The 144179-nt window shown below is 43.4% G+C and overlaps 1 protein-coding gene and 2 pseudogenes across 1 annotated transcript; 1 reads left to right on the top strand and 2 right to left on the bottom strand.

The window, feature by feature from the left end:
• Positions 1–27603: 27603 nt before the first annotated feature.
• LOC147885021 (uncharacterized) lies at positions 27604–29911 on the bottom strand (annotated as a pseudogene).
• Positions 29912–47972: 18061 nt separating this feature from the next.
• On the bottom strand, positions 47973–130571 carry ATCHR12 (SNF2/Brahma-type chromatin-remodeling protein CHR12). Its single transcript, XM_087397341.1, has 14 exons — positions 130240–130571; positions 129896–129998; positions 115003–115082; positions 103532–103688; positions 102766–102830; positions 98573–98791; positions 98344–98493; positions 97772–98245; positions 97380–97639; positions 97002–97220; positions 50334–50541; positions 49975–50128; positions 49132–49740; positions 47973–49027 (listed from the first exon to the last, which is right to left on the bottom strand). Exons 1-14 carry the CDS (start codon positions 130564–130566, stop codon positions 48183–48185), a joined length of 3870 nt encoding a protein of 1289 aa, XP_087253467.1. The 5' UTR covers positions 130567–130571; the 3' UTR covers positions 47973–48182.
• LOC147885020 (U6 spliceosomal RNA) lies at positions 88982–89040 on the top strand (annotated as a pseudogene).
• Positions 130572–144179: the final 13608 nt, after the last annotated feature.

The raw sequence follows: 144179 nt of genomic DNA, 5'->3' as shown, positions 1-144179 counted from the left end.
TTCAATGTAACTAGAATACTCGTGGAGCGATGTTCAGCGCTCCCCAATTCTCATTCCACATATCTTATAATTGCTATTCCTTCACCAAGTCAGTTATTCATATCTTGCAATTAGTGAAGTCCATGATACCACATCTTGAACTGAAAGCTTGTCAAACGTTTCCCTTGCTTTTGCAAGTGAGCCACATTTGCCATACAAATCAACCTCACATTGAGAATAATATTTCTTCCATGATCTAGTGGTCCAATCAATGCTCTTTAACCCTCATGCATATGCCATGTGTATGTTCTATTTCAATAGTGTGACATATTGGACAAAAAACCAAATAGACAAAAAGAGCCATGCTTTGATATAGACCAATACTTTGAAGTACAATAGATTGACAAGTATGCAATATGTGGTTAGAAAAGGACTATAGTAAAAATTGATAGGATTATAGCAAATTCTTAGTATTGGGACAAAAAAAGGAAGCAGGAAAATGGTCTATGTGGCCTAAGATAGTTGCCTAATGGCCAATTTTTGGTAAAATGTGGAAGTATGGAGAGGTGACAACCCAAAGCCTTTCCACAATACAAAAGTGAGAAGAAATGCCAACTGTTAGTCTGATATTCAAGTTGAACCAAAAACATTGTAGGTAGTCAATAGAAAAAGTACTTACTTTTCCTTCTCGTTTGCTGTTCCTTTTTCTTGATTTTGCGGGGGGGAAGGGGGGAGTTTTCAAAATATTTGAATCTGAAGGCATTTTAGAAGGGGAGGGAATAACCTTAATTCTTCCACTGAGAATATGGTGCATTCCGCGTTCCTTGATAGTTTCAGCTAGCTTTCTGACATCAGCATGTAGGACAGCTTCCCAATTCACAGAGTCTTGCTCAATCTGCGACCCCCAATTTCTTCTGGTGGAATCCTTATTACTGCAATGGTGGACCTGTCTTCTCAAAAACTCCCAATCCCGATGATGGTTTTCATTCTGTCCCATTTGTCTTTCTTCCAATCTGGCTCTTTTCATCCCACTTACGCTATCAACATATAATGGTCTTTTCTTTCTCCTCTTGTAGACAAGCAGAGGCTGTACTGTATTCTGAACCTTTTTTACTTGAAATTGTAACTCTTGGATGCTTTCCTGAACTGTTTCCAAAGGAACATTGGAATCCTGTGCCTGCTGCATACAGTTAAAAAGTGCTGTTGTAGTGCTGGATGCACTTTGTAGGTCATAAAGAATATTTGATTCTGCTGCTAACTGACTGCATAGGGCAGAAGTGTTATGCTCATTACATTTGTATATCGAAAGTCTGCCATTAGAAAATGTTTTTGCAGTTCTAGATGCACTTTGCTGATCATTAGTGATATCTGATCCTGCTGCCACATGACTGTTTTGAGCAGAATGATCATGCTCTATGCATGTAAATAGTGGTAACTTCTGATGCTCTTCATCCCCAGCAGTAGTCTCGCTCCAAGAATTAAGCTTTCTGCAAACTTTATGCCTGGTGTACACTGTAGATCCCCACACTTGTCTATCTATAGTACTATTATTAACAATATCATTTTCAACAGCATTACTTGAGCTTCTCTCGTCATCAGAAGCAATGGATTTTGTTTCATTATTTCCAGTGCGATGTGGATCTGGGGCAAAGGAATTTGTTTCATTATTTCCAGTGGGATGTGGATCTGGGGTAATTGAACTCGTTTCATTATTTTCAATCGGATGGGAATCTGGGGCATTGAGAGAAACATGATGATGATCTTCAGTAGTTCTAACATAGGTCCTCTTACCATTGCAAATCTGAGAGTTCATCAACATCTTGTCACTGAGAAGATTGGAAACACTAGTAAGATTACCATGACCATCTTCAACACATGTGCTTTCATCATCATGAAAACAATCACTGGTTTTGATGTCCTCTTTCTTGTATGGAAGTTCCTTTTCTTTTGGAAAGAGTGTGACCCTTCCTGGATCACATGAGATTTTATCTTCTTCAGCTGTAACTGCATCCACTGTGCCCTTTTGTGGAGGAAAGCAAGATGCAAGAGACATAAATGCAGAACTGCCAAATCAGATATTAACAGTTTCAGACCCAAAGCCATAACCTTTATTCTCACTATGACAAAATCATGCAAAAATCAAAATCTCCTCATCTGGCTTGGAGTATATGTTCTGATTACTTTGTTTTGAGCTCCAAAATTAACTCTATATTACCTCTTATAATCAAACTCATATTAGGGTTTCTAATATCTCTTTCTTTGTCTGTGATGATATAGAGCTGCAGTGCTAACCTGTCTTGATCAAACGTTTGAAGCTCATATAACTGGAATTATTTCAGGACGATATACAAAAGCAAGACAACAATTCAGCCCCAAGCATAGCTCCAATAGTTTTACCTTGACAAGTGATCAGAGACATTTTGTGCCAGGAAAGCACCCACCACAGAATCCACAACCGATCCTTTCCAAGGAGAAAAACGTCGGTCCCCTGCATGCATCACAGATTCTCTATGAACTCTCTATGAAATAGTCCCATCTGGTTGCTCCTAAAGCAGTGGTGCTCAAAGTCATCATGAAAAACCAAAAGATAGTTGTATTAGGCCTCTTAAGGCCACAAGACAAGAAGATCCATTACCAAATGAGCCACAAAGGGGCCCAGCAATTTGGAATCTGAGGAGCTAAGCTACAACGCTCAAGTCCCAAGTGAACATAGCTAAGCAGCAAGGACTGTCTATGTGGATGCTAACATTGAAACCATTGCTCTGGGTTGTCCTATACAACTAGCTTTGTGCAAGATTGCCCCCACTGTCACAAACATGTACTCACACTACAGTCTTATAGCCAAAATTTTACAACCATGAAATCAAGATTCTCTCTTCATCATTGAAAAAACAAAAGATTCGAGATCTCTTGAAATGAAGAGCAACAGACCTTGGACTTTGTGCATGTTTGCAATAAATGATTCAACACGCGTCTTCATGACCGTCCTCTCTGTTTCCCACTCCCTTGCTCTTTGATCATTTTCTTCTTTTGGTAGATTTGATCCATTCTGTAGTAGGAGCCATACTCTCAGAGTTTCTGGATCCAACTTGACTTTTGCACGTGGCTTTTTAGAGGGTCTTGTGAATTTGGATGAAACAATCTCTCTTTTCTGATCGTAAAGTACCATCTGTAGCCTGTCATTAGAACGAAAGTTCAGCTTTGCGAAAGTTAGCTGGTTAGAGTTTTCCCTTCTCAGACCCAGCTGAGTTGAGGCTCGGGAAGATGTATCAGCTGGCACCAGATACTCAGACAGATTAGTGTGAAATGCTTCATGCTCATAGGAGCATTTCCCATACAAGGTAAGTTCATTTCCCCCTCTTGGCTTGCTTGCAACAGCAGATAGAGGAAAACCATTATGCAGCTCTAAATTTCCATATCGATTTGAGTGATTTTTACTCTCGTCATAATTGAGACGAGTCTCCAGATCCGACAGTGTTACCAAAGCACTACTGTCTGTTCTCATTTGATCCTGGAATGAATTGAGATGGAGTGGCCAAGGAAAGCTCACAATTCTGGGCTGGAATAGAAATGCAACTCTGCTAGATTTTTGGCCCTGTGGGTCAAAGGAAAATCCGTTGCTGGCAGTTGCAGTGCCATTGTGCGGACAATGGGCCATGGGGACAATGGGCCTTTCATAGTTGAAAAATTGGCTATTGACTGTTGTATCCTGCAGATGAGGCATATGCAGTTTGGAAAGATAGATGCTGTCGAGAGTAGATACAATTTCGAAAGACTGACACGCCTCCTGAGCAATTTTCTTTTTATGAGCACAATGCTGCTTATCTCCTCCAAAATTTGCATCTCTTTTATTGTATATTGGGTCTCCATTCCATTTTTTAGATTTAGACTTCTCTCGCTTTACTTTAGGGCGATGCCTCTTTCTTCTTACTTTTGCTGGGAGCTCTCTGGTCAGAACGATCTCCTCCTCCTCATTGTATTCTTCCTTGGAAATCTTCTGGGTCCTCCTTCGCGAGTGCACGGCCGAAAACGTCAATGCTATATCTTTTTCCTCGTAAATTCTCTGTTTCTTGAACTTAGGTGTCGCTGACTTCTCTTGAGAACGATGCTCCTTTCCTGTTACTTTCAGTGGAGACTTTTGGTTATTATCAATATCCTCTTGCTCATCATGTTCATCGGAAACTATCTGTGCTGTCCTCAATCGTGAGTGTACTGCACAAAGCCTTACGGGTTTATGAACTCCTGCATCAGCATTTCTTTCGTGAGGTTGCTGCCTTTTGGTGGTCGCGCCTACACTAAATTGGCTCCTTGGCACCCATGTGGTCTTGTGCGCTCTAAGAAAAGCTCTCGTTACGGGGCGACGTTCATAATCTTTTTCTGCATTGGTCTCTTTTTCAGCTTCATTTGGATTGGCCCGCAATCTCTGGATAAAGCCGTCAGATTTGAGGAAGGACTGGAACGTCTTGAGACCATCTTTGAAATGCAATGCCCTCTTTTGCCTCTTACCCCAAGCTGGTAAATTTTTGGAGCTTCGATGGCGTTTGGATGACTTTTTAATTGGGCTATCGTTCTTTGATGGTTGTCCTTCAGTCACTAGATGAGAAATTGAGCTGGAACGCTTATTTTCTCTTTGTGTTTTGCTCCTACAGACTCTCTCTATTTTGTGATCTTTCAAAGGAAACGGTTCTTCTATTATGGAGGGCGGAATATCAACGTAGGTAGAATTAGAATCTGTGAGAGCTACCCTGCACGTAATTAGCTCCTCGACGCCATTTTCATAAGTTTTGAAAAAACGAGTGGTATAACCTTTATCCTTGATCCGTTCAGAGCACCGGGATCTTTCAGCTCGCCCATGATTTTGGGCTTCCTACAAGAACGAACAGATACATTAGCACGTATTAAAAACAGATATAGTTGCAAGGAATGAGAGAGTGTGTGTGTGAGAGTTCACCGGCCTGGCCATGGAGTTGCAAATGCGACATTTATCCACGCAACAAGCGTCTTGTCTCTCTACGTCTGTGTCTTCGATAATTCTGCAATCCTATGCATGCCAAGATCACCACCGTCCCAGCGCATTAATCAAAGCCTTTCAGCATCCCAAATGAACGCAACGCCATCAGATGATGAGCATTCAGATCGCAACTCTCAGGTTGAGAAGCTAACGCGGCCAACTGCCGTCGTTCTAATTCAAAGAGACTCAAACGCAATGCAAAGAGAATCGGGCATCAAATAGCAGCAGGTAGCATGCAACCACTGCAACAATCGTCGACGCTTTCTGATGTAGCGACACGGCAACAAGCGATCGATCGATGCGTTCTGTAGCGCCGATACAACAACAAGCGATCAATATGCAAGGCTAATGCTGATTAACGCAGGATGCATGAAGTCGATGGAGCTTGTGAAATTAACACTCAACGCCGTTTGCAACTTTGCATGCGTCCCTGTCTCCACACGTGTCCCAGCCGCCTTCTCCATGCAGTACGGCGATCCCTTGCCACGTGGCGGAACACAGAATCTAAGCTCAAATACATTAAAAAAATAATAATAATAAAGATAAGAGGACGCCCTAAAATAACATTTCAACGCTTCTTGGACAGCACTCGCGCAATGGCGGTTCAAGCGGTTTGGGCGTTCGTCCACCTCAGCTAGCTCCTTGTGTTCAATTCCCTCGATAAGCTCCTCTGCTACCTCTTAACGTAAGCCACGGGCGCCTAACCCCTCCTAGTTGGACCATGGGTATGTGAGTGGGTGGGTGTCCGTTTTTTTTTAGAAACATGCCTACTGGAAGTAAGGCCCTACTTTTGGAATGTTATTCTAGGAATAAGCGTAAAGGAGCTCGATAAACGTTTCCAATAACTTGTAAAAGGCGTAAATTGGAAGGAAAGGGAAAGAGAAAAACCAAGTCAAGGTGAATGATGCACCATTAAAACTAAGCGGGGACTTTGCCATTTTGGCAAGAGACCCTCATTTAAATAATATCACATGCTTTTAATAAAGTTTGTGTCATATAAGCTAAAAGACAAAATAATTCACCGCCCCTCGTGTAAGACCAAAAACTTAATCCACACAAAGTCACAAAGTCACTTAATACCCTCACAAAGACACAAAACCTAAACTTTAAACTCATTGCAAAGACCTAGACTACCACTAATCCTATCACTAGCCACGTGTTAACATGGGCAAAGAGAGCCACCATCTCTAGAGAAAAATACGCAACAAACATTCCACACGAGGACAAAAACTGACCCTAACAACACATTGGAAAGCCCTAAACAACCACTAAACCAACAATGCTTAAAATGGTCAACTTGCCCAAATGAACTAACATTTCAGTCTTGGACCTAACAACATTCCTATAGCATCTTGTGAAATGACATGACCGAGCAAGGTACCAACTCGAACATAGAACACACTTTGGCTAGGTTCAATGAAATATCTGCTTGTCAGTTACATCTCTAAAATACCTTTTCCAAGTAGCAAAGATGATCCTTATCTAAGGAATAACCACAGAAATCATCCAAGTAAATGGCAATGAATTAGTGAGGCAATTTAAAAAAGTTTCTACCATAAACTTCTAGAAAGTTAATGGAGCATTTCTCAAACCAAAGGGCATCACTCAGATTGCATAAGCACCCCATTCTCTAACAAATGCAGTTTAGACTGATCTTTTGGAGCTGCATCAATCTAATAGTAACCACCACTATAACCATCCATGAATGAGTATATCTCATGTCCCGCAACATGATCCAAGATTCCATCAGTAAAAGGTATTGGAAATGGTTTAGGAATAGTTTGTGCATTCAACTTCTAGTAATCCATGCATACTCAGAGTAGTTTACCATTTTCCTACCACAATGGGAAATAACCAATCACTATTGGTCAATAGCATAAATAAAGCCAACACACAATAGTTGATCAAACTTAGCGTTCACCTATTTGGCATAGTTTGGATTCATTATGTACCTTTGTTGTCGAATTCGTTTAGCATCTGTCTCCAAAGGTATTCTATGTTGACACAACTCGGGAAGAACTCCACGAAGGTCAGTATAGTTCTAGGAAAAAACATATTTGTAACTAGTGAATAGCTCTTTGACAACCTTTAGTTGCTCGAGAGAGAGACCACCATTGTAGGTTTTTCTTCTATCCTGAGATTGAGATCTTGGGTTGGTTTTGGCACCAACTATTTGGTACCGAGTCATGTAATAGTCACTGGTATCTCAACTAGCTCCTTTTCTCCTTCGATGTCTTTGGTGAAGTTACTCGGAATAGATCTTTCTGTTTAGCAATCTGCCTAGCCTTCAATTTTTGGCATCCACTTGGAAAATATCAATCTCACCCACATGAAGTATTCATAGTTCCATTAATCATGAGGCTACTCAGATACTTATTTAATCTACTAAGTGAAGAAATCATAGCAATACGGAGCTATCCGCATCAATTTGGCAAATGTCAAATTGATTTGCATGCTCTTAAATATTTCTCATACTTGGGCTAGCTTTGCACTAGAATTTGATGAAGTGCTTGGTTCTTGTGCGCTATCCTTAGATTTTGAAGATTCACCATGCACGGTAATAGATGGTTGAGACTGCTCCTTTGGAGCTGGTGCTTTGCCCTTCAACTCGCTGGTAATTTTAACAGCAAAATTCTTTTGAGCTTTCTAATTGATATCTTTATCCAAGGAGCCCATATCTGTAGAAGTTGTAACTGAACCTTTTAATGTGGTAACCACTTGGGCATCAACAACATCTGGTCCCTCAACTACAACTGCTCGGCATTCCTGATCCACTTCTTTCATTTCCATATTAGTTCTAAGGAATTTCAAATGTTTTGCCCATTAGAATGGAGATGGTTCTCTCCATAGCAAAAGCATTTGATCTTAGATGGATCTACTTTCTCCTTACGATTCTTATTCTTCTCTTTCTACTTGGGGCATGGTGGTTTGTCACTCAGAGGCCAAGTATTAGTGGTTGCCTGGTTTATTGATACTTGGTAATTTTTTGCATTAAACCAATAGTCCGAGTTGTCATGCCCAAACTTGGTGTAGGACATCTTCATTGATCTCCAGTCTGAATATCTACAAGAATACTTTTGACATAGCATACTAGTTAGGAAAGTACACGTTTAGAAACTGGTGGAACCACCTTTGTGCATTTTTTTAAAGATACATGGAAAATAATCCATGTATCTTCGCTCGTGGCACCATTGATATGGCAAACCCACAAAAAACTTTGAAGATGACTATACGGGTCTTTGTCATCAATGCCTTTAAAATTCTAAAATTTTACGTTGATGTTGAAGCTGGGCTTGGATTTCTCTATTTGTTCCAAAGGTATTTCCACTCTACTCGCTCCATACCCAGGGTGAACAGATCTTCCACACGTAAACCGATTCACTAGTTCTCCATCTATCATATCTACCTTCATGCATATGAGATCGCTGTCAACCAACCCACAATTGGTCCATTGGACTACCTTCAGGCCTTAGAGGTACATGTCGATCTACATCAATAGGTCAAGTAGAATTTTTGTCCGTGACGATAGGAACTCAGGAAAAATTTGCCTTAGCTATTCCACATCTACCCCTTTAGTACTTAGTGGCATCTTTCTCCATTAGAAGCATGTCGCTCTTCCTGTCTGTTACTTCTTTGGCCATCTACAATGGTTGGTCTACTTTGTTCATATCCTTCTTGATGAGATTATTCTAGAATACTAGTCAAGTATTGAAGAAGCCTTTCTCTTCATTCATTAGCATGGTCCTCATACTCATTTTGGTGTTCTAAACAAGAAATGGCCATCCATTCAAAATCCAAGCTTTTTGTCGAGGAGTGCTCGGACTCCACTTGCCATGATGGACCTTCATCTGTCAGTCTTCTAGGATGCCCTGGCCCAAGACCACTATTATGTCCTCTGACTTTGCATAGTAATCAACTTCCACCTCTGGGGTAGCATGGTCAAGTCTCTCTCCTTGCACTCTATGCTTCCGTTGGACAGTCGAATGCCATCTGGTAGGCCCATAATGCCGTTTAGAGCTTGTGCTTCCAATCATTTTGGTGCTCATTCACCATCTTATGAAGAATCATTTTGAGCACTTTGTTTATTCATTCAAGTAGAATTCACCAAGGGCACCAATCCCAAAGAGCTATTACAGATCAAATCATGATTAATGATGCAACTAGGCAAGATCATGATGGAGGGAAGCAAATAAAAGATATCACAAAATCCCAGTAAAGTAAAAGCTTAAATAACCATGATTTCATGATAAGGGAGGACATCATGATGTGGACAGGAGTAGCGTGAAGAGCACACTGACCTGATTGTTAACAAGATAATCGGGTTGTGCAATCTATATTCTCTTGCCTCCACAACCTCCAAACCCCCAGTTTCTACAGACTGAAGGAAATGGCATCCAACCAGCTAAAGCACAAGGTCACCAAAAAGAGTGACGGACCAACCCCAAAGATGAGTAAGGTCAAGAAACTAAAGAGGAAAGAATTCAAGCCACTATTCATTCGATAGTGGCCACCATTTGTTTGGTAGTGGCCAATTGCCACCATCAACTAGCCACATCTCATAGGCTTGAATGGCTTCTTCAAGTTTCCATTGATCAATGACTTTGAATAGTCTACTCAAATTAGCCTATATCTGGGTTGCATATGCTTTAGAGCTTGCCAAGAGTAGTAAAATTTGTATAGGATTTGGTGCTACAAGTACATTCAAGGGTCTATCTCATCACTCATGTATGCAAGAGTATATACAAGTCTTGTGAATTGTACAAGAAGACTTTTATTAGCTTGAAATTTCTCCTCCAATCCAATATGAAGTCATTATAACATAAGAAACATATGGAAAATTTGAGATTTAAAAGGAAAAAACCTTTACTTAAAGCCTTAATTAGCAACTCTATAAATAGACTTATAGTTGAGACGAATACATAGTCATAATAGAGCTAAACTCTAAGAGCTAGCTAGGTGCAAAAGATTAGGATAGCTAGATGTGAAAAATTAGGATAGCATATCAAATGTTAGCATGGATGTAGCACTCAAATTTCAAGGCTCTAAATAGTAGAACTCATTGCTATAGATTAGATCGACAGTCATGTCAACATGGATTCCAATACTAAAGGTCTAGAAAGATTGGATGCAAAGATTTGCTAGTTGCATAGAGATGCAAGATTAGCAAGAGTCATCTAATTTGGATGGTCGATGTCAAGGTAGTTCTAAACTCTTGGCCCAAGTTTGATCTAAAGTCTATAGTTTAGTGAAGAATTGTCTTATTTTGCAAAAAAATCATTTTTCTAAAGCAATAAGCTTATGCATGTACCTTCGAGGTGGGGTCGAATGACACGATAATTTTTAGGTCTACCTACCTATCAAGTTGATTTAAAGCATGTTTATATGCCTTAATTATGACGTAGTAGATTTTGATGGGTTGTAATGTCCAGATTTGGATTTATTTGGCACTATGTACCTAAAAGATGTTAATAAGTTTCACCTGGCCTAGTCAATACAAACCTATTGCTAGGCCTAGTCAATATAGAACAAGTTGACATACTTGGGTTTTGTATATAAGCTTGATTTATCTAGTATGCATTTATACTTTCAAGGTTCAAATGCATGCTAGGATTAACGCATTGGATTGTTGCACAACAAGAAATGCTTTACCTTCAAAAAACAAGTGTGGTAGTGCTTTTGTATGGTGGGTCTACTACAAACGTAGAAGCACATAGCAATACTTTATGGTTATGAGATCCAATATCTTGCTTTTCATTATTAGGTGTGTTACACTTTGGCTGGTGGTGCTTTTAGTAGGTCATGTGATTTACAAGAAGCAATCACATTCACTAAAATACGATGGCATCAAGAAGTGTAAACTAGATTGCTGAGGTGTTGGCTTCATGGGGTTCCATGAAATGGCCTCAATGCAATTATATAGTGATGACTTTAAATCTATGAAGATTGCATGGGGGTTAGTCAAGGGGACTCTGAGACAAGAGTGATAGCCATTTATGTATTCACTGGTGGTTGGCGCGTTGTTAATCAAAAGAGTGTAGCTAGGAAAAATTACCAAGTGATTTTACGCTTAGCATTGTCATCTATAAGGATAGTGATGATGAACATGGCATAAAGCTAAGTTAAAATGAGGCTTAAAGAGTTTTTAGAGGCAATGAAATTTGTTTGCCCCAAAAAAAGGGTATTTTCAAATTATGGTTTTGTGAAGATATGCACTTGTTCTAAAAGATTTGTTGTTGCTTTTGGTCGAGCTTTGTTTGGAACCTTTAGTTATACTTACAAGGTTTGATTTAGTGACAATTTTGATGCTTGAAAAGAGTGCAGCTAGAAAAAATTACCGGGTGATTTTACACTTCGCATTGTCATCTATAAGTATAATGATGATGAACATGGCATAAAGCTAAGTTAAAACGAGGCTTGAAGAGTTTTTAGAGGTAATGAAATTTGTTTGCCTCAAAAAAAGGGCATTTTCAAATTATGGTTTTGTGGAGATATGCATTTGTTCTAAAAGATTTGTTATTGCCTTTGTTCGAGCTTTGTTTGGAACCTTTAGTTATCCTTACAAGCTTTCATTTAGTGACAGTTTCGATTTAAATTTTTCTCTTATTCTTTAACAATTACACACTATGCTTTCTCTCTTCTACTTGATGTGCATGAATAGCATGAGTTTTCCTATATTGTAGGTGGAGTTCATTCATTGATACTTAAGCAATGTTGGTTGCCAAGAGTAGTCATTACTAAGCCAGAGAATTTGTGTGAAGCATGGAAAAATTTTCAGCAAGACTCCCTTGCAAATATTATATGATGACTTTCTTTCACATGTGCCTCACTTTGAATCTATTGTTCAGATTAGCACAAAGATTAAAAAGAGAGCTTTCACCAACATGAGTAGTTTGCTCATCATTAGCTCTTTAAAAAAAGAAAAACAAAGCAAAAAACATTTAGTTACACATGAATTTCTCTAAGGCAAACCAAATGCACTCTCTATTGCATGAAAAGCATTTATAGCATGTTGGAAATTATAGCTACACTCCTAATGATTGTTTATTTAACACGATAAAATGCTTGTAGGCTCAACGCCAATGATTGCAGAGCTTCAAACCGCAATAGTAAGTGAATTTATAGTTTTGTTATACAAAGAATCACAAAAAGGCAACAACTTGTATGAAGACATTTTTGAAACTTGACTTCCTACATAGTTTGCATGGAGTGCAAAAACATGAAGAGCACTTGATGCATAGTATTGTCTGTGTATCTGGAAATGGGCTTTGGGGAGACCATTTTACTATTTTGTGGGCTTCTAAGAATCTTGAAAGCCCAATCTACTAATGTGGTCACTTTTGAAAAGAAAATTTTATAGAAAATACGGTAAATTGTTTAACTCGGATCCATTACAAATTTTATATCATGATAGTCCAATGTATACATCTCTTTTTAAACCAATTGTTCAAATCTATGTGGTGATAAATTTCAAAATACCATGCATCAACTTTGAGCACTAAGAAGTTCATAGTTTGAAGCCAAAACTATTTCATGAAAAGCATATTGATGAGCCTATCCCAAAGGAATGCATGGTTGCTATAGCAACAAACATTAATGTAAGTGGTGCTTTTGGTCTAAAGAGCAAAATGCAATGATACAATCAATTATAGACCATATGCCTTGTGGGACTATAAAAGCATTTGCTGAGCACTACAAGAAATATCATGATGAACAAGACCTTCCTTTGCTAAACATAATAGATCATGTAGGATGCATCAAGAGAAAAGACTTCATTGAAAGTTACTCAAGAACAAGAGCCAACTATGCGATCCATGAAATGGCCTAAACCAAATGATGTGGAAATGCTTTTGCTTGCATGTAGTGAGCCTTAACTAACAAGCATTGAAGTAGCAAAAACTATCTTGGAGTAGCAAACCATTCAAGGAAGAGCAATTACACTAATGGTATGATGCCTTTAGTACCTTGAAAGCAAGTTGCATGGGCAAGGAGAAAAGGAGACATGCAACAAACACTTGGGAAAAAGGAGGATAAAGCTATACAAACTTTTAAATTGCTAGTTTTTGGTAAACATACACTCTTGCTATTGTTGTGAGAGATTATCAATTAAATGGCAAACTAAAATAGCAATAGAATAAATCATCATACTACCGATAAAGACTATGGACATAGGTGAAATGTGCATCAAAGCAAGCAAGGGCTTGCTCTATGGTGCATGTGTGCATCTAGGGGAGTCACATGTGTGTTTGTGTGTGTTGTAAAGGCACATCAAGTGCTATGATGTGTCTAGTGTGTGACCTAAGTGATGATGTAAGCCAAAGGCCCCCACATGGGAGGTTCCTTTGATTTAGGCCAGTCCCACTGATGTAGGGACTGATTCCCACTGATGTAGGGGCTGATTGCCACTTATGTAAGGAAGGTGCTACCTTCTCCCCCTTTCTATAAGAGAGAGTTACCTCTCTCACAATCTATAACAATAGAGAACTACATCACAATCTATAACAATAGAGAACTACATTTTGGTTTCATCTTGTGCTCTCACTCTTCTTCCAAGATGCATCTATTCTATCCCACGGGATTCTACACTTGGTATCAGAGCTTTAGGTTCTAGATCTAGCCTAGCCTAGCATTAGATGCTCTCTCTAGCATAAACTACTAGTTTTTCCAAAACTTCTTCATCATCTCCATTTTCCTCTTTCTTCCCCAAATCTGTGAGAGCTCAGCTCTCCCATTATACGCGACCATTGTTCAAACCCTCTGAGCTGTAGACTCCTCGTGTATGGGCGACCTTCCAGCCGCAAGCAATTAGAGAGATATTACCTGTGCGTGCAATGCCAACACGAAGACTGTCCATCGATGAATTGCGTAATGTCGCCTTTGTGGTTACCTATTTGCAAATCCCTCTGAGCTCGAGTTGGACGACACTACATGCAAGCTGCTGATGAAATCTAAGCCCGTTTGGTCAAGTATTGGAGGAGAAAACGCGAAAAGACCAATCGACCTTACCAAGCTTAGCTATAGCGACCTGGTGCAACATTGCGCGCTTCCTTGGTGGAGGACCTTCTCTGGTATAAGGCCTTTCTTCCTGCATAAAAATCCCCTTGAATAGAGCTATGAGCTATGAGAATTGCACCCTCCAATCTACTCTAGTCTCTGTTGACAGAATTCTGCATTTTTTGGTCAAAGGGTGTTGAGCAATCACCTTAAGTTTGGGGCTTTCATTATTAACTGCAGACTTTCATTGCTTTAATTGTACTTGAGTAGTAAAACTCAGTCATGGAGCTCATAAGTGTCCTTATACTTTGCATTTAGAATGATGACTATGTGATTCTCTTTTGATGAGTACTTGAATTGTAAAGATGACTAAGCCCAAGCAAGTAGAGAAGTTGGATGGAACTAGTTTCCATACTTGGCAAACAAAAGCTAAGTTTATGGAGATATGGTATGTTGTGAATGGAAAGAAAAAGAAGTCTACAAAAGAAGAAGCTAATTGGTTGATCAAAGACAAGAAGGCTCTTGCTATCATTGCTTTGGGATTAAGTGGCTCAATACATTCACCACATTGATGGCTTTGAAACTTCACATGAAGCTTGGGATCATCTTCTCACAATATTTGGTGCACAAGGAAAATGCTTCAAATGTATCTTGCTTATTTAGTTCCTTTGGCTACAATTGGAAAAGGAAATGTGTTATTCCATGAAGAACAAAGAGAATCAAGCATTTCTTGTGAAGAAGGACTACTTCAACAACAAAGCAAATCTGGCTGAAGGAAGAACTCCATCAGCAAATGAAGAATCAAACTTTGAAAATAAAGACTATGCTTTTTAAGCACTTTGTCTTCTGAATTTTTGTTTATCATCACTTGGTCAAATTTTGAGGTTCTCTGCCTAGAGTAGTACTCCAAAAAGAATATCATATGTTATGTCTTTTGTAAATCACCTCTGGTCACCATATGATGTAGACCATGTGATATGTGTTTTGTCTATTCCATTTCTGTGAACCTCACACCCTTGGGAACCCTTGCTAGCATGAGATCCTAGCCATAGATTTATCCTTGACCACCATGAGATGGCATGAGAAACTATGAGACTAGATGTATCCTTGACACTGCAAAAGGCAAACCCTTGAGGGAGGGTATGTTGGGATAAGTATGATCAAGGGCTCGCTCTATGGTGCATGTGTGCATCTAGGGGAGTCACATGTGTGTTTGTGTGTGTTATAAAGGCACATCAAGTGCTATGATGTGTCTAATGCGTGACCTAAGTGATGATGTAAGACAAAGGTCCCCAGATGGGAGGTTCCTTTGATTTAGGCCATTCCCACTGATGTGGGGACTGATTCCCACTGATGTAGGGGCTGATTGCCACTTATGTAGGAAAGGTGCTACCTTCTCCCCCTTTCTATAAGAGAGAGTTACCTCTCTCACAATCTATAACAATAGAGAACTACATTTTGGTTTCTTCTTGTGCTCTCACTCTTCTTCCAAGATGCATCTATTCTATCCCACGAGATTCTACATTTTGGGGTTGCAAGGTAGGTCTTCTAAGGCATTCGGCTTGACAAGTTCAAGCATAGGAGTATCATTAGTAAAAATTAAGGAGTTTTACAACACTCACCCATGCCATAAAATCATAGACAATTGGGCGGTATATAACTATATCTTCATGGAAGTAGGCCATGGCTATAAGTGGGTGTGCTTGATTAAAACTAGAGCGGAAGAGTTCATCTAGGTCTAGCAATGTGAGTGCGCTGTCAAAATTAATATCGTGTGGTAGTGCAACGGTAGAGATGGTGTGGAAAAAATAGTTAAATGTTTCTTCAACTGTGCGTGTGGTGAAACAGAATGTGGAGGCATGGGATGACGCTTCGAGCAACCGCTTATTGGAGGTTCTTAGGCTCTTGCTATGGTGGAGTGGATGCCGCCTGTTAGGCCACACTAACTTCTAGTGCTTGCTTCTCCTCCCAGTCATTAGCATATTGTTTGGTCAGCCTAGAGGGTATCGTTACACAAGCGCTCCGTAGTAGCTAAGGCCTCCTATGCTTGTTGAAGCTCCAATTCAAGTTTTTTGCCAATTTCTACGACTCTACCTTCTCTTTTTGCAAGGCTTTTTCTAATTCTTGGAGCTTGAGGTTGGCCCTAACTGTTGTAATGTTCTAGCGGATTGAAAACTCATGCCTCCTATGCTTTGCGTAGCTACTATCATGGCCGTAATGGACTCTAGAAAAGCAAGCTCCTTTTGTCCAGTCTAATTGTCTGCAAGCATTAGTTTGTTATAGCCCTCAATGGTTTGGTATAAGCTGGAGATACAAAACTGTAAAGCTTGCTGATAGACATTGGGGCAGTATGTTGACTATCTAGGATGAGGATACTAAAAAGCGAGTGACAAAAAGTGAGTGAGCCAAAAAAGCGAGCGACACAAAACAATAAAAGATTTATAAATTCCTATTTGAGTAGAAAAAAATAATAACTTATTCAAAAGTCCATATGTTCCCTGAATGCTAAAAGGTTAAATATGCATATAGCTTTAGAGCCACTAACACTAATTTATCACATCCCCCATAAGAGAGTTGGTATGTTTCATTGCCAAGTCATCATTAGTATCAAAGACAAACACTAGTGCAATCAAGTTCTCTTTCCACCATAGTAATTGAGATCATTAATGCAATTTTCACACAATTGGCCCATAAATTCATATTTTGGTGCATGAAATTTTACTAGATGGTGCAAAAAGGCATGATAATCTGAACTGCAAGGCATGAACGTCTATAGCCTGTGGGTGGGCAAAATATGATAGGCTAAAATCTGTAATAAGTTTTTGAGCACTGTTTATACTAGAGATAGGCACATAGCTATGTACATAATTGTGGGTGGCACTTTTGAGTTTATAGACACTCTCATCAAGAGACTTTATACTGATGTAAATATATTTTTTAGAATGTAAATGCTTTTACAGAACTTTGGGTAAATGATGATGTGCAGTGTGGTTGCACCAGGGTAATCCAAAGCATGGTATCCAAATTCATATGTGAGGTGACGGGATGGCATGTGTTCCTAATTTTTGTCTTATTTCTTAGATTTTTTTGCATCCCTTCTTACTGCAGATCCAGGCACACAGGCCATTGATGATGCCAGAGAGGTTATTTAGCAGTGTATCCCTGTATTGGTGAAGGATGAGATGTATGTTTCTTTGGATGCACCTTTCACCAATGCAGAATTCAAGACTGCATTACTTGCCCTTCACAAGGGCAAGTGCCCACGTTCAGATGGCCTTACCCCCTCCTTTTTATTACTTTTTGGGAGCAAATTGGTGATCACATTACATCAGCCCTGCACGGCGTGTGGGACTCTGGTGAGATGCCGGACTCACTTACAGATGGTCTCATTCATCTCATCCCAAAGGGAGGTAATAGGAATCTTGTCTCTCAATGGAGACCCATCACTCTATTGGGCACTTTTTACAAGATTCTGGCAAAAGCCATTAGTCTGCGGCTACAGGTTTTTCTTCCAGATTTGATTCATGACACGCAGACAGGGTTTGTGCATGGCAGAAGTATTTTTGATAATATTTTCTCATTTTGGGAGGCCTCAGAATGGGCCATGCAGAGCCGCCAGAGATTGGCCATTCTACTCTTGGACTTTGAAAAACTTACGACAGAGTAGATTGGGATTTTTTAGAGGGTCCTCTATCTCGCTTTGGTTTTTCAGATGCATGGATTAGAGGAGTATCCTCTCTCTACAGATCAGCCCATAGCCAATTGCTCATTGGGGGGGTAAGAGGGGACAGGTTTCAAATTTCCAGATCAGTCCGCCAGGGATGTCTTGCCCCATTTCTTTTTCTGTTTGTGGCGGAAGCTATGAGTATCTACATTAGATCTCAAGCTGATATTTATGGGCTGAGGCATCCTATCCGCCGGGAAGAAGAGCTCCTGGATAGTGAGTTGGCAGATGACACGGCTGTTTTTTTGGATGCCTCCCCCAAGACACACACTTCTTTCCGGACAGCCTTGGATTTGTTTTGCACAGCTAAAAATGCACACATTAATTGGCATAAATCCAGTGGTTTTTGGATTTGCGAGGATGACATCCCGGATTGGGGTAATGATATTGGCTTCACTTGGGTACAGAGGGGCGTCTCCGTCAGATATTTGGGCTGCCAGGTTGGGGTGGGCATGGCATCTCTCCTTCACAACAGTTCGCGCCGGTGTTGGAAGGCATCAGAAGAAAGCTCCTTTTCTGGAGCTCAACCAAACTTGACTTGGCCTCCAGGGTGGTGGTGGTTAACCAGGTTCTTCTAGCCACAGCATGGTTTGTATGCTCTTGTTGGTGCCACTCTAGGGATTGTATCACTCAGCTTAAGAGGCCTGTACGAAACTTTTTATGGAGTGGTCTAGATGGCACAACTGATGTTATAGCCAGGGTGGCTTGGGAAACCTTGATTCTTCCTACAAGAGAAGGGGGTTTGAATATCATCGACCCAAATCTACAGTGCAGAGCTTTACTCTGCAAGTTCGTTGTGAGAGGGCTTATGCCAGGGCAAGATCCTTGGCAGGATTTTTTTATCAGATGCATACAGTCTCGCACGCCCACTTCAGGAGAGGATTGGACACACAGTACTAGATGGGTTTTCACCACAGCCCACCTCAAGTCTCCCTCCTCCCCTATTATGGTTGCTATCCTGAAAGCATGGGCCAACTTCAGGAGTACTCTTCGCACAATTCCCCCATCCACCTGTGAAGAGATTGAAAGACAACCTATCATGTGGAATGACAGGATTTTGGATGAGCTTGGCAGACCACTTGGAGCTTCTCCTTACGTGCAGTGGCCAAGATGGGAGAGGGGCCCTGCATCTACAGTGGGAGCATGGAAAGCCTTCAGGAAGCTTCCTGCAAACCGACAGGCCCAGATGGTTCTTAATCTCAGAGGGAGTGCAAGGAGAGTCCAACAGATTGATGCAGCCTTGCCCTTGGATTGGGTGGACACAGATGACATGCCTATTACTTGCTCCACCTGGATGGGGGCATTTTCCAGATTGGGAGTTCCTTTACAGGTGATTGCTTTTCTTGATACACATGAGGATGCCTTAGTTCTTTATGTTTCTTCGGGGGGCAGGCTGTCCAAATCCACAGACGATATCTTGCTGGAGGTACCGTTTCAGCCAGTCAGGATAGTGGGCTTCATGGAGCATGGCTCTCTTTCACAGTGGTACACTTGGATCCTGACCTGCTTCTCCTCGCCCTTCGCTCATGGAGGCTGTGGCTCTATGAAGGTGTCCCAATTAAGTTTTTGCAGTGGGACCCTCGGGAATGGGAATGGATAGATGAAGGGCACCGAGAGAAGGGCATCCCCTTCTTTCGTTACACGGTCAGTAATGCCAGGAAATTACAGCTCAGCTGTAGGGGTTGGAGGCCCACCAGAGCTCATCATTGGGAGAACTTTCATATTCCTGCTGACTTGCAGAAATTTTTTTGGCAGAGACTCTGGAAATCCCACCAGAACAGAAAAATCACTCTTCTTTTGGCTTTCTATTCATGGTGAGATAGCAGTAAACCATTGGAGATCCAGGTTCGGAGCTGACCCTTCTTGCCCTTGCTGCCTTTCTACTTTGGAGACAATACAGCACTGCCCTTGGGATTGCAGACAGGCGAGAATCATATGGAGGGGGATTGCAAGACTTTTCAGCACTTTTGTTCGCCTACCTTTCTATATGACCTAGGGATCAGTGGCTTGGCTTACTCTTTCAGGGCCCCAGGTATTTTTTGAGAGACTTGATTCCTCTTGGGCTCTTCACACCCGACGACACCTCGTGGAGTCGTGCTCTCTAGAGGATGTTCCGGCCACTCTTTTCAGGGCTGCTCACTCCTCGGTCGACTCTCCATGGGAGATCTTAGCTAGCATTGCAGCATGGCACATTTGGAGAGCCAAATGCACTAAGGCTTTGGAGGGTTCTCAGGTTCACCCTTCTCAGATCTTGGCCAGTACTTGGACAGATACGATACACACTCTGATGGCCATTTGGGCGACCATGCAGGGATCATCTCCAGCAGCCTCCTCCAGGAGAGTTACTTTTCTCAGAGATTGGAGAGACTCTCCCTTCTTTGCTGAGACTTCTATAGGGTTGAGATGGCATTTTCAGCCTCAGCCTTGGTTTCTTTCTACCTCATTCCTCTGAGGTGTTTTTTATTACATGCTTAGCATGGTGTATTTCCGCACAAGCTCATTCCTCTGAGGTGTTTTTTATTACATGCTTAGCATGGTGTATTTCCGCACAAAGCTTGCTCTAACGGGTTTCTTTCTGACTTAATAGAAGTCTCTTTTTTGGAAAAAAAATAAAATCGAAGCCAAACAATGGCTGAATGCACAACTGAGCCTGCAAATGAATCCTGCAAGTACAAAACAGTACGGACAAAACTGTACAGTCAAATCTAACGCAGAAGTATGAACTGTACGGACAGCCGTACGGAATTGTGCGAAGCGATTTCTGACGCATTGTACGGACTGTACGTGCGGAACTGTAGGGACAGAATTTTCTAACGCGCTGTGCGAACAGCCATACGGAACTGTATGGGCAGGGGGAAATTTTGGGCAGCTGACGCGCCGTACCGAAATCTGTATGACTGTACAGACTGTACGGATCATACGGACAGCAAGTCGCAGGGTTGCGCCGGAGCTGTGCGGGACGTCCAATAGCTGAGCTTGACGATGGAGCTGAAGTGCGGGAGCTGGGGCTGGAAGTAGGAAGCTAAAAGTAGGGAGCAAGTCCGGGAAGGAAGTGCTGTGATACCACTGTAGGCTCACGGAAGCAAAAGGATGCACAAGAGCAAGTGGAAGCCGTCACATCAACTAGTAGAATGAAAATGAAAGTACAAAGTACTATATAAGAGAACCCTAGGACCTAGTGTCCTAGTGGTACCACTAGTACTAAGTGTCATAAGACACAAAGTACTAGGTGACCTAAGTGCCAATAACTAAAGCTACATGGCACATACCAGGGCCCAAGAGGGCATCAATACGACCGAGAGAAGATGGCCTACAAGGGGCAGCCTGCGCTGATACCAAATGTAGCAAAAATGGAAGCATAAAGCGATAGAAGGAGGAGGAATCAAGCTGAGCTCTAGATTTCAAGATGAAGAATGGGAGTACAAGGGCTGCCTGACATGACAAAACCTAGGGTGTAGGGTTAAGACCCATATAACACACCGACTCAACCTCTGACTACACTTAGGGGGCAAAAAACTTATATGAGGATAAAAAGTGCTCCTTACCTTTTAACTAACTACACATTGTCAATTGTCTTAATTAATACGTTAATTCTAACATTAAGGGCCAGTGGGATCAGAGGCCTGTCGAGAGCGGAGGAAGAATTTCCTCCACACTTGGAACTGTCAACGTTTGCTTTTCTGCAAGACGGATAGCAGTCTCAAGTGGCATTTCACTCCTCTCTTATGGCTTTTTGCTCCACTCCCCTCATACCGCCTCGTGAGGCTCTTCCATTTTTGACTAATATAATCAGCCCTACCTGTTATCTCCAAAAAAAAAAAAAAGAGGATGAAAGTGTTACCTCCTCCATCTACCAATAAGTAAGTTGTGCTATGGAGCCCCATGTCCTATGTGCATATCTACAGCTCCAAAGGCAGTGTTGCACAGTCTCTGAAGTAGTCATTCATTTGGGGTAAACCGGATCTACGCCAAAGGCAACCCTCCACTAGTTTGCCGGAAGACTACCATGGAGGAATAGCCAAAAGCAGTAGAGATTCCGCTTCTTCTAAAGAAGTGTCAAAGTTGTTGCCAAAACCTCTTGGGGAAAGGTCCCAAAACTCCCCACTGTGGTCTAACAGTAGAGATCCTCTACATCTGTCCAAGCGGTAAGAGTTTGGCATTCATCATACTGTAAACAAAAAAAAAGATAAGCTCTTTTGCGGATTCTCTCCATCAACCCATTCCTATTCACCTAGATCCCATGGAAGATGTTGGATGGCGCATCCACCACAGAGCCATAGCACCATGATCTTTGGTTCATAAGCTCAAAGGGAGGGTCAATGGACCAATGCTTTCGTGAGCAACCCACAACTCTAGACGAATAATGGTATCATGAATAAAGTCCTAGGAGTCACTCCCAATCACTGTCCAGCTTGCTATAATAGTATAGAATATGCAATCTCCATCCTCTTCCAGGCCTGGCATTGACATAACCTGCAGAGGTACACCTATCCTAAAAGTGCATCCAACCATCTGGCATGCTGGTCATCAAGGGTGTCAATGAGCCACTCCCTGGATAGCTGCATCAATCTGCTCAATCTATTTGTCGGTACCTCCAAGGTGTTTGGTGCATGCATCTTTCTCATCCAAGGAAAGGCTTCTTAGGACTTTCCAATGTTTGATTGTTGGCCCACATCTCCCAAGCCATAGCATGTAGCTTGAAGCTCCTAATGAGCAGCTAGAGTCATCTCTAGTAAGTCTATTCCACATAATGGGCTGCTCGCCTACCTAATTAACAAATCTCAAGGTCCTCTATCTCAAGAAAAGTCTCATCCTACCCGTGGCTCTAGAGATAGCTATCATGACGAGTAAACGAGGAGATCTAGAATCTGCCTCTATAAATATAAAATGTGAATTGGGCATTCAATCACCCCCTCCACGAGATGTACATCATGCTATCTAATAGAGAAAAAAGTGTTTCCAGGCTCTGTGCCTAGATCTCCTCTTTTATGGGACAGATGATAGTTTCCCATGCAACTCTAGCTCTCATGTTTTAGGTGCCATCTAGGCCTAACCAAAGGAAATTGTAAACCAATCTCTGCAACTAACCAATACATCCTTGTAAGAAACAGCAGAAAGAAAAGATATATCACACAGATGCAAGCAAAACCCAGTTAACCATCATTGCTCTAGAGGCCAAATCCGGTATTCTGGAGCTTCAATGAGCGACTTTTTCCTTCTTCCTTATGCTCATAAGGACTGGCTGAAGTGAACTATTGTGAAGGGCATATATCAATCCCAACCTAGCATCCCAAATATCTTGCAATATCGCCTCTCTACCCATGTAAAACTAAGTTCAATGCCCCAATTAGTACTTATCTAGTCATTGGTCCAAAAGTCACCTGATTTGCGCTAGTCAATTTTAGCACACCTATAGCTAGGCAAAAACCCTCCAAAGCATCATGAAAAGAGTATAAACAAGTGGGGGAGCCTCAAGGTACATCGATGTGTCATCTGCAAACGTTGAATCAAGGAGCACATCCTCTGTGCATAGAAGCAATTGTGATCAGCCACAATTGGTTGATGTTCGCCTTATCTCCTTTTGGAATATGGTGGATAAGGCCATCTATGAAAAAAAGGCTCATATACATCCACTGTCCCACATATGCTGGAAGGTCTCGGTGAGGTACTGCACAATGTTATTGCATAGAAAGAGAGAGAGAGGTCATCTTCCCTTTGGCATTTCCCTCTGGGCAAAGGACGGGAGGGGCTGCCCTCTTGGCAAAATGTTCAATAAATCTCTTGTAAAAAGAAAAAAGCCTCTGAGTTGGGTGGGATTCTGTGGTTGTGGCCACTCCCTTATGCATTTGACCTTGGCTAAATCCACCCGAATTCCATCCTTGCCACGGTTACCAGGGAACCAGAACGTTCCGAAAACTCGGGTATCGGAACGGGAATGTTCCAAGAAGGGGGAACGGGGTAACGGGAACCAAAACGCCACGTCAAATGACACATCATCAATTTATATGAGAATATACAAAATTATGAAAAGGAAATCACTTTTAGCTAATAGCAGCTCTACACTTTCCATTTCAACTTTAGACTTTTAAAATTTAAAGACACTCTAAGAAGTTAGAACACTCAAAACTGAAATGTACATGTTTACAATGTACATAGAAGTAGAGAATACTACAGATCCGAGAGCATATAATATGCAAAATACAAGAAAAGGAGGCCATGCCTCGGGCATCTAAATGCCTCAATACAAATCTCAAAATATTCAAGAATATGCACATTGGGCTTAGAGGAATATTCAAGATCACTAGCCAGTGGTTAGACTTCATAGTTCCTACCACAACGCATATACATCCTCCTTTATGAAAGACCCAATCTTGTTCAACTGTTGTGGAGAGGGGTCCGATGTAGGAAAGTCCAAGCTATACTAAAAGAGTGGTAGTCTCCCCATGAGAACTAAGTAAGACAACCATACCAATATTCATCGTTCCCTTCTATAGCTAGTCTCATGGAATAGGATAATGCAAACCTAGGAAATCTTTACCATTGTGCATGTGTGTCCTCACAGAATAGGAATGTTTGTAGATATGTTACCATTTGAAAAACCACACCCATGGTAGAGTCATCCCAAAACAACATGATATCATGTGGGAAGGCTTACCACAGATTTTTCTAAAAGCATCGTAATTGCAATCTCTCAATCTTCCTTCAATTTACATAAAAAAGGTTAGGCCCCCCAAACACCACCTTGTATATTGCTATCGATAGCACACAAAAATCAAACAACACAGATTTTGTCTTCACATCTTGGAATAGTGTCTCTAACGTGGCTAGGGGTGCAAATCCTTTGTCAAGTTTAGAGTGTGCTATTGCATTCTTGGAGCTTTGCAATGTAGCAAAATCGAAGTGCGGGAGCAACGAGAGATGGAGGAGCAAATTCGAAGTGCTAGACTGCAAGATGCAAGAATGCATGTACAAGGGTCAGTTAACATGATAAAACCCTAGGGTGTAACCCTTAACTAGGGTTAAGACACACACCACACTAACTCAACCTCTAGCTACACGTAGGAGGAAAGATTTGGAGAGGAATTCTTTTACAAAAGCTTCGCATCGACCTCCATAGGTGTGCCCATTGCTTTGCACTCAGACATTTCAAATGCCTTCCGAATCTCACCAGCATACTTCTGTTGTGAGGTGATAATGTGGTCTGCTCTTGCCAAACCTCAATACCCAAACAGAAGTGCATAAGCCAAAGGTCTGTCATCTCATACTCTCTACTCAACATCTCCTCTGTCTGAGAGTTCTTCTCTTCATGGCTCCCTATGATAATGAAGTTGTCCATATAAACCATATACTTGGGCTACTCTGCAAAAATATACAAATTTGCATTTAGTGGGCTTCTTTTAAAACCGTTACTTACAAAATATGTGTCAATCCACTGATACCACGCGCATGGGTCCTGTTTCAGCCCATTAAGCCCCTTCTTGAGTTTCCAAACTTTGCCTTTTAAACTAGAGATCTCAAAACCCGTGGTTGTACTACGCACACCTCCTTCTTGAGATTTCAATTCGGAAAGGCATGTATATCTACAGGATTGGCCACCCTTCTTGTGCTGCTAAGGCCAAGCAAGTGCGGATTGTGGTTAACCTAGTTGTGGGGGCAAACGTATCTTGATAGGCAAAACCTTCAGCTTGTCCAAATACTTTTGCCGAAAGCCGAGCCTTATACTATCAAATGATCCATCAAACTTGTACTTAGCTTTGTAAAGCCCACTTGGTGCCGATGACCTTGTGTTTCTTTGGAAGATCCACAAGATCCCAAGTGTTGTTCTTCATGATGGAACCATACTACAACCGTATAGCTTCCATCCAATTCAGATCACCGTGTGCCTCTGCAAGACTTGTGGGTTCATCCATCTTCATCACATCAACCATAAGTGCATAGTTGACTATGTTAGCTTGAGCCCTTTGTTATTATTCTCTTCGAATGGCAAGTGTAGAATGGTGCATCCTTAATGACTGGAGGGTTCTTGACCCAATTAGGGAATGGCTTTTGCCTTTGTGATTCTACAAGCTCGTCATCTTTTGTCTTCGTCTTTTTTTATCTTCACTTGTCCTCCCGTTCACAGTGGGGGCCTATAGGTCTACTACTAGTGGTTTCAATGCAACAAGGCTTAGATAACCAAACCTTTCATGCCAAATCTTACTCGTGCCCAAATTGACATGACTAGTAGTTCACGGATATTGTTGCACCATGTGCCCCTTCCAACGACTGTGCCGCTGGCATCCAAGGTCCCTGAACCATTCTTATCAAAGTGAACTCCGAGGTCTCAATCGATGATAACCGCAAAGAAGTTGGAGCTATTCATGGCCATAGAAGAAATATGTACGAAGGCAATCCATTCACCTAGGGTCGATGAATCATGGATCATCGACAGTGGAGCTTCTAGACACATGACCACTCACAAAGATTGGTACACCTCCATATCACCTATAGGGAATGACATCGTAGTAGCTGTTGGAAATAATGCAAAATGCCCAACCCAAGGAACATGTACTATTGCTTTCATGTCTAATGGAGTTACTAATGTCCTATATGTCCTAAGCACTATTGCTAGACTACTTGTTGGACGGCTTTACTATACCATTCTTCTCATCTACAGCCTTCCTCCTACACTCGTTTTGAATGTGGCCAGTTTTGTTGCAGTAGAAGCATTTCATCTTCTTCTTCTTGTCCTTTGAAGAAGAGGGGTTATCAGAGTCTTTACCCTTAACCTTTCTTGTAGCCTGTAGAGAAAGTTAGCCTTTTGACGCCTCTCCTATCCTCACTCTCTCTCCTGCTCAATACTAACTGCAACTGCAGATGATGCACTCAATACACAAAGTGATGCTGTGGATGAGTGGACCTCCGAAGAGGAATAGATACAACTCAATAAAAGTGCCACTGTATGAAGGGGCTGAAACCCTCACTGCAAAACTCGAAAGACTAGACCACCTAGACGAGGTGAATCCTCGCTAGATCCCTAAAGAGGCTGAGGCTACCCTACTGGTCTGCTGCGAGGAGGCCTTGCTGCTGCTATTCTGAGGCTGTGATGCCCAACTGTGGGATGAAGAATGAGGGCCAAAGGCTGCCCTTTTATAGCCATTAGGTCAGCCTGGCCGACCTGGTCAATGCCGACCGTTGACCTTGTTCGACTGATAAACGCCGACCGTTGACCAGAGTGGTCAAAAGTCAACGCGTTGACTTTTGGGAGGATGATTCCAGAGATATATTTTGTGGGAGGGAGGATGATTTTGATGCTGGGATGGGTAGTTCTGAATGGGTGGTGGTGGTGCTGTTAGTGTTGAGCACTGGGACAACAATGAACTTTGCAATGTAGCAAAATGGAAGTGCGGGAGCAACGAGAGATGGAGGAGCAAATTCGAAGTGCTAGACTGCAAGATGCAAGAATGCATGTACAAGGGTCGGTTAACATGACAAAACCCTAGGGTGTAACCCTTAACTAGGGTTAAGACTCACACACCACACTAACTCAACCTCTAGCTACAGGTAGGAGGAAACAAGAGTAGTTTTTGCGCAGACTCTGCAGCAGTCGGGCAGATTTCAGAACTCTGCACCCAAAAAGTCTGACGTGTCTCCGTGAGAACCCTCCATCAGCATTTACTAACCTTGGTTTTTGTTGAGCCCCTAGTCGTGGGCTCGTCGGGCAACTGGTTGTGAAACCAAAAATCACCATTACTCAAAAACCTGCTCACGTAAACTTCCCAACTTGCAAGGAAATGCAAACCAAGCCATCCGCGTGAACAAGCTCCAATTCAAATACCCAAATCAAGGATCTCATCATTCCCATGATCCCTAACTCATTTTATCAGATGCAATGATAAATAAATGTTGTTTTCCATCTTTTCAAATCTAAGATGAACACAAAGTCTAAAAAGAAAATCTTAACCAAAGATCGAGTGCTAGTTTTAGAAACAAAGTTGCATACCTTCGCTACCAGCTCTTTCTGATGGGTACATAGCCCATTGGAGGCTTATCAAGGATGCAAACTTCGCCAGAGATGTCATGCTCAAGGTTTACATAGTGGCCCAAGTCTGCTCCAAAGCCACCAATTAAACACTCTGTCGTGCTTGCTTTCTCAAAAACTTTCATCTGCATACCCCATTCCTGTCGTGGCTGTGTCAAATACAGCATGCCAACCTTGTGTAGCTCCTCTTCCCCTTCTCCATCTACAGCTGCTTTGCTTATGCAAAGCATGATCACGTTGAACCTATTTTTCATGGGTTGTCCCAAGAGCACCATTCGAATTGGGAAGGACACTGCCAAGTCCTGCAGGGTGAGAGAGTCACGTGTATGAGCAAGATCAATGGGAATGTAGAAAGAACCACCATGGCTGGCACCAGTTTGCCAGTTGAAGGTGAAGTGTAGCATCAAGGTTGACTGGTCTGTTTTGGCTGCATATAAGTCTAAGGGGATGTAGCAGCATGATTCCAGAGATATATTTTGTGGGAGGGAGGATGATTTTGATGCTGGGATGGGTAGTTCTGAATGGGTGGTGGTGGTGGTGTTAGTGTTGAGCATTGGGACAACAATGAAATGGGTGGGTTGTTCAGTATCGTTTGAATGAGGGTAGGATTGCCTGGATGTTGCTGTTTTTGCTCGAGACATTTCTCTGATTGTAGCTGGTAATGCAGTAATGGCAAGCAGATGGCCTGATACAAGCTTGGCCAAAAGTTATTTGAACCATCCACACAGACTTGCTGCCTTTCCACTGCCACTTCCAATTGTTGCTCCTCTCGTAATTCAGGGAGCACATGAGTGGACCAGAAACTATGGCTAGAGGAATCTCGAAAATCAGATGCCCAAGACATTCCCACTGTGCAACAAGCCTTCGCATCCATCCCACATAGCTCAATAAGCATCTCTGGACTGCAAACCTTGGCCAACTCCACCACCTGTTTTGCCAATCCTTTCCCTGTTCTCAGCTGTAATAGCTCTACACGCAAGAGCCCCAAAATAGACAGAACACGATCTTCCTCCCTTGTGCAATCCCGATTTCCCACCTCTGTAATCACCTCCATTGGTCTCCAGTAATTGAAAACCTTCCTTGACAAGGACCTGTACAGCAAGCAAAGTGGTGTCAGAGCTGCATTGCGTTCATCCATCCAAGGGGGTTCATTGAGTTCATTGCCAGGGAATCTCATGAAGGCATGGCTCTGCATAACTCCAAGATAGGCCTCCCTGTCCACGAAGTATATTTGTTGAGACTGGCCCGAATGGTTAGAGATATGGGCTGTGCGTATCAGTGGCAAAGAGTGGCATTTTGAACACCTGTAACGGATTCCCAAGATCTTATCTTCACTCCTTCCATCAATCTTATCTCCGTCCGATGTCTTCCCTGCGGTGCTCCATCTCTGTTTGTCAGGATTCTGTTCACCAATTCCTCCATCATTCAGAAGCTCCCTCTTCTCATGACCCTCGCCCTTAAACGCCCAATTCTCCTTTTGAAGCTCGAAGCCCACGCCCCACTTTGGAGCTTCAAGGTCAACCCACGGTATCTTCGTGTAGCATCTACACAGAAAACTCTTCGAGACGAGCTGGTTTACAAACCGCACGAACTCTTTATCCAAACCCTCCACGACGAAAATTAATCTCTCCGAAAACAAGAACTCCTGAAAAGTCCACACCCTCGTGAACCACGGAGGTAGTGAAACGTGGGCTTCTGTCTTGCCGAACAGTTTGAAACCCTCACCAACACCATGTGTCAGAACGTAACAGGCTTTGCTCCGACTGTAGTACCTCGCCATATTTGGTATCTCTGTGCTTTGCTCGTCTTCGTTTGTTTGGTCGATGCAAAGGGCGTCGAACCAGATCTGTTCGACTCCCTCCGAAGCCAACAGCCGGAAGAACTCCACGAGCTGCTGATAGCAGGGATCATTGCTGAAGTCGGCCTGTGTGAAAGCCTGGCCGTAGGCATCTGGGCCTTCTTCTTGGTCTTCTTCCCCTTCCCCATTGCAGCGTGGAAGCTGAGTACTGATCTGCTTGCCGATGCGTTCGGAGAGGCTTCGAACACCGACACTCCAAACGTGAGAGATGATATGAAAGTTCCAGTCGTGTGCGGCCTTGAAACAAATACTACCTTTGTCGCTGTCAATAATGGTGGCGCGCACATCGATTAATCGTATTGGTTTACCATCGTGCCTGAACGTAAATCAAACCTCTGTCAACCAAGCAATTGCCATCGACGTTCGCCAAGCATTCCGAAGTAACCCTTTCAAACATTCAAAAATTGTGCAAAGCAGAGAGCTGACCATCGCTTTTACGAAAGGTGCTCACACTCGTCCACGTTTCTACCACCTGAAATCTTGGACAAGGGAGTAATGTATTTGCTTGGAGTCATTTGAACCCACATTGAACTTTTTCTTGATGTTGAAAGTTTCAAATTGTATGATGACCTTGAAGCTTTTTGCAAATGTGTGAAAAAATCGTGTTAAACAATCAAGAATTAGGCCCCATGAATTAGATCCTTCTTTAGCAAGACGAGCTATACATTCATGAGACAATGGTAAACATTTCTTAGTTTGCATAGCTAACTTATATCAAGGTGTTCCAAGTTGTTTGTGATGCTTGTGTGTAACCAATCAAGAATTATCTCATATTTTTCGTTTAAGGAAAACTCTTGCGAGGAAGAAATTAGCTCTGTATTTTGATAGTGTGATTCAAGAAATTCATCAAGCTTTTGTGTTCTATAACCATTTTAATCGTATTTGTCGTACTCCATTGTTGGGTTGAACTTAGTGCCGAGCAAGTTATCTTACCTTGGAAGATGTATGAAGCGTTTCAATACAATGTTGTATGAGTACAAAAGCAAGACTATGGAATGCAGTTCATCTTCTTGTAATTGAAGCATACATGTCCTAGTTGTTGTGAATCATTATGAAAGCCCATGTGCATGAAAGCCCCTGTGCACAAAAGGAGTTCAAGAAAACCAACTATAAACATGGTTCAAGAGCCCACGGGCCACCATTTATTGTCAACAAGCAAGTTGAAGGGCTCTCTCTCTTTTGAAGCAAAAGGTTACTCATTTGGTTCAAACGCAATCACTTAGCTGCTAGCACTATTGATTGGCGAAGCTACCACTCGGCTTGAGATCCAACAACATTGAGTGAGTACCGATTATGTTTGCAGTGTAGGCATCTATGAATACGCGATCTTAGCCAAGAAAAGCATCAACGTGGTTCCCACATATCTGGATTGATATCTTCATTTCTTCACATAGCAAGATACGATCAAACAAACACGGAATCTTCACGATGCACTGAGCTATGTTGCATGTGTAGTAGAATGGGCGGACAATAATCAATGAATTGTGTTTTTAGCATCCATGGATTAAGATCTATCATTGTTTGGCATTGATATCATCCGAAATGTGTATCTGGCACTGCGAGTGGAATGGAAAGCAAGAAACGAGTGTCTGCATGTCAAACTCTAGAGAAGAGTTGGGACCTATTATTTCGTGTACGAGATCGCAACAACGGTAGCGTCTCCAGGAGTAGAATGCAGAACCGTGAGCCGAAGTAAATGTTGATGAGCTATGATGGGAGAGCTATTGCGGCATGATCCATACTTTTCATCGCTAATTGCAACTCTGATGACCGTTGATCGCTGTACAACCCACTTCAAGTCAGAAGACCCGGACAAAGGAATCCAACCATAGAACTTGATGATGAGCAAAATTGTATGCCAATAGCAAAGGTATTGGAGCCCATAGCTGAGGAACCATCAGAAGAATCCGAGGAGGAACAACAATTCAGCAGCACTCACAACAGTCTGAGATTTTAGACCTCATTAGCACCTTGGAACAACCACACTCCGAGAGTTAATAGAATGGTACGAGTAAAGGCATAAGGCCAACCATCCACAATTTCAGATGAACTTACCACCTCAAGATTCAAGAGCACCAAGTACAAGACATAATCCATTTAGAGAATTCAATCCATTGGGTCAACAAAACCTATTTGGACAACAAAATATTGTAGTATTAGCAAATCTGGTAGTACAATTGAATCCAGTAAGTCAACAAAATATAACAGTACAAGTAAATCCGATCATACAATCCAATACCCAGTAAGCCAATCAAATCCAAAAGATATAACCCAATCCGATAAATTAATCGAATCCGGCAAATCAACCAACTCCAATAGGAACATTGAATCTAGTGACCCAGCAAAATTCAGTACATCTAGTGGTGCCACCAGTTCTACAAGTTGAATTCAAATGCAACCAATTTGAAATGTAAGTTCCCTGAGTTTAAGGGTCGCAAGAAGGATGATCTCAATAGCCATGTCGCACCGTTAGAAATGCAATGCCAGGCGAGTGGTTTTGACACTACGTTTGGAGATGTGGAAAAACTACAACAATTTGCGGGCACCTTTAGTGGAAGGGCCATGAGCTGGTTTATCCCGTATGGACTAGCCAAATTCAATGATTATAAGGAACTAAGAACGGCATTCCTGCACCAGTTCTGGAAACAGAAAACTATGAATGACATGCGTAGGAAGTTACAAGAGTTATGCTTGAAAAAATTGTTGGCGGAACATTACACTCAAAGATCTAGTAGATGCTACAAAAAGAGCAGAAAGAAGGCGTGAATCATTCAAAAGTAGATCCAAGCAAGATGATTTTGATAGTAGCTCAAATTTGGATATGGATGAATTTAGTAGTGGTATGGAATCGGATAAGGATGAATCTGATAGCGATTCAACAAATGAAGATGGTAAATGCAAGAAAATAAGAAGCGCAAATTGAGTAAGAAAGAGTCGAAGAAGTCCAAGAAGGAGAAAAAGATAACAAAACACAAGACCAACAAAATGGAAAAGTTGCTCATGGAGAAATGTAAAAGTTTGGGAGTGACCAAGTCAGTGTCTTAGATAGTGTGCATAATTTGCACGAAAAACCATCCAACCGAGGTGTGTTCATATAATCCTAGTGCCCAAATGAATCCGGTGCAGCAAGTACCCCGAACGCCAACAACAAGAGCCAATCAAATGGTGATTGATCCAGTGACGGCACAAAATGTGGCATAGATTGAACAAAGGAATAATTGGGATAATAGAAATAATTGGAATTAAAGAGGTAACTAGAATCTACAAAATGCGAGGGGCCAAAATTCAAACGTTGACAAAGATTGTAAGTACTGTTTAGAAAATTGGCACTGCCAAGGCCCGAGTTGCCCATTGTGGTGCAAGCATAGAATAGAATGTGGAGTGAAAATCATGCGTTGGCTACAGAGGCACATACTACATGAGCAGGAGTAGCCACTGACACAAACCAATGCGGTGTTTATTGGAGATAGGGAAGATATGTCTGTATGTTGGACTAGGTCAACAGTTAATTTGTATGAGTTGCATCAATGCAATTGCATGGTATGCACTACGGAGGAAGAGGTGGAGTATACCAATCCTGAGAAAATCAATTTACACGGTGACATGATCTAAAGGCCCACTCCAAGATTTTGTATCGGAGACACCACCACAAAAGGAGAAGTGTTGTTGATGCTAAGGGCCTTGAATTGGAAAAATTTTCAAATGGACTATTGATAGCTTTGAAGAAGGCAAAGGTGGAAATTCCAGTATACTAGATGTTACAGATGATCCTAGAGGTCAGAAGAAGGTTAACAGGAGAACTGATGTGGCCCAATGACCAGTATAGACCCCATAGACCCCGAGAGTTTATACCACTAAGCAACTTGTTTGAGGATGCGCCAATTGCATCCCATGGTGAACCCAAGGATGGTGATTATATGGTACCGGTGGTGAAGGTGCAATACCACGGCCAGAGTTTGGTGGGAATGTTGCTAGGTGGAGGTTCCGTAGTAAACATTCTACCTCAATATATGTTCAAAAGTTTGGGAATTTTTTTTGTCTGGAGCCTACCCCATTTCAGGTTCACATTATGGATCAAGGAAGGATTCAGCCTTGGTACCATACTTAATCTAGTGATCCATATTCAAGGAATGGCATTCCATATCAATTTTATGGTTCTTCAAATGGAAGAAGAAGATGTGTAGTACCCCATGCTCTTGGGTAGGCCATGATTCAACCCACTAGAGTAAAATAGAACTAAGGTTCCTCAATGATTACAATAAGGAGTGAAATAAAGAAGCTCAAGATGAAGATGATCCCAAGTACGATCCTGAAGAAAAGCGAGCGACCAGTTGTGACGCAAGGGGTGAACATGGGCACAAAACTTGATGATGACAAGGAATAGAAGTTCTTAAATTCCAACCCGTCGATGGTTCCAATCTTTGATATAGATGTGGTGGAAATTTTTCAACAGCTCATTCGGAGAAAACAGGCCACTAAGTTTTCATGCAATAACCCTAAAAATTCGGTGCCAAATGAGCCAGTCAATCAGGATGACATGCAACCCACCATTCTCGATTCAGAACTAGATGATGTGGGGGAGATTTCCTTGTATTAGAAGTATGGAGAAGAACTGATTTTGAAGACTAAATCAATGTATGAGAAGCACATGCAGAGGACATCCTGCGTCAAAGAAGATGACTTAAAGGAATTCAATCTGGGAATGGAGGAAATCCTGAAAACCAGTGAAGATCAATGTACATTCCAAAGGAGAGCTCCAGCTAAAGTTGGTCAAGCTATTGTACGATTACAGAGATATTTTTGCATGGGAGTACATGAACATGAAAGGAGTGGATCTAGCTGTGCGTGTTCAATGGATCGATTTGAAGAAAGATGCTAAACCCGTGATTTAGCAGCCTTACTGTATGAATCCCAAATTTGCAAAGTAGGTCAAGAAGGAGAGTGACAAGATGTTGATGGTGGGGTTCATTTACCCAATAGATAAGGTGACTTAGCTGTCCTCGATAGTCATTGTTCCGAAAAAGAATGGTAAGCTAAGAATTTGTTCCAAAAAAGAATGGTAAGCTAAGAATTTGTGTAGACTATCGGAAGTTAAATGCTGCACCAATCATTGATCCGTTCCCTTTGTCGTTTTGGGATACTCTATTGGATGTTGTCATTATGCATGAGATGTACAATTTTTTAGATGGTTTCAATGGGTACAATTAGATCCAAATGGCTAAAGAAGATAAAGGTAAGACAACATTTGTAACGGAATGGGGGGTCTATGCCGGTAACATGATGACATTCAAGTTGAAAAATGCACCAGCAACATTGGAGTCCTGGATACAGAAGGTGCTTGGACCTTACCTTACCACAGCAACTTCATGTGGGTGTTCTTAAGATGATTTTAGCATCTTTGGGAAAAAGATTGAACATTTGCATCAATTACACATGTGCTTTGACAAATGCTAAACTACTAACTTAAGCCTAAATCCAGCTAAGTGGGCCTTTGCGGGTGAAGTGGGGAGTATTGTTGGGTAACATTATTTATGAAGGAAGGATGGCAATTGATCCCCGTAAGGTTGAGGCCATCCAAAAGGCTAAAGTTCCCAAGAATTTTTAGAGGTTTGTGGGCCAAGTAAAGTGGCATAATCAGTTTCTATGCTATCATATGTTTGCCAGCCTCTTACAAACCTATCTAAGAAGGATGTCCCATTCATTTGGGGAGAGGGATAGGAAAAGGTGTTATGTTGCTTAAAAAGATTTTCTTGTTGCTCTAGTGTTACAGCTGTCGAATTGGAGCCCAAAATTTCATGATTTTGTAGATGCATCTAATATTGCCATTGGTAAGGTATTTGATGCAAAAAAGGTAGAAGCCTGGTATCAACCAGTCTATTATGCAAGCCGTACACTCACTAATGCAGAAAGGAATTACTTCGTGACTGAGAGGGAGTGTTTGGGCATGATTTATTCATTGGGAAAAAATTTCCATTATTTGATGGGCAACAAGATTGTCTTTCATGTGGATCACCAAGCGCTGCTGTATTTGATGAACAAGGTGTAGCCAATGGGTAGGTTGGCCAGATGGATTCTCCTGTTTCAAGAATTTGATTAGATAGTGGTGCATACGCCAGGAAGCTAGCATCTGTTGGAAGACTATTTAAGTTGGCTAGACATGGGAAACACTTTCAGACGACATTTCGGATGATTTGCCAGATGCATATATGTTTGAAGTAGAACCCATTCGTGGTACATATTGGTTTGATAGGATGGTGCAATTCTTGATGGATGGTATCTTCCCAAAAGAGATGTCCTTGGATCAAAGAAAACGGATGGCATTGAAGAACAGACCTTTTATGGTGATTGTTGGAATGTTGTATCGAAGAGATGTTAATAAGGTGTTGCAAGATGTGTGGTAGAACATGAACAACACTGTACTGCTGACCGAGGCACATTACAGAGTATCCAATGGCCACTTTGCAGGAGAATCGTGGTAAAGAAGATTTTTCAAGCTAGAGTGTGGTGGTCAACTGTTATCAAAGATGCGCATAAATCTGCAAAGCACTATTGGTATTATTAAAGGGATGGTCATCCACAGTGAATGTAGACAAGATTCCTTTGAATGCAATTCTTCCATTGAAACCATTTCAAAAATGGGGCCTTGACTTCATGGGTCTGTTTAAGCTAGCAATGCAATATATGGGCAATAAGTATGTGGTGATGGCCATGGTCTATTCAACAAAATGGGTTGAAGCTCGAGCACTAAGGGATAATATGACAAGTACAATGAAATTTTTGTATCAATATATCATCACCCATTTCGGATGCCCGATCGAGAGCTGGGGTCTCGGATTAGGGGACTCATGTTCTATGTGAAGTAGTTGACCGATGTACATGTGGTGGTTCATAAGATGGCTATAACATATCATCTGCAAGGAAATAGGGAGGCTAATTGTCTCTTTTTCCTTTGAATTTTTGTACTCTTCTCAATGAAAGTAGATTGCCCAAACTCAGAAATAGAAGTAGCAAATATTACTTGTTGGGTCATCTTTTCCTCATACAAGTCCTTTTGTAGAGCTTCCAACTGCTCCTGCGACATTAATAATTTGGTTGATTCCTCTATTTTTAGGTGTTCAACAAAGGGATGTACTAGTGTTTCCATTAATTTACTCTTCACTTAGCTCCACATTTCCTTCATGTACATGTGTAGTTGTCTTTGCAATTCCTAGAAATCTTTCCCACACTGATACATGTACCATCCACCTCCAACGTATCTTCATCTATCTTGGCTTGAATTTGTGTCTCTACTGTTAATAAAGTAGTTACCCTATCTTGTAATAAATTTTTTTCAATCTTCAATTGTGCATTACCTCCATGATCTGATCTAATTGTTGTGACAAGGTATCCTTCAAATCAGTTAACCATTGTTGAATGTCCTACACTATGGTGTTTTAGCAGTGAGAGATCCTGTGACTTTTGTATTCTTTCAAAAATGATTGTATCTTGCTTCTATAAAGCTGACAAAGATAATTGAGCCTCCATCAATTTTTACTAAGACTCATGCTAGCTTTGCAGGAGGTCCTTCTTCTCTCGTACCCACATTGTCTTCTCTCTGTGGGTGTTCTTACCTCTATTTACAACCATGTTAACTTATTGTGCATGTGTCTTTGAACTTTTCATGTCCTTGGAAGGATACTACAATTGTCCTTGGTGGAAATGGCAAATTAATCTCAAGGGTGATGAGTAGTTTGCCAAGTTACAACAGTCAGGGGTATATTTAGCCCCAAGTATTCAGTTGTTGATAGGGGAGGCACTGGCCATAATGTTTAAATTGCCTTTACGACCACATGCACTAGTGAAATCAGAGGTTAGTGTATGACACAAATGATGATTGTGGAATTTGGTATGCCTTAGACAAGCAGACTCTATTACATGATTAAAAATTACAGGAGTACAGTCAAATAGAAGCAATTTCTATGTTTTTGGAGAGTGTTATTTCTTACCAAATATGATTATATGTTAGGTTTCAAAGCTAATTATTCTTTAATATTTCTATAGAAGGGGGGGGAGTTTAATTGGGCTAGAATTCTTAATGCTAGAATCATGGGAGAAGTCTTGAGAAAGAAAACTGGTGGAGTATTACAAATCAAAACTCAAACAAATGTTGGTAGCCCTATATGAGTATGCAAATGCTCGGTTGCAATCAAGAAAGACTATTGGAGAAGAGGAACTACCAGTAGTCCTTTGAAGGTGCCACTTTATAGCAGGAAAAAGTAGAACTTAAGAAGATTGGGTATACAGAGCAAGAGTTGGAGGAATCTTACAAGCTGGTAAAAGTGGTTGATGACATTTTACCATCACCTCCTCATGCCAATGTGCTTACTCCAAGAATTATGAAATCTATGAAGCTAAGATTAATAAAGCATGGGGGGAATTGGATGTGAATAACCTGCCTGAAAATATTGATGCTCATACCTTGGCAGAAGAATAGAGGGTGCAAACAAAGGCATTAAAGTGTCTCTGGCATAAAAAGTTGTTGGCACCAATATTGTAGCAGGAGCTAAGCAAGCAGATGAGGAGCTAAAAAAAATCATCCGGATTCCATCACTAGATATCCCCACCCACAAGCAGAGAATAGAGCAAGCAGAAAAGTCTGTGGGAACACAGAAATAAGAACAAACAGAGCCATGGGAGATTACAAAAATCTCAGATGAACAAGCAGATGTAGCTATTTCATAGTTTGTGTCTTCTTTTAATATCATGTCTAATTTTCATTAGTAGTAGCAAAAAGGGAAATTGCAATGCATGCAAGGGCTCATGGAGAAGCTAGAGGCTAAAAGACAAAACCATCCAAACTTTCATGAGTGAATTCATCTTTGATTGCATATCACACCCCCACTTGCATTGATCCTCATGCATCATAGCCTCTTTAAATCCATCTTCTAGAGCCATATCTGATTCTATGGCTCACTGTCATCCAAATAAAATTTAAAACTGATGGAGGAAGATGAGTCTAGAACTTCATATTGACTTACACATTTGAATCACTTGATTTTGGACTCCGTGTCGCCTGAGTGGATTCAAAGTCATCTGGAGAGTAGAGATCGTGATGTCTCCTCCTACGAGGGTTTCCATACTCGTCGGACGTGTGATGTGATCCCATGTCTAATTTGGGGGGATTTGACAAACGTAGACACAAACATGAAGACAACAAAAAAAATAAAAACAAAAACAAGAATGTGTAAGAAGCGGATTAGTTAAGACAATTATGAAAAGCCAGTTTTGAAATGACAAATATTTATGAAAGACAAGTGGAATCCAATAAGATTTTCATATATATATATATATATATATATATATATATATAATAGAGACCAAAATTATGTCTCCAAAATTATGTATATAAAAAATATATGTCTCCAAAAGTATGCTTAAGAAAAATTTATCTCCAATATAGGTCTACTACTCTACGTTACTATCTGAGGTACTTTCCTCCTCTGCACCGCTAGGCAGGTCACTGGGGACTTCATCCTCCACGTCTTCTAATACGCGATCATGCTCTTCAACGAGACGATTATGTACTCGCAATCCACAAATGCCTCCACACAATCCATTATGTCCTTTATACAATCATATTTGAGGCTCCACCGGTCGTGGCGGTCTCTCCACAACCTACAGAGATCCCGTAGGTTGTGTCATGTGTTCCTCAGTCGCCCTTGCTCCACTACCCTTCGGCTTGGACCCCACCCAGAAGCACACACCCCATATTGTACTTCACCTAGTCACTCTCTTGCGCAATCTTCTCTTTTACATGAGCTAGCAAAGAAGCTATGTCTATAATCCCTACAACCTGGGGAACCGGGTTGGGGTTTAGGGAGGACACCTGTGAGTGAGGGCGTGGTTGTTCCATTTAGAATCTGTTTGAAAAAAAAAAGAACCAAATATGGCTAAGGAGCATGTGAAAAAAGAACCGAATACGACTAAGAAGAGGGGAAAAGAAGAGAAGCATAAGCATAAGCATAAGCATAAAAGAAAGAAAAACATAAGCATAAGAGAAGGAAGAGGGGAAAAGAGATTGAAAGAGGGGAAAAAGAAGAGGGGAAAAGAGCATAAGAGAAAAAGAAAGAAAGCATATGCTTATATTTATGCATGAGCATATGAGCATAAGAGAAAAAGAGAGAAAGCATATGCTTGTGCTTATGCATGAGCATATGAGCATATGCTCATGCATAAGCATAGGCAAATACATATGCTTATCAAAAGAGGAGAAAAAGAGATTGAAGAAAAGGGGAAAAGAAAAGAAAGAAAGAAGGAGAACGAGAAGGAGAAGGAGAAGGAGAAGGAGGGGAACAATACGAGAGGAAAGGAGCATAAGCATAAGAGACAGAGGAGGGAAAAAGAGCATTAGCATAAGAGAAGGAAGAGGGGAAAAGAGATTGTCACACTTGGCATATGTTATAGAGAGGGAGATACAAGTTGGCAAGAAAATTGGCACAAGCACCTATGGCACCGTATTTAAAGTGCGGTTTGTAGGAGCTGCAGGGTTCCCACATCATGTGGAATATGCCAGAAAGAAGTACAAGGCCAATATTGGGAAGCATACATGAGAAGCAAGAGAGAACAACTCATGCGGATTTTACACCCAGTCCTTGTACATATGATTGTAGCAACCTAAGAAGAGCCACTGTGGAGCATCATGCCATACTTTAATGGCCACCGTAGCCTGTTGTAGCTCCTTCAGATTTTTCCAATGGACCGAGGAAGGTTCACACACTACTTCCACCATGTTTTAAGGGGAGGAGTAGATCTAATGGCCATAGCAACTAGGGGAATCCAAACTACATTGGAGAAGTAAGATATTGCCCAAATCAATGTCTTTTGTGAGAATATCCTCCATATCATCCATGCCCTTGTGGATGGTTTAGCAGGGCTACACGCTGGAAGGTGGATGCACACAGACCTACACCCACCCGAGTAAGATCTTGTTGGATTTTGTTGGAAAGTCTAGATGCCGAGTAGGCATCATAGATTGGGGCATGGCTGTGGACTTCTCGAAGAGCCGAAAGGCATTCAAGCACCTGAAGAAGAAGTCTTTGGAGACAGATGTCGATTTTTCTCAGTGAGTTCATAGGAAAGAGAAAGAGCATGGGCAAAAGAAATGGCTTGCACCCAAGCTATAGGAAGTAGCGTTAAGAGAAAAATATACATGCTAGGAGATACGTATGCATTGGGATGGATCATTGTTGAAATGATTTAATTTTTTGAAGATGCCTACAGTTACCTTGAGGATGATTGTAAAATGCCTCTGTCTCATGTGTAACATCTTCATCTTGCATCAAGCGTATTGCATGTGAAATTTACATCTTGCATCCTACATCACACATCGCTACCTCACAAATGTTGAATTTGATGCATGCAGACCCTGTCACACACCGAGCATTCATCCACATTTTGCTCTCAACAACAAGCAATACTTTCCTGTGAGAATGTCACAAGGAGAGGATACTCCTCCTCTGCCTAGGTACCAGAAGGTTCCATTAAAGTATGCAAGCATCCATTGATGCAAGAGGAGGTTGAAGAGGAGCTTAAGCGAAGGCTTGACGTGCCAAGCATCAACGCTTGTAGTTCGAGCAGCTACGCAGGGTTGCCAATGCAACGCCTAAGCATGTGCCAGACATTATTATACATACATCCGTGTGCCAAACACTATTATACGCTCATCTTGGAGGTCTCTATGTTTAATATTTTAATTTTTGCATACTTCTAATATTAGATGTATCATTTCTTAGGTCTTTTGTCAATAGTTATCACATATGAACTAGCAACCAACACCATGGGCGTTGGTTTTGCAGGCATGCAATGGAAAGAAGTGAACAAGCTTGTCTCAAAATAAGAGCTTTTCGTGATATGGCCCTTAGAGGCCGATTAAGAGGAAGCCTCAGGCAGCCAAGCGAGGAGACGTAGAAGAATAACAGAGGCAGGTGGAAGCACCCCAACCCAAGCTTTGGACCAGCATGGGAGATGGAAGATAATAAATTTTCGAAACAAACGGATTTGGAAAAAATGCCAGGCAGATATCGAGGTATATGGGAAGCACCACACCATAATGAATGGTGATGTACTTTGGGAAATTCTTGTACGTGCACTTCATAAGGGGTATCCAAGTGGACTTCTCATCTTGTAAGGACAAGCGTGCACATGGTCGTACTTAAGTGACAATCCCCCAGTCACAATTGTCCAAAGCATTGGAGGGTACACGTGGGCCACTGGAGAAACAAGTGGCACAACTTCGTGAAGAGAACGTAGCTCGATTTGAGCAAGTCCAATGCCTGGAAACCGAAAGACTGCCAATCGAGTCGGAGCTACAAAATGAGATTATAGCTCTACGTGCCCAGTTGAAGAACCTGGAGGACCTCAACACGATTGCAACAAGAGTCCCACGATGCATTCGCAACACTGATCGAAGATGCGAGTGTGGAGGCGCAATTAGCTATCTGTCAGTATCCATCTCAACCATATGCCATGCAACCCCTTCCCTCCGATAGCCCAAACAATTGTTTGTGCCCAATATGCCAGTGTTTGTTTCATAAATCAACTGGCTATTACGCTCTTCCTTGCGGCAATAAATTTCATATTTATTATCTAGTAGATTACTTGCCTACTAGATCTATTTATCCAATTTGTAAAGCCCAACTATCAATGGCATTGTATATGGTGTTGGGATTAGGATAGATGTATCCAGGACCATGGTTTTCACCTCTTTACAATGTACAGACTACCTCTAGAAACAACATCAAATACCAAGACATCCTCGTATGATCGTCTAAATGAGCTCCCAAGGCATTCAAATCTCTACAATGGATTGTAGCACTTACTCCATAGCTAGCAAGGTCATAAAAAAGAGTGCTACCTCTCTAAAATGTGCTAGAATAGGTCATAATTGACTTGTACAACTTTAAAATGCAAAATAAGATTAGCTAAAAATGCCTCCGAAATCACCCACACAGCTAGTTGAGCAATTTTGGAACTAAAACAAGGCCGAAATTTCCTCCAAAGGTTATTATTTTCTCCAAAACTTTTTGAGGGAGCACATGATAGCAACTAAACTAACTAAATGGAAAATCATTTAGCATTTGCAATTAAAGTTTATTGAACAAAGGAAATCCTTACATGTGCATTCCATCCAAATTGGCAAACTAGCAATCCTAAAACAATATGTAGGTTTCTATCTCGCATTAAAATGTGAAAACCTAAATGAAAAAGAATTGTCTATTTGCCATTGAAATATAAATTTAAGGCTAAAGAATAAAGTGTTTTCCATAAAAATTGCCGTAAAAATTAAAGAGTTGACCCAATCATGGATAATTATATGCACTTTGATAACCAGCTCTCTCTCTCTCTCTCTCTCTCTCTCTCTCTAAAATTATCTCAAAAGTCAGCTAAAAAGAATGTTACCAAAGGCAAGAAATATCATTTTGCATATGCTTCTTCTGCACGTCATCGCATAGGCTTCTATTGCATATGATGGTGAGTGGTATGCCCAGTTGGCGTGCCCTTGAGCAAATGAACCTGGTCAAGAGGACTACAATTGGTATTACCACCTAGAGGCCTATGCGATGGTGACAAGGAAGAATCAAATCTTCAAAGCCCAAACCCTAAACAGAAGACATTTACAATGCACGATGAGACAATACCATATTGCCACCCATCGACAGCATGCGACGAGACAATACCATACAATGCAAAATTTTTACCCCACCCTAAACCTGTGACCTGCAATCAAAAAACAAGAACACATTTAGATGAGACATTCAAAACCCACTATCATCATCATTGCCACAATTAACGAGTCACTATCCTCATCATGTTCGTCATCAATGCCCTCATCTTCAGACCCATGTGGAAGGTGAATATTATTTCCTTCATCTTCTCCTCATCACTATCCTCCTCAGATGTTGCACCATCAGTCCCTCCTCATCCTCTTCTTGGGGTTTTGGGATCTGCAATGATGAGATTGCTTCAAGTTGGATAGCATCAGGTGGGATATCATAGGTCCATTTTAGAACTTGAGCAGTGCCCTTAGTTGTTATGCAGAGTTTGAGCAAACGTTTGGAGGCGCCTTTCACTGACGAGACGCTGTAGGGGGCCTTACAAGCCCTACTGACTCAGAAGTTAGGACAGCCTGACTTCGAGCTTCTTTAGGTGCTTCTAGGAGGTTATCCACTCCATTTAGGTTAGTCTTCTAGGAGATCTTTGACTCCGGATCCCTCCCACACTCCTTGAGCAGAGGCATATCCTCATTCTGAAGGGAGGAGATAGATCAGATATTCACCAATGGAGGCTGATCACTTTTCTTGACATGGCTTACAAGATCTTGGCCAAGGTCTTGAGCATGTGTTTGAGATCACACCTATCAGAAATCATCCATGAGAGACAGGTTTGTCCAAGAGCAGAGCATCCTGGATAACATCTTCACCTTCTAAGAGGCAGTGGACTGGCAGGGAGGAGTCGAGCCTCTCGCCATCCTTCTTTTGGATTTCAAGAAGGCATATGACAGAGTAGAGTGGTCTGCCTTGGACAATACCATGTGGATACTTGGCTTCTCATAGAAATGGATTAGAGAGGTTTCATCTCTTTATGCAAACGGCTCAAGCCAGGTGATTATTGGGGAACACGCAAGAGAGGCCTTTCCTCTTTCCCGTTCAGTGAGACAAGGCTATCCTTTGGCTCCCTACCTGTTTCTTGTTGTAGCAAAGGCCCTAGGTTATTTTTTGTGCTCTCAAGCACTTGGCCTTACGCGGATGATGCTTCTGATCCAGCAGGAGGAGCTCCTAGACTTGGAGTTTACAGATGATACTCTTTATCTGGAGGGCTCAGCATCCAGTCTAGAGAGGGTTAGGGGAGCCCTATCCATTTATTACGAGGCTTCCGGAGCCCGCATGAAATGGACCAAATCTGTTGGTTTCTTAACATGTCTAGAGGAGATCCAGGATGTTCGAGACTTGGGAGCTGATTTTGGATTTCGGTGGATCTCGAGAGGAGAGACGGCGAGGTGCCTAGGCTACCAGGTTGGCATTGATATTTCAACAGAGCAATAGTTTAGTCCAGTCCTAGAGAGCGTTTGGCATATCTTGTACTGGAACTTTGCCAAACTCTCGCTTGTTGTAGGTAGAGAGTTGGTGGTCAACCAGGTCCTTGCCACGACCTGGTATATCGCCTCTTCTTGGTGTTTCCATAAGGGCTACATGGGGTATTTACGACACTTCGTACGGAATTGTCTATGGGCAGGATCAAATGGAACGCGCAACACTAGAGCCAAGGTGGCTTGGCAGACAGTGATTATGCCACAGGAGCAAGGTGGATTGGGCATTATTGATCCTAAGATGCAGAGTAGAGCCCTACTAGGCAAGTTGGTGGTGAGAGGTCTCACTCTAGGTGCGGAACCCTGGAAGCTCCTCCTTTAGCGAGGGAGTGACTCAGGAATACTCCTCATACAGGAGGTCAGTGGCAGCAGTCATATCGGTGGATCTTTACCAAGGCTCCTTTCAAAGGGAAGGGCAAAGGGAAGGGCACTCCATTGATAAGGAGTGTCTACAAGTTGTGGCAAAGATTGGTGAGGGGACTCATTGGAGCCAGACCGTCATGAAGAGAGGTTTGAGAGACAACTGCTCATATGGCACCCAAAGGTCAGAGACTCAAAGGGACACATGCTTGGTTAGAGGACTCATATTGGGTGGCCACAGTGGGACAGTGGACTAGCTAGATCCTTTGAGTCTTGGAGGCGGCTTTCGAGAGAGGCAAAGGTCTGTAGGCAAGCCCTCTCTCATCTGAGCGGGGTAAGTGCCCGGATGGTGGAGATCGAGACAACGATCCCTGATTCATGGTTGGATGGATTACGAAGCCCGTGGACCCCGCACTGCTGGTCAGGACTATGCTCACGAACAAGGGTACCCCTCATGATACGTTTCTTTCGGGAGTCTCTTAGATCTTGCCATTCCCAGTTTTATAGGGTGGGACCGAGAGGCTCATTATAGGCAGAGACAAAGGTGGATGATGAGACAAAGATGGTGGAGGGTCTAGAGTAGTAAGAGTGTCAGAATAGTGGGCTGTTTGGGCGAGACCTAGTACATTGACCCCACCATAGTCTTGTCGACCCCGGAGGGAGCAGTGTTGCGACTGTGGCTTTAGGAGGGTAGACACTTATGCGATATCCACTGAAATCCATGAGAGTGGTTTTGGCCAACCCACATAGGGCAATCAGATTGGGTGGAGGTCCCCTTCTTTTATTACACAACTCGAATTGTGTGGTGCTTACAGCTCGAGGCACCAGTGTGCAACCCCTCAAGGGAATGCCATTGGCTGGAGCATGACATCCCGAGAGAGGTTATTTCCCGGTTCTAGCCTCGCCTTTGGACGAGCTTACGCCCGCGCAAGATTTCCTATTCTTTTCAATTGATGGCTCACAGGGGTCTGCCGATTGGCCCCTAAATGCGGGTGGATGGCAGATGCATTTGCTGTGCGGGAGGAGTTATGGAGACGATTCCCCACTGCCTATGGGGATGCCCGGCAGCACAACGGATATGGTTGGCCTCCCTTGGGATTGTGGCTAACACGCAGAGGATGATGAGGGACTTCATCTGAGGGATGGTAGCCTGGCTCACGGAGGGAGGACATGCCTTCTCGATTGATCCGATCTCATTGGCATACAGGACACATAGACAGCAGGTCTCCACCTACCCGATCACGCCCACCGCACGTACCAGAGGATAGCGATTGGGAGATAGTTTCCAACATTATTGTTTGGAACATTTAGGTCCCTTAGTGCAACCAAGTGATGGGAGGCCAATTAGTCTCCCCGACAACCACACTAGTAGCCATCTGGCAAGACACCATTTGCACTTTGTGTGCCATCTAGGAGCACGATACTCCAAGTTCAAGAGCGACAGCCGAAAAGCGAGAGTATTTCTACAAGGCCTGGCCTGCACAAATTTTTAACACCCTTTTTACCGCAAAGGGTATTGTATAGACCACCACCATGGTTGTTAGCTCCTGTTTCAAAATCTCTCTAAGCAGTTAGCCATGAGATCCGAAAACAGGTTAGCTTCGCTATAGCTAGCAACCATTTTGTGTATCAGCTACAAGAAGCTATTTGTATGGCTTTTTTTCAAGCATTGATAGAATTCTCATTTTCTGTGGAAAAAAAAAAGAAAAAGATAAGAGCTTCAAAGTCTCTGTGTAAGATCACATATTCCAATCACCCACCAACATGCCACTACTGCTTATGGCCTAACACAACCATGTGAACATAGGGTGCTTAGTCCATTGCCCGCTCTTCTCACAAGGAGAAAGTCAATAATGAATGCATTCCTCCTCAGGGTAATCTTCATTTAATGTTAGACAGGTAACAATCACTTACTGTGATCACATTGCTTGTTGCTTATTAGGCCAGTTGGGAGTTCATCTTTTCACTTTTTATGTTTATGTTTATGTTCATACAAATTTAACCTTGATTTTTACGACTTGGTAGAAGGAATGTCTAAGAAGCCCCTCCTAGAATTATGGAGCTCTATCCGGAATCATTGTACAACCGTGGAAACATCAATGAGAAAACCAAGACTTATTGTATTGACATCGTTTGCAAGCTTTCCTTTTTTGTCTCTAGATGGTGGTGGAGGAAGGACTACCACAATGGAACTATACAAACTAAAATTTGCTCCAGAGTGCTTTCCGCCTTGTAGATGATGGGTACCGCACACAACGGTCCAAAATATGCAGGTTCAAGAATATTGTAGAATACAATCTTGCCATGGGTCTACAAAGGGCCACTTGACCAAGAGAACATATGCTTGGCCCAACACATGTTTTGGTGTTCATTTTAATGAGCCCTTAGTATGTTTTTCATGTTCTTGTGCAAGTTGTTTGCCTGCACATCATGCCCTTTACAAAGAAAGGAAACAAGGGTGTAGAGCACATCCTTAGCAATGACCAAGTGCTTGCAGAGAATTTGGGAGATGAACTCCAACCCCATTCTAACATAACCACATTTGAAAGTTGTATCAGTACAAATTGGAGGTAATAGAGGAAGCTTTATGTTACTGCAGAGTCCCAACTACGGAGGTGCAGGTGATGGAGGTGAAGAAGCCTTGGCAAGGGGACTGCCAAAGGGCGGTAAAGCTTGCAAATTCATGGTCTCTCTATTTTCAAAACCAAGGGACACAATTGTAGATCTATTTAGAGAGAGAAGCACCCTGTCATTCACAGCATCTTTTGCATGCTGCCAAATATAGTTGACATTTAAGGATAGATTTTTAGATAATTGCTGAAATCCCATTAGTGTCAACAGAGTACTAGTAAAATAGAACAGACTCCACGAAAGGCTACAATTCACCTTAGAAGGCAGGCTTCTGAGAGGCAGAGACAAAGAGAGCGAGAGAATTTCAGCAATGGCCACCTTGCAGACATCACCTTGTACAAAAAATTTCCTTCAGGCATCAATTGATGACGGTTGATCTACTACTACATACATGTACAAGCAGCAATTTGGCTGCTGTTACCTCACGAGGTAAGACCAACCACCAGGGCCAAGTAAACATGGGTCAATACAGCAAATATAAAATCAATAATCTTCATTGTAATCTTTGGTTCCTCCTGTTGAAGAACTCTGCCCATAATCATCATTTATAGTATGATTACCATGACCACTCCTTTTTCTTCTTAAACCTTTCCAATTCACTGTGTGTTCTGCATTGAAGGCATGCGCTTCATATGCAGGCAAAGATATTGATGGTGCCTCATCAGCCATTACCGGTTTCTTTGGGTGCTTGAACTTCAGAACTTGAAGCTTTTTCGTTGCCCTCTCCTCTACTTGCATAGAAACACTTGGCTCATCAAACGATTCCATACTGTCCAACTGCACCATAGCTTTCCTTTTTCGGCTCAACTGTGTATCCTGAATCATTTGCGCCTCCCCATAAGATGTTCCCACATCCACAGGGGATGCATTCTCAAGATGTTCACCATTAACACCCTGCTCAATTGTATATACAGGCTGTAAATCCTTCCTTACCCTTTTAGATAATTCTGTCTTCACAGCCTCCATAACATCCTCCCCATCTTCGACTGCTTTTAGCCACTGGGAATCACTCAATACGTCAGTATAGAGGACCTCCTTCCTTCGCCGTTTGCCAGGAACCTGGCCACTTACAAGCTTTCCATCACCCAGCACAGTGTTCGAGCTGTCAGGAAGCAGAAACACCCAATCGGGGATCTCATGCTCTTCCATCAATCTGGACTTGTATCCTTCCTTCGTCCTCCTCTCTTCATCCATCTTTTCAAACAACCAAAATTCCTCTTCACTTCTTGCAGCAAGACGATTGATTTCTCTCTCACTAGGAACATCAGTGCCTAATGAATCTGCGCCCCGGCGCATGATCTGCTCTAGCATTTCTCGCCTTTCTTGCGCTGCGGATAATTTCAGCATGCACATGGTCTCAGCAGAAATTAATCCAATTACAACAAGCACTCACAAGATAAAGGATAAGGCAAAACAAGGGCTTCTAAATTACCTGTGGACGTGGTGTTGAACAGCCCTGCTTGAATAACTTTAGCATCAATCCCCATCTTAGACTTAGCACGTTCAAGAATTTCCTCTTCAATAGACCCAACACTGACCAACACGAACACACGAACTTCTTTCTTCTGCCCTATACGATGAGCCCTATCTTCTGCCTGCTGATCCATTTGAGGATTCCAATCACTGTCAAACAAGATTACCGTATCTGCCGTTTGCAAATTCAAACCAAGGCCGCCTGCTCGTGTACTGAGAAGGAACATGAAGTAGGGAGAATCAGGGGCATTGAATTTTGAAAGCAGTGTTCCACGCTCCTCTGTCTTTGTTGTTCCATCCAATCGCATATACTTGAAGGATTGTAGACTCAAGTAGATCTCCAAAATGTCCATAAGCCGTGTCATTTGAGAGAAAAGTAGCACCCTATGGCCTGCCTTTTGTAGCTTTGGTAATAGACGGTCTAGTAGTTCAAACTTTCCTGAGGCTCTAATTATCTCATGTCTATGGCGTAGGGTGTAATCACCACCTTCTAAGAACAGATAAGGATGATTGCAACACTTCCTAAGCTGCATTGCTGTATTGAGCAGGCCCTTTGATTTACCTGTGCCTGAAGCACTCTGTAGATGTCAGTTTGGACATTAATGCCTGGCTAGTAACATCAAAGATGATCTATACCTAGGACGAACTAATACACACCCCCCAGCATGCGTATCAAATTCTTTAGCTAGCCAAAACTGGATTTGAATCATAAAAACTCAAACTTACCAGAGTCGAGAGCACAAATTTCAAATTCTTTAGGTAGCCAATACTGGTTTTGAATCATAAAAGCTCCATCACTTACCAGAGTCAAGTCCAACACGGCCAGATTCAGTTATTTGTTGGTAGTAGACTCGTTGCCAGGCTGATAAATCACACTTCAAAATTACTTGAATCTTGCTTGGCAAAAACTTCTCGACTTCAGCTTTCTTCCTCCTCAGAAGAAAAGGCCTGATCACCTGATTAAACATTTTCCTTCAAAAACATGAATTCTAAAACTTCCTTTTAAGTCCATATAACTTCTTAATAAATCAATCAAAGTCTATAGACTGCATGCTTTTCAAGACTAGAACTGTGTAAAGGTTCATGTGTGCGTGCACCTGTATTACAAGAGAAATAAACAGATAGCAAGTTCTGCACATGCAGAACAAACAAAATTTCAACCTGATGGAGACGACGAATGATAAGAAGCTGTTCTTCCTCTGTGAGAGACACTTCCGAAGGATCCGCAAACGGTGCATTAAACCATTCTTCAAAATTTGCACAGGAATTGAATATTGCAGGCAGCAGAAAGTTCAGCAAAGACCAAAGCTCTTGAAGACTGTTCTGTATTGGTGTCCCTGTCAAAAGAAGCCTTCGCCGGATATGATACCTATCAAAGAGCATAAAGGCTCATTAACCATTACAGTTTCCATCTTCAAAAAACAGTGACACGCGTGAGGACAAACAAGCAGTAATTTCAAGTGGGATCATCCCCTACAGAACTTTTCAGCCTATCAAAAAATAAAGCTGTGAACAACAATTATGTGAGCCAACAAAGAGTATACAGAGTTATTACATATATAATTAGCAAACAATGAGAAAGCAAGAGGCTATTAGAGAGAAACAGCGCCCTGTGCATGACCCAAGAGCCTATTGCAAGTAGAAATAAATAGCACGCCCTTAGTTGCAAGCAAACGTAGCAAACAGAAAACGTTTTTGTCAAAAAACATTTTAAAACGTCTTTATCAGGGGTGGTGCTAAAACAAATGCGTGCCATAAAATAACCCCCTCATTTTAATAATGTTAGGGATCCACCTTCATAAACATAAATTAAAAATCACAATTCCAGGCATGAAAATTTAAGCAAGCAACAATGATGATTCACAGTTGAAACTCGAAAATGGATATAACAATATAGTAACATAGGTGGCCTCCGCTACACAGGGTGGGTATTAACATAGGCATCTGCTACAACATCCAAACATATCCACAATGCCAGCAGAACGTACATGCACAGATGAGGCAGATGATACAATCTTCATGTCAGGTGGCTTTAGGGACATGACACATACTAAGTCAGGTGCATGCTGCTTCGAGAGTGATACATTTTGATGCATTGAGCAAAATTGGGCAATTGTGGGCTGCTCTTAGGTTCACTGCAAGAGTCTAGGGCCATGACTATACAGCAGGAGGAGGTCCATGAGAGGAAGGAACTCAAATACTAAATATCCAGATGCAAGTAGTGAACGCCGAGCAAAAAAAAAACTCTTTTTATTCTAGTTCCAGGGATGCTTTATCCCTCAAGAACACTCCTTGAGTATGTTTTAGGTTCGTGCAATGGTGACATGCATTTCAACCACAGCCTCTCGCCTATATATTCAGCTCGCCTTTACATACTTCTCACATATATTGACTTTATACCCTTACTAGAGGATCATGCTGCTCTGGTCACCCGCTCACTACACGAGGCTGTCCTTCACGCTTTCCCTTACACTACTCGCTCCACTCGTCCACCACCACCTAGGACCATCCCTTGTAATAGCTGGTACAATGATGAGTGCAAGGCTTTATGCTGTCAACTTAGATTTGAAACCAAAAACCACCTCCCGAACGAACCAGAGACGCTACATGAGTACCGTCAATTGGTAAAGAGGAAGAAGCTGGATTTCGGCTGCCGAAATGAGGAGGAACTACTGGATATTATGTTTAGTAACAACTCTTAAGGACTTTTGGTGAAGATTCCTAAAAGGGTGGTCCCCTTCACCATGTTGGAGATATCATAGCCAAAGAGTGTGGTAATGCGAAGTGTTGATGTGTAGTACTAGGTGATCTAGTACTAGTCTATGTGTGAGTCTTGTGTGAGTGCCACGTGTCATCATGGGACTTATCCCATATGCACTAGGTGCTAGTGTGTGAGTGAGTAGCCTATATAAGGCTTGTACTTCACTTGTCTTGTCACACTTGAATGAATGAATGAGAGCCTTTCATTATGCCTTCATTGGAGCATTATTTCCTCACACCCTAACTCTCTCTCTCTCTCCCTTCACCATGTTTTCTAACATGGTATCAGACCCACTTAGCCCTACCATAGCCATAGCTGCCACATCATCCTAGACTCAACCCTAACCCTAATTCGAAACCCTAAATCTGCGCAGCTGCCCTATTTTCGCCTCTGCTGCCTTCTCTTTGCTGGCTCATCCCACCTAGGGTTTCTGCGTCACAGGCTGCCCTTCATTTGCCTCTGTTTCACCTCTTATTTTTTGCATAGCAGCCAGCTACCTTCATTCCCAGGTGGTCTTGACAGCCTCTCTACCTGCTGCTGGTCGGGTCATTTCCTGCTGCTGCTGCCATCTTTCCATCCTGGTCGGCACCTCCAAGCAACTCCAGCCCCACAGCCGACTTCCTCTCAGCAGCTTGAGCATCATAGACAACACCTTTCTTCCTGCAGCTGCCTCAGCCCTGCACATTTCCAAGCTTTTCCAGCCTCTCCAAGTGGTGCGTGGAGGTCAGGGTCTTCAATTCGGAGCTTTTCCAGCCTCTCCAAGTGCTGCTGTGTGCATTTCAGAGTAGACCAAGCCATCGAATTTCTGCTACAGGCTTCTACAGCTGCATTACTTCAGCCGACTTTGCTTTCAGACCTGCCTGTGGAGGTTTTTGAGTGGTTTCAGCCTTCGACCAGCTGCTCCAGCAATCTCTAAGACCATTTCATCAGCCGACTTGTCCACGTGAGGACTGCTCGTGTTCTGGAGCCTTCTGCCAGCCGCCATACTTGCTGGTCTCCTCAGCTTATTGCACGCCTTCTGGAAGCCCTCTTTCATCATGACTACCTTCTCTTCAAGTTCCCTACTCATGGAGAAGTTCAAGGGGGAAGGCTTTCCCACGTGGCAAACCAAGATGCAACTATTGCTGATGCATGAAGGAGTTTGGGATGTTGTTGAGGAAGAGCGTCTTGAGACAACTGATCAGCAACAACGCAAATTATGGAAGCAGCAGAATGCCAGGGCCATTGCTCTTATTGGTCTTTGCTTGGCCGACTCTCTCATTCATCATGTGGACTTCAAGTCAACTGCTAAGGATTTGGGATCGCCTTGAGAACTTCTTTGGTAATTCTTGTCACACTTGGTGAATGAATGAGAGCCTTTCATTAGGTCTTCATTGAAACATTATTTCCTCACACCCTAAAACTCTCTCTCTCTCTCCCTTCACCATGTTTCCTAACACACCACTCACTGACACTCAAGTCTAGCATAATTATGCACGCACGCTTTATGATATCCCAAATCAACCAGCTCTTGACCTCTCACACATATCCCGCCCCACATCCTGCACACTCTTTACTAGGGAGGTGTGAAGGATGCCGTGATGAAACTTCATAATGGCCAAGCCAAAGATCATGACGGCTTATGCATTGAATTCATTGCATATGGGATTAATCTCCTAGCCCCGATCTTAGCAAAGCCTTTTAATGAAGCTATTTGTCTAGGGTTCCCACACACCTAGATTGTTAACACTATTTCACCCATCCACAAGGCAGGGGATCCCATGAGTTCAGAGAACTACAGGACCATTATGATCAGACATGTCGTGTCTAAGATTTATGCATCAGTGCTTGATTTTGAGGTTGGTTGATTCGAAGAGATGCAGGGACTTAGAGCAGATGGACAGTCTGGATTTCGACGTGATCATGTGACCATGGATCACATACTCACAATCAGATGTATCATTGAGGAGGCGAGGGCCCGAAAACAGAGGGTTTATTACTGCTTTGTGGATTCCCGCAAAGCCTTTGATACAGTTCTGAGAGCCTACCTCATCAGGTGTCTGCAAGACTTAAGTTATAACTAGGAGATCATTTGAGCTGTCATGGCACTTTATGAGAGGGTTTCAGGCAGAGTTCGGATAGGGTATGGGTGGATAGATGAGATCACGAGTACTATTGGGGTTAAACAAGGGTTTCCTTTATCACCAACCCTGTTTGGCCTCTACATTGATGAGCTATAGTTATGTAGACACTGAGGGGAGGGATGCTCTCTCGCTAGCACTCTAATTCAGATTTTGTTATACGCAGATGATGTGGCGCTGTTATCTTCCTTAGCAGAGGGTCTCCAAAGACACCTAGATGCACTACAATCCTTTTGTGATTTTGTTATACGCAGATCACGTGGCACTGTTATCTTCCTTAGCAGAGGGTCTCCTGTCACCACAATGTGAATATCCTAAGTCAAAGTACAGTTGACCATTTATTTGATCATAATTAAAGAGTTTTATATGTGTTAATTATGGTCAAAGGGTTATTTTAATGGTCAAAGGATTGACTACGGTCAAAGATACTTGACTCTAGTCAAGTAAACCTGACTTCGGTCAAGGAGACTTGGTTTATTACCAAGAGGGTTAACTGTGGTTAACCAGAGAACCACAGAGCTGACTACGGTCAGAGAGTGTTGACTTCGGTCAACAAGACTTGGCATGCGCCAAGAGGGTTAACCCCGGTTAACCAAGATGTGCCAACTTCGGTTCGAGAGACTTGGCTATAATTAAGGCGCCTCGACCCTTGGTCAAAGCTCCTTAATTATAATCAAGAGTGTTGACTCCGGTCAACCAGAGAATAAATATATATATTTTTTTATATATTTGTTTAGACGTGCACATGTGTTCAGTGGAGACGCCCACCGTGACTAGAATTAGTCCACAGTGTGTTATTTGCATGCAAAGCGCTAACAGTTAATGGGTGCCATGGTGGTGCGCTTTAATTAATTGTTGCAGGTACTAGGAAGAATTATTTTTCCTAAGCGCTACGGGAGCCTGACAAGCATCTAAGAGGCGGTTCGTGTGACCGAGTGCTTTGAAGACTCCAGAATGGCCCTTAGTGGCATGTAATAGGACTTAGTCTAGATTTCGGACAAGTGGCATGTTGCCAATTTGAAATGAGCTTGAAGCTCTTGTAATAAAGGGGATTTTTCACGTTTTGAAAGGGGAGGTTACCAGACAGCTCTACACTGAACTTTTGTAACAGATTCTCTCTCATGAATAAAAACCTTCGGGGGGGTCCAGCCCGACGTTTTGTCCTGGGCCCTAGTGCATCTACACAGAGAGGGAGTGAGGGAGAGCTTATGAAAGTATAATTACTGTCTTTTATGAGCTGTAATTGCTGTCTTTTATGAGCGAGTCGGTTTTATTGGTATCAGAGCATTGGCTCACTGTCTTTCATGATAGTGACGATCTGAAGAAGAAAGTATGAACGTGTGACGCCTTTACGTAGAGGGAGAAGACTTGCTGGTAAGTGCTGGTACGGGTGAAAGTCCCGGTCTGAGAATGGTGAGAATGAAGCCATGTGACCACGGATGGGTGACGCTCTCCACCGTATTGACCGAAGCTTTCTCGTGTGACGGCAGCCTGAAAGAGTCCGTGAATTCTCACGTAGGTGTGGATTGTTGGTAGCGGATGATTGGCTGTCATATCTTTTCCACCAGCGACCAGACACACCCAGTTTTTACAAGCAAGGAAGCCTGTGGACACACAGTTGCGTTGTCCAGCTGAACGAAATATTGGCACAGAAGAAGCGTCAATGTGAATCAGAGAAAGTGAGCACGTGAAGATAAATTTGGGCCTATGACGCTGACGTGGTCTCGTATGCAAGTCTCACTGTGAGCAGATCATTATTGTGGAGGCAGGCTCTTCGGAGATCATCACGCACCGGCGTCTCGCATAGCCCTTAGCCATTTGCTCGAGCGAGTGACGCGCGACGTCGACCAATTCATAGCCAAGGTTTGGAACCTTAGGCTCTTGCTGACGTGGCCAGGTGTTCAGCCAGGGTGTATACGTGGCACACAGACAAGCAGGCATGATGACGTGGCAGCCAGCAGGGCAGATGACGTGGCTAGGCGTCCACACGTGCGGGATGATGTGGCGAAAAGACACGTGGCAGTGCACAGAACAGTGCTGATGTGTCATTCTGACACGTGTCAGCTGATGTGGCAGACCCACATGCAGGGATGACCTGGCATTCTGACAGGTGACATGGATGCTGACATGGCTGACCAGGGGTTAATCTAACTCAACATTGGTACTGGACTGGTTAGAGGTCCAGTTAGTTGACCCAACCAGTCTAGTCTGGTCACTGTAACCAGACTGTGACCAGTCTAGTTAGTCCAGTTGCAGACTAACCAGACCAGAACCAGTCAGTCTGGTTAGAGTAACTAGCCAGTTACTCCATCTGGTTACTGTTCTTTTTAAAAAAAAACAAACAAACAGTTGCAGAGACTGTTTCTGCTAGCAATTTTCACTTATCTGTCAGACTTTTACTGTCAGAAAAGCAGCAGAAAAGCAGAGAAAACAGAGAAAACAGAGAAAGTAGACTTCTATTGTCAGAAAAGCAGCAGAAAAGCAGAGAAAAGCAGAGAAATCAGAGATTTGCAGAAAAAGAGTATGCATGCCTTTGAGCAGTGAAAAGAGGGAAAAACAGATGCCTTTTGAAGCCATCTGCAGCAGCCAGAAAAGGGCAATATAGTTGTTGATGCTTTGGCAACTGTGTGGGTTTATGCCTTGAATTGATAGCCAGTACTGGCATAGATTGTGAATGCAAAACACCTCTTGTTGAGGTATTTTTCTGTTGGAAAAGCAAAGGTAGTTGTGCATCAGCTACCTACACGGTGTGAGAAATTTGCAGATCTCAGAATATGGATCAATCACCTATCCAGTGGGATTCACAAGATAGGGATGTACATCCAAGACAGAGAAGTGTGCCGCAAACTCAACAAGAATTTGAACAGATGGTACGCACTCGTATACAAGAGATGGAAAATCTCAAAAGGGATCCAAGGGCTCAGCATTTGTTTCAAGCAGAAGCTATGCCTAATGCAGTATATGATGCGCCAATGCCAGAGGCACACTCTCGTGTACAGCCTGAGAAAGAGAGATCTCATAGGAGACGGTCCCATAGCAGAAGGAGATCGAGGCATCATCACCGATCTCCTAGTCCATCACCGTCTACCTCGAGTTCAACTTCTGTGTCTTCTTCCTCCTTATCAGATAAACCATCCAGGAAAAGAAGGAAACACAAGAAGTCTAGGAAGAGAAAGCCTTCCAAAGAGACCAAGGAATTTAAAGAGGGAGGAAAATCTGTCAAGTTTATGACCTACAATGGACAGTATGGTCATACAGACAAAGCATTGCAGTTCATTAGGCAGTTTGATGCTGCATTCGGTACAGAAAAATTTTCAGAATCCTCCAAGTTAAGAATGGTCAGTTTGCACTTGACAGCAACAGCTAGTGCATGGTGGAGTGCACAGACCACAGATGGGTCAGCCCCAAGGAAGTGGAAGGACTTCAAGAAAGCCTTCTACCAGCAGTTTATGCCTAAACAGTTTAGAGACCATGTTCTTCAAGATTGGGACAGCTTGCATATGGATGCAGGAGATACAGTGGATGTGTCCAACCAAAAGTTTTGGGATGCTTATTTGCAGGTTGCACCTTTCAAAAAGATCTCCAAAGGCACCCAAATGAGAAAGTACAGAGCAGGTCTCACTCCAAGAATTCAGGCAGTAGTGAATGCTTTGGGGGCAAAGAACATTCAAGACCTTATGCATTCAGCTTCAGTAGCTAGCCTTGTGCCGCTACAAGATCCATCTACAGTGCCATCCTTGCATGCAGGACGTGCTGATAAAAAGAAAACTGATTTTTCAAAATCATAAAAGAAAGAGTACCCCAAGGCTGAAAAGAAAGGGTTTCAGCCTCAGAAGCCGAGGGGTACTCAGTTTTCAAAGACTTATAAGGGCAAATCTCTATTCACCCCTGAACAGATAGCGGAATTCCATAGAGATGGGAAATGCTTCAGGTGCGGCAAAGAGGGGCATGTGGCTGCCCAGTGCCCAGAAAAGCCTTCAACTTCGAAGGGAAAAGAGGCAGAGAAGCCACGAGGACCGCAAAAGCCAATGGCGGGGGGAATTCCTGACATATTGGGTCATGCTTCAAACCCAGAAGAAAGAGAATTACTGCTATCATGGGGCAAAGTTAGAGACCAGCAAGCACTAATTTTATTTGATCCAGGGACTACTGATAATTTCATATCAGAGGATCTAGCTATGAGGCTGGGAATAAAGACAGAGGAGTTAGGCAGGGCCTTGGATGCCGATCAGATGTTCTGTGGGAATCCTGTGCCAGTTACTCCCTTGATAGGGAAGCTCCGTCTTCATGTTCAGAGTTATGTGGATCACGAAGACTTCTTCATTTCTCCACTGAAACATCATGATATAGTCTTGGGAATGCCTTGGTTTCATCGCAAGGCAGTGAAGTTGACTCTTCCTGAAAGAGTACTGGAGTTTGTGCATAGGGGGAGAAATCAGCGTTTAATTGCCAGGAATAAAGAGGAGACTATCCCCATTGTATCTGATGTTACGTGTGGTAAAGCAATAAAGTCTGCAATTTCTGCGTACATGGTTTTTGTAAAAGAAAAAGAGAATGATATGCATGCTGAAATGAATGATGCAGACAAAGATAAGTTTCAGTTTCTTATAAACTTTAAAGATTGCTTTTCTGATGCTTTGCTAGGGGAGTTACCCCCAGAGAGACCAGAAGATCATCAAATAGAGTTAATGCCTGGTAGTGAGCCACCAAACAGACCACCTTATAGAGTCAGTGCGACTCAGAGAGAGGAGATTATGGCTCAGGTACAGGATTTGCTGTCCAAAGGGTTGATTCAGCCCAGCTCGTCTCCTTTTTGTTCCCCTGTACTATTAGTACAGAAGAAAGATGGTTCATTCCGTATGTGCGTCGATTATCGTGCACCGAACAAAATGACCATCAAGAATAGATTCCCTATTCCGCGCATTGATGATGTCCTGGATCAATTAAATGGAGCTTCAGTTTTCAGCAGGATAGACTTAAAGAGTGGCTATCACCAAGTGAGGATACAGCCTCAGGATGTGCACAAGACAGCATTCCGCACTACATTCGGGTTGTATGAATACTTAGTGATGCCTTTTGGGTTGACAAATGCTCCAGCCACATTCAATAGAATGATGGATCGCATCTTCCGAAAGTACAGGCATTTTCCGGGTACTTTCTTTGATGATATCTTAGTCTTTTCTAAGACAGAAGAAGAGCACACAGAACATCTTGCTATAGTGTTTCAAGAGCTGAGAAATCATCAGCTCTACGCAAACAGCAAGAAAAGTGAATTCTTCTTGGAAGAAATCCACTATCTGGGGCATATAATATCCAAGAATGGGATAAAAATGGACCCAGCAAAGATCCATGCCATTCAGGAATGGCCAGAGCTGAAAATTGTGCATGAAGTTCGAAGTTTCCTAGGCCTGTGTTCTTACTATAGAAGGTTTATCAAACATTTCGCTGATATCGCAGCTCCATTACATGACCTTACTAAGAAAAATGCAGCCTTCACATGGGGAATATCACAGACAAAAGCATTCAATACACTCAAGGAGAAGTTGACTACAGAGCCTATTCTTGTAGTCCCTGATCTTTATCAATCTTTTGATGTTGATTGCGATGCTTGCGGAGAATGTGTTGGGGCTGCATTGCATCAGAATGGTCATGCAGTGGCCTATGAAAGCAGGAGACTTCGGGATGCAGAAAGATATCTAGGAATCTATGAGAAAGAGTTATTGGCTGTAATTCATGCCATCCATACATGGAAGCACTATCTTTTGGGTGCACTATCTTTGTCAAGACAGATCACCAAAGTCTGAGATACTTTTTGACTCAGACCAAGCTTTCCGAGAAGCATATGAAATGGGCAAACATGCTGTCAATGTATCATTTTCAGATTGTCCATACCCCAGGAATTCGGAACAGAGTAGCAGATGCCTTGTCCCGAAGACCCCAGGTCAATAATGTGACTATTGCTTATCATCAGGACCTGAAAGGCATGAGGGAGCAATATGCTCGTGATTTAGATTTTGGTGAAATTTTACAGCAAATGCAAGAGGGGCGATCCACCAGTCACTATTCCCTGAAAGATGGGTATCTAATGAAAGATGATTGCCTATGCATCACCCAGGAGATGAGGAAAAAGATTTTGGAGGAATGCCATGCACCTCCCTATGCTGGACACAGAGGAATTACAGCAACTGTTGGAATTATAGATATAATTCAGCAGTGACCAATGTAATATAATAAGTTAGTTAGGGGCACTTTTCCCTCATTTAGAGGTTTTTCCCCCTAACTGCAGTTAGTTCACTAACTATGGTTAGTGACTACTAAGGTTTTGTCACTATGACAAAACCTTATCAACTCTACTTAGTGTTGTACTCTTTTACACTCTATTTTGCAACTACAGCTTCTAAGCTTTCGACTCTCTCACTCTCTCTAGCTCTCACTCTCTCCATTTCCTTCATTTGGTATCAAAGCAGGTTCAAGAGCCTGGTGCTCCTTGCTCCCTTCAGTTCCAACCTCAGCCTCGACTTTCAGCCTGCGCCAATCTGTCCGTACAGTCCGTACGACTGTACGGAATTCTGACGCCGTACAATTTCGCCTGCCGTACAGCTCCGAGCTTCCGTACATCGACGTACCACATCCGTACCGTCGTCCGTGAAGTGCCGTACACCGTACGCCGTCGTACATACTTGTTCACCGTACATCGTGAAGGCCGTACAGTTCCGTGAAGTACCGTACACCGTCGCCGTACCACTCCCGTACATCGACGCCGTACCGTATTTGTACCTGTTTTTCGTACAGGTTATCATTTCCGTATAGTCTCCGTACCTGTCACCGTATTAGCCGTACAGTGCCGTACAAACTGTACGGCATTTCCGTACTGTATTCAGTACAGTAAATCTGTACTGAATCTGCTTCAGTACAGCAGCAGGTACCTCCTTGGTTTTGTACAAGAGAACTAGCAGGTGATCTTTGGCAGGCTAATTTTGCAGACAGCCATTGTTTGGCTAAGTATCCTGCGAGTATATTTGGGGCATTTTGCATATTGCAGACATTGCAATCATTGTGCAATTTTGGAGCTACATCTGGAGAAAAATTGGAGATATAGTCTGAAATTTGGGGCTTTTGTATTAAAATTGCAGATTTGGGGCTTTTAGCATTTTTACCCCTTTTCTGGCTGCAATTTCTAGCCACAAATTGGGGCTTTTGTGTTTGGAGAGCATTTTTTGGAGTATTCAGTACATACTGCCTTTCTTGGAGTGTTTGGAACACTTTTGGCAGATTTTGGAGAGTGTTTTATGCTTGGACAGATTTCTGACAGCTCAAGTGCAGAAATCTAAGTTGCATATACAGCCCGTGCTTGGCTGTGTTTTTGGGAGTTGTGCATTTTATTCCCAGTAAGGGAATTCAGCTTTGTATCTGCTTCAATCTCTTTTTCAGATATGGCCCATCAAAATCAGAATGAGTTCCAGTTCGGTGGTCTTTCACAGGAAGACAAATTGGATGGTACCAACTACTCCCTCTGGAGTTTCATGGTACATAATATTCTGTTTTCTCGCAATTTATGGGATTATGTCAATGGGGATGAGCAGATATTGCACCTGCTACCCCTCCTCAGCAAGGAGGTGGAAGAGGTCGTGCACAAGTTGCAGCTGCAGGACAAGTTGTTGGTGCAGCTACAGTCAATACTCCTGAGCAAAAGAGATGGGATTCACGGGATGCCTTAGCCTTGTCTTGCATCTCTCTTTCAGTGAAAAGATCAATCATTCCGCATATCCGGTCGTGTAAGACCTCCAGGGCAGCGTGGGATATTTTGGAAAGCATGTATGCAGCACGGAATGATGCCAGGGTATCTTTTTTAAAAAGAGAGTTGAGCAATACACATATGGAGGAGGGTGACTCCATGTCAGCCCACCTCACTAAGCTACAGGATCTCAGAGAGCAGTTGTTAAATATAGATGAAATTATTCCTGATTCAGAGATGATTACAACCACTCTGAACTCTCTTCCTGAGTCTTATCTCAGCTTTCACACTTCGCTGAATTTATCATTGAGGGGGGGTGCAAATCCTCTTTCTTTTCATGAGCTGATAGGACTTCTGCTTCAGGAAGAGCAGACCAGGAAAACTTTGGCTTCACGTGCAGGTGAACAAGCCATGCTCTCAAAATTCAAATCAAAAACAAAGGGACAGGCAAAAACAGCAGCAAATCAGCCTTCCAGTGGGTCAAGACAGCCTTCACAAAAGGCTAAAAGTGATGCAAGCAAGCCCAAAAAGAAGGGTTTTTGTCACTACTGCAAAAAGCCAGGTCATCACATAGCAGAATGCAGGAAAAGGATAGCAAAGGAAAAGAAAAACAGCTCAGGAATGGCTGTTTCAGATTCAGCCCCTTGTGCATCTGACAGCGGGGATGCTGCAGCCAACTTTGTTGGTCAAGATTATGCCTTTTTATCTTGCATTTCTGATTCTAGGTTGGCTGTTCCAGATGCTTGGGATAGTACAGCTTCTTGCAGTGATGATACATATGCATTTTTGACTTGCAGTTTTGACTCTCCTTCAGATGCATCTGCTTTCAGTGTTGATGAAACACTGAACACATGGTATTTTGACAGCGGTGCATCCAAGCACATCACTTCGAGGAAGTGTCTCTTTACTTCCTTGCATCCACCTCCTGTTGGTAAGAAAGTCACTTGTGCCAACAACTCCTCATATTCAGTACGTGGCACAGGAGAAGTTGAGCTCACTGCAATTGATGGCTCAATTTTCAGACTTTCTGATGTCTTATATGTGCCTGGCATAACCAAAAATCTCCTTTCAGTGTCCACTCTTAACAGAGAAGGATTTCAGGTCATCTTTGAGGATGACAAATGTGCTGTCCGGGACAGGGAAGCTAACTATGCCTTAATGTTATCTAGTACTCTGCTGCGTGGGCTTTTTCAGCTTGATATTTTTCAGAAAAGAGCAGCTCATGCTTTGGCAATTTCTACCCCTATAGTTGCCATGCAAAATGCAGAATTATGGCATGCCAGATATGGCCACATGCATTACAACAGCCTAATGACACTTCAGAAATTTTCAATGGTTGATGCATTGCCACCTCTTGAGATACCTCCTCCACATGCCTGTGAAGGGTGCATTTTAGGTAAAATGCATAGATCTCCCTTCAAAAAGGATGGTTCAGTTAAAGCTGTTCGCAAATTACAGCTTATACACAGTGATGTCTGTGGTCCCATGAGGACTCCGTCATTGGGTGGTCATCTCTACTTTGTCACATTTATTGATGACTACTCCAATTTTACTTGGGTTTATGGGCTGAAAAAGAAATCTGAAGTGTTCACAGTGTTTAAACACTTTTCAGCCATGGTTGAAAATGAAACCGGGCTCAAGATACAGACATTACGCACGGATAGAGGTGGGGAATACCTATCTGCAGAATTTGATGCTTTCCTCAAACAAAAGGGTATTGTGCATCAGCTCACAGTCAGGCTGACCCCTCAGCAAAATGGCAAAGCTGAGAGGAAAAATAGAACCCTCATGGAGATGGACAGATGTATGCTGAAAAGCAAACACATGCCTCATAAATTCTGGTTAGAGGGTTTGATGTGTGCCAATTACATTTTGAACAGGGCTCCCACTAAGGCTTTAAAAACAAAAACTCCTTTTGAGGTCTGGAATGACAGGAAGCCTTCAGTAGATCACTTCCGAGTCTTTGGATGCCTTGCCTATGCACATGTGCCAGTTGAATTTAGGCACAAATTGTCAGATAAAGCCATCAAATGCATATTTGTTGGATATAGTGCAGAAAGCAAGGGGTATCGTCTCTACAATCCTGCTACACGCAAAATCATTGTAAGTAGAGATGTGATATTTTCTGAAAATTCAGCTCACACTCAAGCTGATTTTCAAATGCCTTCACCTTCAGAAGATGTCTTTCAAGGGTTGCTACCCATTGCTTTGGGTTCCCCTGCTGATTTTTCTGATCCAAATCAGAATTTACAGCAACCTTCAAATGCTTCAGTTCCGCCACGGGATGTCATGCCTCCTCCACAGGAAGTGGAACAAGTGGTACAGCAAGAAATTGCAGACATACATGCAGCAAAAACAGTCCCAAACTGGCTGTTACAGACTCTCCGGGAGAGTAAACTTGATGCTCCGTTACCTGGCAGGACTCGCAGTGCAGCAAGGCACATGGAAGGTGCTAATTCAGTGGAATCAGCATATGCAGGTACTCTCCTTGATGAAGAGGAGCCTGCCACATTTGAAGAGGCACAAGGTAATGTGCATTGGATGAATGCCATGCACGATGAGTTGCAGTCCATTGCAAAAAATCAGACTTGGGATGTTGTGGACTTGCCACAGGGTAAACATGCTATTGGCACACGATGGGTATTTAAAGTCAAACGGAAGCCAGATGGCTCCATTGACAGATATAAAGCCAGGCTGGTTGCTAAAGGCTATGCTCAGAAAAAGGGCATAGATTATGAGGAGACTTTTGCTCCTACATCCCGGATGACTACCATCCGATCAGTAATTGCAATGGCTGCACATTTTGAGTGGAATGTTCATCAGTTGGACATCAAAACAGCCTTCTTAAATGGGGACTTGCTGGAAGAGGTGTATGTCAAACCACCTCCGGGTTTTGGAATTACAGCAAATGCACTTCAAGTCTGCAAGCTTAATAAAGCTTTATATGGGCTGAAACAGGCCCCTCGTGCATGGTATGCCAAGATACATGCCTTTTTGACCAGCAAGGGGCTGCACAATAGTCCTACTGAGAGCACCCTCTACATCAAGATGGATGGGGGGGAAATATTAGTCATCCTTCTTTATGTTGATGACTTACTGCTCACAGGGTCCAATGACGACAAAATTGCAGATTTCAAAACTGATTTGTAGACCCACTTTGATATGTCAGATTTGGGGCTGCTTCACTTTTATTTGGGGATCCAGTTCTCTCATGAGAGACGTGGCACTGTTATGTCTCAGTCCAAGTATGTTCAGAAACTTTTGGACAGATTTAACATGCAAGAGTGTAAGCCCATATCTACTCCTATGGAACCGGGGCTGAAACTCACAATGCATGATGCAGGAGAATCAGTTGATGCCACACTTTACAGTCAAGCTGTTGGATGCCTCATATATCTCTGCAATACTAGGCCTGATATTCAGTTTGCAGTATCTCAGGTGAGCAGGTACATGCACAGCCCCAAAACTATGCATTGGCAGGCAGTTAAGCGCATCTTCCGTTATTTGCAAGGCACCAAGTCTTTTGGCTTACTATTTCCCAGGGGGGGTGACTTGCAGATGCATGCCTACAGTGATTCAGATTGGGCTGGTGATTATGACACTAGGCAGTCCACTAGTGGCAATTGTTTCTTTTTGGGAAAATCTTGCATTTCATGGCTGAGCAAGAAACAATCTACAGTGGCTACCTCATCATGTGAAGCTGAGTACAGGGCAGCTTTCACAGCAACAGTTGAATGTGTCTGGCTGAGACGTTTATTTGCTGATCTTCATCTGTCTTTGGAGGGTCCTTCTCCAATTCTCACTGATAGTCAGAGTGCCATTGCAGTGGCAAAGAATCCAGTGTTTCATGCTCGCACCAAGCACATTGAGGTTCACTATCACTACGTCAGAGAGAAGTTGCATGCAGGAGAGATCAGTATGATCTTTGTGTCCACACATGACAACGTTGCAGATATTTTCACCAAAGCACTACCACGTGAGAAGTTCGAGGCATTTCGCAGTGCCCTGAACTTATATCCGTTCGGTGATTGATCAACCTTGTACATGACATTGGCACTGCAGGGGGGTGTTGGAATTATAGATATAATTCAGCAGTGACCAATGTAATATAATAAGTTAGTTAGGGGCACTTTTCCCTCATTTAGAGGTTTTTCCCCCTAACTGCAGTTAGTTCACTAACTATGGTTAGTGACTACTAAGGTTTTGTCACTATGACAAAACCTTATCAACTCTACTTAGTGTTGTACTCTTTTACACTCTATTTTGCAACTACAGCTTCTAAGCTTTCGACTCTCTCACTCTCTCTAGCTCTCACTCTCTCCATTTCCTTCAGCAACAACTCTAACTCTAGAGCGGTATTTCTTTTGGCCAGGGATGCGGAAAGATATACATCAGTTTGTTATTGAATGCCTTACGTGTCAGAAAGTGAAGTATGATAGACGGAAGGCACCTGGACTACTTATGCCTCTTCCCGTGCCTCAGGCACCATGGGAAAGTATTACAATGGACTTTATTTTTGATTTGCCGAGATCAAAGTCAGGGAATGATGGGATTTGGACTATCATTGATAGATTCAGCAAGCAAGATCATTTCATTCCGGTTCGCAAAACCATAAAGGCAGATCATATGGCTAAGCTTTTCATGGCACAAATTTTTAAACATCATGGTATGCCTAAGTCCATTGTTAGTGATCGAGATCCCAAAATGACCAGTCTATTCTGGACAGCTTTATTTGATAACATGGGGACGAATCTGAATTTTTCTTCTTCTTTCCATCCCCAAACAGATGGTCAAAGTGAAGTAGCAAATTCTACAATTTTGGATATGCTGAAATGCTAGTGACCAAAGTTCAGACTGGGAAAAGTATCTACCGTTAGTAGAGTTTGCTTACAATAATACAGTACATAGCTCTACAGGGAAAGCCCCTTTTGAGGTCATATATGGGAAGGTGATTTTGCCACCTATATTGAGGACCAAAGATGAAATATTTGCAGCTGATCAGTTTGTGAGAGACCTCCAGACAGCTTACAGCCAAGTCCGGACAGCAATTGAAAGGTCTCAAGAGAAACATAAAAGAGCTGCAGATAAGCATACGAGACAGTTAGATCTCAAGGAAGGGGATTGGGTACTTTTGAGGTTTGAAAAAGCTAGGCTCCGCAAGTTTAAAGGCAAACAGAAAGTGTATGCAAAGTTATCTCCCAGATACTATGGCCCTTTCAGGGTTACAGAAAGAATAAATGAGGTTGCATACAGATTAGCATTGCCAGAGCATTGGAGGATTCACAATGCATTCCATGTGAGTCTTCTAAAGAAATTCCAGGGACCAGAGCCTACAGAACCAGTATCAGAGGATCCACCAGAAGTGGATGAGCTAAAGGAAGTCCTTCAGCCAGAGCAAATTGTGTACCATACTGTACGTAAAGGCCCTCAGGGTAAGGAGTTTTACAGGTATCTTGTAAAATTCAAGAATTATACAGCATTAGATGCCAAGTGGATGGACGAAGACATGTTATCCGATCATCCACAGCTTTTGGATGTTTACAAGGAAGCTTTTCAGTTGAGGTCAACTGAATAGAAGCCGAGTGGATGTCACCACAATGTGAATATCCTAAGTCAAAGTACAGTTGACCATTTATTTGATCATGATTAAAGATTTTTATATGTGTTAATTATGGTCAAAGAGTTATTTTAATGGTCAAAGGATTGACTACGGTCAAAGATACTTGACTCTAGTCAAGTAAACCTGACTTCGGTCAAGGAGACTTGGTTTATTACTAAGAGGGTTAACTGCGGTTAACCAGAGAACCACAGAGCTGACTACGGTCAGAGAGTGTTGACTTCGGTCAACAAAACTTGGCATGCGGTTAACCCCGGTTAACCAAGATGTGCCAACTTCGGTTCGAGAGACTTGGCTATAATTAAGGCGCCTCGACCCTTGGTCAAAGCTCCTTAATTATAATCAAGAGTGTTGACTCCGGTCAACCAGAGAATAAATATATATATATTTTTTATATTTGTTTAGATGTGCACATGTGTTCAGTGGGGACGCCCACCGTGACTAGAATTAGTCCACAGTGTGTTATTTGCATGCAAAGCGCTAACAGTTAATGGGTGCCATGGTGGTGCGCTTTAATTAATTGTTGCAGGTACTAGGAAGAATTATTTTTCCTAGGCGCTACGGGAGCCTGACAAGCATCTAGGAGGCGATTCGTGTGACCGAGTGCTTTGAAGACTCCAGAATGGCCCTTAGTGGCATGTAATAGGACTTAGTCTAGATTTTAGACAAGTGGCATGTTGCCAATTTGAAATGAGCTTGAAGCTCTTGTAATAAAGGGGATTTTTCACGTTTTGAAAGGGGAGGTTACCAGACAGCTCTACACTGAACTTTTGTAACATATTCTCTCTCATGAATAAAAACCTTCGGGGGGGTCCAGCCCGACGTTTTGTCCTGGGCCCTAGTGCATCTACAGAGAGAGGGAGTGAGGGAGAGCTTATGAAAGTATAATTACTGTCTTTTATGAGCTGTAATTGCTGTCTTTTATGAGCGAGTCGGTTTTATCTCCAAAGACACCTAGATGCACTACAGTCCTTTTGTGATTCCCATGATTTGAAGGTCAACCTTGGTAAAACCAAGGTCATGATCTTCAACACATCCCGAACCGCTCTGCACCAGGAGCATTTCACTTTTGACAGGTCGTAGGTTGAGATTGTTTCATCATATACATACCTAGGGGTTCTCTTCTTCGGACCTATCTTTACTATGAGAACGTTGATGCAAGCCTAACTAAGCAGAGGATACGCTTCATTGGCCAAACTAGAGAGGCAATGCTTTCGTTCACATTTCTAGGACCCGCGGACCAAGGGCTTGCTTGTTGACTCCATGGTCCACCCAGAGATGTATGGCAGCCCTAGTTGGGAGCCGGATCTGTTAGATATAGAGTGGGGATCGGGTGGAGCACCTACAGGTTCTTATGCTATCACGATGATACGCAATAAGCCGTCAATTTCTCACCAGATCATTCAGGCTGAGTTTGGATCATCTCCACTATAGCTTGATGCTGCATTTCAGGTTTATCACCTACCTATATTAGGTTAGGGGGTACGGAGATAGCACTTCTAGACGTAGCAGATTACCATGGCTAGCATTGTCCACCTCTATGGCACTATCAGCAGCAGGTGATCAGAGATGCTAGTTTGCACGTACAGAGAGATGGTTTGAGCAACTATGACTCCACATGGATAGACGCCCTCCCTTCAATGATGCGCCTTTTTCCACTCTCCTGTCTCATGAGGTCAAGCAGGTCATTTGTGAGGATCTTTTGCAGCTACACACTTTCAATACCTGGTTGGGACCGAGCGAGCTTCCAATTAAGCTCAGCTTCTACAGGGATCATTGTTTAAATATCACAGCGGAGGGTTTCATCGATCCACTAGGACGCAGATCCACCTACCCCCCTCGCTGAGGATCTCTATTGGGCAGTTTCGAGTCTCTTCATATAGACTTCACATTGAGATTGGCAGGGCTGAGAGTTTGCCCAGGGAGAGGCGCTTATGAACATTATGTGACACACAGGAGATTGAGTCACAGGAGCATTTCCTTTTTAGATAACCAGTATACTATGAGATTCGAGGACGCTTCTATTGCCTCTTCAGAGAGAGTTCTGGGATATTGTCCTGCTTTCTCTCCTTTCCATACCAGAGATGCCTAGCATTTCCATTCACAAGACAGTCAAACACCGGGAGCGTCTACTTCGATCACGGGCAAAGAAGCAGATCTCCTTGATAAAGTCTTCTCAGTGCTCGATCATTGATTTCTTCCAACCAGACCATGCGGACTCCCATACCACGAGGTCCCGTCATGATTGTGACACAGAGCCAGTGACGCAGCATCTCAAACAGAGGGTGGATGCACAGATTACACTTGAGGATATTCCTTCCTTGTTCAGAGTTGGGGCTCCACCGATAATGATTACAGTAGCCCTTGTCAGACGTAGAGCTACGACCAAGAGACGACACAGGACCACGTCCGCGGGCAGCCGCCAGCACTCTAACTCTGACTTTATGCCCTCACTACATCCCCCTTGACGCTCTGGTGATGAGTATATACCTAGATGAATCCAGGAACATTCCCAAACTCATCCTCTAAAAACACAACATAGTGCAGTTTTAATCTCACGATAGTCACTCATAAGATTGAAAACCATAAACTCCATCATGCATAGCAGGGACTAGCTACTATGACATCCCCACTGACGTCATCAACGCCCAACAGTGGGTGTAGACCATAGTATAAAAGTATGCTCTCACACATACAAATCCACACACCCACAAATACTTGAGCATCCATTTATACAAAGTCTGTACTGAGTTTCTGTCGGCACTCCGGAGATGAAGGGCAAACTCAGCCATGACGAAGGCTAGCACTAAAGGAGAAGGCTAATCAAAAGGTAGTCCAAATCTCTTCATTCAAGCTACAACTGCTTGTGAAGTCTAAACGATTTCATTTTAGTCTCTCCCAAACGAGCATCTAAATCTAAATCTAGCTGATAGGGCAACGCACCATTTAAGATAGAAAGAATTATCGCAATACCAGCAAGCCGCAACTTGGATGAAAACTTCACAATGTGAATTTTGCATGTCCGCTAATACGGCAGAAGCATATACCTAGATGAATCCAGGAACATTCCCAAACTCATCCTCTAAAAACACAACATAGTAAAATTTCAATCTCACGATAGTCACTCATAAGATTGAAAACCATAAACTCCATCACGCATAGCAGGGACTAGCTACTATGACATCCTCACTGACGTCATCAACACCCAATAGTGGGTGTAGACCATAGTATAAACGTATGCTTTGGTGATGAGTATGTTATTGTTGTGTAGAGGATCATCATTCTGACATGACTATGTAGCACTCAACAGTTATTATTTTCCATTCTACACTGGAGTGGATGCTCATTCAGTAACTCCACCCACACAGCTTATTTGTATCAAGATTTTTTCACAATCTCATAGACCCATCGGTCTTTCAAAGACTTTAATAAAATCTCTCTCTCTCTCTCTCTCTCTCGTTCTCGTGCGCACCCACATGGCTCTAACAACTCCTATCTAGCTTTTAGCATCTCAATCGCATGGGATAGGACCCGCCCACCCCCACCTGTATTCAAATACACTTCGACCATGCCCTGATGCTATTTATATGAGCCACTTGTCTTGTGAGCTACCGATCCCCCGCCCTCTCCCATCCACTTGGCTCTAATCACTCCTATCTGGCATTCAGCATCTCGACCACACAAAACGGACCCGCCAACCACCCGTGATCAAATACACTTCGACCATGCCCCTGATGTTATTTATAGGAGCCACTTGTCTCGTGAAATATCGACCTCCCTTGGAGATGAAGCAGATCTCGCCCATGACTTGGGACACTCTGGTGTCAATGGTTCAGGATGTTGCTGCCAGATCTTTCCCCACGACTCAATTTACAGCACTTTCCCTAGCTAGAAAGACGCCCCAGAACCCATAATTTGATGATGAGTGCCGAGAGATGAGATCTCACCTCATACGTGAGTGGCCTTTGGGTGACCTTACGACGCTTGAGGTGCAAAGGACATCACGTCAATTAACACATCCTAAGCGACGGGCTATCCTTTCACATAGAATGGATGAGGTTGTTAGAAACATCATGTAAGGGGGGGGGGGAGAGAGAGAGAGAGAGAGAGAGAGAGAGAGGCTAGGGAGTGAAGAAGTGATACTCAAATGAAGACATAATGAAGGCTTTCATTCATTCATCGAGTATGACAAGACAAGTGAGGTACAGGCCTTATGTAGGCTACTCACACACACTCTAGCACCTAGTGCATATGCGATAAGTCCCATGATGACACGTGGCACTCACACAAGACTCACACATAAACTAGTACTAGATCACCTAGTACCACAGACCAACACTTCACACCAACACACTCTTTGGCTATGATAACTCCAACACCCCCCTTAAGAGCAAAGAGTGTGAGACCCAACACGCAAAGAGTAGACAGATCCCCCCTCCACCGCAATACTGCAAAGAGCAAGTCTAACTATCCAACACCTCCCGTGTGATAGTGACTTCTCAGTCAGCTTGCGACCGGCAAGGGCAAACCATCACTCGTCATACCCCCTTACTCTGAACTGGATGGTCAACACCATAAAAGACAATACAATCATTTTTGGGGACAACCCAAGGCAGAGGACCTCTTATTGACTCCAAAGATATTCAATTTAGAGGGACAACTCAAGGCTGAGAACCTTTATTTGACTCAACACAAACACACAGCATCAATGGTCATCATCTATCGCCTCAAAGAGGGATAGATCATGTAATATAGCAGATAGAGCTTGCTCCTCACGTCCAATAGATGTGGCATATATATTCTCGAGCTTGTCCAGTGTCGCCTTGGCTGAAGTAGTGAGGTCAAGATGATGAAGTAGTTTGTTAGCCAACCTCACACCAATAAGCGCTAGTGCCTTGTCATTCTTATCATCCCAAGCTGAGACATGTGTGGATTGATCTTCACCACGAGGGCAAGGCTCCATGTGTGCAAACTGAGGGAACAAACTCACAGCACCAGCTGAAGAACCAGCAAGTATGGCGGCTCGTCTGGGACGCCAAAACACAATTGCAGCCTCCACGTGTGCAAGTGGGCATATATAGGTGGCTGTAGGTGCTCCAAATACAAACCCTAATCAAAACACATCAAGAATATGCTCCGAAATGCAGAACTGAACCAGAAATGGAGCTCTTGTGGTCGTAGTGACTGCTTGAATTGCTGCAGCAGGTCCGAAAGCTGCACTAGGGCACCCCGAAGTGCAAAGGCTGGTCACCGATGTGCAAGAAGGCTCCCTGGAACAGTTCCAAATGCTGTAGCAGGACACTAGTCTGAAAATCGGCTGTAGTAGATGTGCTGGAAGCCAAGAGACTGCCCGAAAAGGCCCTCGAATGACTCGAAATGCTGCAGAGAGTGCTGTCAGGTGGCCGATTACAAAGCAGCAGTAATAAAAGCTTGTTCTTGGTGTTGAGAACGTCCAAAAATGCACCATTGAAGGTGGCTATGCAGCTGCAGCTCAGAAACCCTGATTTCGGTAATGGAGAGCTCCAAAACGTCCTTGGGGAGTCACACGTGCAGGCGCCTCTTGCAGGAAGTCCTGACCAGCAAGCAAAGAGGGAGCCAAAGGCCTAGCTACAGCTCCAAGAGGACTTGAATGAAGGCGGCTGGCTGCAAGGACAGAAAATGGAGGTGGAGTAGCTATGGAGGAGGTAAAACACGACGAAAATGGAGCAGGGCTGAGGCGGCTGCAGGCTGCAAGAAGAAGGGCTGAAGCAGAATTAGGGTTAGGCAAGGGTGACGAATTAGGGTTAGGGCAAGGGTGACGTGGCAGCTATGGAAGGTGGCTCTGATACCATGTTAGAAACATGATGTGAGGGGGAGAGAGAGAGAGAGAGAGATAGGCTAGGGAGTGAAGACGTGATACTCAAATGAAGACATAATGAAGGCTTTCATTCATTCATCAAGTATGACAAGACAAGTGAAGTACAAGCCTTATGTAGGCTACTCACACACACTCTAGCACCTAGTGCATATGGGATAAGTCCCATGATGACACGTGGCACTCACACAAGACACACACGTAAAATAGTACTAGATCACCTAGTACTACACACCAACACACTCTTTGGGTATGATATCTCCAACAAAGGTGACCAAATCTTTTCAAGGAGGGGATCTCACTATTGCATGGGGAGCTTCTCTCGGAGGATAACCCACCCATCTCCATCAAAGACCGAACGTCTAGCACACGCATGCAACCTTGCTCTACGACATCCCAATCCAAGCACCATCTGATATGTCTTCTTTGCCCAAGCCTGTGGTACTAGAGCAGCTGTCCGGAAAGAGCATGCTAATTTGGTTGCTTGTGCATTGGTTGCAGGTGGCAATGCCAACCGTTATTCTTTTGACCAACTGGTTGCTCTTCTCCTTTAAGAGGAACAAAGCCGTGCAAATCGCAATGCTTCTATGGCTAGTGATCAAGCCTTTGCTGCCCACTTTCATTGGGAGGTACATCAGCTTGATATCAAGACAACTTTCCTACATGGGCATTTGCAAGAAGAGGTCTATGTTTCCCAACCTGTTGGCTTTGAGGTTGCAGATTCTGAAAGCAAGGTATGCTGCTTAAAGAAAGACCTCTATAGATTGAAGCAAGCACCTCGGGCTTGGTATTCCAAGATACATGCTCATTTGCTCACACTTGGATTTCAGAACAACCCTACATAGGCTACCCTTTACATCTGCAAAAGTGGGACAGATTTGCTGATTTTAGTGCTCTATGTGGATGACATGCTTGTCACTGGGAAACATGCTGAGCAAATTGCAGCTTTTAAGCTTGACTTGCAAAAGACATTTGCTATGTCTGATCTTGGTCTTTTGCATTACTATCTGGGCATTCAATTTGCTAGTAGTGAGGGGGGCATTTTTATGTCGCAATCCAAGTATGTTGGACAGCTTTTGCAGCGTTTTCAGTTTGAGGATTGCAAGCTAGTATCCACACCATTAGAGCCTAGTTTTCACTTCTCTTCTGAGGATGGCAGCGGTGCATGTGATGTCACTCTCTATCAGCGGGCAGTTGGTTGTTTGATTTACTTATGCCATACGAGACCCGATCTTCAGTATGTTGTCTCACAGTTGAGCAGATATATGCACAGCCCCTCTATGCACCATTGGCATGCCGTGAAGTGTGTCTTCAGGCACCTCAAAGGCACCCACCATTGGGGCTTCTTTATGAGGCTGGCTGTTCGGACACCCATGTGTCATTTCATGCTTGGTACTTCATGCATTTCTTGGTTCAGCAAGAAGCAAAGTACATTTGCTACTTCTAGCTGTGAAGCTGATTACAAAGCAGCTTTTATAGCTACAGTGGAGTGTGTTTGGGTCCAAAAGTTACTTACAGATCTTTATGCATGTCAGACTGCTCCTACCGTCATCTTCACTGACAGTCAAAGTGCTTTAGCTGTTGCACGGAATTCAGTTTTCCATGCTCGCACAAGAAATATTGAGGTTCACTATCACTATGTCAAAGAGAGATTATCAGCAGGTGATATTCAGTTGTCTTATGTTCCCACTGAAGACAACTTGGTAGATCTTTTTACGAAGGCTCTACCTCGACCTAAGTTTGAAGCTTTTCGGCAAGCTTTAAACTTAGTACCTTTTGTGACTTGATTTGTTGTACTCTGTACAATCATAGGTTGCTATATCCCACAGGATGAACATGTGCTGGTTAACCATGACATTAGATATTCAGGTATCCTCGGCCATGTCCAGGATACTTCAGCCCATACCATGGAGGGGGGTTTGTAGGCCATTCTATGGGCTATCCATAGGTGCCACTCATTCCTTGGTATATGCCTTGTAGGCCTAGTTACAGTCAGTTAGGTCAGTTGGCATAGTTAGTACATGTACCACTTAGGACAATTAGGACACTTAATCCAGTTAGGGCATTTAGCCCTAGGGTTTTGTTATGTTGGCTCTCTCTTGAGCCTCCACTCTAAGTTTTGCAACAATTCATTACAGCATCTCGTTTTTTGTCTTCTCACATTCATTTTTGAGCTTCCATTGCTTGCCATAGCCTACAAGGCCCACCACATCCATCCTGTTCATTGCACAAAATGTGTGAGTTGTACTGTGCCGGCTCCACAACTGGAAAGCCTAGGACCATGAGCTGCAGATGGAGTTTTTTGCACATGGGCACGAGGTTTTGGCTCCGATCTTAGCACCAATGTTCAATCATGTAGTATGTAACGGCTTCCCACGTACCACCACCATTTTGCCGATACACAAAGCAAGGGATCCCATGGACACAAGAAACTACCGCGCACACATGATTGGCCACGCACTAGCCAAGATCACTTGCTTTGTAGACTTTCGAAAGGATGCATGACTCAGAGACTCCAGGAGATGCAGATCCCCGAAGACATGATCTACGAGTGAGTCAAAGGGGGGGTGTTACGCTCTAGCCGAGGTAGCATGACCTCGGAAGAATCAGTCGACATTTCCCTTATAGGATCTATCTTTGTAATATATGTGTTTGCGCTTTATGTAAATGATCGGGAGGGATTAATGTCAAGGTCCTAGGTGAGGGCTGATAGCACCAGACTAGATAGATCTGAGACCAGGGGCCTAGTGCAAAGAATGTGCCTAGGGGCAAGGAATTAAATGCATCCCAAGAGAGGGGTGAAATGTTGCATTAGAAAGGCCCTATATGGATGACATGTGGCATCTAGATCTATCTAGGGAATTGGGGTCTGTCAAGGCTTGTGAGAGAAGGGAAGAATTGGGGATATACGTGATTTTGATACAGCTCTCTCTCCCAAGCTGGGAAGCCTTGGTAGAATTGGCTGGGTGGATAATCATGGTGCTACTCCCGTGATCAGTAAGTAGAAGCGAGATTAGAGAAGTCAGGTTACATTTGGTATCAGAGCTCCGGGTTGTGTAGGGGTAAGGTATGGAGCGTAAGACCTGTGGGCAGCGCAAGTTAACGGGCTGAAGCGTGGTGACGGAGCAGGGGCCGTAGGAAGGCCTGTCGACGATCGTTGGTGGTGACGGAGCAATCGTGGCGTTCGTGTGGGCCTACGAATTGGAGAACGCAGGCTTTCGGAATTGAAGTTTTAGCCTGGGTCCCGTAGGTGGTGATTCGGCGACGCCTGCAAGCAAGTGACGGGTGAATGTCTGGAAGTGTAAGTCTCCGGATACCCTCACGGAAGATCTCAGTTCTAAGGCGAGACGATCATCATCGCGATCATCTCTTGCTTGCTTTTCTCATTCCTTCATTGGGTTAAGACGAGAGGATTTTCATCGCCATCCTCCTCCGAGAATACCTTTGTCTCCCGACCAAACGAAGACAAGGCGTGGAGCGCAGACCCATATCACGATGCCCTTCGTGGATTTAACGGAGACGTGGTGGCTGACGATTGGCTCGGGTAACATTGGTGTGGGCATCGCTGAAGGCACGGCGCCGATCGGTGAATTACAGACTACAAAGGGTAGACCAAGCCCGTAGGTTGATAGCAGACCGTACGTGCAGGCTGCAAGCAGCAGGATTCGAATTCCAGGGGGCCTTCTATCTATTTTCCCTTTTGGTTTTGGATCAGAATTCATAGACCAGGAAGGCTCTTTGTCATTTCTGTCGATTCTATGTTTTTTTTCCCTGGTTTGGTTTGCTGATACTCCGTTTGCGTGAAAAGTGACAAGTATGCATGAGAGTTTGATGCTGTAGCAGGGACAGATTGTGCAGATGCATGTATACTTGAGTCTGAGTTAATTTGCAGGAATCTCCCTAGTATAGGGAAAAGTGGGATTCGGATATATGCCTGTGTCAAATGCGTAGTTAGTGTGCATGTGGGATTGCAGGAATTCCCTAGTATAGGGAATTGTGTTCAGAGTGTCAGTACCCTGAATTGTGTCAGCTTGTGATTACAGTGTTCTAGGGGAGTTTTTAAAAAAAAAAAAAAAAAAAAGCCCCAAAACAAAACACCTACTGAACTTAATGGAAGCAGAAGAAGGGGCTTCTAGGAGGGACCCTGGTGAATCAGGAGTCCGGCCGACCCAGCAGGGATCGCGCCCAGTAGCTCATACGTTATCTGGCAGGATTGCATTGTTGGAAGATGCCTTGCAACAGTTGTTAGCACAGCAGTTACAAGCCAATGCAGGGCAGTCCGAACTTAGGAGAGCACTACAGAGTATGTCTGCCAGACCTTCTCGAGAGGAGAAGGGAAAGGCTCCAATGGAACCGGAGTCTAGTGTCCATACGGTCGAGCCTAGGAAGGCTAAGGTGCCAAACATTGCTAATTATAGACCGGAAAAGTATTCTGGTCGGATGAACGACCGTAGCTCCGATGTCATTGAGACCTGGCTACACAAATGGGACGAGGCGTTCGCCATTTGTGAGATCAGAAATGACATCAAAAAGATCCGCGAGGCCACCCATATGTTTAGTGAGGCGGCGGATCGGTGGTGGATTAAACAACAAAAAGACGGTATAGCATCCACTACCTGGGAGGGGTTTAAAAGAGAGTTCAGGAAACACTTCTTACCTCCTGACGAGGCATCCCGAGCCTGGGATCAATATAGGAACCTTCGTCAGAGAAATTTTTCAGTGGCAGAATACACTGATAAGTTTCGAGAGAGTGTAATGAAGGTTGACGAACCCCTGCCTCAATCAATCCAAGTGAAAGATTTCATATTTGGATTGAATGACCGAATAAAAATGGAAGTTCGGGCTAAGTACGCGAACACGCTAGATGATGCAATAGCTATAGCCCTGAACTACGAGGATGCCAAGGGCAGCAAGCTAAGTGGGTTTGCACAGGTCGGAACCCAGTATGGGTATCCGAAGAAATCTGGGTTTAAGAAGAAGTGGACTAGTAAAGGGAGTGGTTCGCAGCCGAGTGGTCAAGCCAAGCAGGCGAGACCGGCTGAAACTCCCAAACCAAGTACCACCATTGGAGTGAAGAGAAAAGTAACTCCAATGGCAGCCCGGGCTTGGTCTAAGTCTCCCTTGAACCCGGAACAAAGGGAAAAAGCGAGGAGGGAAGGCTTATGCTTTGGTTGCCTTCAACCTCATCAGTGGAGAGATTGTCCACGTAATAAAGATCGTCGGATGGCTGAGATGGTGATCTCAGAGTGCGACGTGGAGATGCAGGGAAGTCCCAGAGCGGAAGAGATGCAGATTCAGCTAGCGGGATCTTCTCAGAGGTTAGTACCTTGTTTGTTCTGTGTGTCTGTTACTAAGTTAGTGACGAGTGCACCTGATAACATCCTATCTAAGCCCGCAGCAACGGGGTATACAGCCTTCAATGATACGGAGTTAATTAAAATGAAAGGGCAAGTGGCCAGTCATGATGTCATTGTGTTGTTTGACTCAGCGTCAACTCACAATGTGATTAACTCCAAGCTCGTGAAGAGGCTGAAATTAAAGACAAGTCCATCTGACTATGCGTACACAGTCAGGATGGCAGATGGAAGTTCAACTGAAGTATGGGACCAAAGGGTTACCCAGTTGGAACTTCGGATTCAGGACTATGCTGAGAAGCTTGATTTTGAAATGACTAAGCTTGCTCATGCGGATATAGCCCTGGGAATGGCGTGGCATTCTAGGAAGAATCCAGCCATTGATTGGAAAAAGCACGTATATCAATTCAAGATGAATGATGTGCTTTATGTCTTGCGAGGTGAAAAAGATATACCTCAGGGACCGTTGGTTTCCGTGATGGAAATCAGAAAGGCTCAAGTAGAGTTTTTATACCTTTGCACCGCATCGGTAGAGTCGGTGAATGATTCTTCGACTAGCACTGATGTTACGCAAAGTGATGAGATGGCCAAGCTGGCTAATCTTATAACAGAGGAGTTCTCTGAATGCTTTAGGGATGAACTACCTTATGGGTTACCTCCAGAGCGGAATGTTCAGCATAAGATTGAACTGATCCCGGGGGCAGAACCTGTAAATAGACCTCCCTATAGAATGAGCTTTACTGAAGAAGCGGAGGTGCGTAGGCAACTGGAAGAATACCTCAAGTTGGGGCAGATTCAACCAAGTTTCTCACCTTTTGCTTCACCAGTGATATTAAAGAGGAAAAAGGATGATACGTTTCGCCTCTGTATAGATTACAGAGCATTGAATAATATCACTGTTAAGCACAGGTATCCGATGGCTCGGATTGATGATTTGCTAGATGCATTACATGGAGCCGTGATTTTCAGCAAGATAGATCTTAAGTGCGGCTATCATCAGATCCGGATTAGAGCCGAGGATGTGCATAAAACCGCTTTTAGGAGCAGGTTTGGTCATTATGAGTTTTTGGTAATGCCCTTCGGACTTACCAATGCTCCAGCGACCTTCGTCATGCTTATGAACGATTTACTACGTCCGTATATCGGAAAGTTCGTAGTACATTTTATTGACGACATTTTGATATTCAGTAAAAGTCTTACTGAACATCGTGAACACTTAAGGATAGTGTTCAGTACTTTGAGGAAAGCCAGTCTTTATGTGAATAAAAAGAAAACTATACTGTGTATGGTTAGGCTTGAGTATCTAGGGTTCATAATTACTCCACAGGGGGTAGAAATGGATCCGAAGAAAGTGGCTGCGATACTAACTTGGCCAATCCCTCAGAGTCTGACCGCGTTGCGATCATTCTTGGGATTTGTCCAGTTTTATAGAAGGCATATCAAAGGATATTCCGGAATAGTATCGCCATTGACTGATCTGACCTCAGATAAAGTACCTTTTATTTGGGGACAGAATCAACAAGAAAGTTTTAACACCATAAAACAAGCTGTGGTCTCAGGACCGGTGTTAAAGATAGTTGATCCCCAGAAACCGTTGTTCCTAGAAACCGATGCAAGTGGCATTGCGGTAGGAGCAGTCCTCCTTCAAGAGGGAAGGCCAGTAGCCTTCGAAAGCAAGAAGCTTTCTCCCTCTCAAAGGAATTGGCCAACTCATGAATTGGAGTTGTATGCAGTTATCCATGCTTTGAAAACATGGAGGCATTATCTGTATGGTTCAGAGTTTTATGTGGATGTGGATCATGATACTCTGAAACATTTCTGTAAACAGCCTGACTTGAGGGGCCGCCAAGCTAGGTGGGCAGAGCTCATGCAGGAGTTTAATTTAACGATTCGGTACCGAAGAGGAAAAGACAATAAGGTAGCTGATGCGTTGTCTCGCATTGTGCACAACCTGAGTTTCACGGTATTAGAGAGTGCTCTAATGACCGAGATTAGAGAAACTCAGAAGGTGGACGAGTTTGTCCAGAGCTTATGGCCTAAGGCTCATGTGTTAAAACCCGGGGAAAATGAAAAGGATGACCTGGCATCCAGAAAAGGCCAAACTTATGCAAGATATACCATAAAGGATGGTATGCTAGTTAGAAATGGCAAGGTAGTAGTACCTGGTCAGAATGATCTCAGGCAGAGAGTCATTCGACAATGCCATGATAGCCCGTGTGCGGGACATCCAGGGGTCGAGAAGACATATGATCTCGTGAAGCGAGATTTTTTTTGGCCAAAGATGAAAAAGCATATTCATGAATATGTGACACGGTGTTTCTCGTGTCAAGTAAGTAAGGCCGAGCGGGTGAAGCCACCCGGACTTTTACAGCCCTTGGAAATACCACTAAGCAAGTGGGAGAGCATTTCCATGGATTTTATTGTAGGGCTACCTGTAAAACAAGGAGGGTATAATTCTATCCTTGTGGTGGTTGATCGTCTAACCAAGATGGCTCACTTCATTCCGACTAGAGAGTCTGTTAGTGCCCCGCAAGTAGCGGATTTGTTTATTAGACATATATTTCGTCTGCATGGATTGCCTAGATCCATAGTGTCAGACAGAGATGTCAGGTTTACCGGTCATTTTTGGACAGCGGTATTTGAGACACTAAGGACTGAGTTGGGAATGAGTAGTGGGGATCATCCTGAGACGGATGGTCAGACGGAGAGAGTCAACCAGATTTTAGAGGATATGCTGAGAGCATATGTGTCATTGAGGCAACATACATGGGACAAGTGGTTGCCATTGTTGGAGTTTGCTTACAATGATAGGAAACATTCATCTACTGGGTTCAGTCCGTTTAAGCTGAACTATGGTTATAGGCCAGCCAATCCAACTATAGTTGGAGTACCTCAGAAAGTGCCTAGTGCCGCGAACTTTGTAGTTCAGATGCGGGAGATGCTAGCACTTGCGAGAGCTAACATCCGCCAGGCTATGGATAGAGCCAAGGTGTATGCGGATGAAAATCGGTCTATAAGAGTATTTGAAGAAGGAGAAAAAGTTTTTCTCAGAATTCCTTCGCACTCGAAGTCGTTGGCTTCAGGAGAGTGTGCTAAGTTATCACCTCGATACTGTGGGCCGTGGTTAATTCTAAAGAGAATAGGCAGTGTAGCCTATAAATTAGAATTGCCACAGGGGTGTAAGGTGCACCCGGTTTTTCATGTTTCACGTTTAAAGAAATTTTTACATACTGGTGACTCACTAATCGAAGGTGTGGTTTTGTTTCAGGAGATAGAGGATATTGCAAGGCGCAAACCAACAAGAATCCTGGACCGAGGAACAATGCAAATACGAAATCGGAAGATACCCACGGTGTTGGTTGCATGGCATGGTCAGCCTCTATCCGAAGCTACCTGGGAATCCGTATATCAGTTGCGGAGAGTATTTCCAGACTTTATCATCGAGGACGCTGATGTCTGAAGAGGGAAGGAATGTTACGCTCTAGCCGAGGTAGCATGACCTCGGAAGAATCAGTCGACATTTCCCTTATAGGATCTATCTTTGTAATATATGTGTTTGCGCTTTATGTAAATGATCGGGAGGGGTTAATGTCAAGGTCCTAGGTGAGGGCTGATAGCACCAGACTAGATAGATCTGAGACCAGGGGCCTAGTGCAAAGAATGTGCCTAGGGGCAAGGAATTAAATGCATCCCAAGAGAGGGGTGAAATGTTGCATTAGAAAGGCCCTATATGGATGACATGTGGCATCTAGATCTATCTAGGGAATTGGGGTCTGTCAAGGCTTGTGAGAGAAGGGAAGAATTGGGGATATACGTGATTTTGATACAGCTCTCTCTCCCAAGCTGGGAAGCCTTGGTAGAATTGGCTGGGTGGATAATCATGGTGCTACTCCCGTGATCAGTAAGTAGAAGCGAGATTAGAGAAGTCAGGTTACAGGGGGTACATGCCCCTGAGGGCTTGTCACATAGGATTGAGAGCACGATCGGAGTCAAGCAAGGATGCCCCCTCTCACCAACACTCTTTAGGCTCTATATTGTTGAGATCATGACTTCCATTGATTGCCTAGGAGGAGAGGGGTCTTTGCTTGCTAATATGATGATACAGATTCTATTGTACGCAGATGACATAGTCCTCATTTCCTCTTTAGCAGCAAGCCTATAGAGACACCTAGAGGACCTAGGCGTGTTTTTCGGGGAGAGAGACCCGACAATCAATATATACCTAGATGAATCCAAGAACATTCCCAAACTCATCCTCTAAAAACACAACATAGTGCAGTTTCAATCTCACGATAGTCACTCATAAGATTGAAAACCATAAACTCCATCATGCATAGCAGGGACTAGCTACTATGACATCCCCACTGACGTCATCAACGCCCAACAGTGGGTGTAGACCATAGTATGAAAGTATGCTCTCACACATACAAATCCACACACCCACACATACTCGAGCATCCATTTATACAAAGTCTTTGTACTGAGTTTCTGTCGGCACTCCGGAGGTGAAGGGCAAACTCAGCCATGACGAAGGCTAGCACTAAAGGAGAAGGCTAATCAAAAAGTAGTCCAAATCTCTTCATTCAAGCTACAACTGCTTGTGAAGCCTAAACGATTTCATTTTAGTCTCTCCCAAACAAGCATCTAAATCTAAATCTAGCTGATAGGGCAACGCACCATGTAAGATAGAAAGAAGTATCGCAATACCAGCAAGCCGCAACTTGGACGAAAACTTCACAAGGTGAAAATTGCATGTCTGCTACTACAACAGAAGCATATACCTAGATGAATCCAGGAACATGCCCAAACTCATCCTCTAAAAACACAACATAGTGCAGTTTCAATCTCACGATAGTCACTCATAAGATTGAAAACCATAAACTCCATCACGCATAGCAGGGACTAGCTACTATGACATCCCCACTGACGTCATCAGCACCCAACAGTGGGTGTAGACCATAGTATAAAAGTAAGCTCTCACACATACAATCCACACACCCACACATACTTGAGCATCCATTTATACAAAGTCTTCGTACTGAGTTTCTGTCGGCACTCCGGAGGTGAAGGAAAAACTCAGCCATGACCCGACAATCAACATTGGCAAAACCAAGGTTTATGATCTTCAACACCCCACGGATTGTACTTCATTGACGTAGCTTAACTTACCGAGGGAGCCGGTCGAGATCGTGCAGTCATATACCTATCTAGGGGCAGTCTTTACGATGACTCAAGCAACTAGTGCATGCCTCACACGGGGGCAGGGAGCTCTAGCTTGACTAGAGTGACAGTGCTTTCTGCCACACTTCCAAGACCCCTAGCAAAGGGATGGCTATTTGACACACTTGTGAGGCCGACAGCCATGTATGCGGTGCCCTTCTGGGAGAGTGACCCATCAGCGACCAACAAGCGGAGATTCAAGTGGCTACACGTGATTATGGGGTCCAAGATGATTCACAGTAAGCCCTTAGTCCCTCATCATCCTATACACGCAAACACCACTTCATATTGATGCCATCTTCCAAGGAGCGAGCACTGACCACCAGGGGGGATCTTAGCAATCCTCTTTAGTCTTTCACCGGAGCTTAGGCCATATATGCCGGAATAGATGCAGCAGACCTTGGGATATTGAGGCACACTACAAATGCACCACATGTGACAACGTATGGGCGACATTTACTTGAGTTCCGAGCAATCCATAATTTGATCATCTATAAATGGTATCGGCTCGCTTATTTTCCACATGGCGAGGGGACAAGCACAATGGACTACCTATTGGGTCCCTTAACCTTTGCTCTCCCACTCGATGCTGACCACTCATACCTAGCCTTTTGTATCTCTGGAACTAGGCCAACCACAGGGAGGGACCCTCCCATGCCCACTCGTTTCCACATCCACTTTGCCCGTGCCCTTGATCCAGTATATGTGAGCCACTTCGCCCGGGAGCTTCTGGCCCTACTTGGACCTCGCCTAGGCCTCGGACCCCCTTGTCTCAGGGATACAGGATGCTACCACCACACCTTTTACCACGACTCAGTCCACACATGCCACAGTTGGGAAGATGCCTCAAAACCCTTGAGTCCAAATAGATGAGAGCTCACCTCACACGGGAGAGAGCCTTAGGCCACCTGACGTCATCTAAGGTGTAGCGGATCTCACGATGATTGATGCATCATAACAGGCGTGCTTTCCTCACACACAGGATGAATTAGGTGATAAGATCATTTTGAGAGGGAGATTCTACCATTGTGTGGGGACTCCTATCAGAGGGGAAGCCACCCATCCCCAGCACAGATCCAAATGTTTGGCACATATATGTGTGCTCTCTCTATGACGTTCAATGTTGGCGCCATCTGATATGTCCTCTATGCCCAAGCCCGCTACTTGTCATTGTTCACTGCACACAATGTGCGGGCTGCACTCCATCGGCTACATAACAAGACATCACAAGATCATGGGGAACTACAGACTGAGCACTTTGCACAAGGGCAAGAGCTCATGGCTCCAATTCTAGCGTAGATCTTCTGTTGGAGATAAGTGCACACTAAGTGTACTATTTCCTAGTCTAAGTCTAAGTCTAGTCTTTATGTCTTGAGTGTGTGCCATGTGGCACTTCTACAATTATCCCATAAACACTCTTGCATTATGTCTTGTACTTTGGCCCATATATTCAATGGGTCACATCATTCTAATCTATCTGTCTAGCTTGTGTCTTGTCTACACTCTTCTCAAGGTATTTCTTATCTTTCAGTCTTGTCATCTCATTTCCATTTCCAGTTTCTAGTTCTAGTTCTTTTTCCATATTCCAACATGGTATCAGAGCTAGGTTGATCCCTCTTCTCCCTCTTCTCTTCCCTCAAGTCTGCCTTCTCTCAGAACTCTCCCCCGCTGCAGTCTGCCTTTTCTCAGATCTGTGTGTTTCTACTCAAGATCTGCGCCAGATCTGCGCTCCAGATCTGCGCATCATTTCTGCCAGATCTGAGCGCCAGATCTGCGCAGAACCTGCTGTCATCGACAGATCTGCGCACCGCCCCTCTTCTCCACGCTGCTGACCCTGCTGCCGCTGTAGATCTGCTCGCCATTCCTCTTCCAGATCTGCGCACCATTGCGCTGCAGATCTGCGCACCATTGCGCTGTAGATCTGCGCGCCAGATCTGTTGCGCAGTTCCACTCTCTACCAGCTCTGCTCTCCGTACGACCGCCGTACGCCGCCGTACGCCGTCTTCGTCAGCGTCCGTACAGTCCGTACAGTCCGTACGACTGTACGGAATCTGTACCTGCACCCGTTGTCCCAGTTCAGGTGGCCTCTACTGCTGCAGATCTGTCTGCCATTTCTGCCCTGATTTCGTGAGCTGAAGGAGCTGCCCACGACTTTCTGAAGCTGCTGCCCGTACCTTTTCTGTTCGAAATAAAGGAGGAGCTGAAGTTTTTATCTCTGCCCAACCTGCATTCAGTTCTGCATTCAGTTCTTGCTAAGGTACTGTACATTGTCTCTTTCAGTTTGCTGAGCAGTCTTTGTTAATCCTCATATCTGCAAACTGCTGGTTCCTCCTGCTTCGATGGGCTGTCATATGCTATGGCCCTGACAAAGTGGTGAGAGAACTGGCTTCTAGGATCTCTTCTTCTCATTTATTTCTACAATATTGTAAGGGAATAGACACTGCCCTTGCATCCTAGCAAGAGGTAAGACCTTCCCACATGGCATCCTCCTCTCATTCTCTCATGTCTATCGACAAATTCAATGGGTCCAATTTTCATACTTGGCAGATCAAACTCAAGTGCCATCTTATGAAAGAAGGCCTTTGGGACATTGTTCACCGTGATGCCCCCGAAGGTCCATCTGAGCAAATTGTTACTGCCAAGAACGACAAAGCCTATGCTATCATATTGCTTGGCCTTGGAGATGATTACATTCATCACATCTCCGACATACAGTCTGCTCCTCAAGCATGGATCACTCTGGATACTCTTTTTAGAGCCCGATCTAAAAACTCTAAAATTGCACTTATGATCTCATTCTTTGATCTACATATGCAGGAAGGAGCTACTATAGCCTCTCATGTTAATTATCTTCGCAGTCTTATGGTTCAGCTTGCGTCAGTCAAGTCTCCCATCTCCGAAGATATTGCTATTGCCGTGCTTCTCAAAAGCTTACCTGACTCCTATGCTACTCTTGTCACTACCTTCAAGTATCATAATAATCCTTCTCTTGAGGGTATCATCAATGCTCTCCAAGAGGAAGAAAGAACTCAACAACGCAAGGTAACTGACACTGCCTTTTTAGCAAAGAAAGGCAGTTCTAAGGTAAGAAAGCCTTGCACCCATTGTGGCAAGACTAATCATGTGGAGAAGGACTGTTTCAAGGCTCATCCATGCACCATTTGTGGCCGTGATAATCACCGGGAGAGGGACTGCTACTCCAAAACCTCTACATCAGCTCCTGGATCTACTTCAGCCCATGTTGCTGCAACATCTCCATCAGCTGATCCTGCTGTTCCTTCCTTACATGATGAAAAATGGGCTTTCTGATTACTTCTATGTTTTGTCTACCACCTTGACCACCGATGATGTAGGTCAAGGGGTTCTAGTGTCTTGGTCTTTCTATTTGTCTACAGTCAGTCTTCTGTCTATCTAGTCTTGTCTGTCTGTCTATTTGTCTATCAATCTGACTATGTTTTAGATCCATCTTGTCCCTACCCTTGTGGACCCATATGAGGATATCACTTGAGGAGGGGTGTCTCAGGATCTTTTGTCTGCCATGTCTTCTATCCTGTCTATCAGTCTTTATGTCTGTCCTCTAGTCTTGTCTTTCTGTCTTACTCCTAGTGTCCACTTAAGGAGGGTGTTGGAGATAAGTGCACACTAAGTGTACTATTTCCTAGTCTAAGTCTAAGTCTAGTCTTTATGTCTTGAGTGTGTGCCATGTGGCACTTCTACAATTATCCCATAAACACTCTTGCATTATGTCTTGTACTTTGGCCCATATATTCAATGGGTCACATCATTCTAATCTATCTGTCTAGCTTGTGTCTTGTCTACACTCTTCTCAAGGTATTTCTTATCTTTCAGTCTTGTCATCTCATTTCCATTTCCAGTTTCTAGTTCTAGTTCTTTTTCCATATTCCAACATCTTCAACCCCCATCAGATACAGCAGGCAGAGTTCGCCATGATACCTCTCCAAATTTATGCCATTTTTCACACAATGACATTCCTCCATCAAGTTTGGGCCTTACCCCATTGGAGACTACTAAAACTGGCACTAGAGTCATCCAAATGGCTAGCAAAGAGCGGAGCCGATACATAGTATGCACGTATATCGACATGGTTTGCCAATCACGGTATTCAGATGGACCAGCTTTCCGCCTTTCAGTACAACATGGATGCACCGCCTAAGCCGATCCCACGAAAAGAGATTAACCGTATCATATGGTTAGATCTTCTCCAGCTCCATATGTCCCAGACCCCGGGGAGGCAACCAGGAGTTCCCCACCAAGATCCATTTCTATCATGACCACTTCTTGAGGGTATCAGGAGATGTACTCATCATCAAACCCCCGTATCTCGAGGACAGAGGAGTCTCACGCACTGAGGATTGACATTGAACAGATGCGGGTACCCAGAGAGCAGCAAATCTGCAGGTTATGCACATTGGGGGCGGTCGAGACAAAGGAGCATTTCCTATGTGTTTTGCCTACTATGAAATTTGGGGACGATACCACTGCCTCTTTCAAGAGGGGAACAGCTTCGGTCCACTCTCACGATTGATCCACTTCCATACATCAAGCTCTATCTGATTGAGATGCGACAACACAGGGGGACACTATTGCGACATATCAGAGAGCATAGGAGGCGACCGTGCCATAGGATACTGAGGTAGACCGAGTACAATGACATGTCACAAGAGGAGGAGCAGCAGCTAGCTGACATGAGGGCAGTCTAGATCAGTAGAGAGAGCCGACATGTTGTTGCCGAGCCAGGGATGTAGAGACCACACACGACACAGAGGGTGACAAGGGCAGACACGATTGAGGTTCGGCCTATCTCAGCATTCCTCAGAGGAGACCGACAAAGACGAGGTGTCACTCTTGACATAGCCAAAGTTGAGAAGACCACGTACTTTGCCATAGCATGAGACAACTCGACAGATGCAGATCCGGGATATTTTCGCAGCTCACCGAAGAGCCACCACGGTGCCAAGTTTTGGCTTTTGAGTCCTAGCTTTTAGTTTGCATTTGAGTTTTCTTGAGCTCTTGAGCTCTTTAGCTTAGCATACTACTCAGCAAGGGCCCTAGTGCTCACCTTTGCTTCAGCCCATTGAGGCTTGTATGGTGTACTTGTCCCATAGGCCCACAAGGCCTCCCGAGGACGTTAGCATTGCCCTTGCGCAAGGATGACACACACAAATTGAGATATGGTCCAAATTTTTATACAACTAGCTGAGAGTGGGGTTATCATGGCTTGGTATGCACGCATGACCAAGTGGTTTTGTAGTCGAGGCATTCAGAGACTGTCTCCCCCCTTTCAATATAGCCTAGATGCCCCTAATCACTTGCTCCCACAAGATGAGATCAACCGTATTATACAATTTGACCTACTCCCACTCAATACGTCACGGACTTGGGGAGGGCACTAGGGGTTCACCACCAAGATCCGATTCTACCATGATCACTTCCTGAGACTATCAAAGGACGGAGTTATTATCAAACCCCAGTATTTGGAGGATAGACGAGTCTCAAAGGCCCTGAGGATTGACATCCGACAGATGCGGGTCACGTCCCATTAGCTCAGGATTGAGGCAAGGAGAGCCACTAGGATGCCCAGTGAACAACGGATCTATGGACTATACAAGGCGGTGGAGACAGAGGAGCACTTCCTATGTACTTGCCCCGTCGATTATGAGATTCAGGAAGATACCATTGCCTATTCCAAGGGGAGCTTGGCTTTGGGCCTCTCCCCCGTCTGATCCACTTCCAGGACCAAGTCTGCCTTTCTACTTGCCCCGTCGATTATGAGATTCAGAAAGATACCATTGCCTATTCCAGGGGGAGCTTGGCTTTGGGCCTCTCCCCCGTCTGATCCACTTCCAGGACCAAGTCCGCTTTTGATGGAGATGCGGCAGCATGGAGAGACCTATTGCGCTAGATCAAAGAGCAGGAGGAGGCAATGGCACATGAGACTATGACAGATCTGGCTCAATGACATGTCACATATTTTTACACTTTGGAGCCTGCCCCCGGACATGACGAAGTGGAGAAGGAGATAGACGATACGAGGGCCATGCAGCTAGAGATGCAGAGGTGGACCAGAACACGCATGATAGAGGTTCAACCCATCACAGCTCTTCTTGGAGGGGACTGCTCGACCAGAGGAGGGTGACATAGCCCACTGGTTACAGAGATCACGGAGACCGCGTCCCCTGCCACCAAGACAGATGACCCGACAGACACAAATATGAGACATTTTTGCAGCCCATAGGAGAGCCACTGCAACACCTGGCTATGTTTTCAGAGATTGAGCACTAGTTTTGTTTGTTGAGGTTTGAGTTATCTTTTGCTTAGCATAGTACTCAGGAGAGGCTTAGTGAACCCTATGCTTCAGCCCACAATGGCTTGTATGAGTTGCTCTGTGACTATACTTTGTCTCATAGGCCCACGAGGCCTCCCGAAGACGGCAATACATCTCTCTCTCTCTCTCTCTCTCTCTCTCTCTCTCTCTCTCTCTCCCCCCCTCCCTCCCTCAGTGTGCCCTTTACTTCAGCCCTCTGTGGCTTGTATGAGTTTCTTTCCATTTGTTGTAATTTTTTCTTTTTTTTTTGGGGCAAGAACGGCGACGGCGTACCGGGGTGGACACCGACTCTATGCCAATCTTCCGTGCCCACTGCAATATGAAGGAGACGTCCACTTCGAACATCTCAACGCACTTCTAGAGTGGCCAATAGTGTGCCGGATCAAACCTTGCCTCGGGCGGCAATCCAGGCGGCAGTCTGATAACCTAAATCGGCTTCTCCCGCGTGAAGCTCAACTGGAAGTTAACTTCAACACCATGGGCGTGCCAAAGATCTAGTCCCAGTGGACCCATCCAATCATCCATCATGCGTGCGATCTGATTCCCCATCACAGCATCAAATACCTCTAGGGTCCACTTCTCCAGCCCTGTGGAGGCGAACTGGAATCGCCAAATTGAATGTGTCTGGGAGCCCACTACCCTGATTGAACCCCCTTTCTAGGGCTGCAAGATCATGAGTGTCACCTCCAGCTATAGAGGGAAAGAGTCCAAAATCTCCAAGTAATTCCAAGGCCCCAATCTGCAAAAGTCTCTTGGGAGAGGGCACCCAAGCTGAAGTTTGGGAGATGCTAATTGGGAGGACGAGCCCCTTGCCTTTGAATCCCCCTCGGGATGGGAGGGCTGAGAAGGGAGGGAGACAGGCCGTTGAGACTGGGAAGCGAAGGGGGATTCGGTCGTGCCCTTGCCTACTTGCAGGAACGCCAAAGCAGGTCTAAAAGGGGGGTGGGAGTGGGGGGAGTCTGAAGAAGCTGCTATGGAGGGGGAGGCCGAGGCGAAGGGAAGCGAGGGAGGCAGAGAGGCGGGGGGAGGGGGGTAGGTGGTGAGGATGAGTATAACATGAGTGGCGAGGGAGGGAGGAGGGGGAGGGGGGAGCTCAAGAGGAGGGAGAGGGTGTGGAGAGGGAGAGGGGTCCACAGGGGGAGGGGGACAGGAGGGAATAGGGGCAATCACAGGCCCGCCTTGTTGATTAGGCACACCTGGGCTCTGGATCCCCTTCTCCTCAATCGTTGTCGGGTTACCCTCCGCAGCTTCTGCCATTGCAACGTCAAGAGCTCTTGAGGCACGCTGCTGACGCAAGGGTGACTGTGGTCGATGTACCTCCACTAATGGAGGATCACCTGGCTGAACCGTGGCCCCTGCTATTGGGGCAGAGAGGTCTCCAACCAAGGGCTCCTGCGGCTGCTTCTCCGCGGGTGCCTCTCCTCCTGCTCTCTCTCTCTCTCTCCTTGCGTCTAGCCCGTTGTCTGCGGCACTTTAGAGCCAGTTTACTTCATTTCTTTTTCTTTTTTTCCCCCCTGGGTCCACTCTCCCTCTGAAGGTGTCACCCAGGGGGTCTAGGCTAAAGGGGCGTTGGGCTCTGACCACAAGGGAAATTTCAAGATAGATGGCCCATCCGCTTGCAACAAAGACACTGTCCTGGTAAACCGGAGATCTCACTCTCTGATGAATTGTACCCCTCTCGAGGGTCTTGAGGAGGATCAACTCTGGGAGGGACTCTGGGCTCTCAACCACCAATCTGATCTTGGGGACCCCATTGTCTGCTACCACCACTGAAGCTGTCGAATCTGGCGGGGACTCCAGCACCGTGCCAAACGCTCTACCAATGGAGGGAAAGATGGCTCGGTATTCCTTTAGGAGCCCACGAAAGCGGAGCGTCACCAGGAATCCGGAAACATGTGTGTCATGTCCATGTCCTCCACTGTGAAGCCATGGTACCAAGGGACACCAAATGCGAGCCAAGGAGTATGGGGCTCTGCTCCACAAGTGTCAAGGCGGTAGCAAGAGAGCTCCACTGGATGAGGAAGACACCTCTTCCGTAAATGGTGACCTCCTGGATGTGGTCTCCTTGTAGTGTCAAGCTCACCTCACATGTCTCCTTGTGGGAGTGAGGCCTACTATTCTACCCACAACTGCCTTGTCATGAAGTGACTGGACTGCATGCTGCACCTGTTGCTTGTCGGCGGCTGGAGAAAGGATAACCTTAACGACTGTGGGATTCGAGGGTGCTGCCATAGAGCTCCTCTGGTCAAACCAAGGGTCACCACCAAGATTTTCTTTCTTCGAACAAGCACCAAAACTCCCGCTGCGAGGAAGGGAAAAAACCAAAAGCCTCCTGGACGGTGGGCAGAGAAGCTGCCTCACCCCAAGAAAGGCTAGGGAGAGCCCTTGAAGAAAGAGGCGGGGCGTGAAAGGGGAAAAAGGAAAAGCTCCAAAAGAGAGCAGGCAGAGAAGGATGGGGGCGGTAATAGAGAAAGACAAAGGGGACCGAGGGGCGAAGCACGAAGACGGGGGGAGGAGATGGAGGCAAGGGAGACGTGGCATGGGGGGATGGAGGCGGAGGAGAAGGAGGTGGTGGAGGAGGCGGCAAGAAAGAGAGAGAGAGGAGGAGAAGATGGAAGCAGGTGGAGGAGGAGGCCGGAGGAGGCGGCCAGAGGTGGAGTTGGAGGCGGGCGAAGAAGGTGGCGGGAGGGAGAGGTGATGGGAGGGCGAGGGAGACGCAGGCAAAGGAAGAAGGCGGGGAGCGGAGGAGGTGGTGGGAGGCGGAGACGGAGGAGGAGAAGGCGGGAGGTAGAGATGGTGGAAGATGGAGGAGGAGTAGGAGGCGGAGGAGATGGAGGGAGGCAGGGGGGATGGGGGCAGAGAGTCGTATTAGTCAGGAGTTAGCTGACTTGTGGGCACGGGCACTGTGGATCAATGGAGAGTAACGACATGGCACTACTGAGCATGGGACACAGAGTCCACACATGCCACCAAGAGTGACCAAAGCACACACGATCGAGGCCAACCTATCTTTGCAATCCTTAGAGGGGACTGCACGAGAGAAGGAGTCACTCTAGACATAGCCCAAGGAACCACACCCTCCACCATAGCATGAGATAGCTCAAGATCTTTACAACCCACCGGAGCTATTTTTTGATTTTAGCTCCAATCTCTCAGCTCCCTCCATTTGCTGTAGTTTGTTTGTCCCGTAGGCACGTGAGGCCTCCAACGAAGCTCAGCTTCGTTTCATTATTAGGGGATACCTAGAGAGTGTCACCTATGCACACTATGTGATCGACAAGAGGTCAAATCGCAGGAGCACTTTGCATTCAAATGCCCCGTGTACTATGAGATCCGTGGTCGATAACAATGTCTCTTCGGAGACGGTTTTGGGCCCCTCTCCAAGCTCGTGTTCATACCCAAACCAAGGGTGCCTTGCTGCTTTCCTTCATGAGGCACTTCGGCACAAAGAGCACCTACCAAGGGCGTGGTGACAGAGCACAGTCGGGACCCCTCCCAGAGCAAGATTACATATTATTTTTCACTCAGACCTTATGGATCACACGCTCCCTGACGGGAGACGCAGCAAAGACCCAGAGTCTAAGACACACCATACTCAACAGCAGACGGACACGCAGATTACACTTGGCGACCTCGAATCCATGTTCAGACTTGGAGCACGGCCCATAGGAGTTACAGTAGCTCTTGGTTAGGAGCAGGGTCATCGCCAAGAGATCGAGACGGACTACGACCACAGACTTCTGCCAGCACTCCATCACTATATACCTTTGTAAGACTAGAATAAGTCCAATCATACACATTTAGATTTTTTGTTGTTCTAAAGATCAAAAATCTACACAGAAAATAAAAGAGAAAATAAGAGAGAATATGAAAAAGAAGAAAAAAGAGGTAAACAAAAACTTTTAAGAAAAACAAAAGGAAGACATACTTAGCAAGCAAAGCACACTTATGTCGTCATCAATGCCCAAGCATAAGCAGCTATACTGGGTTTCTAAAGACCCGCGGAGTCTCTTGGGCAAACCCAGTGCTTACTAAAATACATCAAATAAACAAAAGAGAAAGAAAATAAGAAATAAAGAAGAAAGGAAGAATATCGCTCTCTCACTCTCACTCTTATTTAAAACATAAAAAGCTAAATGGTCCTTTACACTTATGTATTGTTTCCTACAAAGAGTCAAAAATACATTTCTAACTTAGAAAGCATAAGCATACTCAAACAAACTCTCTTTTGAAACTAAAAGAAAAATGGGCTATTCAGCTTCCCACTTTTTGTTTTCAGCTTATGTTCAATCATTCTAAACATACCTAAGGCCGATACACCATAGATAAAAGACTTCATATCTAAGATTGTGCTCCATCATTGACTATACATCCGCATGACCTCGCCCTCCCCCTGACACCTGCACCATTATGAAACTGCATTGTACTGATGATGATGATGATGATGCCCCTACTCATGATATACGACTGTATTTTTTTTAGGACTTAGCACTCAGCATGGGTGATGATGCTCGCTTAGTAGCGCTCCACCTTCTGCTTGTTGTATCAGGTTTTCTACTAGTCTCATAGACCCATCGGTCTTTCGTAGACTCTCTCTCTCTCTCTCTCTCTCTCTCTCTCTCTCTCTCTCTCTCTCTCTCTCTCTCTCTCTCTCTCTCTCATCACACCTCCGGGTTACACACAACTTCATCTACCACATGCGCTCCGGATCTCCCTCGGTCAGTTTAGGGTCTCGTCACACCGATTACGGATCGAGAGTGGACGCGCAGAGGGTATCCCACGAGAGGACCGCCTTTGCCCACTTTGCGACTTACAGGAGATCGAGTCGGAGGAGCATTTTGCTTTCAGATGTCCTATCTATTATGCCATTCGAGGCCGATACCACTGCCTCTTCCGCAACGGATTCGGCTCCCTCCCACACATGCTACAATTCTCAGATCAGCGGTGCCTAGCCGCTTTCTTACATGAGATGACCCGCCACCGAGATACTTCTCTCCGAGCATGGCGACACGAGCAGCACACACGACGTGAGGACACCCAGTGGCCTATCACTGACTTCTTTCAGTCACAAGATACCTCTTCTCAGTCTAGCCGACGACACGGACGTGAGCGAGAGCCAGAGCCACGACAACTGCGTCAGCGGACAGACTCACACATCCAGGTCCATGACATCTCGTCTCTGCTCTCGGCCCGCCCCAATGGGGTTACCGTTGCCCTCATCCACAGGGCCACCCGCCGCCCCCGACGACCGAGCTCGACTAGGCCGCGTGACGTCAGAGGCCAATCATCTATCGCAGGGTTTTTTCCGACTTCCCATTTGATGGCCCCTCTATGATTAGTCTCTGACGATCACCACCTACACATGTATACTGTATCTCCCCCCTCTGCCCCATTTTGGTGCCCCCCCCTTCTTCTCCTTTGTATCATCTGGAGGTAGACACATATTTTTTGTATCAAGACTAGACACATAGTCCTTCATAACCTCTTTTTTGTAGAAACGGTTGGTTGGCCCGTTTTGAGACCACCACCGTTATGCTCATTGTATCAGTTATCTTTAGTCTCATAGACCTTCATGGTCTCCCGAAGACTTTAATAAACTTTCTTCTTCTTTTCTCTCTCTCTCTCTCTCTCTCTCTCTCTCTCTCTCTCTCTCACATGCATTGAGGATTGCCATTGGACAGATAAAGTCTCCTCCCATCAGCTCAGGATTGAGGCAGGGAGAGCTGCAGGCATACCCAGAGAGCAACGGACTTGTATGCTATGCACGATGGGTCAAGTCGAGACCAAGGAGCACTTTCTTTGTATATGTCCTGCCTACTACGAGATCCGAGGGCACTACCATTGCCTTTTTCAAGAGGGACACGGGTTTGGCCCACTCTCACGACTGATCCACTTCCAAGATCAGGTCTGTATTGGGCTCTACCTAATGGAGATGTGGAGACACAGAGAGACACTACTGCGACGGATCAGAGAGCAGCAGGATGCGACCACCATGTCACAGGACACTAAGGTGGACCGAGCGCAGAGGCAGGTCACCGACTTCTATGCATTTGAGTCAGCTCCAAGGCACTCGGGAGTAGAGGAGGAGGAGCTAGCTGACATGAGAGATAGATGGGTCAGTAGAGGGAGTCGACACGACACCACTACTAGACAAGGGTCACGGGGATCTCACATGTGACAGGAGACCAGAGCACACACGATTGAGGCTAGACCTATCTCAGCTCTTCTCAGAGGCGACCGACAGAGACGTGGCATTACACTTGACATAGCCCATCGGATCCAGAGATCGAGGAGACCATCCCCCCACCACAGCACCAGACAGCTCGACAGATGCAATTATGTGAGCTCTTTGTGTCACACCAGAGAGCTATCACGGAGCCTGGATACATGGAGCCAGATCATGTTCTTGGAGCATTAGCCCTAAGCGCCTGACATGCCCCACTCATGTTACACAGTATTTGGCTTTTCTGGCATGACTTGATATGATGTACTACATTAGTATTTCAGTTTATGTGTTTTCTAGTACTCAACGAGGGCCTTAGCAAGCCCTTCGCCCCAGCCCACTATGCCTTGTATGAGTTTACTTTGTTTCCGCACTTTTGTCCCATAGGCCCGCGAGGCCTCCCGCGGACCTTAATACATCTCTCTCTCTCTCTCTCTCTATCTATCTATCTATCTATCTAGATATATATATATATATATATATAAAATGAGTGAGCTTACAATTCCACTTGTCATTCAAGTACACTTCTATCTTGTTATGCTCACCAAACCAGGTAAAGAGTTTCAATGAAGGACCAAGGAGTTTAGCTGCAATCTTACCCAGCCACAAGGGTGCGAGATAGTATAGAATCACGATTTTTCAGTCTATGGCCTTCGTCCACGATCATATAGTTCCAATGTATCTTCTTCAGAAATGCTTTATCCCGCATGATCAAATCATAATGTGTGATCAAGACATTGAACTTTCCTTCCCCTTTGTACAATTCTCTCAAGTCTTTTCTATCATCACGACGTCCATCATAGAGCAATGCAACCATACTGAACATCACTGACAAATTAGCACTCTAATTATGTAATATAGTGAAAACTAGAAAACAGATCTCAATTACAAGGCCTTTTGTCATGAAAAAGACAGAATGATTACATAGAATTTGCATAAGCTAGAGGGTTGAGGGGTTAAACTGCATAAATAATTACCTTGGAGCCCACGTGGCAAATTCATGAGCCCAGTTAGGTAGAACTGCTTTGGGTGCTATGATAAGATGTGGGCCAGTTAGACCTTTGTTTTCCAGTAGATAGGCTAGTAAGGCGATGGTTTGAATAGTCTTCCCCAATCCCATCTCATCAGCCAGTATACCATTTAGATTGTTGTTATAAAGGGACAACATCCATTGCAACCCTTCCAGTTGGTAAGGCCGCAATTGTCCTCCTGTAAGCATTGCAGGTTGCTTCGTCACCTGAATAAGACAACAGGTTGTAAATATTGTTTCAAGAGGAAAGTCTTAATTGCTGCCTTCAAAATAGAAAAAAATAAATCTTCTCAACTTTAACTGTCAAAAGCCATACAACGCTGCACAACAGGAACAAACCTTCTCCTCTATTGAATGAACCAAAGAATTATATTGCCTCTGACCCTCAAGAAGATCTCTCTTCTTCAAAGAGCCTTCTCCATCAGATTCTCCATAGTCGTCTTCTTGCTCATCTATATCGCCACTGCTCTTATCTTTGATCTTATTTCGAGAAACTTCTTCTGTCTCTCTCTCTATCTCGTGCCTTCTTTGTCTAGGAGAAGGAAATTCAGAAACATCTTTACCAGCATCCTTTGTCTTATCCTTGGTCTTCTCTTTTTTGGAAGTGTCGGCTCGGTCTGCATCTTTTTGCATCTGGACCATAGCACCCAAACGTTGCAGGAGCTCATCCGTCTTCTCAAGAAGAGTTGTCAGTCGTTCATTCTTGCTTTCTTCAACCATGCGCATATATGCTTCTTGATCGTCTGCTTTCAAAGCTTGATATCTCATCCTTTCAGCACGTGAAGCCCGTTGCCTTTGTTTTGCATGCCAAGCCTGCATAGAGTTACACTTACAGATTGCTTAGAGCGGGAATATATATATATATATAAAACGAATAGTCAGTTTCTGTGTGACTAGGAGAGAGCTGAGACCTGGATACTGTCATTTCGCTGCTTTCTCCTTTTTGTAATAGCCTGCCCTTGAAGCTGCATCTCACGAACTAAGTTCAGCAATTCATTGAAGAACTTCCTTTTCCTCACAGCAACTCTTGCATGTTCCTCCTCTTCCAGACGTCGTTGTCTCTGCCATTGCACAATGAGAATTCAAGGCAACTGGCTGTTTGAAAGCATCATTCTCAAGAGAGAACATCTAAATCATCACCTCTGCTTCTCTTTTCCGGCGAAGTCTTTCATCAGCTTCTGTTGGGGACAATCCTGAAGTTATCCCATCACCATGAAGTGAACCAAAGAAAGACGAAGAAGTACGAACAAGACGCAGGAGCCCCCAGTCAAACAGCTGTCTATCGACACTGGAACATGCCTGTTGTAGATGCAGTTCTGCAAGAACCTCAGACCGCACCTTCTTCTGTACAGCAGCTAGCTTTTGTAAACCAAAAAAAAGCAGGGAGATGTCAATAATTAAGCCTATAATGTTTATATTCAACATGCTACAGATCTCCTTATAAAATGAAACATATCACTAAATACAGTTCTGTAAAAAACATTTGAGTTGGCAGTAATTAAAATTGCCAGCAATTTATCTAGAAATGTAGAAACGGTGTTTAATTTTCATAGGAATGAAAAACTATTTACTTCTAAAAAGCCTATGTTTCAACAGAAAGAAAGGGCTGAATTTCTCAAATACGATGTCCAAAGATATCCAAAGAAACCCTTGGATTTGGTGAGGCATTTTAAGCTGTATTTTTCTCAATCATCCAAATCTGATCAAACAGACCTTACTTTTGTAACCTTGAGTCTTGAAAAGGAGGCCTTGTTATGGTGGTCAGTTTCCCCAAGAGCAACCCGCTAGAACGTGGAAAGGAGTTTTTTAGGATCTGTGTGATTCTCACTACCCACAAACATCATCAGAGGTTAGAACATGAGCACAGGGGGGCACACGGTATAGCTAGCACGCTGCACATCACCTAGATCCTCACAATATGCAAGCCATCACTGGCAACCTTGGAGATTTGGGAGTCCCGAATCTTCCCTAGTTAGCATTAGATTGTCACACGAGCATTCACTTGCAAATGGATAGGTAGGCACAATAGGTAACTCGTCGATTATAACATGGGACCCTAGGTATGGGTACTCGCTGTCCTATGACCTTCCGAACGATAAGCATATAGGAGGAATCCCACAAAACCTTTCTCAAACCAAAACACAGCTTCAATCTTCAATTCGCAGCAAATCTGAGCAATTAGCACTTCAAAAACGATTTTAAATACTAGTTGGAAACTTAGTTCAACAAGGAAAACTTGACAATGAAGCTGGAACTTGAATCACAATAGAGGGAGAAAGAAACGTATTCATATTTTTGTTATTCTTCTTCGCGTATGATATTTTGATATAGTTGAGCAGCTGATCACCACTTCGACAAAAATTCAAAGAATTTGCATGTCTGCTAAGGTGATAGAAAAATATACCTTTGTAACACTAGAACATATCCAATCACACAAATTCACATTATTGATGTGGTTTAGCATAATTAACTTTGACTAGTGAATTGGCCGTAAAGGACTCTGAGCCAACTTTGACTAGTGGATTGGCCATAAAGGACTCTAGGCCAACTTTTGGAGGCCATGCACTGGACCAGACCTAACCCATTGGTGACTTCATCGACAATCTTAGAAGTGTCATGGAGACCTGCCCCAAACCACCAAGCAAAGCCCCATTGCCTCATGTTTCCCATTTGTGTCACTCTTGTCATATATTGTCTGAACGTGCATCAATAGCATATAGTGAAAGAAGCATTTGTAAGGGGGTCCACATTTATCTATCATGCATGGCAATGATGTGGTACCAATGGCTCTAGTACACTACACCCTTATGCATGGTGATCATATGGTGCTTTTGGGCTGTGACTTGGTAAACTAAACAGAGAATCGTTCTTCAGAAGAAAACACAATGGGAGAGGAAAGGCCCTCTTGAATGTCCCCAAATGCAGGCTGAAAAGGACCAACAAAGAGAGCTCCAAGTAGGGGTACAAAGGCCCAGCCCTCTCAAAACGGGGGGGGAGTGGGGGGGGAGTGGGTTGGGGGAGAGAACAGGGGGTGGAAGGGGGGGGGGGGGGTTGCTGGGTATACTTAGTGAGTGACTTGCACACCATGTGAGCCTGCCCACCCGATGCACTAAGCCATGTATTCAACCTTGAGACATGCTGGTCGACAATAAAGTGATAGGGAGAAGGATATCTTAACTCCCTTCATTAACATCCAAAAGTGCAAAACAATGTAGGTAAAACGTTCCAAAGATAATTACTTAATGCTAAGAGAGAGTAACTAACAAAGTTTGTACAATACAAAGTGTCATTGGGTAAGCATATCTATCAAAATCAAACGGGAGGCTTAGAAGCAAGTACACTATTAGATACTGGTCGTACAATTGATTATTATCTAAAGCATGGCTTTTTGTATTCATCATTTAATGTGATTTCAAGAGGAGAATCCCTTTTGTTGCATAGCGTCAAGATGTGCTTATACAAAGGGATAATGCCTGGGTAGTAAGCTTTTAGATGACCTATTATGTTCATCTCACTATACCTTTTGCAAAATATACACATATGCCTTCATAAGACAATATATCAAATCTTTAAAATTAAAATTTTTTTATAGAGAAGTGAGAGAACAAAGGAAATAAGGGAGTTTGTAATAGCATTTTTTTTTAATTATGAGTAAGGAATAAAAATAAAAAATGAAAATAACTTAGTAAGAAAAGCTACACTTATGTTCTCAACAGTACCCAAGCGTAAGCTGCCATCTGGGTTTCGAAAGATCCCGGAATCTCTTTGGTAAACCCAGTGCTTACTAAGCTTTGAAATCCCAACCCAAAGAACAAAAACCTCAACAGCAAAAAGGAAGAAACAAAGCAAAAACAAAAAGGAAGAAACAAAGCAGAAAATAAGAAAAAGAAATGAGAGAGAGAGAGAGAGAGAGGATTAAATTAGGTTAAATATCCACCCAACCCACCCAAACACAAGGAAACATTATTATCATTATATATATCTAGATGAATCCAGAAAAATGCCCAGACTCATCCTCCAAAAACACAACATAGTGCAGTTTCAATCTCATGATAGTCACTCATAAGGTTGAAAACCATAAACTCCATCACGCATAGCAAGGACTAGCTACTATGACATCCCCCTACCAACTGTCGGTAACGTCCAGCATCCACCAATATTGATGAATCATGGATGCTGAATTTCAGCCCAACCTCGATCAGTGTAACTGCAGGCTTGCAGTTCTCCATCTGGAACCTCCTAAGCAACTTATGACAATATTTCTTCTGACAAATGAAAATACTGTCACTGCTCTGCCGTACCTCAATACCAAGGAAGTAGTGGAGCAGCCCCAAGTCAGACATCTCGAACTCTGTTATAAGCAGCTTCTTGACTTGGGCTATTCTGTCCTTGTGATTCCCTGTGAGCACGAGATCATCCACATACAAAATGATAACCAGCATCATCCCTCCCTCAATCAAGAAGTAGAGGTTGGGATCAAAAGGACTCCTCTCGAGCCCAATCCGGTCAAAGAACTCATCTATCCGCTGGTACCATGCTCTAGGGGCCCATTTAGCCCGTATAGTGCCTTCCTCAATCTGCATACCTGTGATGTGGACCCTGGAACATGAAACCCTGGGAGTTGCTCAACATAAACCTCCTCCTCCAGGGTCCCTTCACCGACGTCATCAGCCCGCAACAGTGGGTGTAGACCATAGTATAAACATATGCTCTCACAGATCTTTTTAATTATGTAGTTATTTATGTATTTTATTTTTATAAATGATAAAAATGTATACCTCTGCTGAGCACAATATTATCAAGTTTGTGAGAATCTCTTCTTCAAGAAATTCATTACATCTCTAAAATTAATGTTGCTGAGAATCCACCTTCCTAGAAAGTCAGAGATGTATAATGTTTTTCAGATTCAAAGGTACTTTCAGTGGAACCTTAGTGTAACTGATAAATGAGGAGAGTATTCTATTGAACGTGAAAAAAACAAGAAATTTTCCTTAAACATAAATGAATATTGGAAACATCATATTAGTGTACTTTCATTGGAACCTTAGGTGTAATTGATGAATTGATAAATCAAGAGAGTATTCTGTTAAACGTGACAAACAAGAAACTCTCCTAAAGCATAATTGAACATTGGAGGCATCATATTATTTGGCCTTCAACAATGATGCCTACCGTTTACAAATCAAAGCATCAGATATTTCAGAACAGGGGAATAACATCTTGGGGTCTCATAGCTCAAGTAACAATTACATCAGAATAATCAACATGACATCACATTGTAAAGCCTAAACATTGTTTGGCTTCGAGCCTTGGAGAACCCAAAAAAATTATACCTTAAGCCCTTGCAGCTCAAGCAAATTCTTCATTCGCAGTTCGTCTTCCAAAAATTCTGGTGGTGCTGGAGAATATAGCAAACACAAAACAAACAGAGAAAAAGTAAATCTTAATATTGCATGTTGAATCCGAAATTAAAATATGCTTGCTACCTACCTTGAAGAAACACCAACGTAGAACATAACCTAATGAAATTACTGAGTATGCTATAGTCTAACCAAAAAAAAAAGTATGTGGATATCAACAAGGCTTCCTCTTTATAAATAAGTGAAATTATTATGTTAACTAAAATAAGCTTCAGCTGTCTGATTATGCTTGATATGCACGTAACTGCTGCTTTTAAGCATCATCAAGGACACGAGCTTAATGATGAATAAGGCTCTATGTTCCATCAACATCAATGCCAGAAATAAGATCTGTTTTAGCCTAACCCTTTGCATCTGGACTAGTTTGATCAGTTCTTATGACCAAACTTACATGGCCTGTAACTACCCTTCATCCTCACAATTCAACACAATTTGACCTTGCATATTTGATTTAGTAAATTATCTGCATGACCTGTGAATTCCCTTCATCCTCCTTCGCAAAGAATAGAGTTCACATGTTTGGGTTACAACACATATGTGAGTTGAAGCTTTGCCATACCATATATTGTAATGATCATTCATCGTCCTCCCAGAACTCTAGATCTTTTAGCCTTTTAAGTTTCAAGACAGTCTGAAATGTTAATATTAGAAATACAGAGCCAAGGTAAGTAAATTTTGCCTTCAACGTCATGCAAGCGACGAGCCAACATGTGTCCCACACGATCCTCTAGCTCCCGTTTTAATGATGCACTTGAAGTAAAATCAACACGCCGCTTGCTTAAACCCTCTTCGAATGCTGCGGAAAGATCTGCAATCTTGTATGTTTCTTTACCATCCTACATATGCCATAAATTGAGACTTAGTGAGTAGATGAGGAGCTTTTAAGACAGGAAGCAGGGTAAGAGAAGTAGCCAGCAACACATGCTAGAAGCAATCATACCTAAAAATTAGGACATCGATAACGATTATACATGCAATACCCTTGACTGTAGTTGCAGACTGCTTATTCAATAATATCAACCAATGGCATTCAAAAGACAACATTACCCAGCACTGGTTATCTCAACACTGTAAATTTAATTTAAGGAAGATGCCCAAAATTATCACGCAAGCTAAACATCAGGATCGTCGCTACAAAGCATAAAGTCTCTTGTGTATTGAGTATAAAATTGTCAAGAATTGACCAACTTCATCAACAAATGGCAGGTGCAGAACATTGAACAAAAGAGCACAAGCAGGGGTCCGATTTGTCTACTATGCTCCTCTTTTATTACTATATGCAAATGACATTGTACTCTTTGCAAAAGAAAACTTATTATCATATTCATCATCAAAACAATCAGGTTTATCCATTTCCAGTAAATTACTGGCCCAAGCTGAATCGAAACAGTTGGCATCCTCAGTGTCCCTATTCTCAAAACGTGTGTTGCCAGAAAGTGGTGCAGAAAGCTTGGTCTCTTGGAGAGTACGGAATAGCCAACGAGAGACTGTCCTAGCTTCTCACATTGCTGAACTTTCTTGTGCCACCACATCCTCAACTTCTTGCTGATCAACAGGTCCAGGCCTTGGCTGAACTGAGGCATCAACCACTTGTGAATCTTGCTGCAAATTCTGATTTTCAATAGGCATATCAGCTCCAGTATCAATAGAAATAAGCAGCAACCCTTCAAATGCATCTGATGGACCCTGACTTTTTGTCAACAACAGCAAGGGGCAAATCTGAATTCTCAAGGTCCACGTGTGGAAGAACTGCTCCACCCGAAGAGATGAAAACAAGAAAGGGGGGCGTATATATAGGCAGCCTCCCCCTCCCTAGTCGGCTGATGTAGAAGGGGGGACAACCCCCTGCTGTAGGGGCTGACCCACCTCTAGGGCTGCCCACATCCCTATAAAGAGGGCTCACCCCAGCCTATGGGGGGCTGCTCTCCAGTCGGCCCACCCCCTGCTCCAAAGCCTACATCTAGGGCCTATAAGAGGCACCTCCAGGAGCTGTTCCATGGCAGCACAACAGGGCTGACATACCCGCACAGATTCGCACCCCCCGGGATCCTCCATGGCCATCATGGCAGCACATGGACCAGCAAGGGCAACTGGACAGCAACGCAGTCCTGCCCTCTATCCTACTCTGTCCTCACGAGGGGGCGGGCACATCCACAACGAGGCACTCTCTCCAGACTGACCTATCCTCACACTGGGTGGGCACACCAAGAAGCACTGGCCCTCTCTCACACGTGACATCAAGAGATGTTGACCTCTAACAGCATAATCAAGACGAAAGGACTGTCTCACAAGCTTTGGATGGAAGCTATAATGTGCTTTAATCAAGTTTCGAATTAGTGTCCCAATAAACTACTTAAGGTTATGATACCGTATCAGGCTTGTTATGAAAAAAGACAAAATGTCAATTACTTTCGTACATTTGGATGCGCAGCATATGCAGATGTATTTCAGGAATTGAAATTTGAGAGGAAAGCTTGATGAAGAAGTTGAGAAGTGCATATTTGTGGGCAACAACATTGAAAGCAAGGGCTTCAGACTTTACAAGCGGAGGTGTTCATTAGTAGAGCTGTAGCCCCTTGTGCATCACCTGGAGCAGTTCTTCCAGGCATCTTCTGGAGCATTCCTTCCAGCCTTGGGGTGTTGAGCAGTGTTCCCGGCTCTTGAGCAGCCCGTTGTGCAGAGGTTTTCCCCAGGTGTAGGGGGGCTTTTGTCATATGTAGGGGAGTCCAATGTAGTAGAGATAAGCAATGAATCTGGTAGAACTTCATCAATATTAAGAAGTTGCTCACGCAAGTCTTGAATCTTCGTGACAAGGTCTGCCACTGAATCTCCTTCATTCATATGTACAAAATCAAGCTCTCTTTTCAAAAATGAGACTCTTGCCTCATTACGAGCCTACTATATTATATATACCTCTGTAAGACTAGAATATACCCAATCGTAGATGTAGGCCATCCTCTCCCTATTCTAGTGATGCCTTATGGGCCCTGGTATGTGCCTTGTAGGCATAGTTATAGGCACTTAGTGTATTTTGTGCCTTTTATGCCACATAGGACACTTAGTCCTATGTAACACCTAGGACACTTAGTCCTAGGGTCTACCTACAAGTACTATGTACTTTTCTTTTCTTTTTACTCTAGTTGACGTGACAACTGATATCCTTCAACTCTTGTACCTTGTACTTGCTCTCTCGTTTATCGATCCTACATTGGGATTGTGAGCAGTTCTAGGGACTTCCAAGAGCTTTTCATCGCAGTATCTTGGCTTCTCCAGCTTTCACTTGATAGGCGACTTCACAGGCGGCTGTTTATAGCACTCTGCAGATCTCCATTAGCTGGCTTAGGCCTTGTACGGCTGTCGTTTCACCTCGGGTCACTTCTACAGCAAGCGTATGCAGATCGCAACCTGTCTAGTGCACTCTCCAGGGACCTCCAGCAGATACATCTTCAGTTCGAAGCCTTTTGAGGCAATTCCAGCCACCCTGTAGCTGCTCCTTCACCTCAACTTGCTGTTGCTGCCCTGCTGGAGACTCTATCTCCATCCTAGGTACCTCTTCTAGGCGACTAGCTGGATACACTTTTCCAGCTCACAATCTCCACAAGGCTCTATTTCGAGGCACCTCCAAGTGGCGAATGCTCATCTACAGCAGGCGCCTACTCCATGCGACTTATCCAGGAGCCTCTCTAGGGTTGTCCAGTCTGTTCTCAACAGAATCCGATCAGTTTCAGCCCCCCCTTTGCTGAACCTACTGCATTTTGACAGTATTTGACTGTCAAACCCTAATTTCCAACAGGAAAATTTAGGGGTTTTGACATCTAGACCTTCAACATGTCAATACAACACCTTGGACAAGGTTGACAACTGAAATCATTCCAAAAATTAAAGTTTTCAGTCAATTTCAGGTTCAGGACTGTCACATTGTGCCACATCATCACTCAGGTCAACAAAATTTGGGGCTTTTGTGTTGGGAGCTCAATTTCAGCTGGTAACCCTGTTTCTATACCTTCATATTTTCAGTCTATTTGCTCTCTCTATTTCATCATCTGAGCAAGAAAAGGGACCGTGTTGCTTGAGGCCCATTTCAGTCTCCTGGAAATCTGTTGTTAGCTCATAGGTGTTTGGGACAGAAAATCATATTTTTGCAGTTTAAAGCCTTGAGGCTATACTTTGGTCACTTTGTTAGTGCATTTCTATCAGTACTATTTACAATGGCTGGGAACAATCACGACTTATTTGGCATTCTTCGTGAAGATGATAAGTTGGATGGGACCAACTATCCGATGTGGTCCGATCTAATGAAACATATTCTTGTTGCAAGGCACTTTTGGAATATTGTTTCTGGGGTTGAGCTAAGGCCAGCCAATGCTACAGTGGTTGCTTCTACTGCTGGTCCCTCTGCAGAGGGTACTACTCCTGATGCCTTATCTTCTAGCACCCCTACTGTTGCTCCCCCAACTCAGGAACAATCAAGATGGGATGCCAGAGATGCAAATGCACATTCATGTATTGCTTTATCATGCAAGAGAATCATTATTCCACACATCCGATCTTGCATGACAACAAAGGATGCTTGGGACAAATTGGCTTCTCTTTATCAGATTCGCAATGAGGCACGTGTTGCATATTTAAGAGCAATTGCAGGAAGTCAGTATGAATGAAGGTGACTCTATGGATGCATTCCTCACAAAGGTCAAGGACCTCATGGAACAACTTGCCACTATTGATGAGGTGGTGCCAAATTCTCAGCTTGTCAGTACCACATTGAATGGACTGTCAGCATATCAAGGGTCTGCTACAACCCTTCGATTAGTGGCCATCGGTAATCCAGACCACTACTCTTTTGATCAGCTAGTCACATTGCTTTTGCTGGAAGAGCAAAGTCAAGCTAATAGACAAGCTATTATTCCTAATCACGCATTTGCTTCACAGCAGACAGAAAGAGGAAAGGCTTCCAAGCCTATGGGCAAGCCTAAATCTGCGCCTAACAGTGGCAATCCCTCCCATGCATCTAAAATTACAGCAGATAAGTCAAAGAAGAAAAGATGCAACTATTGTCGCAAGGCTGGACATGACATTTCAGAATGTAGGAAGCGCATTGCTTCGGAGAAAAAGAAAGCAGGATTGACAGTTAATGCCTCAAATGCAATTGAATCCCACGAGCCAGCAGATGCTTCACATGCACATGCTCTCTAGGATGATTGGGCATGGGCTATCCATTGTTCATTTGATCCCTCCCAAGTTGATGCACTTTTAACTGCTAATGATGCTCAGTCTTGGTATTTTGATAGTGGTGCTCCAAGCACGTCACCTCTTGCAGACAATTGTTTCATTCCTTAGCTAATGCACCTTAAGGAGGGACTCTTACATATGCTAATAATGCTTCCTGTGCTGTAAAAGGAATTGGAGATGTGCAGCTCACATCCATTTCAAGCCATCATGTCACTTTGACAAATGTTCTTTTTGTGCCTGGAATTGAAGTCAACTTGATTTCAATTTCAGCAATTGCCACTTCACATTTCAGAGTGATTTTTTATGGATACAGATGCCTAGTAGATGATCTTCGTGATGACAATGCCATAGTCCTCACTGGCACTTTGAAAAAGGGGCTTTATCACCTTGACGATCATTCAGCTGCACTCTCTATTGAAGCATTTGCTATTTCAGATTCACAGCTTGCTGAAACTCATCTTTGGCATGAGAGAATGGGTCATCTCAATTATAGAGCTCTTGCCAAGTTACATTCACAGGACATGGCAAATGTTGTACCTCAAACTCACACAGTTTCCAAACATGTGTGTGAGGGTTGTCTTTTTGGGTAAGATGCATCGGTTTCCTTTTCAAAAGAATTGTCCAAAACTCTCACAAAGAAAACTGCAGCTAGTGCACAGTGAGGTATGTGGCCCAATAAGGACAAATGCCATTGGGGGTAACAAATATTTCATGACTCTCATTGATGACTTCACAAGATATTGCTGGGTATATGCTTTAAAGGCCAAATCTGAAGTGTTCTCATGCTTTCAAAGGTGGCTGAATATGGTTGAGAATGAATCACGATGCAAGCTTGTCACCCTCAACACAGATAGGGGGGGAGAGTATATGTCAAAGGAGTTTGATGCATTTTTGTCTTCACGGGGCATTGCTCACTCATGCACTACTCCTTACACTCCTGAGCATAATCCTGTTCTTGAAAGGAAGAACACGTCCGCTATGGAGATGGTCAGATGCATGCTTAAGGCCAAGTCCTTGCCCAATAAATTTTGGCTTGATGCAGTGATGTGTGCCAACTATGTGCTGAATAGATCACCTACAAGGGCATTGAAGACTGTTACACCTTATGAAGCATGGAAAGGCAGGAAGCCTTCACTTTCACACATGAGAGATTTTGGGTCTCTTGCATATGTTCATGTACCATCTCAGCTGAGACATAAGCTTGATGACAAGGCAATCAACTGCATATTTGTTGATTACAGCCAGGAGAGCAGAGGGTATAGGTTATACCAACCAAATACTGAGAAGATTATTGTCAGTAGAGATGTAATCTTTGCTGAACATTCGGCTTCTCCTCTTGTGGACAGCAAAGCTAAGCCAGAAGTTGACATGTTTGATGCCTTTGACTCTTGGTTACCTCTGCCTTCCTCAAAAGGGGACTTTGACCAGCAACATGAGCCTCCTGCAGGCCCTCCAACAAGCAATGATCAGCCAATACCTCATGCTGATTTGCAGGTTTCTCTTCCAGCACAAAATGATCCCACTATTCATGATGCAATGATTGAAGAAAGAGCTGTCAATAGACAGCAAAGGCAAGTTCCCAGATGGCTTCTTGATACATTTAGGGACAGCAAACAAGATCATCCCTTTGCTGCCCAGACAAGATCAGGGAATAGACAAATGCATGGTCACTTTCTTGAGTTTGCACTCCTTGCTACAGCTTGCAATGAAGAGCCTTTGTGCCAAAAAGATGCTTTTGACAGCAAAGAGTGGATGGATGCAATGAGAGCTGAGTTACAATCCATTGCCAAAAATGACACATGAGAATTAGTAGATCTCCCTCCCGGCAAGCATGCCATTGGTACCCGGTGGGTCTACAAATTAAAAAGGAAATCTGATGGCAGTATAGATCGACACAAAGCCCGTTTTGTTGCAAAAGGGTATGCCCAACAACAAGGCATTGACTTTGAGGAGACATTTGCTCCCACATCCAGGATTACTACCATTAGATGTGTCAATGCCATTGCAGCCCATCACCATTGGCAAGTGCACCAACTTGAAATCAAGACTGCTTTTCTTCATGGGGATCTGCAGGAAGAAGTCTATGTCACACAACCTCCTGGCTTTGAGGTTGTTAATTCTGAAAATAAGATATGCAGGCTTATAAAATCCCTTTATGGTTTGAAGTAGGCACCCAGGGCATGGTATGCCAGAATAGTCCCACAGAGCCCACTCTTTATGTCCGTGGAAGTGGATCTGATTTTTTAGTGCTGATTTTATATGTGGATGATATCACAGGCCTAGAAACTCAGCAAATTGCAGCTTTCAAGACTGATTTGCAGCAGATTTTTGAAATGTCAGACATGGGACAGCTCCATTATTATTTGGGCATTCAGTTTGCTCATGTTAAGGGGGGTATCATGATTGTCTCAGTCCAAGTATATTGGAGGGGGCTTTGTAGGCCATCCTCTCCTTGTTCCAGTGATGCCCTATGGGCCCTGGTATGTGCCTTGTAGGCATAGTCATAGGCACTTAGTGTATTTTGTGCCTTTTATGCCACATAGGACACTTAGTCCTATGTGACACCTAGGACACTTAGTCCTAGGGTCTACCTACAAGTACTATGTACTTTTCTTTTCTTTTTACTCTAGTTGATGTGACGGCTGATATCCTTCGACTCTTGTACCTTGTACTTGCTCTCTCGTTTTTCGATCCTACAGTAAAAATTCATATTTTTTATGATCTCATATATTTCTTGTAAGATATCCCGAGCATTTTTCAAAGTCCTGAAGGACCGAATATGAGGTGTAATTGACCTCTTCACTGGAATTGAAATCAAAGACAAAGCTTACGAATCATGTGCATCCCATCTTCTCTCATCCGGAGTGATAGCAACAAGTGCGTGCTTGTGCGCTTGTTGCCGACAACCTGCACCCCCCTCCTTGCTACAGAGGAGTGCCTGGGGCAATAGGACCGGGACGAACATCATCACTTGTAACAAAGTCCCGGAGACCAATAGTTAGTGCCATCCAAATTATTATCATGGGTAAGGATACCAAAAACAACATTTGGATTCCAAGCCATCTCAAACAAGTGCACAAATACCACAATCACTACAAAACACACGTTTTGAGCTGTCAAAACGTTTCTGTCCGAGCATTTATACAAAACGGCCGACATGGCTTGTTTTTTGGTGAAACCCCAAATTAGGGTTTCTATGTGAAAAGTGTACAATTGCCTTTTTCTAAATTTCTGCTCCTGCCACATCCTTGCACCTTTTTTACACTCCTATTGTGCATCCTTATATATACCTTTGTAAGACTAGAATAAGTCCAATCATACAAATTTATATTTTTTGTTGTTCTAAAGACCAAAAATCTACACAGAAAATAAAAGAGAAAATGAAGGCAAGAAAAAAGAGAGGTAAACAAAAACTTTTATGAAAAACAAAAGGAAGACATACTTAGCAAGCGAAGCAACACTTTTGTCGTCATCAGTGCCCAAGCATAAGCAGCTATACTAGGTTTCTAAAGACCCGCGGAGTCTCTTGGGCAAATGTGCTTACTAAAATACGTCAAATAAACAAAAGAGAAAGAAAACAAGAAATAAAGAAGAAAGGAAGAAGGTGACTAAGCAAAAATAAACAAGCAAGTCAAGAAACAAAATCTTCCAAAAAACTGGAATTAACGCTCTCTCTCTCTCTCTCTCTCTCTCTCTCTCTCTCTCTCTCATTTAAAACATACAAAGCTAAATGGACCCTTTACACTTATGTATCGCTTCCTACAAAGAGGCAAAATTACATTCCTAACTTGGAAAGCATAAACATACTCAATCAAAGTCTGTTTTGAAACTAACCCCTCAAAAATTCCTAACTTAGAAAGCACAAGCATACTCAATCAAACTCTCTTTTGAAACTATTCCTTGTATATTAACCGCTCAAAAATTCCACTTGACATTTATTAAGGGGTTCATTTTTCCACCTATTTGAGCACTTAAAGCTCAGTAACGAGAGCAGATTATTTTGCTTTGCCAAGCACTTAACAATATCACCGTTAATGGCACATAGGCTGCTGACAGGTGCTTCCTCAATGACTAAGATGTTGAAATATATGCAGCCTCTAGTCGCCACCCAACCAATCCACTAAGCACATCTACAGAGTCATCTGGATGTCATAGTGATGGTGATGTGCATCCTTGCCTACCTGCTCACCTGCTCTATCTCTGCACTATGGTCTACTAGACTCTCCATCCCCCATCCTTATCATATCCCTAATCCCTCATGTTCCCTTTACTTGTGTTCTTCTCTTGCAGGTTGGTCACCGCAGGTTGGGCTGGCTGCTCCAACTAAGAGTTGTCTTCTCCATCCCATTCCCTTATACCTCTCCATCACATTTCCTGCCTCCACCCCATTCCCTCATCTTTCCCATCCCATTCCCTTGAAAGCTGAGAGAGATCTATCATCTGAGAGAGAGAGATAGAGAGAGAGAGAGAGAGAGAGAGAATCTGCGTATGATCACTGATTTCTAGACTCAGATAGACCCTAGACATGGTCCCATGTGGACAAAAAAATCTTTAGAATACAAGTTTGAGTCCTCGCATGTGTATTAGACTTAGTATTTCAAATTATATGCATTGTTATATTCTATATTATACATACATTATGTATGCATGTTTCTAGGCCAAACCCCTCCGAGATTTTCAAAAATTTTCTAAAAGAAACCTCGAAACCAGAAACCTTTCTGGTGACTCTGGCAAATACATAAGCTCTAACAAGTTCACGTACTGTGCACGCAATGCAAAACCAGCTAAATGCTCACTTTCAAAGCCAATGCTTGGCACCTCAAAATGCTGTTCCAAACTGTCAAAACGTGACAACAAGGATTGACTGTTTGAACAGTGGCCAAATTCTATGATGCAAAGCACCAAATGGCAGCACCAGATAGCTCCGGACAATGGTCTTCTCAAACTGAGCAAAAACAAAGACTTCTCGATCTCTATAGGGGCTGAAGACACTTCAAAACAAGCCTAAAATTACTGTTTTAGATCTGCACTGATAGAAATTGCTGTAACAGTACCAAAGCAGCAGAAAGCTCAAAACTGCTCCAAAACAAGCCCAAAAGGTGGTTATAGCAGTAGACTATTGAAAAAACAGGTACGGCAGCTCCAAAAAACAGTCGAGCTTCTGAAAAATCACTCCAGAACTACAAAACAGCTCTTAATAGGTCTCCCGAATGCAAAACAGGTAGGCAACTGTCTGGGAGCTAGTGAAGGTAAAAACAGCTTCGAAATCAGGAGAGGCTGTCAGATATTCTGCAAAAATAGGTGGAATGAAGGTGAAATCCACTTGGACAGCTTCAAACACTGATTTTTTGCCTCAAACTGAATGTTCCTTCAATCAGAGAGCAGAAAACCCTAAAAACAGGTCGACCAGCCACCAGATAGCTCCAAAAGCTGACAATTTCAGCTGCACACTTGCGCGAAATGCCTGGATATGAGCTCCCTGAAGCAGTCTGCCTCCTAAAACGAGATGGGGGCTGAGGTTTTTGCGATGAAAATTGAGTTCTTCACAACAAAAATGATCTGCACTGAATAGCGAGGCTCCCAGACGGGAGCTGCAGGAAACAAGTGCAAAAAATGTAATACACCGTGGACACTTAGCTCTCTTCAAGTGATCGAGAGTGTGAGTGGAGCTCCCACTTATATAGCCATTAGATGGGCAGGGTACAATTAGCCCAACCAACAATCCAGCACACCTAGCCAACTTGCCATGTGGCAGCCAGCCAACACAGCATATGGTTGTCTAAATCACTTCTTCACATCCAGACGGATGCAAAGGTGGCATGCAGCCAGCTTTAGTTATAATTTGGCATCCAGGCCACATGGTCAGCTCACCCCAAGGCGCTGATGTGATCACAGGACAAGTGGCAGCTGTATGGCACTGACATGGCCGCTGTACGGAAGCTGCTGACATGGCATACGGCCACATAAACATGTACAGAAGCTGCTGATGTGACAAAGAGCCACACAGACCTGTACAGTGCTGAGGAGGCAGCATACACTGCTGATGACACAGGTAATGACGTGGCAACCAACTGCTGAACATGCAGCCCATCTGGAGCATGCAGATACCTATGCATCTCATCTTCACCTACGTTACATGCTCATAGCTTCTCATTCGGAGGCCTTACAGGTGGAGCAACTAACCTACAACGAAGTGTAACCAAGAGAAGAGCATTGACCTCCAACAATGCAGCCAGTCCCAGTTTCCTTGGTGCAGCCCTTCATGCTGTCCACATGGCAGCCTGTTTGCTCTAATCTGTTGCAGGTATCCTGCCCTGATCTCCTCCTCATTGGGGGGCTCAGAAGTCGGGCGTGACCCATCTGACCCAACAGAGACACTGGTGCACCCCTCTTAATGAATACAATGCTGACTATCCTGGTGCACACCAGAACCCTAGGAATCTACATGTCTTTTCCTTCCACACAACTGAGTGTATTTTCCCTACAATTCGATAAGCTCTTTCACACCAAAGAGTCCCATATTCATTGACTTCTGAGAAAAAATTCACATTTCCTAGTAAGCACCAAAAATTGTCATTTCCTAGATAAGCACCTCATTTGAGTGAAGAAGATCCCAGCTTCCTTCTCTTAAGTTTGGCATGCCTTGCAAAAATAGTTCACATGATTTACTTGTCACGATGGAGTTCCACCATGGTGGCATACCAAGTACAAAAAAATGCCAAGTATTCATCTATATGAAGGAAATTGTACAACGTTTTCATCTGGAGAGCAGGTTGTGGTAAAATTGGAACGGTGATTAATACTTTTACAAAAAGATAAAAAACAAACAAGCTTATTAAACCAAGCATAAGATTCTTCATGTAAACTAGTCATGTAGAAACAAAAACCCCCACATTTGTAGGACCCTGTTAGGAGTTCTACCTTCTGCAACACTGTAGAAATGGCATCCTCAGGGTTGTCTTCTTTGACATGTAAATTGTGCTCCACCGAAGCGTGAAATCCTGAAACAGTGCAACGCTACTGGGATTAAATAATGCTATCTGGAAGAAATTAATATTTGAGATCAATAGACTCGAATCTCCGAATGATCTGATGCCCATTTTAAATTGAAGATATGTTTCCAGCAGGTTGCTACTTGAAGAAGAAGAAACATCCCCAACCAATGGTATATATCAAGGGTGGCACTACATGAGAGCATGGAAGTAAAAGAAGCCGAAAACACTTAAGTATACACAAATTACAATTTAATATGAAACAAAGCTCAAGACATTTATGTTAAAATAAGCATAGCAACTGCAATACTGATGAAAGACGAGCTGACTTCCCCAATCTAGGAAGAAAGGTTCTCGAAGTTCTCATTTGAACAGTCCATCACCTGGCTGTCTTCAAACTTTCCAATCGCTGTATTTGAAGATTCATGGTTTTCCCTCAAGGAAGCATTTCATTGACTTTCTTGGATGCTTTAGAAAACAAACAGAAATTGTAAATACCACGACATACAGGGGCAATATGAATAGGACTATGAAGACTTATACTAGAATGTCTACAACTATTAAACCCATAGATCTTACATGTAAAAGGTGCTGGAAAAAATCAGTCCTGGTCGAATCACCATGATCGGGAAGCTACTCTTTAAATGGCTGATAATAAAATGTGGGCATGGAATAGCACTGTATAGGCCCAACCAACTCTCCTTGGATGCCACATGGCAACTATCACTGTAACAGCCCTTCAGATTCTCCCAATTCTGGGAATTGCTATACTTGACAGATAAAGTGAAATAAAAGTTTTATTTATGAAACAATGATTGCTTTCCTTACAGGTACAAACATTGCCTACCAGGCTTATTGAGTCATGGGGTAACTCAGAAAATTGAGAATAAGATACAAGGCTTATTTATGAAACATTGGCTCTGTCACGATCTGTGACGTATTCCTTTCTCTTTCTAGACTTATGGATGGTTTGATGAATGGACACTTGTGGAAGGGTATGACCTTTTGACGGGACACTTGCCCTTTCGACGGGACACTTCCTAATGAGGCATAACCCTTCACAAGAGACATTCTAATGAAGAGACATTCCTATTGTAATGTACCCTCTCATCAAGGGGCACACCCTTCACAAGGGGTACACACCTCTTCATGCACATACCCTTTGGAGTACACACCTTTTCATGTGTGACTCTTCACTCTCTATATAAGAGAGGCCCAATTGTATGGATGACACAATCACATCCCCCCTACAGATATTCAAGCAATACAATTATTCCTTGTTCTCTGCTATCTCAGTCTCTTTTCTGTTCCTTAGCACAGTTCTAAATATAGTAAATCTAGGATTTCTTACAGTGGTATCAGAGCAAAATTCGCTCCTGCCTGTAGGAAATGCCCCCCACCTTCTAGCGCTAATCTAATACATTTTTGCCGCTAGAAGGACATCCGTGCACATTGTGCATGGAAGAGATGGAGAGGATGAGCGTAAAATTTTTTAACGCCTACCCGGCCTAAAGTCATCCTGGCCTCTCCATCTCCCTCACATCACAAGTTGATGTGAATGGACACGACCAAAATCGTGTCCTTTCAGGTGCTTGGACTGTCCCAAAACCAAGGGACGCACCTTTTCCACCATGGGACACACCTTTTGGTGACGAGTCTCGACTCCTCACTCATGGGACATACCCCATCGTGGGCAAATGGACATACCTATTCATGCAGGGTCGCACCCCTTTTAACAAAAGGGACATATCCCCTCATGAACAAGTGCACCTATTCCAAGGGTCACACCCCTTCGAATAGGCACACCTCCTAGGCCCCAAGTACCTACAAAAGGGTACCTAGAGGGGTAAAAAGGGACAAAAATTAAACCCATCCCCTACCCCTAGGTTTACCCTAGCTACCCTAGGGTTAAACTAAACCCCCAAATTAATTTTTGGGCAATTAACCCATTGGGCAGCCCCCAATGAAAAGAGGCGAACCTCTTCATTGCACCGTACGGATCTCGAGCAAATCCCTGCGCAGCCAGCCGTACAGCCCTGCGCCATCTTTCCGTACCCCCCCTGCGCAGTCATTCCGTACAACCCTGCGCGTACCTTCGCTGCCCTGCCGTACAGCCTGCGCAAGCCTGCCGTACAGCCGCACAGCCTGGGCTGCCAGTCCCTGTTTCGCCATTCCCTGCGCTGCCAGTCCCTGTTTCGCCATTTACGCTGCCAGCCTGTTTACTGCCAGCCCTTGCCTCGCCATTTTCGCTGACAGTCCCCTCGCTATTTGCAGCCCTAGCCTTGCCATTGCAGCCCTGGATACCTGCCTTTTCCTGACAGCCTGCAGCCCTTCCCTTGTTTCGCCATCTTTGCCCTGCCAAATTAGCACCAGTTGCAACTATTCTCGCGATGAAGACAGCCCGTTGACAGCCCGGACTAGACAAACCTCGAGCACTCCTCGCACAACACTGCAACATGGACCTCCGGACAACGATTTGCAGCCTTCTTCTACGCAATCACTTGGCAGATTAAAGTATTGCCAGGTGGAGTCTTTCCAATCTGCTTTTTAAGGATTCTCTTTAACAATTACAGCAAATGAAAGAATCCACATTAAAGCATGGAAACCCCGGGTAATTCACCCGGCCTTTCAAGGATACCTCAAGCATCTGCTACTAGCCCTCCGAGTGACTTGGATCACATCCTCTACCTTCTGCGTGAGGCACCTCAGTTACATTATTTCCTCAGCACAGTACAAGTTGTGTTCCACGAGACACGAAGATATCCGGAACACGATATTCCTTAGGAGTTTGCTGTTCATTTTTGGAGAGAATTTTACCCTTCACCTTCAGCATCTCCAGGGTACTCTCCACCTCCTTCAGCTCCCAGATATCCTCCTCTACAGGTTGTACCTTCTCCAAGTCAGTATTTACATTCTGAAGGCACTCCCTCTCCTGGATATCCTCCTCTTCCGACAGCAGCTCCTTACTCTTTTTCAGATCCGTGGACTCTGCTACCTACCCCTGTCTTATCACGAGCAGTAACACCTTTTTCAGAATCTTCAGTGTTACCTCAGACAGGACCTCCCTTACCACATTTCCACGGGTGGTTCCATCCTGCCTCGCCTGCCTCCTCCAATATGAGCAACCTTAGGGAGCAGCCCGAATCCTCTTCCAGAAATGGTACAAACTAGAGCGCAAGTTCGCGCTTTTCTCACAGGGATTTCCGACATGTCGCACCGCTCGCGTGAAGCCTCTCCAGAGATTAAAGAATCAAGTCCCAAAAAGACCCCTGAAGGCAACGTCCAAAGCGAATCTCTATTGCAACTTCAAATATCTCAGCTTCAGGACAGCATCTCCGACTTGATTCAAAAAGTTCAACAACTCCAAGATTCTCGAAGTCCAGCACATACAGAGGATGACGTGACGCAACCCGACGCGACTCTTTCCCACCAGAGGTAGAAAACACTGAACTACGTGCCCTCTACCGATTACTTCAAGCTTCCAAAACTAAACGACTTGACGTCAAACTTCCGAAGCCTACACTGGTCAACGCAATCGCCGAACAGTTGACCAATGGCTCGCTAAAATGCGCATGTATTTTGACACTGTTGACCTCACGGAAGGCAAAAAGATCGCCTTGGCAGCCTCCCTCCTGAAGGATACAGCATTTCTATGGTGGCAAAGACGCTTAAAGGACGGAAAAAGTGTGTTAACATGGGAACGTTTTGAACACGTGCTCCGTAAGCAGTTTGTACCTGCCAATGCGGACTTCCAAGCACGTTCAAAACTCCGACAGTTGGAGCAAACGGGTTCCCTGTCTTCTTATATCTCTCAGTTCACCACATTGGTGCTGGAGATTGATGGTTTAACTGAGGATGATCGCCTTCATGCTTTCATCTCAGGCCTACATCCCTCGTTACGCATTGATGTTCTTAAAGCAAATATCACCATCACAGATGGCGCTATTGCTTACGCAGAGCGCATTACAGATTTCCTAAACACAGGGAAGCAGAGTGCTAATCGCACACAGAACTCTCCTATGGCCAAAGGTGCTCGCCCTCAAGATCACACCAGGTTTCGAAAAAACTTCGGTAATCAAGGTCAGCGACAGTCTCAAGATCCCCAGAAGCCTCAAAAATCATTTGCTCGATTCCAACAGAAGCACTCCCCCAAGGATCGTGTTTCTTCTTCTTCACAAAGTCATTACCGACATCCCCAACATAAAGGTGCGGCCACTGACAAGAAGAACAACTCCAGCTCAAAAGGACTTTGTACCATCTGTACAGGCGACCATAGATGGTTCGATTGTCCCAAGCGACCAAAGCAAAATTCTAATATGGAACGTAGCACTTCCCCAAAAGAAGATGCTACCTCAGCACAAGACAAGAAAGGCAAAGCTGTTCGAATGGCGAATACCATCCACCTGAGCCTTGCCAGCAACCCCGAACCTTCCCTGGCCACTCAAGTACTTTGTGTTCAAGGATCGATTCGTGGAACAACGGTCACCATCCTCATCGACAGTGGCTGTTCTCATAATTTCCTAGCCAGTTCTGTGGTCGATAAACTTCGGTTGACCACCAGTCCTAGCCTCATGGACTATCAAATTGAACTCGCAAATGGAACAACTTTCTTGTGCAATAACAGGATCAAAAACTTGTCTTTTCGCATCCAACACCATACGGACAAGTTGAACTTCGACATTATGCCTCTTTCTCGGTACGATGTCATACTCGGACAACAATGGCTCTACGACTATGATCCATCAATCAGTTTTCGCAGCCATACTATCCAGTTTGTCCACCAGGGAAAACTTATTGAGCTAACTGGTTCTAGGGATTCTCCTTCAACACCAGTTGCCTCTGCCCTACAAGTAAAGAAGTGGGTTCGTAAACGCCAAGTAAAGACTTCACTTCTGTTGGTTACGGCAGTAGAGGAGACACCAACAACGGATCCTCCTGAATACCTCAACCAACCTTTTTTCCAGCCCTACCTGGATCTTTTTCCACATGAATTGCCAAAGCAGTTACCACCTCGACGACCAGTGGATCACCCAATCGAACTTATTCCCGGCAGTAATCCACCGTCGAAGCCTCCTTATCGGGTTTCTTACACTCAAAATGAAGAAATCCAAAGACAGGTCACCGAGCTACTCGACAAAGGTCACATTCGGCCCAGTCGCAGCCCTTTCGGATCTCCTGTACTACTTGTGGAAAAAAAGAACAAGTCTATGCGCCTTTGCATCGACTACCGAGCCCTCAACAAGCTCACTATCAAAAACAAGTATCCATTGCCTCGCATCGATGACCCCTTCGATTTCTTACAGGCTCAGGAAGAACCATTACCTACCAGGCTTCTTGAATCATGGCGGTCACTCAGAAAATTGAGGATAAGACCATATCCAATGTAAAAGAAAATTTCCCATCACATTTCAGAGAACATAAGATTAATCATCCCTCCTAACTCATTTATCCAACGAGTAAGATTGGGTGTAAAATCACACAAGAGACAGCATCACCACATCCCCCCCAAACAAAAAAATCATTTCTCATTCTCCAAGCTCCCAATATTTTCTTCGTAGAACTGTTAGAAGGTCACTGCCCCACCTGTGAGCCCCCGATTTGAGGGGACAAGGGGGCAGGAGACCATAGGGGGTAGGGGAAGGTGAAAAGGCAAAAGACCTACCTGGCAGGGAACCCGCGCTGCAGCGTGAAGATGGTGTGGCATTCTAGGCACTCCTGGACCTGCACACGGGCGGAGTTGGCAGCTGCAACAGCAACCCATAAAGCAGGGTTTATGGGCCCTTAAATAGGGCTGGCCTAAGCCGGCCTGACCAGCCAGCAAAGGCCGACCAATCAGGTTCGGTTGGTGGGCCAGCAGTTCGGTGCCTTGCGCAGGGAGCCGACTCCCTGGTCGGCCAGATTGAGGGGGCCTAGCCCCTCCTATAAAAAGCCACCCCTTCTCCCCTCATTCCTCATCACCTACACTCACAGCCTTGCACACAGGCAAGCGCACAGGGAGAGGAAGAGGCTCAGCATCATTGACAGCACTCGGGCTATTTGTACACGCTCACCCTTGAGCTTTTGTTGCCCACAATTGTGGAGGAATATATCTGAGTTTTGTCCTATCTCTCTTTCAGTTTTTCTGAGTGTTGTATGAGTTAGATAGGAAGTGAGGTGCGAGTGATTCTATCATCTATTTCCAACAAGAACACCTACCATTTGGTCTAAAGAAACTCAATGCTTAACACTTGGTCAAAGATTGGAGGCAGGACATTGTACAAGTATGAAATGGGCTATTGCGCAAGGAAGAGGTCTTGACTATGAGGAGACTTTTGCCCAACAACACATACAGAGACCATTTGGACACTGGCATCGACTGCTCACAACCAATGGTCCAACCATCAGATGCTTTTCTAACTGGTACTTGAGGGAGGAGGACTATGTGGAGCAGCCACATGGCTTCCAGACCAAGAGTAAGATGGTATGCAGGTTAAGGAAGGCTCTCTACGAGCTGAAACAGGTCACTTCACAGAGACTGCCTTCCTTGTCCTTCAAACGCCAACCTATACCTCCATACAAAGGAGATAAGACAATGATAGTGATCATTTATGTAATTGATCTAATCATGACCAGTCATCTCAATGAGAAGATTAAAAAGATTAAAGTTATTCTTTTGAGGAGTATTTTGATATGACTAATCTAAGGCATCTTCATTAAATGGAAGAGGACAAAACTTCCATCTCTCAGGGACAGTATTGTCTGCAGATTCTAAAACAATTCAAATGGAAGATAGCATAGAAACGACAACTCGGATCAAACATGGTGAGAGAGAGAGAGAGAGAGAGAGGCTAAGGAGTGAAGAAATGGTAGACAAATGTAGAATCCATAAAGGCTTTCATCCATTCCTCACATCACTACATGAAACAAGTGAAGTACAAGCCTTATATAGGCTACACTCACACACTTGCACCAGGTGCATATGGGATAAGTCTCATAGTGACACGTGGCTGTAACAGAGGGTTACTTTTTACTTAGGCTAAAAGTTAGTAGAAAGGCCTTTATTGGCTTGTAAGTGTTTTCTTCTTTTTTTAGGGGATACCATAAGTTGCCATGTGGCATCCTAGGAGGTAATCCCATAAGCAATACTGCTCTGTACTGCCCTAGGCTATACCTATATAGGGGCTCTAGTTGTACTTGGCAATTCATTCATGACTTGTACTTCATTACTGAAATAGAATATACAGCAAGAGTTCAATACTCAGCTGAATTCTAAAAAGGATTGACTTCCTCCTATCCTTGTGCAGCCCCTCACAAGTCCCTGTTGAAGATCCAACCCATGATCTTCCTCTCCTACCTTTTTCCTAAAACATAAGGTACTTCACTACTCTAACTTTCCTGCATATTCTACCAAATTTAGGGGAGTTTACTGTCAGTTAGGAGCAGTCTTGTTGCATTGGTATCAGAGCACTTTTCGAGGGAATTTGCGGGAAATTCTTTGTCCAATCACTTTGAAATTTGGAGCATCTACTCTTGAGCCTAAGGGCCTACCTCTCTGCAAAAATTCAGCGCCAGAGTGCTCTCTATTGTGAGCTGCCACATGGCAGGCTCTGAGAAACCCTGATTTTCGAAGTGCTCAGAATTTGGGGCTTCTTACATCAGTGGAAAGCCCTTGCTTCCCTGATCATTTCTATGTGTGAGATTCCTAAAAGGATGGAGGATTGAGTCAACATTGAGGGTTTTTTCTCTCTGGTGCAAGAATGTGAAGAAATTAACGATCTGATGCTTCGCTGCACCAAATTAAGTCAGATATGGCTTGAACTGATCGCACTAAGCTCCAATGTCTGCCCTCAAAGTTTGGTGGAGATCCGAGCTTCGATGGAGGGAGTATGGGGGTCCTGGTTAGCCTTGCTTGGCTACCATTGGGATGCATAGGAGTGGATGTCACTACTTCTTCATCCTCACGTGGTCGTCTTAATTTCACAATCAGTTTTTGGATTGGTTGTTTTACTCATGTGGAAGATGGAACTTAGGCACATGTCTCACATGTTTCAAAACCAGTTAATGAAAAATCTGCCTACTGGGAGTGGGTGAAAAGAGTGGTATGGGTGAAGAAGAAGAAAGGATGTTTGCTGCCTGCATAACTGTTGAAGAGATTCGAGAACAACAAAGAGGACACTTACCATGAGCAAGCTGGAAGGGGAAATCATGAATGCATCGCTCAAGCACCTTTCAATAGTCCATGAGAACGAAACGTTGCCAGGCCAGGAGGGACAAAGACACAGCATGAGAAAGGAGAGCTTGTAGCCAGGCAAGAGGGATGCTGGCAGCTATGGCTGTTATAGCAAATCACGAACTTGCATGCAAACTCCTCATGCAAAGCAAAACGTTCCATGGTATGTGCCTTGTAGGCATAAGTTTAGGCACTTATATTATTTTGTGCCTTTTAGGTCACTAGTCCTATGTGACACCTAGGACACTTAGTCCTAGGGTCTAGGTACAAGTATCTTGTACTCTTTCTTTTCATTACAACTCTAGTTGACGTGAAGGCTAAGACTCTAGCGACTCTTTGCACCTTGCTCTCTTGCTTTTGCCTATCGATCCTACAGTGGTATCAGAGCTAGGCTTGACTCGTCTTCTTGCCCCCAGACTCTCATTGCTCCCTTCACCCCCCTCCGTACAATCCGTACGACTATATGGACGACTGTGCTCAAAGCTTGCATACAGGTCCGTACTGCGCCGTACATCTCTCCGTACAAGCGTACGGAAGGTCTTGTACCTATTCCGTACTTATCATGCCCGTACCTGCACGTGGGAGCATACCTACTCCGTACAACTGCCGTACAATTTTGTACTTCAACCACCGTACAGATCCGTACTACAGAGCTCCGTACTGCTCTCCGTACCTGCATTTCATACAGTCACCGTACATGTTCTGTACCGTGCTTTCGTACAACCGTACACCGTACATCGTACAACTACCAAATCCATACAGCTTGTACCTGTTCCAAGTATTCTGTATAGTTTCACACGTGTGAAACTCTTGTTAGAATCCGTAGTTGCTGGCATTAGCTGTGAATCAGGACATTGGCATTTTTTTGGGGCTTTCAGTTCTCTTCACCTTCTCTGGTTGCAATTTCTTGCAAGGACATTGGGGCTTTGGGATTTGGGCTGCAATCTCTTGTTTGTTTGCAGTACATTTGGGACAGATTGCAGGACATTGAGTCACTTTGCAGGACATTGAGTCAGATTTTCATACATTGGGTCACATTTGCCCAAAAAAAAAAAAAAAAACTCAGCAAAATTTGGGGCTTTTCTGTATTTGCCCTCTTTTTGGCCTATTTGCCCTCACTAAATTTGGGGCTTTTGCCAGATTTGCTGTTTTTGCAGCGAACATTGCCTACCACAGTCACATTTGGGTCAGATCTGCATTTGCCCTTTGACTTGGGTTGGAAATTTGCAGATATTTGCTGTCTTTCTTTTTTTTGGACAGCCAGCTCTTTGCAGTGATAGCCTTGAGGCTTTTGGGTTTAAAGATCTTTTTCAGGGTATCACATTTGCAATGGCTGGGAACAATCAAGATTTATTTGACATTCTTCGTGAAGATGATAAGTTGGATGGCACCAACTATCCGATGTGGTCTTATCTCATGAAACATATTCTTGTTGCAAAGCATTTGTGGAATATTCTTTCTAGGGTTGATCTGAGGCCATCCAATGCTACAGTGGTTGCCTCTACTGCTGGTCCCTCTGCAGGGGGTACTCCTCCTGATGCCTCATCTTCTAGCACTCCTGTTGCTGCTCTTCCAACTCAAGAATAGTCAAGATGGGATGCAAGAGATGCAAATGCACATTCATGTATTGCCTTATCATGCAAGAGAATCATTATTCCACACATCCGGTCTTGCAGGACAGCAAAGGATGCTTGGGACAAGTTGGCTTCTCTCTATCAAAATCGCAATCGGGCACGTGTTGCATATTTGAGAAGGCAATTACAGGAAGTCAGTATGAATGAAGGTGATTCTATGGATGCATACCTGACAAAGGTCAAGGACCTCATGGAACAACTTGCCAACATTGATGAGGTGGTGCCAAATTCTCAGCTTGTCAGTACCACATTGAATGGATTGCCAAATACATATCAAGGGTTTGCTACAACCCTTCGGTTAGTGGCCATGGGTAATCCAAACCACTATTCTTTTGATCAGCTAGTTACTTTGCTCTTGCAGGAAGAGCAAAGTCGTGCTAAAAGACAAGCCATTATTCCTGATCATGCCTTTGCTTCACAGCAGACAGGAAGAGGCAAGGCTTCCAAGCCTATGGGCAAGCCAAAATCTGCGCATAGTAGCTGCAATTCCTTCCATGCATCTAAAAATACAGCAGATAAGTCGAAGAAAAGATGCAACTATTGTCGCAAGCCTGGACATGACATTTCAGAATGCAGGAAGCGCATTGCTTCGAAGAAAAAGAAAGCAGGATTGACAGTTAATGCCTCACATGCTATTGAATCCCATGAGCCAGCAGATGCTTCACATGCACATGCTCTTCAGGATGATTGGGCATGGGCTGTCCATTGCTCATTTGATCCCTCCAAAGCTGATGCACTCTTTACTGCTAATGACGCTCAGTCTTGGTATTTTGATAGTGGTGCCTCCAAGCACATCACATCTTGCAGACAATTGTTTCATTCTTTAGCAGATGCACCTCGAGGGGGGACTGTCACATGTGCTAATAATGCTTCCTATGCTATAAAAGGAATTGGAGATGTGCAGCTCACATCCATTTCAAGCCATCCTGTCACTTTGACAAATGTTCTTTTTGTGCCAGGAATTGAAGTCAACTTGATTTCAATTTCAGCAATTGCCACTTTAGGTTTCAGAGTGATTTTTGATGGCTACAGATGCCTAGTTTATGATCTTCGTGATGACAATGCCATAGTTCTCACTGGCACTTTGCAAAAGGGGCTTTATCACCTTGATCATCACTCAGCTGCACTTTCTATTGAAGCATTTGCTATTTCAGATTCACAGCTTACTGAAACTCATCTTTGGCATGAGAGAATGGGTCATCTCAATTATAGAGCTCTTGCAAAGCTACATTCACAGCAGATGGCAAATGATGTATCTCAAACTCACACAGTTTCCAAACATGTGTGTGAGGGTTGTCTTTTGGGTAAGATGCATCGGTTTCCTTTTCAAAAGAATTGTCCAAAACTCTCACAAAGGAAATTGCAGCTAGTGCACAGTGATGTCTGTGGCCCAATGAGGACAAATGCCATTGGGGGGTACAAATATTTCATGACTCTCATCGATGATTTCACAAGATATTGCTGGGTATATCCTTTAAAAGCCAAATCTGAAGTGTTCTCATGCTTTCAGAGCTGGCTGAATATGGTTGAGAATGAATCAGGATGCAAGCTTGTCACCCTCAACACAGATAGGGGGGGAGAGTATATGTCAAAGGAGTTTGATGCCAACTTGACCTACTGTTGGCCGACCAAGTATGATCCTCTGATGACCCGAACTGGCCATGAACCTAACTGCATTGTGCAGTCTACTACTATGCCTAACTGCTTCCAGTAGTTTGTTGGTCCTCGCCCATTCTAACGATCCATCGGCTCGCTTCTTCTATAGGTTTGCCGACTGTCATGACAAGAGAATCACTAATCCGTGATTAGTAGACATTCAAAACATTATTATATATTATACGCCAATGGTGCAACATGTATTCGTATTTATGATGGACACCGACGGATTTGTTATGGCGGTGGATCATCTCAGTAGATAGAAATAGTCGAGCTGGAGCTACTGCTTCAGATAGCATCAAATTGGACATGTGACAATAAAAATGTGCACACACGTGTCTAGGTCCTAGGGGCAATAGGAAGTGAAGGGTGCATTAAGGTGCATTGAATGGTAGATACATGGGGCATCGGCTAAGAGAAGGTGTGATTGGGAAGATGGAACTTGAGATCTCAAGGTCGGGGCATTGTTCACTCATGCACTACTCCTTACACTCCTTAGCAAAATCCTGTTTCTAAAAGGAAAAACAGGTCCACAATGGAGATGGCCAGATGCATGCTTAAGGCCAAGTCTTTGCCCAATAAATTTTGGCTTGATGTAGTGATGTGTGCCAACTATGTGCTGAATAGATCACCTACAAGGGCATTGAGGACTGTTACACCTTATGAAGCATGGAAAGGCAGGAAGCCTTCACTTTCACATATGAGAGTTTTTGGGTCTCTTGCATATGTTCATGTACCATCTCAGCTGAGACATAAGCTTGATGACAAGGCAATCAAATGCATATTTATTGGTTACGGCCAGGAGAGTAGAGGGTATCGATTATACCAACCAAATACAGGGAAGTAGAGATGTAATCTTTGCTCAACATTCAGCTTCTCCTCTTGTGAACTGCAAAGCTAAGCCAGATGACTCTTGGTTACCTCTGCCTTCCTCAGAGGAAGACTTTGACCAGCAACATGAGCCTCCTGCAGGCCCTCCAACAAGCAATGATCAGCCACTACCCCATGCTGATTTGCAGGTTTCTCTTCCAGCACAAAATGATCCCACTATTCATGATGCAGTGATTGAAGAAAGAGCTGTCAATAGACAGCAAAGGCAAGTTCCCAGATGGCTTCTTGATACATTGAGGGACAGCAAACAAGATCATCCCTTTGCTGCCCGGACAAGATCAGGGAATAGACAAATGCATGGTCACTTTCTTAAGTTTGCACTCCTTGCTACAGCTTGCAATGAAGAGCCTTTGTGCCATAAAGATGCTTTTGACAGCAAAGAGTGGATGGATGCAATGAGAGCTGAGTTACAATCCATTGCCAAAAATGACACATGGGAATTAGTAGATCTCCCTCCCGGCAAGCATGCCATTGGTACCCAGTGGGTCTACAAATTAAGAAGGAAATCTGATGGCAGTATAGATCGACACAAAGCCCGTCTTGTTGCAAAAGGGTATGCCCAACAACAAGGCATTGACTTTGAGGAGACATTTGCTCCCACATCCAGGACTACTACCATTAGATGTGTCATTGCCATTGCAGCCCATCACCATTGGCAAGTGCACCAACTTGACATCAAGACTGCTTTTCTTCATGGGGATCTGCAGGAAGAAGTCTATGTCACACAACCTCCTGGCTTTGAGGTTGTTAATTCTGAAAATAAGGTACGCAGGCTTAGAAAAGCCCTTTATGGTTTGAAGCAGGCACCTAGGGCATGGTATGCCAAAATTCATGCACATTTACTATCCCTTGGTTTTCGGAATAGTCCCACAGAGCCCACTCTTTATGTCCGTGGAAGTGGATCTGATTTTTTAGTGCTGATTTTATATGTGGATGATATGCTCATCACGGGCCCAGATACTCAGCAAATTGCAGCTTTCAAGACTGATTTGCAGCAGATTTTTGAAATGTCAGACATGGGACAGCTCCATTATTATTTGGGCATTCAGTTTGCTCATGTTGAGGGGGGTATCATGATGTCTCAGTCCAAGTATATTGGACAGCTCCTTGATCGTTTTCAGTTCGAGGATTGCAAGCCAATCTCTACTAGTGGACCCTCGATGAACATGTGCCACCATGACCAGAAATACCAGGTATTCTGAGACGTTTCCAGAATACTTCAGCCCATTCCATGGAGGGGGGGTTTGTAGGCCATCTTCTGGTGATTCTAGTGATGCCCTATAGGCCATGGTATGTGCCTTGTAGGCATAAGTTTAGGCACTTAAATTATTTTGTGCCTTTTAGGTCACTTAGGACACTTAGTCCTATATGACACCTAGGACACTTAGTCCTAGGGTCTAGGTACAAGTATCTTGTACTCTTTCTTTTCATTACAACTCTAGTTGACGTGACGGCTAAGACTCTATCGACTCTTTGCACCTTGCTCTCTCGCTTTTGCCTATCGATCCTACATAACCTTATAGCAAGAGATGTATCTAAAGATCCAATTATCCTTACTCTTGATCGCCTAGTCCACATATTTGACGCATCTTCTACTCCGAAGTGAATAATTCCCCAACATGTTTCAACTCCAAGTCTATGTGATGAAACTAGAAGCTGACTACAAAGCAACCCTCAGGCAACAAGTGGATTTGAAGATATCCACGCATCTATACTACCTAATCATGATGCACTCACACTTGCCAACACAGTTCAATACTAAAAGAGTGAGGAACTCAAACAAGATCAGTTTTGACCTACACCTTGGAAAAGGACATACATCCTTGGACATTGGACTTGGGGTTCTTTTGAGTAGCTTTTTTAAGCTTTCGTGAAAACAAAGAATCCCTTTTAAGGTCCTTGATATAGGTTATCCACTTTAATGGGCAGGGTGCTAATTAGCCATTTGCTGGCGCCGAGGCACTCAACCTGGGAAGATACAACTTTCTTACATGCGATTTGAAAAATGTGTACGGCAGCTACATAAATCATAGTATTACACCTAAAATAAATATTGTAGATAACATAAACTGAGCTTCCTAACCTGTGCAGGCTATCTGGCACTACAAGCGTGTTGTTCTGTACATTCTTCTTCTCGTGGGTTGTTTGAAGTTGGATCTAACGGTTCAAAATATTGGACTAGCGACATGCAAGCAACAAACACTATTAAGCACCTCTGCTTACCGACGACAAGCATCTTAACGCTTCCTAATTAACCTAATCAAGCCTTTTAAACTCTTCATTGAGCTATCCTTTAACCTTACTAGGGTTTTTCAGGGGGGGAAGGGTAAAATTATACGGATTAGGAGTAAGTTCAAGCACGTTTGTCTGCAGTTTTCACGATTTGGCTAGGTTGCGAGAGTCTCTCCATGGAATGATGTAAAGGGACCTACCTTTCTCGGAATTAAAATCTCCTTCGGGTATGCCTTGATTATGACGGTACGACTGTCGCAACTGTCTGGATTCCTGAGACTGCGTCACCTCTGCACTTGAAATCTGCAATGGTAGAAGCAGACCAACATGAGAAGGTGAGCTGGGATCACAATCAATTAGCGGATTAAAAGCATGCGTCCCGAGCAGAGCCAATATTAACCCTTCCGCCTAAGCCCTTTCTCCAGAATTATGACGAAAATCATCACTATGAGCGCATCCCTCTTCCACGATAGCCTTTTCCAAGGAATTCGAGGCGAAAGGACAAGCAATCTCGCCGTAACAAAGAGGGGGAATTGAGAAGCACCTGCGAGGGATCCCAAGGGGCGGGGGGCTGAGAAACGGTGGCGGAGGCAGCGACGTGAGGCGGGTGAGAAATGGAAGAGATGTGATCCCAAACGGACTGGGGGAGGGGCAAGTCGCGGGAGATGTAGCAGAGGGCGTGGAGCAAGGTTGTGACATGGTGTTTCTGGAGGGAGGAGAGGCCTCGGGCATCGCCATAGAGGTCGCCATTGGCATTGGCATTGCCATCGCCATCGCCATCGCCAGGAGGCTCGGGGATGGGAGAAGAGTCCGCCATAGCTGAGTTCTTAGGAGCTTCAGCTTGTCTTGCGGCTTCTTCTTCTTCGTCCATTTTCATCTGTTGTACTACACGAAACCCTTTAACTCCATTTGGACTTTAACCGTGGTTACCCTCCACTAGTTCGAATTTAAGGGCGGTTTCACACGCATCTCCCGACGACAACCACGCGCACGAGTGCCCCTCTCCTTCAGTATGTCACATCACCCCTCCGGATGTAGCTTCTGTCACACCACGCCATCGGTCGCCCCGAAAGAAAAGAAAAGTATAAATTCCACACATGTTGAGAGTTTGGACACCACAGAGCTGATTCCGTCGGTAAGGTGTCATCCCTTTCCGCGCGGGGCCCAGGGCTCAAATCCTCCCCTTGGCCCCGTCTGAATGGACATGTTCTCAGGCGGCCTCGATGTGCTACCCAACTTTCACCTCCCGCTCAAACGTACAACAACATCCGGCTCATTTTGCCACCTCAAAGTGTGAAATGGTCGCATCGCTGCCGACAAGACATTTTATTAGCAGAAGAGCATGTGTGCTCACGCTCGAATGGACGTGTGTGAAACCCACCTGGACCTGGTCTCCTAGCTCAGTGGGCTAAATGGGTACGTGTGCGTGAGTTTGACCCTAGCTATGGACCTCGTGCCCACCAATCCAAGGCAATGCTCCTCGATGAGACTTTGTGTAGATCCTCGATAGGACCAAGTGTGAGTGAGTGCGAGGTACGTGCATTGTATTTCGTTTCCTTGGCCTTAATTAACAGACACCGGAGGTAGCCCTCTTCTAAAGCAAAAAACTCCGAGCATCTAAGCGAAGGACAAAATTTCACATTTCTACTTTAAAAAAGTCATATTAGGGTATGTTACTAAAACCATGTTTTTGAGAGAAACTATATGTTATTCATAGATCTGGGTACAAAGATGGAGAACTTCATCTAACAATGACAATGATGTTAGACATGGTGGATACCATGATGTTACACTATATGTTTATTCATAGATCTTGGCACATAGAGAACTTCATGTTACAATGACAATGATGTTAGACATGGTGGATACTAGGATGGAAAGGAACTTGAAAAACCCACGTGTAGAGTGGGTTTCTCATAGAAAATCCCTCATAACTGCTATTTGGCAAGGGAGTATACTTGAAGAAAACCTCTCATAACCCCTCTTCATGGGGGGTTTCTCCAAAGAAACTCATTGAAGGAAGCACTTTCATCGTGAAACTACCTTGGACTTTGAAGAAACGCTCTCGTCATCCCTCTTCATGGGGGGTTTCTCCAAAGAAAGCCATTTGTAGTAAGCCTTCCAAGGTAGTTTCGCTAGCGAAACTATCTTGGACAACATTTTTAAAAGTGTCGTAAATTTCACCTCCAATGTCCAAATATAGTCATTTAACCACTCAAATCAAATGAAAAAGGCCATTTGAGCACATGTACAAGGTTATAAGTTATAAATGATATCATTTAGAGTCTTAAATTTTGAATCTACTTTTTAAGAGTATAAAAATAGTCATAATATACATTTAGTCTTAGTAGATTTTCCACTCATTGATTCTCATTGATGAAGCCTCTGATGAGAGCCACCAAAAAACAAAAAGCGATAAGAAAACTCCATGGAGAGGAGGTATAATAAGCTATGTTTTGATGGAAGCAGGGTACTTAATTATTGGGTCATTGTTTTTGCCTTGGCTTTTCATGCTTTCTAATTGTGCTTACTTAATAGGATAGACAATCTAGAAAATTCATTCCATTAAATACTCTTAAACACTCTAGAAATGGCCAACAAACACTCTAGAGGTGAAAATGAAGAGATAAAAGAGATAGAATGAATTTCCAAGGTAGTGTCTCTACTAAACACTCCTTGAGGGTATTTCTAATCTTGAATCACTCACACAATTTTCCTTAGAGGAAGTGCAACTCTAAAGGTAGCAGGGGGCTTCCCAAGAGAATCAAACACGGGCAGCTAGTTCACGTTTCTCCAACCGCTTAAGTTACCCACTACTCTACACTATTGTAAAATTTTATGTGAAGCAAAATTTATTGGGACTTGCATTCTTCCATTGCTTCTTATATTCTTCCACAAAATTAGTACTTTCACTCCACTCATGCAAGCACAATCCTTATGCTCATTATGACGACCCCATCTTCATCATTGATGAATTGCTACCAGGGTACTTTGTTGCCTCACCGATTTACAAATCTATGAAGCATATCCTTGATTAGCCAATGCAATAAGTCATGTAAGGAGTATGTAGATTTGTAGATCAACCTTTGAAGATTTTCATCACATTCTATTGGCACATGTGCAAAAGAGGACAAAGTGTTTTAGGAGTGAGCAAGATCAAAGATGTATAAAAGATACCAAATCAGCTAAAGGATATGGTAGATGCAAGTTGGTCAATTTAGTTACAAATTTGTGTCACAACCACATAGGCAACATCAACTATCATGCAAGATGTATAGATGAACCCTCCTTGTCAAATGTGAAAATGTTTGCTTTGAGATAGCATGTGAAGAGAGAGAGAGAGAGAGAGAAAATCATGTGCTATATAATCAAATCTATGTGCAAGAGCCAAGAAGAAGATTGAGGCGAATGCAATCGAGCAAGATGCACAAGATACAATAGAGACATCGAACGATGTCTCCAGTTCTAGCTCTAAAGGTCAATTGTTTCTTGCAACTATAAAAGGACACCTAGGTCTAAGTATAACTAGTTTACCACATGGCCAAAAGTGTTGAAGGGAATGCAGAGAACAGAGAATCAACTTTCATGAAATAATTATTATGCAAGTAAAGTATAATTTATTGTTTTGACCAATTACTATGTCTACAAGTCTACCACATTGGGTTTCCATGCCATATTTCAATAGGGGTACATTATACAAATTCTCCCAAGGAAAGAAAAATCATGCCTTGCAAAGTTGGCTTAGATGAGAACGAAATTCCTTCAAAGAAGTTTTGAATCTAGTACTAGAGCTTTGTTTTGCTTGTTGCCTTGGCCTCAAACTTTGCATAAACGAGGTTGGATCCATAGTGATTTGCATAGTGGAAAAGTTATATTGGACTATGCACCTAACAAACAAGTGCACATTGGCATTTTGTGATTGGGGATGTGCAACATATATGATAAACTCAAAGAGTAACTTGCTACTTAGGCATTATGGTGAGATAGATATTGAATACAAGAATAACACAAATAGAAAGAGAGAAACTTTCTGACAAGGGTTGGGTAGCTCCTAAGCTATACGATGGTACACAAACAGACCTTGGACATTCACATCATATATTCTCTCTTAAAGTTGGAGATTATCAAAGCTTTGTAAGATTGGCTTTTATTTAGAGAACCATGTACCCAATTTTCAAGATTTGTAAGATTATTAAAGCTTTGTAAGATTGGCTTTTATTTAGAGAACCATGTACCCAATTTCCAAGTTTTAACACATCATTTGACCAATATCAAACTAGTCAAGTACATTTCCAAAGATATACTCGAAGAGCATCCAAAACAGCGTGCATCACTAGACACCTCAGGCCATCTATACTCATTAAGGATAATTAGTCATTACAAATGTATGCGACCAATATAAGAATTGGACTGCAAGAAGCTAGCCCCAAAAAGTTTATCAATGTAATAAAAGGAATGGACAATATGTTAACTCATAGTATGATGCTCCATTCTATATTTTATGTATTTGCTAATTTTTTATTAGATGAATTATTTATATGTGCTTAATGTATTTTAACAATTTGAGATCATGTCAACTCATATAAAGTGCTTCATTCTATATTGTATATATGTTCTCATTCCTAATTTAGATGAATTATGTATATGTGCTACATTTTGATGCCAATTCATTAGTTAGCTTTATGTCTGATTTATCTTTTATGTATACAAAATCTCAGGCATTCATGTCACAAATTTTTGCAAATGTAGCTTAGCATTAATCTTTTTAAGGTTCATTGATATTCTATTACTTAAGAGTACAAATGCCGTACCTTTTAAATTGCAAGTAAGGCATATTTGTTAGAAAAAGAATGATGTCTTGAATTGAAAAAGAAAGCATTTAGAAAAAAGGTTATCATATCAATACATACCAAAATACATAAATTAGAAACACCAAAACTAGAAGTTGTTGGAATAAAAGATATTATTCCAAATATGGAAGGAGTTCCAAGACGGTCGAACAACAATTATGTTACAGCTTGATAAAGATCTTATCAGTAACCATGAGGAGTTGATAAGCCAAGAAAACTCTATTATAATTGAGAACTTTTTGATTGCTACAAAGAAAACAAATTAGGAAGACGGTGACTCTTCCTTTATGTTAAAAGTAACTGGCAATACAACTATCATGTCGCTACCAACTCATAAAATTGACTTGATTTTTTTAAAGATACAACAATTTCATGGTTATCTCAAAGTATGGGTGCTAACCCAATAGGGACACTCTGAGGTATAAAATTGAAAAGTTCACAAGCCATATTTAAAAGTTTCAGACGGCACAATCGATGCTGACTATTCAATTATAAGTTGATTTATGGTTATCTCAAAATTTTATTGCACAAAAATAAGAGATGACACTCACCTTTTTACATCTTTTGTACATAGCTTTGCAATTATGTTATAGCTCCATCAAGAGTTGATAAGCCAAGAAAACTCTATTATAATTGAGAACTTTTTGATTGCTACAAAGAAAACAATTGGTAAAATGGTGACTCTTCCTTTATGTTAAGAGTATAGCATTCCATGCAACCTGACACTTCTTCTATAAAGAAGCTTTGAAATGTGTAAACATGTTATAAAAACCAAGACATTGGTGATCGAATAGTAAGTAATCATACACTATGTTTTTTCACTTACATTATTATGCAATTGCATTTACTTTCTCATTAATTAGCCCTACGAATAAGCAATTATGTATCCTTCATGCTATCTTTTGCATAGGCATCTCATGAATTAACGTTTGACTAACTGCATGGATTTATAGAAGCACGTGGAAAATGTTAATTTCATGATTGCAATAATCAACAATCAAGATAGATAATAGCAATCATATTCAAGTCCACATGAAAGATCCTTGGATATCTTTTATGCTTGGAATAGATACTTCAATTAGGGAGTTCTTTGAGAAAAATGAAAAGCAGTTCCAATAAAAAGATCTGTCAAGTACTTGTTGATGGTGATTTTGCATTGACTTCTCTCAATTCACTGGATAGATACATATGCACTAATAAAATGGAACATAAGAACCATTGTAAAAAGCTATTGTGATTGAAGATATATAGCATTGGAAATGTTGAAACTTTACACTAAACTCATTAACCCCAAATCTTTCTAAGATGGGCCAAACTAAACCAATTGATTGTGTTTTGTAGTACAACTACTTACATTGTGTGAGAAATTATAAATGTAGACTAGGTGGCTGCCTTTTTAACATGATAAGGTTCTTGTCACAAACAATTTGATGTCTAAGAAACTTTGAGCTACAAAGGTCTAACAATTTATAACTTGCTTATAGAATAATGAAAAAATCAACAGATTGTCTACGACATTTTTGTCTTTGGATTTCCTACATAGGTTGTATGGTGTGCAAATTTGTGACAAATATCTTGCACATCAGAGTGTTTCAATGACACAAAATGGCCTCTAGGGAGATCACTTGCCATTTATGAAGCTCATCATCTCTATAAAGACCAATCCATCTATGGTCATTATAGTAAATAAAAGGATCTACATTAAACACGAATGCAACTTCAATACGATCCCATTACAATCCTTGTATGATAACAATCCTACACTTTGAGCCCATCATTCAAATAGGAACAATGTTGAACGTCACACCTTATTTGCTATAGACAATGGCATCACAATCACTCAGACCCAACCAAAAATGAAATGAAAAGAAGAATAATGAGCTAGAAGGGAAGACAAAATAGAAAAAAACTCAATTGGGAACCAGCTTATGTCCAAATATATAGTCTCCATAGATGAAAAATATAATAAAGGGACAAAAGTTCACACATCAATGAAATTCATGAAAACCCCTGATCTAAAAAAAGAAGAAAGAAGAAGCCTATAAATTATGCTCTCCCCCCAAAAAAAATGATAATGTCACTTCGCAAAATATCACAAGTAATCTAAAATCCGAAACTAAATGGCACTTTTGCACACAGGAACATGACAACTTATACACTGTATCATGGGAAGAATGCCTAAAGTAATAATGAGGAAAGTTGTCCAAATAATCCAAGAAATATGACAATATGACAAGAAATATTCAAGAATTCAAGGAAAGTTGTTAAAGAAATATGACAATGAACAAAACTCCCTTTATTAAAGTAATGAAGCAAATAAACACCTAACAAAAACAAAAAACCCTCCATTTTAGCTACTAAAAAAAGTCAAATGATATAACAGAGAAATCAACTAATCTTGTAAACAAGCAAATGTTATTACTTGCACATTATTAGATTTCATTAACACGAACTAGCATAGAAAAATTCATCTTAAATTAAGACAAAATACAACGGAAAACAATTGGATAAATAGGAGTGTTAAAAATATGCATCGGTCTGCTTCTAGCCTATGTGTGTCTCTTTGATGGGTATGATACTTTGCATTGGAGTTAGTGTGAGTAATATTAATCCCTTTTTAAATTACCATATACCCATCAGAGATTGTTTACATGGTTGGGCATGCATATTTTCTTGTTTCTTACCCACACGTGTCCTAGTGCATGCCACTAGTGTTTTCGTATAAAAAGTGGATGCACAAATCTATTTATGGGACAATATTTGGCTTGATGCTTGGGGCCATATTTACTAAGAGTCACACCAAATCTTGTCCCATTATGAGACACAGAGCCATGATTTGGCCTTACACTATTGGAAATTAATAAGCTCAAGCTATGGTAAAAAAAGTCATATGCACCCTAAGCACTAGACTACTCCAATGCACTAATACCTATCATGAATCTTTATACTATCATTATTTAGATTCCTATCAATTTTTGTCCTATTTTGACCATTGATGCCCAACATCCCCATGAGAAAACCAAGTCATGGACCCACATGTATGTCCTAATGCATGCCACTAGGGTTTCCTAAAAAACATGCATGTGATGACCTATTTATGGGACAAGCTTTATCATATTACTTGGGCCCATAGTTACCTAGAGGCATGCCAAATTTTGTTCCATTACAAGACATAGAGACATGGATTTGGCCTTTTCTATTAAGAAACTAATCAACTCATGGTAAAAAGGTCATATGCACCCTAAAACAACGCCTTGCACTACTCCACATGCAATCAAACCTAGCCTGAATCTATATACCATCATGATTTATATTCCTATCAACTTTGGTCCTATTTCAACCATAAATACCAAATTTCCCATGAAAAACCAACATCGTGGACCCACACATGTGCCACTAGGGTTTTCCTTTAAAAAGTGCATGTGCAAACCTATTTATGGGCCGATATTTGGCATCATGCTTGGGAACATAGTGACTAGAGGCACACCAAATCTTATTCCATTTCAAGACACAGAGCCACGAATTTGGCCTTACCCTATCAAAAACTAATAAGCTCATGGTGTAGTAAAAAATGGCATATGCACCCTATAACATGAGCTCTCGCTACTCCAAATGCAATAAAACCTAGCATGAATATCTATACCATAATGATTTATAATCCTACACATTTTGGTTTCATTTCAGCCATCGATGCCCAACATCCCCATGAAAAACCAATGTGTCCTAGTGCACACCACCACAAATTTCCTAAAAAAGGGGCATGTGCAAACCTGTTCATGGGATAGCAATTGTCATGGTTCTTGGGACCATAGTGACTACAAGCACACTAAATCTTACTCCATTACAAGACACAAAGCCATGGATTTGGCCTTACACTTTTAAAAGCTAATCAGCTCGAGGTGCGGTAAAAAAAGGCATACGCACCCTATAACAAGGCCTCCCAAGTGCCAAAATTTCACACTCCAAAATATGTCATCATTTCTAAACTCTATCAGAAAGTAACAATAAAAGAAAATTGAAAATTTAAAGGAATTCATATTTACATAATTTGCGATAGAAATATTGATGTAAATAGCGACTGAAATATCACAAAAATATCAATGCTAATATTAACACTGTGAGGGTGAAAAAACTATGCCAAATCCCATCACTTTCATTGCAAAACTTTCAAGCTTCCATTCCCCTTACTCTAATCATCCCGTAAAGCATGCACCTAGCTCTTCCCCTCTTTCTATTTTAGAGACACACCTACACCAGGTGAGGAGACACAGTCTAGCCTCCAAAAGTGAAATTGAAGCAAGTATACCCAGTGAGTCCCCCCCCCCCCAAAAAAAAAGGGTTAATTCTACTAGGGTAGCTTCCCATCACCCAGTTGCATCGAGCAACCCAGATATTCCAAGCAGTAATGCTGGATACTGTCTCCCATATATTGTCCTCTAGTATAGGTGGTGGGCGTGAATGGGGGGGCTAGCATCATGGTTCTCTATCTGGGAGATCTATTGTCCATGTATCCTCTATGCCGATGAGATAGGATCAATCGAGAAGACATTTCCTCCCTCTATGAGCTAGGCCACCATGTAGTCTTGGATGATATATGCCTTGAAGTGCTTGGGGACTTGTTGTAGATTAGTTTCCTCTTCCTCATCGTCCTCCATGGCTTTTGAGGTAGGTTGCTTCTCCTTGGGAGAAATCTTGGAGTCTTTGACCCTTGAAGCTTGGCTCTTTCGGAGTGGTTCCTCTTCCTTAGGGGGCTTAAGCTTTGGCTAGAGGGGCTTCCTCTACCTTAAGCGATCTGAGAGGGGCCTTAAGTCTATCCAATCTAGCTCCCCAATTGTATGAGAACTCGTGATGTGCTATGACAATAACCACATATATCAACTAGTGAAAATCAATCTTCACCTTCCATACCCAAAGCTTTGGCTATGACAACCCCACAACTTGGTAAATCTTCTATTAATGGCAAGTAGCTTTCGATGTCGTCCATAGCAAGGGTTGCAATAGTACCACTAGAACCCGCCTCTGAAAATGAGGTAGACACACAAGAACCTACTAGTGGGACCTCAAAAGAAAACTTGACTAAGAAACAACTAGAGGGAAATTCCTTGTATCCTCACATGATTATGCTACGAGAAACAACTATATGAGCAATTGTAGCAGTCACACAAAAACCTGTCCCAAAATATGGGATAGCAACATAAGAACCTACTACAATAAAAGGAAAATGTGAGGCTCGCTGGGCTCCAAAGGGCCACCTATCAAGGATAGTCTCTACTTTTGCCTCAACATCGGCAATGAATGCGGTAGACCCATAAGAACATATTCCTAAAAAGGAGACAGACCGACAATAACCTATCGTTGCCTTCTATTCCACATGAGCAACAATATTCTCACAGGTGCCATAGAGACTCAAACAATTCCTCAAGTTTATGCTGAACTTCAAGCTATCCTACTACCAAAATCAAGGAAGGTGCTCGACCTAAGCAATTTGATAGCCATAAGCTGGCGATGCTATTCATGCATACTTCAAGGGCACAACTCTCCTCACTCTTTACTAGAGCTCTAAGTAGGTACACAGCCTAGAGGGATGCAACGGGCGACGACTAATAACACAATAATTGACTCAGATATCACTGTTATAAGCCTAACGCAATGACTTTTGACCCTTGTGCTAATGCTAACGCCAGTCGTTGCTTTACTAATGCAACTCGCTACTTTATTGCTAGCGCCATGACTCTCATAACACAATGACATGCGGTCACACTAATGCCAACTGCACTGCTCTAATAACATTGAGTTGCTACACTACTAACACCGACCCATTGCTTTATTAACACGGAGTCACCATGCTAATCCACTGATAATGCTAGTTGCTGAGTAACACTGACTCGCTCTGTGTTACTAGGTCACCTATATAAACAGCCAGCCTCATTGTGCGGGTTCTCACTTGGCAGTGTATCAAAACGCTATCAAAAATTTTCCTAAATTTTCATAGCCTCCAAAATCACTCCAACTCTTGCTATTACTTCATGTCAGCCACATCATCACCTTCCATTAGCACACAAAACCTCTTTTCTATAGAGGAACTCGACCCCACCACCGAAGCGTCATCTACTTTCCCGCCTTCCATTACTCCCTCATCTTCCCACACCATTCCACCTCCCTCCCAGTTCAGATGGAGCAAGATCCTTTTGCACAGTAGGCTACTAATGAGCTAGCACCATCGACACATCAATCTACTACCCACACACTCTAGAAGAGAATTTTTGAGAGCATGCCATGCAAGTCACCAGGTCCTCTCCAATTGGGTAGGAATGGCTAGAGCATCTCCAAGGTACTCCTAGTACAAGTGCAATGTGAAGGGCTACTGCCTTTACTACCACAATGCCAATGCTTATCAAGCTCTTTAGGATCGTGATGTGGTACCCCTAATCTAGGCAATCGGCCTACATAAATTGGCAAGAAGGTTCCCCTGCCCTCTGAACCACAACATGTGGTTAGATTTGTAGACAGGTACAACCAGTCAATGAGCACAACAAGTTGGCTTCACATGGATGGAGAGTACCATCATTATCATTTCATAGTGAAAATAGTCCACCGTGCTTTTGTGCTCCTCATTGTCTCCCAACCATTTGCAAAATCAAGGAATATGGAAAAGCGGCTTGCAACAGTGGTCAAGTACAATACAAAAATCCATAGGGGTGGCATCCCTATTAACTTGATCCAAAATGTACCATTGGCAAAATCACTTGGGCAGTCACTCTCCTTGCCCAGATCCAATGAATAGAGCATCACAATGTGGTGCTGCCCAATCTATTGGCCCATCTCCATGAATCAAAAGAAACCAAGAGGGCACACATGGGGAGAAAATTGAAAATCCGATGTTCATCATGCCCCATCATCCACCACATATCCAATGACCCTATCCCGAAAGGGTATGGCGATGAGTCAAACAATATGTCTTTATTATCAGCCCTAGTTGCTAGGTCTATGCCAACCAAGTTGTCACCCAAAAGCAGAGGAAGGAGCATAGCAAGCAGGTCAAAGATGACACAGTTGCTGAAAGGTAACAAGATGAAGAAGCCACCAAGCGACAGTAAGAGGAGGCAAAAGCTAAAAGGCTCTAGGATGAGGAAGTGGTAAAAAAGAGATAGGATAATCTCCTCCAGAAGCAAGTAAAGCTTCAAAGGATCCGAGAGGAGGATGCCTGCAAAAGAGAGGCAGATGATGTAGGAAAGCTCCGCAAAGAATGTAGGTTAAAGAGAGCCATTAGGGATGAAGAGGAAATTATTGATATGACGTAGGAGCCCCTTGAGCAAAGTCCTCCACCACAGTCAAGGCAATCCATCCTAAGGTGATTGATAGAGCGAGTGAGCCCAAAAAAGCGAGCAAGAATTTGTTAAAGCAGTAGGAAAATCAAGCAAGAAAAGAAAGAATATAAGTGTCCCATGAAGTAACCGCTTGAAGTAAAAAGTATTCAAAAGGGAGTTATGTGTCACCTTTCTTAAAATTGAGTAGTCCAAAGTTAAGGACTATTTTAACGTGACCCCATTTGGGTTTGGCAATTACCCGAGGGGGTCACTCATAAACATGTAACATAGCACTTTAGTGCATTAGGGGTATTTTTTTAATGGGGGGACTTACATGCCGTTTATGTGTATATGTAGATTTTTGAAGGGGTGTCATAATTTTAAGATTGAAAATGTAAACACGTACAGGGGTTTAACCAATTACATGAGAATGTAAAAATGCAAGAATAGGGGATTTTTAACACATGCTTGCTCACACATTCTTTATGGGTTTATGAAGAGTGACCCCCGAGTGCAATTAAAGGTAGAGTATGTTAAAATTTGGCTTTTTAAAAACAAAAATAGGCAGTGTCTTCTCGCTGCCTATTAAGGGAAACCTTGCAAATTTGGTGCAACAAATCAGCCAAAAATTCATTAAATTCATTTTCTAATGTATGCAACTTTTTTAGATGGTGCAAAAATGCATGATATTCATAGTAAATCATGTCATGTCATTTGATTTGACATGTAAATTATGCCCTTTGGATTTAATAATCAAAAGATGTAGGGATATCAAAAACTCAATTGGGCCAAAAAAACCAAATTTTGATAGCTTGCAAAGATACAGGGATGTGAAAATGCCATCTTTTGGCCCAAAACATGGAGCACGTTAACGTGCTCCCTGTTATGTGCTCCCTGTTTTGGGCCAAAAGATGGGATTTCACATCCATAAAAGCTTTTATGGAACAAAACAAAGCACAAAAGAGTATAGAAGAAAGCACATAAAAGCACAACAGGAAGCACAAAATGGCACACCGAAAGTGGGTCAATCTAATTCAAACAAATGTTGGAAATTTTTTTCCCGAGAAGCTAAATGCAAATCACCACCCAGCATAAGATTTGAATTACTGTAGTATCATTATAGAAAGGAATGCATGTCAACATGCATTAGATTTAGGCAACAACAGTTATGATTGGTATATGAGTTTCAAGACAATGATATATGAGTTTCAAAATAATCATACAAATGGAAAGAATCCAAGCATGAAGCAACAAACACTTGGTGCAATTCAAGAAAGGCTAATTTCCAAATTGTCAATGAACATAATTACTAGGGGAGAAATGGGTCTCAAAAGGCCCTCCAATTAGTGTTTCCTAATTTCAAGGGATTAGAGAGGGATTTGAGGTGTACAAATGAGAATGCTAGAAGGTGTGGGGCAATGGTATGTTGAGGTGGAGGCTGGGTAGGCCTATAGAGAGCCCCTATTAGTTGTTCCCCTTACACTAGGGACCACCCAAACAGTCCCCCCCCCCCTTATCCCATGTTTGACCCTCCTCCCACGCGCACCTCCCCCACATGAGCCTAAATGAGCCTGTGGGCCCTTTGTGGTGGTGAGTTTTCTCCCTGCCCTCTTTCTAGGTCCTCTACGCCCATTGTTCTAGTCCAGCCTGCCATTCCCTCCATTTTTGAAATTGGAGGTGCCCTCCCTTGCATTTGCCCTCTTCCCCCTCTTTCTCTACTCCCTGTTGCTCTAGCCTGCTTACTATGGCTCCTCTCTCTCTCTCTCTCTCCCTCCCTCCCTCCCTCCCTCCCTCCCTCCCTCTCTCTCTCTCTCTCTCTCTCTCTCTCTCTCTCTCTCTCCCCCTCTCCCTCTCCCTCTCCCTCTCCCTCTCCCTCTCCCTCTTTTGTGCCTCTATTGGAGCTGCATTGCCCGATGTAGGAGTTCCATTCTTGCTGTTACAACCTCTACAAGCATGATGAGGAGCAAGGCTAGAAGACCATGGAATGTTGTGACCTCTTATGTCTTCCACAACACCAGAAACCCATTGGATGAGTGGATCCCTTGCACCTACATCTTGAATGATTGGATAGTGATGAAAGGATCTGCCAAAGGTCCACATAAGCTTCCCAAGAGCAAGAGATGTGATATCTTGCATGAGTGGAAGGGCTGCATCTTGAAGTTCAAGTTGGGAAGAAAGGATGGCTCACAAAAGTGAAACATGTCTACATGGCAAAAGATATGCTGCTGCCTTCATCATTCAATTAATCTAGGATATCATCACACTGTGAGCCTTTCTGCTTGATAAAGCAGACGAGGGAGCGCAACTGTGAGGAACTGTGAGTGAAA

Source organism: Dipteris shenzhenensis, chromosome 26 (assembly GCF_047967505.1).
Source record: "Dipteris shenzhenensis isolate YYH24624 ecotype China chromosome 26, Dip_SZ_1.0, whole genome shotgun sequence".
Taxonomy (NCBI): domain Eukaryota; kingdom Viridiplantae; phylum Streptophyta; class Polypodiopsida; order Gleicheniales; family Dipteridaceae; genus Dipteris; species Dipteris shenzhenensis.
This window is presented reverse-complemented; position numbering and strand designations above follow the sequence as displayed.

Bases quoted from the DNA above. Each gene is read 5' to 3' on its own strand.
- ATCHR12 (XM_087397341.1), bottom strand. From the start codon at position 130,566: ATGGACGAAGAAGAAGAAGCCGCAAGACAAGCTGAAGCTCCTAAGAAC. The intron at 103,689-115,002 runs GTAGAACTCCTA...TGGCATATGTAG, and splicing joins TTTCTACAGTGTTGCAGAAG to GATGGTAAAGAAACATACAA. The intron at 98,246-98,343 runs GTCTCAGCTCTC...AACTCTATGCAG, and splicing joins AGCGAAATGACAGTATCCAG to GCTTGGCATGCAAAACAAAG.